Source organism: Phaenicophaeus curvirostris, chromosome 5 (genome assembly GCF_032191515.1).
Source record: "Phaenicophaeus curvirostris isolate KB17595 chromosome 5, BPBGC_Pcur_1.0, whole genome shotgun sequence".
Classification (NCBI taxonomy): domain Eukaryota; kingdom Metazoa; phylum Chordata; class Aves; order Cuculiformes; family Cuculidae; genus Phaenicophaeus; species Phaenicophaeus curvirostris.
This window is the reverse complement of record NC_091396.1, coordinates 14,021,217-14,143,112: the sequence shown is the minus strand read 5'-3', so window position 1 is coordinate 14,143,112 and position 121,896 is coordinate 14,021,217. Positions and strand designations below refer to the sequence as shown.

The window sequence follows — 121,896 nt, the reverse complement described above, 5'->3', positions numbered from 1 at the left end:
CTCTTATAACCTCATTAAAACAAGGGAAAAAAGGACAGAAAGGGACAACTGGGGAGGATTAGGGGCTTGCACATAGAGTTGTACATGGAGAATTGTCCTAGTTGTCCTAGTTATGTCCCCCATAAAGGAAGGTTCATATGTTGTTTAGGTCCTTCATTAAATACAGGTAATCCAGGCAGGGCTTTATACCAATAAGAAATGATAGTCCGGTAATAGAATCATTATGGATGAAACATGTTAACAAAATTGTTATTCTCAGTTAATTAAGTCTTCTTTCTCTACATGCATCCCTGTTTAAGGAGTCCAGATGCCCTTTTGGTTCTCTTCAACTTGTGCAATAAGCTCAGTTAAAATTATAATGCTAGTGAACATACACCAGAGCAGAATTTTGTAAGCCTAATTTTCCCAGGAAAAACATGGGTACTTATGACCCTCTTCTTGTGCCTGTACAGGTTAGGAAGTTGATTTAATTGCTTTTTTGGAAGCTGCTTGTTAAAACCCCTTCAAGGCATCTTCAGATCTTGTTCCACTGTATTTTACGTTGTGTAAAAACGTACTATATGTCTCTCAAAGAATATACAGTCTAAACTCTCATAGCGTAGAGGCAAAAGCAATATACCTTAATATTGCATTTACTTCGTTAGATATTGTAGATATAGTCTATAGAATATTCAAGTTCTTCATGTCATAATAGATATCATGATTATATATTTGAAAAGAGACTGTAAGAATAATTCATGGTTGAGTGCAATAAAACTCAGTGCTAAGGGCTAAAATTTATCTGAAAGTCCCCACTAGTTTAATCTGAATCTTCTTTGCAAGTATACAAATTACATCATCTTCAAAAGCACCCAAGATCTCCCAGTGTCCTAAATATGCACTTTCCCAAGATCTAGAGAGGACTGTATAGCTTAAGAAATGTTTTAAATCTAAGCTTTAGCAAACTACCTTTAGACAATCATATTTTTTTTTAAATATTTTGGCTACTGCATTTCCATAAGCTGACAACCAGAAAGAATCTTAACTCTGCTTGAGCTTCAAACCTTGTTTGTTTTTTAAAAAGGGTTCTAGAACTCTCCTTCAACACATAAACACATTTCTAGTGGGAGATGCATTACCACTTAAATAAGCAGTAAATTAAAGGTTTTAGTATTCGCTGACAGTTGACAAATCCAGTTCCTGTTGTTTGAATGTTATTGACTATTTTCTATCATTGTGTGCATTTTCTTATTTATATTTAAAGTGATCCATACCAGATCTCATCTCTAGTCCTAATTTGTAAAAGATAGGTCCAGAAGGGATCTCAGCAACTTATGAAGATCACTCGTCTGACCCAGAAATATGTTTTTCTTAAAGCTGCTTTTCAGAATTTTTTTATTATTATTTTTAAAGACTTCCATAATACACCAAGGGAATCCACTTCAGTGAACCACTGAATCCACTGAAGCCCTCGCAATCCTTAGGCAATTAGCTATGTTGAGCCCTAGTCTTCCTTCTTCCAACCTAAAGCTGCTACCTCCTGTCCTAAACACTATGAACACTGAAAACATTCTGATTACTTTGCTCTTTGAATAATTTGCTCTCCTTAATAATTATTTAAAACCTTATATCTCACCTAAGTCTCATTTTCTCTAGACTCAAAAAAACTCTCTTGGAGTGATTTAATCTTTCTCCTTCTCTTTAGGCCCTGTCTTCCATATTTCTGGTCAGTCTCACTGGTCCGTACTGGAATTCTGCAATCTGTCTAATGCACAGATATTTTTCTTGGGGCGTGACATCTGAAATTAGAAACAGTACTTTGGTAATACCTTATTTATGATGAATAGAACAAAATTATTACAAACGCATTCTCAAAGATAAATAGGAGGGCTTCTTCATTCACTTCTCTGATTGAAAGAAAGCTTAGTTAATATATGAGTCACATAAATTGGCAATACCGCAGAGATTAATAAATTCTAGCAGGATGAACGCCATGATAAAAGAAAGAGGGGTATACTAGGTCCATTTGAATGACCACAAATAGTAGTAAGTGCTTACATCTAACTGGCACAGGTGACAAAGCCTGCAGTTTACTCCCCGTGCCCTATAAGTAATGTCAAGCTTATGTTTCAATTGTTGGTATAATACTTACATTTTAAGCTAAGCATTCATCTTTGTTTAAACATGCAAGTAAAATGAAAAGACTTTGATCTCATTCAAGGTGCAAAGAGTTCTGCTGATTTGGAGAAATGAGTCATAAGTGACTCATCACCTATTTTTTGGCAAGATATTTAGAACATGGACAAATTACAAGGTGAATAGTAGGAGTCATTTGAAACACTATGCTCTCTCACCATTATTTAGACTCTATTGGTTTAACGTCACACATTTCTGTTTTTCTGAAACCTCACAGATAAACCAAAAGGCAGAAGGTTTCTCCGCTGTTTAAGATTTCTACTCTCTACTTAGATTTCACAGATTTAAACTTCTGCCAGGTAATACAGCTTGCTAACTAGAACCTATCATACTCAGACACCAGTTGCTGTCACCTGTGATCTCTTGAAGCACAGAACTCAAAAGATGACTCACAGTGTACACATCCCCAAAGAAATCTTCCAGTCAAATATTTCTGATTGGTTTGTGCCCTTTTTAAAGGGTGTCACATCGAACCAAAAGATTGTCAATAGCTTAAATAAATTAAGCATCCGCTATTCAGCATCCTGACTCCATCACAACAATAGCATTTCAAGTCAGCCAGTTTCTGGACCGATGTTTCAATCTCAGTACCAAGGGAAAACAGTTGCTTCTTTACTGCAACCACTTGCTCTAGCTTAATACTGTTTGCTATTAAGAAAACAAGCAATTGCTAGTTACTCTGATTTTTTTTAAGTATTACAGGTAACAGAAATCAGACTAACCAGAAGTACTGTTTCAAGTTGTGGTTTGAGCTAACGTCAAATCAGTTTTCTAACTTCAGCCAAGTCTCATCTAAGTGACTTCATTTTCTGAAAGTTAACTGCATGTCTTTCTGAAAGTGTTTCTCTCCAGAAGTGATAACAGGAGGCACGGGTATACGGAAAGGCCATTACTTATGCTTACTCCTATGGAAACCAAATCCATCTTCGATCTGATGGAATGCCATAAGCCAAAGAGGCAAAAAAAGAGTCACACCGGCATGGAGGGGCGGACAGATGACCCCAAACTGACCAACAAGAGTATTCTACCCCATATATGTCGTAATCGGTATAAAACTGAGGTATCTTGAGGGTCACTCCTTCTTCTTTGATTGCTGACATCCAGTGAGGACCTCGTCTGCCTTTCTGCCCCAGATCCCATGGGTTCCTGAATTCCCATTCCTGATGCCAGCTCCCTCCTGCCACTGACGTTTTTCCTGTGTCTGCTCTGCAGCATTTGTGGTGTCATAGTCATCAAGGGGTGAGGGTGCAGTTTCATATATTTGTATATATTTTAATATTTTCTTATTAATAGTATTTTCTACATTAATATTATTATTGTTTAGAAAGGCCTGTAGCAATAGAACTAGGGGTAATGGGTATAAATTGGAGAGGGGCAGATGCAGACTAGACATAAGGAAGAATTTCTTCACCATGAGGGTGGTGGTACTGGCACGGGTTGCCCAGGGAAGCTGTGGCTGCCCCATCCCTGGAGGTGTTCAAGGCCTGGTTGATGGGGCCTTGGGCAGCCTGGTCTGGTGGGACGTGTTACTGCCTGTGGCAGGGGTGTTGGAACTAGGTGGTCTTTAAGGTTCCTTCCAACCCAGACTATTCTAGGATTCTATGGTTATTTCATGAAAGCAGTTTTAGTTTCCAACCTACAAGTCTTTTTCCTCTCATTTCCCTTCCCCCTTTCTGTGGGGGTGGGAAGGGAATTGGGAGCCAAACTGCTCCTTTTTTAGCTGCCAATCAAGCTGGGCCAAGGCTAAATTGTGACACAAGTCTAAGCCAGAAATGTCTTAGAAAAATGAGAGTAAGAAATAGACAAGAAAACCATCGAGGCAGATAGATACATAACGCTTAACTGAGCAATTAGCTGGATTCATGAGGATATGGGAGATGTGCACAATGCCAGGAGGGTCACTGCCAACTAGCTACTCAAGAGTGCTGGAATGTTTAGCCTATAGCAGCTCAAGTCCATAAGCTTTCTTTCCTGTTTTCTCTGAAATATAAGATATTATTCTTTCTCATGTAGCAGCAGACAAGACTGCTAATTGCTTAATGCCCTACTGAATTAATATCAGGCAGGGACCAGTTAGCAGTTGTGTTCTTCTGCCAGCTTCATCTCTGAGAATCTGCAGTGTGATTCTTACAGCAAGTTTAAGGCTTGTTTCAAAACATATTGAAAGGAAAATTCGTCATTGCAAAAAAGTAAAGCAATTAATTACCTCATTTTCCTTAACACAGACATGAAGAAGCAAGTTGTCCAGAAACACAGGTCTGAAGAAGGCTGGAGGAAGAAATGCAAAATAAAACACTGCCTTAATCATACTCATTGTACCTCATTTAATCAACTTGGTATATTTATTTTATCTCATCTAATCTTTATTGGCAACAGAATAAGCCAGTTTCTTTAACTTATGTTATAATAATTGCATCATTAGTAAAAGTACAAATTAATTTTCATTTCTATTTGAATTTCTACCAATCCAAATGGTCTAATCTACAAAATATCCAATCCAAAATATTCTTGCAATCCTGTTCCCATATTCTTTTGAAGACAATGAATGAGCGTGAAACAACAAAGTTCTCTTCTGAATAAGAATGTATCTTTTATGTGTGTATGCCATTCTTACTTACCCTTTCTAATTCTTACCACCTAAGCTAATTCCATTCTTTTACTCCAAAACATGTCTCACAGACAGGGATTCCTTACCTCGTGTACTCATCAGCATGAAACATTTCCAGTTCTACACCAATCACATCATCTCAAAGGTTATTTGAACAAAAGGGAAAATAACTGCCCTGCAAATGTTAGTGCCACACACTGGATTACCTCAAATTCTGCATATGCTTTTAGAGGAGCCAGAAGCCCAGCCTCAACTATGCCTGCGCAGGAGGAAGCACCAGAGCTAGAAGTGAGCTCTTGAATTGTGCTAACTCCTTTGTTGATTCACCTGCCACTGGTTGTGGTTAATATTGAATGCAAGTACAGAGAAGAAATGGTTCTGTGCAGAGAACAAATCAGGTCTTGTGCAAAATTTGTTAATTTGGACTTACCTGAAGTAATGTTAGGCCAGTCCTTTCATTTTGAATCTTAGACTCATTGTCTAACTTCTTCATGGAGGATGAACTCACAGGAAGAGGATCCAAGCGGGTTTTTTTTGACTAGTTAACACCACCATCGCACCCAGAGGTTTCCAGAGGCATGGAGGGAGTTTGGTCCTTGTAGGAACATTTGTAGTCTAGTTCTAGTGTGCACAGGAGCAAGTAATCCAACATGCATTGTAAAAAAGGCAATGAGGAGACAGGAGACTTGATAGGAAAGGGGCTGAAGACTTTACTGAAACGTGAAAATAATACCCACAAAAGGTATATCTACTGTAACCTAATTTGGCCTACTTCTTGAAAAAAAAATGAAAGGTGACAAGTATTACTTTAGAAAGTATTTTTAAGTGTTATTTTGTGTGCTTTTCTGTGCTCCTTAGCATCACTTGATAGCTGTAAATTGAAACGTGATCACAGATTTAAATTGATTGCAATTTCTCAGTGGCTTGATACTGAAATAATTGCTATTCTCCATATGGAGATGCATTATTCTTGACAACAGCTCAATCAACATCCACATGACTCTCCATTAACGTTCTTGAAAGACTGAGACACTTCCAGTTACAGCTACATCCACTTCTGCAAACATGCCCTCAACCAACCCTTGATGACATTTGTACATTCTTCTACCCTTGTTCATATAGTAATGTCACAAATAATGTATAGATAAATAATAGACATTTTAAGGTGAATTTTGAATACATTCATAATTAAACATATCTTTGAAACAAACTATTGTAACTTGGAAATATCTGCTAGGAAATTTATTAGCATTATAGTTTATTTAAAAACTGAGGTTTGTTACTTGTTTCTGAACATGAAATTGCTTCAGTAAGAATTTAATGGAAACCTGAGATAAGAAAGTTGCTGGCAATGTCATCATCAGCTATAAATGCTGCCAATGCTTTGGTAAAAGACTTTTTTGTTACTTTCTTATTCTTTCTTTATATTAGTTTTTTATAATTATTTTTTAAAGAGAAGAAACTAAATGGAAAACTGTTCTATAATATAACTGTAACTTTAGTCAACTTCATTTGTATCTTTTTATCAGTCAAAGCAAAAATGTAACTAAACAGTATTAAAGTATTTTATGTACAAACACATAGGCTAAACACGAAATCCTGAGAACGGTGTACTGAAAGATCATAATTTCTGTTGTCTTCAAATTATCTGTTAGGAAAACCTATGAACAACAAATATAAAACACAAGTGAATGATCAATAAGTGCCAGCTTCGACAGTGCAATATTTTATTAATGACAGAAGTATCTGGTTTTAACACTGCTTGTGTTACAAAAAATGCAGTGATAATAGTAATGGCAGCAAAGAGGGGTTGGCACTGAATATATAAAATAGCAAAAGCACTTCTCAGTGGTCTTCTAAATTAATCAACAAAAAGCTTATTAGTGGAAAATAAAAAAGAATTCCTTTCAGTTATTTAAACTGGCCAATCAAAGAGCAGAATAAAAATGTGTTTGTGTAAAATACTGCAATATAAATTACACAAGATGATCTTAAGAATGTTATCTTTTTTTCAAGTCAACTGATGTAAACACAATATGCTAAGATACATTTAGCAACTTGCATGTGTGCAGTTGTTTTTACTCAACAGCACAGCATATATGTGTTTAGTACTAACAGGTGCACTTTTAAAACTAGCTTTATTTGTGGCTTGCTTGCATACCTGTAGCCTAATTTATGCTCCTTTTTTTCCAATTAGTTTTACAATTGCAATGTTCCTAAAAATGTATTTGTGTGGAATGTCCAGGTTTCTTATTTAAAAACTCAGCAATCTAAAATGTAATGTAGTACCACGGTGTTTATCTCATTATTAGGGTTTACATGGAGTTTTCACATTCTGCTTTCTATATGTATATTTCAGGATATGCATCAAACTTGAAGGTAATATAAGCTATATCTGTGATCGGAGAAAAGATGTGGAGCACATTACAATATGCTAGCCATTTTGAAACAGTAGCTTATGTCTTTTTTTGTTGTTGTTTTGTAAATCTTTAATTGTTCTAAAGTTTTACATACAAAGAATAAATGAAATATGATTTTATTTCCTTAAAATTTAATGCTGGAAATCGGTGCAAGATAAAAATCTATCATGTGGTTGACTTGTTTTTAAACAGGAACCTGAGTAAGGGCAGGAAAGGTAGCATTATGACTAGAAGAATAAAATTCCTTAATAATTTAAGTAGTTGAACAGGTTTTTAATGTTTTACCACAAACCAGCAAGGGAACAGATGATAATGGCCTTGTATTCAATGAATTATCATAAACACCCACTGCAAACCTGAATATTTTCTGCAAAAATAAAACATTATTAGATTGTGCACAATAATAAAAAGCATCAGAAACAGATGCACCTGGATTTTTTTTCTTTTTTAAACCACAAATATCAGAATTCAGCATTTATGTCACAGTCCTAGAACAGCTGCTCCGAGATGACTACGTTAAGCACACTACTGCACTAAGTAGACACCCCACAACAGGCTTGCACTGCAACAGTAACATAGTTTTCGTATAGGCGCAGACTTTTTCTTATTCATGTTCAAAACCAACATGAAATAAGCAACTCAAGACAACACTAGGATTCATCCCACATTTCTTTCTCAGCAAAAGTTCTTGCCGCTTTGGTAATTGTAGTCACTGAATGTTTTTAAAAATTGCAGGTACCTCAAGGAAAGTTCCATATTCAGCAAGGCAGCATTATATCAGGATATTTTATACCAATTAAGGCATAAAGAACTTTGCATCAGGGTATACAATACTCAATCTTGGAATAAAGTTTCATATTCTGCATGGCAAAAGTGCATAGGAGTGGGATTCCACTGGAGTAGAAGGAATCCTCTCACAGTATTAAGGCCTTTCAGTTTTATGTGAACTGTGTCAGGCTAAAGTCAGCACAGTGAAATAGGCTGTCATCACACTGGACACCACTGAGGTTTCCTTAGCATGTCTTGTCTTCTCCTAATTGTCGCTCATCTTCTTCATCAGCTTCCTCAATAACCTGAATTTCATCTGCTTGAGGTAAAGATGAGATCTCAGTCAGCAGTTTAGCTCCTTCAGCTTTATTTTTTTCCTCTTCTTCAATCACTTTCTTCCAGATTTTGTGATTTTCACTAAGATGGTGTATTAGCTGGCAAAATATTCGTCTTCCTTTTTTTCTTTGAGATTCTGTAGAATTATAAGCATATTTGATTGTTAGAGATTCACAGCAATTATATTTTACACATACAAAGCCAACATCATGTTCTTAGAGAGACGTAAATTTCAGCAAAAAACATGGATGCACGTTCAGAATATTTAAATAGTTATGTGGCAAGGGGTAACAAGTCTCTGTTTCAAACTGCAAGTCTCCTGGTATTAACAAAAGTTTTATTAAAAGAGTAAAATTTATGAAGCAGCGTAATTGCAAAATCTGCAATATTCATATTACACAATTTCAACCATCATGGCTGTGTCTGAATCTATTAAGTAACAACTATATGCACCAACTGAAAACCAGAAACTTACTTAAAATGACACCATCTTCCATTTCATCATCACTCTCTAGCTGTGCTCCATCTTCTTCTTCAGTGCTTTCTGCATCCTCTTCCTCTTCATCAACCCACTGCCCTGGAAGCAACCCAGCTGCATTATAGGAATTACAAAGGGGGCCAACTATATGAGTAATGAAAGATTCTTGCAATTTTGCAAGCTGTGGAGAAGAACGATCCATGAAGGGACTTATAGGTAATCCAAGACTTGCTTCTTCATCACCCTGAAAAAGAAATGAAAAAAATTATCAGAATTTCTCGCAAAATTACCTTCATTTTTTATTCTAAGCATTACTTTTAAAGGAGCCAAGTAAACATCACATGGATTGTATCTTTTTGCTAGAGGCAATAACGGTAAAGACTAAACACCTGAAAATGTAATTAGGCCAATTTAAAGTAAAGACACATTATGGCTCAGACTTGCATAGTCCATAATTCTTCCTTCAGCTTTGCTGTGAGATAGCCTTGTGCATGGATGGAGACCTAGTTCTCTTGGAGTTTCTATTCCTCTACCTTTACAGGAAGGTTTCAGAGTAGGCAGAGATCTGACTGCTGAGCTAACGAACAGAGAAAATGCGAAAGTAATCAGCTAGAGTAAGACATTCTGATAAATGGCTTCCCCCAAAAGTCATAGAATGAAATGAACTATAACATCCAGAATAAAGCGGTTTGGTTCTGGGTTTTTTTTCCCATTTTATAAATTGGAGACCTAAAAAATGAATAGTTGCTTATATAGAACTCTGAGTTATAATCATTTATCTCAGCACTTCTGCCAAACTGATTTTTTTACAAAACTTTTTTCCTAAAGGAGCAACTCTAAATACTAAGGCTTTACGGTAAGTGTAAGTACTTTGGATTATTATTGCTATTGCTTAAATCTCCCATGTGATTTTGTTGTTTAATTTTATCTTCCTAGTTTGAAAAAAATATTTTTCAGTCTTTGGTTGTTGTCTTATAGACAGTTAAAACCTCAGCAAGTTGACTACAGAAAAATAACAGAGTACAAACATAGGATGTATTCTGGGGGGCTTCCAGAAGTTGTAAATGTAAGACTAGGCAACAAATTATCAGACTCTTTTTACCATTAATCTTGATAGGATTATTTATCAAAGTCCCACTTTAAAAACTGAATCTACATTTTAATACTGTTAGTTACAGTATTCTTAATATTTAATTTTGAAAGTTTTGACATATATTCTCTCTTTGCATGAAGAGTTAGCTGGATATACATTTCCAGTTTTGTGGATTATATAAATTTTCTTTGACCTGGAAACATTCCAGTGAACTTAGCTTTCCAAAGTGGAAGAAGTTACTTTGGTTTATCACCATTATACTAGGAAAAAACAAACAAACAAAACAAAACAAAACAAAAAAACCCAAAAGAAATAAACTAGAATCTGAAAAAGGGACAACAGTGGCAGGGAGCTTGCTTTCAAGCTTTAAATTGACAGGAAGTAAAAGATGATGTTATCACGCTATCTAGAAAAATAATTTTTCACTATTCAGAAAGAGAAGATGGAAATACTTTAACTGAAGATTTAACACAAGGAATAATGTTTAATTCAGTTATGCATTTGGTAATATAAAGAATTTAGCATCTGCCTGTCACTAAAAATGAGTAAATCACACTTTCCACACCCACCTGTTCATAAAACTCATTAACAATGCCTTCTGTCCATTTCAGATGCAGCTCTCTTACTTTTGCCGGGCCGTTAATATCTGCCAGTTTGATACATATTTGACAGGCCAGAAGGCGATCGTTTTCATTGCTCCATTCTATACCATGACTGTTGATATCATTGACCTGGGTTGAGCACATCCATTTTTAAAAATGAAGTTAAAATTATTCAGCAATGTTATTTTTCTTTCAGAGTTTGCACAACAGACATTTGCATTAATTTTTCTATATAATTTTTTGACTTACAGAGTAAAAAAAAATTATATACTATCTTTCAGAAGATGGAAATGTGAGACATGATCGAGGTCTCCTGTGGGTCACTGTCACCTCCGCTAGGCTTATCTGGTCATCTACAAAACAATCTACAATTGCTTTGTACAAAGGAAATACTCTATTTGCATTTTTTTAATTAACATAACTTTAAATGCAATATATTAATACTAACAACTACTGAGTAGCAGCACTAACATCAATATGTCATGACCAGCTCAGTGCAGAAACTATAACTTAACAAACCTTGGCATTAAATTCTGCAAGGAAATCAAAATGCTTCTTGAGATCTGTGGCAAGGATTGCTTCAATCACTAAGAAACGAAAACGCTTGAATTCTACATGATCAAGATTTGATAAAAAGTTGTATTCTGGTCGTGATAAGAAAAGGTTCCAGGCAGAAGCAGCATGGTGATTTTCTAAGACTGATCTGTCATTGTAGAGAACAGCCTACAAAAACCAGGAAAAACAACAAAAAAAAGAGAATCATAAATGACAGAGTAAGGATTTCAATGTATAACTAAATATTCTCAAACTTAAGGGCTAGTCAGAAATAAACCTTAACTTTTTAAAAAAGAAACCCCAAACATCTCTTGGAAATGATGCTTTGCCTTCTAGTTTTGAGCATTAAACAAAAATGGCAGATGAGGAAAAGAAAACCCCAAACAATTAGCAAAGATTTTTCTTTCCTTAAAAGTCCTTAATGACATTTTAGTAATATCTACATACACACTGTAGGCACACATACACAAACCACTTCCAATGCAGACTTGGCACTCTGGGCAGTATGCGTGAAGCACGCATACTGACATATAAACAAACAAACTTAAGAAAAAAAACCCAAACAAAAAAAAAAACAAAACCCCAAGCAAAACCCACCAAAATAAAAACCAGATCTAAGCGTACACTTTCAATTCCTCTTAGTTCCAGCAGTGTCTAAAATAAAAACTCCAAGGCATTTATGAACTATGGATGAAAAATGTTTTTTAATGTGCTATGTCTAATGCTGATGAATACAGTTTAACTGCAAATGAGTTAATTAAAATGTTAAAACAGTAGTAGATTTTACTCACAACTCCCATGTTTATACAACACATCCTAGAAAATAATTAAGTGAACACAGATTAAATAGGAACTGAAAAATTGGAGATGAATTTCTGCATTTTTTGTGTTTATTCTTCCTTGTATACTGTCTTCAGCAAGAATCCATAGCTGCCTACATGCTAAACTATTTTTTTCCAGTAAGGAATTGTTGAAAATTGACTGGAAACTTCATTTTTTAAGTCTCTCCCTACTGATAAGTTGTATCAGTTTCGCATTTACAATTATTATTGTTATTGATTTATTATTATTTTTTCCTCTAATTTATTAAGGGAAATCAAAATATCCATCATAGACTTTCTTACTCATATAACATTCTACCCCTTAAATAAAAATATTTTGTCATGCAGTTCAGGTATCTTTTCTTCAGTGCTTTTCCTTCCAATTCTTCCCTGTCCCACGTTTATTTTTTCGCTCCTATCAGCTACTTTGTTTAACTCTACTCTTTTTTTACCTCTTTCCTCTTAGCCTTTTAGACCCTGAAGAGCACAGTATCTCCTTTCGTTCTGCTTTCTGTTCTCACAATAAAATTGAATATGGGAGACAAAGGCAAGGATGTCTTGCCGATTTCTTCTTATTTTACTCACCCTCCCTTAAAGGTAATGGCTATTTACCATAAAGGGCTAATATGGAATAGAGATTAGGTGATGCGGTTAATTGGACTACTAGAAGAATCTATGTTTGTCTGGTCACTGCAGACACCACTACGGTTTCAGAGGAATAAAAAATAGATGCTTATACAAGTCCTAGGGCCACCTCTCTAAAAAATAATCTTACTCTAACCTGCATTGACTTATGTTGTTATTGTCAGTTTTGTAAACTGAAAATTATTTTCTACACCTACGCAACCAATAAATTCAAAACACATTGGAATTTATCAAGAAAAAATATACTGCAGAATTTAAATTCAAATTATTTTCCTCATTTCTTAAATTGCAAAAATTATCATAAATATGCTACAGTAAGGATACAGCGGAGAAGAACTTTCATTATTCTGATTTCAGATATGGACAAATAATTTTCTGGTTAAAGAATTTCTTACCTGAGGTGCATTTGTAGCCACTAGAAAAGCATTTGTACGACCAGGATGATCATAATCGTGCATGGCAGCTGCTACATATAAAGCCATCAATTCCAAAGCAGGAATGTTTGATGCTAGACAACCATAACTGTCATCAGCAATAGAACAACTTTTTGAAGAAATATAGCTGGCTTGAACAGAGGCAATATCACTGGCTTCATCTAAGAAAATTAAAAACGCAAAAGTAAAATATTTTAGAACATTATTTCATTCATGTTTTTAATACATTTAAATGACTCAGCCAGATACTATTGCAAAAATAATATTAATATCATTATACTTGTAATTGTGGAGCTGAATAATTGGCAAAGAAAGGGATATACTTGGAAAAAAAATAGTCACACTGTTTTTTATAGATAAGATAACAATTTTGAAGAAAAGTTGAAATGCTGGTAAGTCAGAAATTTGTCATGGCCACACAGGTTGTGAAAAAGGGTAGATACAGCCTTATAAATACATAAAAAGCTTCATCTATTTCATGACGCTACACAAGGAGGGCAAAATCCTACAGAACATTGTGGAGCCTTGTAAGAAGTGTCCCAAAACCGAAAAGCATCATGTTCCTGTTCTAAGACCAATTTTACATATGACTACATATCAATATAAGTCAGGATTATTTTTTTTTCAGACAAGATTTCCCATTACAGTGCTGAGCGATAACTACCATTTGCACAAATAAAGGAGACTTTCAGATGAGGTGTCAACAGTCATAGTCAGCAAAAAAGAAATACTTCTAATTCACCACAGTCAGAGCTCATTCTTGCCACACAATTTTAGAAGAAGAAATGTAGACTTTACACTTTTGGCAACACTTGTGGGGCACATATCCACACTTACTGCCATCATCAGGAGAGGAAAGGCAGGGAGAAAATATTGGACTTGGTCCTTGAGACTGTTTGATGCCTTAGAAGATGTAAAACAGAGAACGTCACCCTCTTTGCAACCACAGTTCGCTCGTGTTGCAGAAGGCTGGTTCAGAGGATCATTTCAGCAAGCACAGAAAGCAGTGTAGTGGAACAACAGACACTGGCCATCTAGTCCATCTCTTGATTGCAACAGCGTTGTCGTTTAGATTAGAAAGCAACCACAACAATATCAGGTTTTAACACTTAAAATGCACTTTGTAGGTATTTGTTCCATGGGAGACAGTGAAGAGAAGGCAAAAAACTAGTAAAAATATGCATCTCTAAGTCCAAACCACAGATTTTGGAAAATCCAAATGGATATCAATGGTTACACGTTGCTGTTAAATACTTTGAGACTTCTTTGCCTTCCCCTTACTGTCATGCTGCTAAAGACCTCCTGCTGTTATGCAGACCTGGAATTTCAGTCCCTTCTTAAAATGACAGCACTAAAAGAGCATTCTACATTTTCTTTCCAACCTCAATAAGGCCAAGAAATAATCAATCAGCACCTCCCTTAGCATTTCTATAATTCGTCTGTTTCTTCAATTTGCAGACCTATAGGGAAAGCTTGGGGACAATGGAAACTACTGCAAAAGAAACTAAATCCATTAAATTAGAAATATTTGCGTGATAAGGAGGTTCACAGTTTTATTCTCCTCTTTCCCCTGGACAAAGTCAGTACTTGAAACCGATAAAATAAAATGCAGTAGTACTTATTTCATCCTCACATAATAAAAAGAGGTTCCTTTACCTTAATAGAATAAGTGAGGATTAAAAATCCTGGTGACATTCATCCTGGAAGACCTCTAAAGCCATAAGGCTTTATTTTTTTTTTTTTTAAAGTATTTTCCTAATTTTCATAATTTTTCTTTCCTTCAGTCAAGTATCCAGTCCTGACTATTTTAACAGAGAAAGAAAATGCAGTAGAGGTCAATCAGTGCATATGGACAAACTTGGTAAAAAATAGTGAGCAGAGGGGCTAATTAGTAAGGAAGAAATAACGTATCCTGTGTGATGTTCTGTACAGATCACAAATTACTTTGTACAATTACAGCCTTCTGAAAGTCATATGACTTGCATCTTGTTCGTTTTTTTTTACTGTAGATATAAACTGTATTTCCTTATTTTATTTTTGTTAAATACATACATTTTAGTATAAAATCACGTATTCAGAATAATGCTATCTTTCTTAAAATATATGTTCTAGTAAAAACTACAAATCTAAATTTATAAGTTAATTCGACGAAGTCACAAACAACACAAAAGCAAGCTTCATAAGAACCAGTGTCATAAAAATGTGAAATCTTTATTTCTTTTTCAGGGATGCTTTTGTGTAGTTATTGTTAGGGTAGTCAATTCAGTGCCCAAATGTTTGCATGTGATATCTAATGCAGAATTCTGAAATACTAATTTCTATACTAAAACTATTAAAGAGAATTTCAATTAAGTTAAACACTTTGACTTTGTTTTTTTTTCCTTTGGTCTACTTAATTTGCCAATAAAGTTAGGAAATATTAAGTCTAATGTATTTCAAATGCTAAAAATATGCTGACTGTAGCACTATACAGATGTTTCATTCAGCAAAGAGAATTTATTAAGTGAACCTGTATTCTTGGCTAATAAACTAACCTAATAACTCATCTAAACTCATCTAATAATTTTTCTAAAAGCCTACTGCATGGTCTTTCTGAATGGTGTGTAGTAACAGGATATTTCTACTACCTTACATTAAAATACAAAAAAAACCCTAGTTATGAGAATAATTAAATATTTCCTTCCAGAATAAATTGTTTTACCTATTTTAGTTTCACTAAAGCACTCTTACAGCAAAAGAATAAAATAATCTAGATGAATACATACCCATATCACTTTCCATTATGTACTCATTATGAATTTGCTGAAATCCAGGAATGGGCCGTGTTGTCAGGTACCATACTGCATGAAGAACATCTGTGGCATGTATACGATTGTGATCTAAAAATTATCAAAATATAATCATAAATACCATCTGAAATGTAGTCAAAAGGAACAAAAACAAAACAGAAAAGTAACGTGCCAAATTTACTATAAGGAAGATTTTGGTATAGAATCATAGAATGGTTTGGGTTGGAAAGGACCTTAAACATCATCCAGTTCCAAACCTCCTGCCATGGGCAGAGACACCTCCCAGGCTGCTCAAGGCTCCATCCAACATGACCTTGAACACTTCCAGGGAGGAGGCATCCACAACTTCTCTGGACAACCTTGGCCAGTGTCTCACTACACTCATAATGAAGAAATTCTTCCTAATATCTAACTTAAATCTTCTCCCTACCTATTTAAAGCCATTCCCCCTTGTCACATCACTACATGCCTTTTTACAAAGTCCCTCCCAAGCTTTCTTGCAGGCTCCCTTCAGATGCTAGAAGGCTGCTATTGGGTCTCCCTGAAGCCTTCTCTCCTCCAGGCTGAACAACCCCAACTCTCTCAGCCCTTCCCCGTAGCAGAGGTGCTTAATTCATCTGATCATCTTTGTAACTCTCCTCTGGACCTGTTCCAACAGTTCCATATCCTTCTTATGTTGGGGATTCCAGAACCAGACACAATACTTCAGGCAGGGTCTCATGAGGAAAACTTGAATTTAAATAGTTATTAGAGGCTATATCACTGAATGTTTTAAAGAAGAAAGTTAGATAAACACCAAATACCCTGTAAGCATACTTCATCCTACCTGAAAGTCAAGAAGGGATTAAGCAGCCTTTTAAGTCAGTGATGGTGAGCCACTAGTATTGCTTCCAATCTGATACCTACAAGCATCTGGGTTGGTAGAAACATCTGTGACTAGGGATACGTAAGGAAGGGGAGGGGGTGGTTTGGTTTGGTTTCCAATAAATCTGTCTGCTCTAGACAGCAAGATTAATAATTATTGTCAAAATTCTCTGTTTTCTTATTACCCTATTACAGGCCTAAATGAAATTTCTTTTAAATCAACCAGTATTCTTCCATTGACTTCACTATGTTTGATTCAACTATTTCAGCTCTGAAGTCCACAATTTTTCTGCTGCATTCATTAAATTAGCTCTAATTTCTGGCAAATATATTAATAAAAAATATACTTTTTTTCAGACATTGTCTACGTCTGTAATAAACATTAAACTAATACACACACTAAAGGAGATACATGCATTAACATAAAAGAAAGGCATATGTAATTGGATAGTACTCACAGGGAATATCTCGGTAGCCGCTTTCTAGTGCACGGAAGTAATTCATGAACTCTTGAGTTGGGATTTTGAAAATTTCAAACAAACCAGTGTCTTGAAACAAGGTATAAGTTACCTAAATACATAATAAAATTAATTTTAGTCTGAAAAGTGTACCTAAGCATATAGTGCTTTTTCAGCTTTAAAAACATTTGTGTTCTTAAAATTTTGCTTACTGATAGAGATGGAAATTACCAAAATAACAAAGATTATCTGAAAGCTATTGTCATAGAGATATGTATAATGATTTCTTAGCACAAAAATGTGTATTTTTATTATTCTGTATTTGAAAGGATGATAAAAGGTTTATTTCTTAACTGATAAACTCTATTCCCAACTATCATTTTTAACAATATTCTCCAAAATTTTCATAGCATTGAAGAACTCATGCTTTATTTCATTAGTCACTTAAAAAGAAGAGATCTATATTCTTACCTACTATTAAAGAATTCCAATTACTTAACTATCATAGCAGAGCCATTAATATAAAACAAGCAACCCAATATTGTATTTATTTTTGAGATTTTGGCAAAGAAATTCTACTTCGTTTATTCATTATGACTTATCTTGGATATTTTTAAAAAAGCTAGCTAGTAAATGAAAAAAATATTTCAAAAAATGTATTCAGAACACCCACACATGTATATGCTGTGAATATTTTAATGGTTTACAAGTAGAACTTGGTGACTATGAAGACTTAACCTCCCCAAAACTGTAAATATTAAGAAAGCTTTTCAAAACAAGTCATCACTCGTCACTTTTGTCAATTCTTTCCCTGACACTTGGGAGAAAGAATAAGTTCTGAAGTGTGGAGGTGCTCAAAGGAACAAGAGCAAAAAGAGGAGACATCCCTCCTTCCACCTGTCCCAGCTATTTCTCTTACACATAACCACCCTGAGATCCTTATAACTAATGATGGCAAAATACAGTTTTTATTTGGCTCTTAAGTAAGATATACATCCAATGCTTACAGCACAATAGACAAAAGAACTGGGTTGAGAGGAGGAGGAGGAGGAGAAGTAGTATACATACATACAATATCAGGAAGAACTGATACAAAAATTTCTGTTAAAGTTTAGTAGAAACCTGCACACTTAAGTTCTTACACGTTTCAACTATCCCCTCAACTGCACACAAATTAAATGAAAGGCAATGTGGATCACAAAGTACTACAGCAAAGACGCCACTCAAAATTAGATTGTGGTATTCTAGTCTGTATATCAACTAAGATGATAAAAGACCTGAAAACATTTGATCAAACAAGACTAACTGAAGATTTAAAACAATATCCACAATACTGTGTATGATTAAAGAAAAGACAGTGCCTAATAAAAAAAAAAAAAAAGAAGTTATCTGCATAGTTTTTTTCTGTCTTCAGTACAGGTCCAAGCCTGTGGTTCCAACTGCACCTGAGTGCTTATAAACTGTTTCCTTCACTCCCGGTGCTTTTTCCTAACTCTACCCTTGAACAAGAGTAACAGACATTCTACTCCAGGATAGGAAACGATAAAATAAGATACTGGCAATAAAAATATTTTGTGGTCAGATCAGAAGCAAATCCAGCTCATGCTATAGCTCCATGATTTCTAAATCCAGTGTAAAGAAAGAGACAGAAGCTTTCAGATGTCATCGATGAATGGGAGAAGCTGGGGAAGGGTGAACAGGATCATACTTTTGCCCTTGCCATTAGATTGGCTTCAGCACAACATGAAACTGCACGGAAGAACTTAGTAATAAGTCAGAAAGAGATAAAAGGGATACTATATGCAGAAAGCAGCATGGAAAAAAAATCCCATTGTTTGTAGGATCAAGAGGCAAAAGACTGCCTAAAAGAGCACTTCTCTTCCCCCACAGGTGTAGCTCTGGCAGAAATATTTTACTGAAATAAAGAAAAAAGAAACGGTTGACAAACAAGGTAGCAATTCTGAAAGCAGGAGACAATTTTTCATACAAAATGGCATATTACTACGAAACCTAGTAAGTGTGAATCTAACCTATTTTTACACTGAGAACAAAATTCAGAAAATTTGGAGTAAGTTGTCTACAGATAGATCACTTTTTTTCATTTACAATCAAATGGAAAATATGAGAAATTATATTTCTGGTTTTCAAATTAGCATTCATATATTTTATGACTGCAAAATTTCTTCATGGTTTAAATAAAATACATAAGCATGACAGCTCTATATACCTTCCCTCATATAATAAAAGATAACAAACCTGGCTAAGGATCCTTCCAGACTGGTCTCCCATTTCTTGTACAAGGTCAAAAATTTGGAAATTCCAATTGTTCATCTTCTCCATTAGTGAATCATGGTCTAACAACATTGTTTCTAATGTAGGACTCTCCTCCACCTATATGAGAGTAAGGTACTTTATCATCTCTAAAATAACAATGAAAACTAATATGTCAGTTGTATTGGCAAAAAAAAGACACACAAATGATGAATCATTATTGAAATTATTGAGTGGTGCTGTAACTACAGCTATGATAAAATCATAAATCAATACTACAAATAGCACAGTTAGTGGCTTGACTTTTCATATTTTGGGGCAGCAGATTCTAGGACTTTCTGAGATGGTGCTGTATCTTCATTCTTGTTTCTTTTTAAACAAGAGGAGTTAATAAAACAAAGCAAAAAAATGCATAGGCTAACATAACATTTACTGAGCTTTGACAGATCATTAATTGAACAAGCTTTAAAAAAAAATTATATAAAAACCCAAAATGTTAGTAAAGCCAAAACTATTTGTCTTCCTGTACTTCCAACACACTGTACTATATGAATATTTGTCTCACAGAAACTGCCATGTACTCCTTAAACCTTCAAGAGAATGTAATAGTCAACCAGTGTTTGAGCATACTATTAACATTAATTCTACAGAAGTTAATTTTGATCAACAAAAAATTAATACAAATCACCATCTTGTCATTTGCTAGTGAAATTTACACAAGCTGAAATACACATTTGTTATATGAAAATTCTAAATCCAATAATGCACTGTTTCCCTTCTGAAATTACAAGTCTCAGCAATGCAAACCCCTCTTTACAGCATGTTAGAAATGATATCAAAATACTGTATTGATGAAAGTTATTGCAAGGTTTTTTACAATTACATGCTTACAAGTAGATTATTTTGTGTTTGATTGACTATTTCCTTCCTTTCATCTTTCTTCTTCTCTGTATGGTGGAAAGATTCTTCTGAAACACTAGTAATTGCAGTTTCACCTTAAAGAAAATGCATACATAAATATATCAGTAATTGACCTGTATTTTACTACTGTCTGGTAATTCTCAAACTGATCATACAGATTCTTCACAGAAATGTAAGTAATAGATTGCTTCTGAAACATATTGATTTAGGAATTTAACCACAAAAAATGTTAAGGATAAAACTTATTAGAAAAAACTCTTCGAAGACTGAGAAAAGCTAGAAACATAACTTCCTACTTGCAAATATTGGTTCAGTGACTAGTTTAGCTGAGAGAGCAGAGAACTTGTTTGTTATATGGAGTACAGCTATGAGCACAAGCCTACTACAAACTCCTCACCCTGAAGCAGGCAATATATTTAGATTACCTTGATTATCCTAAGTCACAAAATAAAATAAGTATATGCATAAAAGTTACTGAAAGTACAGGAAAAAAATAACGTAGAAATATACAGATCTTATTTTAATTGGCTACAAAAAAAACCCTAACCTGATATAAAATATTTGACTATTTTGAAATCCCACCTGATTTTCTGTCTTTATATTCTGCAGATTCTGGTTCTGGTGTTGGAATGGGCTTGAGTATCTGACGTCCACAGCTTACAGAATACATGAAAAATATTTACAACATTCAGTAATTTTCTTCTTTTGCTACTGCTGTGAAGTACTGAAAACTATCTGTAAATTACTTTTCTTAAAAAGACATGCTTTCGAAGGTTCTTCCACCAAGCGACCTTACTATTTTCACCTAAACTTGGCAGATACAGATTTAGTCTATACTTAGAAAATGATCAAACATCACCTCCCCATGGCTCACCTCCACAAATTAATAAAATAGAGCTAATTATTTAGAAGGTATTCAGAAATACAGAATTAAATTGCTGGGTAGGAAGTTATCAGTAGGTTGGTCAACCCTGGATATTATAGTTCCAGATCATTATGAGATGATATGCCTTTTGTTCAGTAGTAGTAGATGATCTTGTTATATTTTTTCATTTTAATTGAATTCTTTTCAATGCATATGAAGTTACTAAAAGTATTACGGAGTTTACAGTACCTGCTACACACATAACCTACAGGTGTTTTAACTTGCTGCTGAAAATCTGGAGAACTAGATGTGTATCCTGGAGGCTTATGTATATTAATGCTTGGTTTTGTAAGAAAATCAGCAGTATCAGGAAATTCTACAGGTGACCAGGTGCTGAAAGCCCCACTGGAGACAGATCCATGACCAGGGGAACTCAGAGGACTCACGCCAGGAGAAGTACCTTCCAAAACAAACATTAAATGGGGTTCAGATTACAATAAAAACATTACTGTTTACAAAGACCAAAATTAATTTGACAAGAACCTTTATAACTTGTAAAGAATGGACAAGTTTTCAAAATACGGTGTATAGCTCACATTGTTAAACACGCATAAAGTAACTAGATATAGTCCAGGTTCTGAGATCTACAACTGTGCAGCACAATCCAGGCTACGCATCTGAAAGAATGTGTTGTAACAAGGGTTTTCAAGGGTTTGGTTCAGCCAAAATGTCATTGCATTCCCGTGTGATAATGTACAAAATACAAGTTATCTACAAATGCCCAAGATAAGTTATAAGCATTGTAAACATACTCTTATAAAAAAGAATAAAGTGCCCATGAGCAAAATAATAAGCTATTCTGTGGACTTTCCAAGGCTGGGAAGCAAAAACTCCATTATACGTTTTATGACTGTACTACTAAGACAATATACAGTATTCCCCTTAAATAATGAATGCACAGATTACACACTTCTAGCAATGTCATATGTTACTCTGACTTGACTCACATATCCTAAGAGAAGTATGTTATTATAATTTGTTACAGCAAAAGACAAGATTTTTCAAAGGCCACATTGCTAGGTGCAGATGCAGAAGTTTTAGAAAGCAAACGTCATTTCTCTGCTGCAAAGAAAGATCTGGAAAGTTGAGAAGCAATTTATAGACTCCCTTCCAGAACTAGAATAAGTGAATACTCTAATTGTGGTTGCTTTATTTCACCCTTTTTACATGTGCACATTCAGCAGGTTTTAATGAATACCATTGTGGTCTGTATTTTCCACAACATTCAAAGCAGAGAAATGCAGAAGGGACTCTGCTGTTTCTGAACACAGAACCATTGAGAATGTGCAACAATGTGTTTACGTGTGGCTCTGGCTTGAGTTTTCCTGTTTCTTGGTGTTTAGAAGAGTGAAAGAAAAAAACCAAAAATCAGACAACCAAACCATCAGTAAGTAATTCAGGGAAAACTGGTGAGTTTGGGGGTTTATAAAAAAAAAAAAAAAAAAATTAAAAGTGCATTCATCTCTTTCACTCCAACCTGCACAATTAAACTTTCAGAAAACAAAATTATTAGACAGGCTGTTATTTTTAAATCATGCTAAAATGGATTGGCAAAAATGTCAAAAGTAGTTTTCAAGTTTTTACTTAATATGGGCAAACAGACCAGTTACCACCTCTGGAATACTGATATACACATTATTTCATCACTGGTGTTTACAGAATCCACTAGCTTATTAAACTGACAGTGTTTAGAATAAAACCTACTCCAGCTCCTTCCAAAATTTGTGTAAATATGTATCTCAGATGGCTATCAGGTACCTAGGAGTGTCTAAGTGACACTGTTCCATTACAAAAAAAGCATAAATATTAAAAAGATGTCCCTTATTATTGTACATGAACTTTGTAATTTACAGCAGGTACACACTATAGTGAACATTATACTATCTTGCAGTAACACAGCCTTAGGTGAATAATTGAAACCTCTACAAAGCAGACGTTACTTGTAATTTTGAGTATTCTTAGAAGTAGATTAAAAATAAAATATTCTTTTAAATAGATGCAACAGGCCAATGTTATAGTAGTGCTGCATCTGCATAAAACCCCCAACTGAAATACGTTACGTACTACTTCTTTGACATTCTCCCACCAAGTTATACAAATTGCATGATCTTACCTCCTCGTCTGGGACCCATATGATGAGTCAATGTCATAGAAGATGATCTTTGTTTAGGTATTGCCAGCAAGTTTGCACCAAAAGACCCATTTGAATGAGATCCTTGGCTGAAAAAAAACAGTAAGATTTTTTTTTTCCTTTCCTATCTTGCCTTCCGCTTTTATTAAGTAAAATGCTTATAAAATAGCCAGACTGCTCTGTTAGAAGACTGCCATTCAAGAAAACATAAGTATTAGAAAGAAGTTGAACTCAAAATCATCTAGACAATAGATGTCAATTATGTAGAATAAAAAATGCTGGGTACTGGATGAAAGCAACAGAAATCTTTATGCAGTCCTAAAATGACATAGTAAGTGTATTCAGACCACATGCCATAGGTTTTACTTTCTAACATGGTGTTTGCTTTTCTTGAACGTTTTAACAGAGGAGGCTGTTTTCTACCAGATTTGTGAACATTTAAAAGACTGATTACTTTGGAAATACCATGGCAATCTTACACAGCCATGGCTTGCTTTTGAATCAATTTTGCATATTTAGTTAATTTTATTTAGCATCATCCTAAAATTAAAGTGGTTTTTGACAAAAGTCACGCTACTTCAGTATATTGATAGTGTCAATTGTTGAATTATGCCATCTGCTGTTCTAGGCATGAAACTGCACTCCAAAATTCCAATTTTATATTACGTTATATTAAAAATGTGATATGCAATTAAAGATAACTGTATAGGTGTACTTTAAAGTGAAAACAGCTTATGTAAAACTAATTATTTAAGTACAGGAAAACAGTATTTACCAAAACAGAGTTAATTGTGTTTAATCAGATTTCAAAAAAAAAATCAAACAGAAATAATACTTTATCTCCAATTGTTTCTTTAAATGCATAAATATAAAAAATAGTTACAAAATAAACACAGATTTAATCTTCTAAAGTCTGATGCTGACATGTTACAAAACTTTAGAAAATATTTGGGTTAACTGTGATAGATTGAACTTTTCACTATTTGTACATTGTTTAGCTATTATAATTTACATGCATTATTTTAAAGCACATAAAAATGCTGCATAGGTATTTAGTGTAGGAAGTCTATATATTAAGCAAGGTCAGTTCATCTTGAACTAGTGTTTGAATGGGAAACCAAATCAAGAATTTGCATCCAAATAAAACAGCAGCTCTTAAGAGTTGCTTTTGAATGCTGTCTGGATGGATTAAAAAATTCTACAACATTAAATCAAATTTTCCAGCACTAATAATTTATTGTATCACTATGCAATATCTTACCTTTCTCAGCTCAGCCAGCATTCAGTTGAAAGCAGTCATTGTATGTAAGAAAATTTTTGATGTTTTTTAAGCTTTCCTCCTAGTAAGCAGTTCACTGTTTCACTCTCCATTTATGCTATTAGACCGTTCCACCTTGCTTCTCTTCTAACGTTCATTGGGTCTTTCATTGGGCTGAATCAGTTCTCCAAGGCAGGAAAATCTGTCTTTTTATTGCTGTTATTTTCCTGACAATTTATGGGCCTGACTCAAGAGACAGAGCCAGTGGCACAAAGTGCTCTAGGAATGCAATACTGCCTCTTACGGCAGCAGGAACAGCTATTTCATCTAGCCTTCTCTGTAAGGTAGGCTCCCATAGGGGATTTTGAGATGACTGTGTGTTAGACATTAAAGGGAAGCTGATAGCAATCACTGGAAGATGCAAGGAGACAGGGAGAGTGCACGTTGGCAAGAACTCTCAAGGGCAGGACACAAACCAGAAAAAAGTGAACACATATTTTATGGCTGTACTAGGGTGGATAGGAACAGGACAGGGGAACATGACAAACTAGAAGAGCCTTGTCATCATGGACAAGGCATATTTTACAAGTGAGGGAGTATAAGTAAGGGTGTTTTTCATATTACTACTCTTAATCAAATGAGTTTTAGTAGGTTCTTTGGATGGTGCTAGCTGTAAGGAAACCCTCTGTATATGTACACTGCATTTGAAGTCCCACGGTTTGTAAGTTTAAAGCTATTTCTCTGGTGTCTAGTTATTTCCATTTTCAAATATCTGTTGTACTTCTCTTACAAGATATTGAGCAAATTTACATATTGACACATTTAAAAAAAACCCTAAATATGTGAAGTTTCACTCATTCAACATTAAAAAAAAAGAGGAAAAGTACATTTATTTTAATCCTAATTAAAATTATAATCTTAATTCTGGAAATAAAAGCTTTATTTGCACCATCTTGACTAAAAAGTAGAGAAGAGATGACTTCCTTCATCTACCTTACTGCTTGCTTGATGACCACAGGAATAATAAATGTTGCAATACACACAACAGTGGCTACCAAACTCAAAATAGTTATATCATCTTTTTCATTAGATAATGAATTTTAGGGTATGTGGAAGTCAGAAAGTGCTACATACATTCAATAAAAAGGAGAAGGGGGAAGTCAGTAAAAGTGCGGAGCTTTGTAACTAGTTTGTTCTGCTACTGCATATTTTGGACTATTTTTTTAATTTCCTATTAAAACTGATAAGCAGACCTACTTATGACAGAGCATGCCATTCAACCTCAGAATGACCTGATTTCTACTTGAGATCAAACAGAGCTACAGAAGTATGTTGTATAATTAATTTGAAACATTTTCCAGTTTATGCTTGCAGAATTCAGAGACTTCATTCAAAAGATTTTACATTAAAATACTTCTGCTGCTAAGTTACCACATTACAGATATGAACAGTTTAAGAAGAATGTTTATTTTTGCCCTTAATATGTGGTTAAGTGCTAACCTTGATGTGTTATATTCCTGATGAGATCTCTTGCTGTTACTCCGTTCCCATCTAGAAGATACTGATTCTATAGGAGAAACTCCTGAAGTTCGTCTCAGCTGTGGTGTTGGCAAGCTACTCCTGCTATTTAATCCCTGTTGAGCAATTTAACCATGGTTAAAATCTATATAATTAAAAACAGACATTACAATTTTATTTATTGCTTGTGAAGTCTATTTATTGTTAATTTTTTTATAGTGAAATAGTAAGCATAACGGCTTACATTCACTCTTATTGCTGAGAAAAATAAAAAAGATGCAATCAAATTATTTTTATTACTAGCAATAATTATTTTTCATATCTTTTTTCTTTCCCCAAATTAAAATATATAGACATTTGTACTCTGAAATCCATGTGGTCCAACAATTACTCTTCAGTGGTTTTAAAAACCGAGCTCTTACAGAGACAGTTGCTGTAGGATTATGGATCCTTATTCTACACATACCAATCACATGACTACAGAGTCAGCTCTCCAGCTCTCAGGATAGCCTGAGGTTTCAATAACTCAGACACTAAATACTGGCTGTGCAAGTGGTGTGGAACTTGTGGAAAGTGTGTTGCACAATGTACAGCGTCAGTTCTGGCCCATCAAGGCTCCCTCTCCCACCCCCAGCCAGTTAGACACACTGCAGCCGGAACATTGGGAATCATGGTGGTACCTGAACTAATTCCTCTGCACAGCAGAACAATGGCATTCCAATAGCCCTGAATGGAAAGAACTCAGGACCTATTAGCTCTGCCTCACTGAAATACCCCCCGAAAAGTATATACGTGTTTAAAGAGCAACAGGTAGAACCTAACTAATAGAAAGGATAGGATCACTGAACTGAAACTGCAAAGGCAGCTCTGGCATATCTGCATCCATTACACAGATAATCTATACGTTGTATTTTGAACAGTTTTTTAAAAATATCTCTCTCTTTCTCTGACTGCATTCAATCCACAATCCGCTTCTTAACTCATACCTAGATGTGGCTATTCAGTGGAGGGAGGGAAGTAAGGGGGAGGAAGATTCTTCTGCATAATACAGATGCATGTAATCAGATCTTGCAAAGCAAAAAGGATGCCAGGAATCCCAAACGTTTAAAACAAAACAAAGACATTTACAGTACTAAGTAAGGTCTGCAGGGTCATGTGTGAGGACAGGTGACCCTTTGATACTACCACTTCAAAGCTCTGGCAGAAATGGTGACTTTGCAATTTTAAGCTTCGTTAGGTGGTCAAAGATCATACTTAATTCACATATTTCAAAAAATGAAACAGTGTTGACACAGAAGAGGATGATCTCTTACCCTGAAAAATCAGATTGTTTTGAATTCTTGATATGGGATGTACTTTGACTCAGTTTGCTTTGCTGCAAAGCTGCAGTCACAGCCGCAAAGGTGGAATTGCACAGGCAAAATAAGAACACTATGCCTCACAGAAACATGCAGTAGTCCTTAACCAGTTCTACCAGAAAGAAAAGCAGAGTGTGTTCTGTGTGCTATCATACGGGGTAGTGCTCTGAGGCTGGAATGGACTTCTCAGCCGGTGGACCACTTTGATCTGACCTGCATGCTCTCTACAACATAGGAAGCACAGCTGAAAAACTTCAACAGTGGAGGAGAAACATTCACTCCTCAAAACAATCACACTTTAGCACCTGCACTTATTTTTTATTTTACCTGGCTACTCTAAGAAGGAGGGAACAGCGGGGATATGAAATATCTGCAGAGCTCTCCCCTATTAGCTAAAGCAGCAAAGAATAAACAAAACATGGGTAGCAAAGCACTCAGAAACTCCATTATCAACTCCATACTAGCAAAGTCTCTGGTAATCGCTATATAAAGGGGATAAGTTGCTCTGGAAATAAAATATAGACCATGCCAGAAACCAAAGTTTTTATCAAAAGAATTTCAGTTACCAGCAATAACAAGGCCAGGAGACAAGGGACGTGGATACTCAAGCGCTTGCCTAGATAATTCTTACTTGCATACAATGTGAAAACTTAAAATCATGGCTGTTGATAACACTGGAAATCCACCAACAAGGGAAACGTTCTACTGTGATACGCTAGGAAAACCGCAGACAGTCAGACGGTTCTGTCATGACAGAATTCAAAAGTCTTTCTATTGCAGAGCAGCCCCGAGATGTTTCTTGTCTAACATTTCCTTTTTCTTTTTTAGGAATTTTTATAAGGAGTCTTATCAGTGGATAGCACTAACTGGGCCATGTATGTCTTCTAAGATGTTGACTAGCAGGACACTCAGAGGGAAGAGTTAGTATTAGATAACCAGTTATTGCTAGCCCAAGGCCTGAAGCCCAGTCTCTTTCTTTTCCTTGTTTTTTCTTGTTTTTCTATCAAAAAGAACAGGCAGTTCCCCATCAGACATGAAAAAAAAAATAACTGAATGCACTTTGGAAGCCAGTCAGGGAATAGAAATAAGGAGAGATATATACATATATTCCTCATCAAAGAAATAACTTGTTTGAAATAAGGAGGACATCTTTCACGTTCCAAGTAAGGGAAAGAGAGAACAGGAATTTTTTAGTATAGTCTGAAAGCTCTCATTTTGAAGAAATGTTTCTTGTTATTTTCTTTGGTGTGTCATAATCTGCAGTTTCTGTTGACTTACCCCATTTTTGAGGGAAACGGAAATCTTTCTCGTTCTTATAGTAACATGCATAGGGGTAGATCTTTTGGCTTACCCCTAAACATATACCAAAGTCAAACATTCATTGAATTACAGCGACAAGCACTATTTTATCCAGCAGGTAAATTAATATACAGAAAAAAAAATTAAAAGTATAGTAGCAAAGTTAACTTTAAAGGAGGAGAAAAAGAGAATAGCTGTGAAAAAGCATAATATTTCACTCTCACATATACTTTATAACCAGTCTTCAGCAACAAATTTTTTTCATTTCAAACAATTTTGACTAGCTATATAGAAATTTCAAAAATCATATATTACATTGGCATATTCATATCAATTATATTTTTCACATTGGTAAACCAATCCTTAGCAGTTTTCAAAAAAGTTCACAAAGGAAAACATATGGTGAATGACTATGATTCCTACCCAAATGAGTTCCGCAGTTATCTGTGTGACATTCCAAGGAATTTCATACTGCAATGATTCTGTAGTATCTTCCACAGAGTAATGTGTAGACACTGAGCATTTCCCCAAAAGTGTTTGCCTTGACAATGGTTCCCCCAACAGGTATTTCACAGGCTGAATCTGGCTTGAGGCAGTTTATCCGCCTTCAAAACAGCAAGCCAACAAATTGACCAGTTTGGGCCAAACTGCCCACTGCCTGGAAATGGAAGCAACTACAGGGCAAGGAAATCCCAGACCAATTCCATAATAAACAGTCTCAAGCTGTCAAGACTGGCTAGCCTAGAATTATTAGCTCGAATTCACTGCAGCTGAGTTTGTATTTGAATGTTTTCCCACAACATTCCTTAGCACGTCACACAGTAACTACATTCTTGCTTTTACTTATTTACACTACATAAAGGAGAAATGACAACAGATTTACACTCCGGTCCCATAAATTGATGGGCTGCAAAGGAAAGAGATATATTTTTCCTTTTACATAACTGATTTTTATCTGTCTTATGGCTAGTTTGATGTGCAAAGGAGTAAATTTCTTTGGAAAGAAAAGTCACTGAAAAAGCCATACAGACAGTAACCATTAGATCAAGAATGTGGGAAAATAAAGAACATCTCTGTTTCTGCCATATCATGGGAATATAACATCTTCATTTTATACTTGCTTTTGGAGGTTTAATCCTGTGTTTATTTCAAGGAACCATGGAGTGCAAACCAATGCTTTTACCTGTCCATGCATCAATGACTTGAATTTGTATTTTGGTACCTGTCTACATTTCATTCAATGTATTTTCACAGCTGCTCTCTTTTGACCTTAAACATAGTTCACAGGTATTTAGTAAAGCAGCTGCTATTCGTACAGGAACACTCTTTCCAGATGAATTTTCCTTGATTTTGTTTTTTTTTCTTTTTTTAATTCCAACAAACATATTAATGAAAATTAAAGTCATTTGACCTTGAGAAGCTTTCGATCTCCTTTTTCAGCAGGATCCTCTATTTCAGGGCAGGAGAAGAAACCAGGAAATGGTGTGAATGAACTAGTCTTTGGTCTGCATGTGCCTGAGAAAGCACCAATCAAACTATTAATGCTTCGAAGGGAAGAAATCACTTGTGGTGGAAGGGATGGGTCAGTCAGGAGGTCTGTTAGCATGCTTCGAGCCTCATTTAGTACTGAAAGATCAACTCCATTTCCACTGCCAGCATTCTAAAATAGATGGAAATGTTACAAACTATTAACATGTCAAAACATTTCACAGTATTATAAGTTTTAAATAAGCATGTGATTCACTGCAAATTTGAAAAATAAAAATTAAAAAAAATCAAAGTAATTTATTTTTCTTTTAAGGAAAATATACACATATAGACATATTCAGATACCAGTTTTTGTAGGGCTTTTTCACATTATAAAAAATATTTCAGAATTCAGCATTAGCTTTCAGTTTATTTTTCTCTATTTGAAATAAAGATCTGGTGTCAATATTTTATTTTAAAATTCTCATTACTTAGTCTCAGAATTAAACTTACTATACAACCTCCTCCAATAACATCAACAGAAATTTTGACAGCCAAACTGTTACAAGCCCCTTATAGAGGTGCAGTTTCCACCACCTCATTGCCTTTATTAAGCCAGATTCTACTGAAACAAATCCTAACAATTCTGTCAAAAAAGTGATTAGTTTTCATTTAGCACAATTTTCTGAACAGGAATAGCAATAGTTGATTGGAAACCACCACTGGTATAAGAGAGAGGGGGAAAAAATAAGCAATCAGGAAAAAAGGTGAAAACTTGGTTGACCTGAGTTTGGTGACTGCTGAGGAATCTCGCCCTAACCTTATGTTAATGGATATTTTAAAAAAACCAACTCCCATCTTAGGTTTGAGACTGTTCTCATACACAGCGCAAAAAGAGATCCCTATCAACTTGGTCAGAACTGTTAAATATCAAGTCTCTGCTACACCGAGCTAGAATGAACTGGGACAACTTAGATAAATTAAACACGGATAGAATAATTGAAATCTGACAGGTTAAAGTGAACTCTACTCAATCACATTTAACAAAAGAATAAGTAGATTCATAACGCTCTGACCTGGTAATAGGGCTTGTAGCATTGCTTCAAATCCCAATCCCAAAGTATCATCTGTAAAGGAAAAAAAAAAAAAAAAGAAAAGAAAAAGAAAGAAAAGAAAGAATAAGTGACATGTTAATTCTAAAGCCCAACAATGGAATAAATCTTGATTATATAGTGGGATATAAAATGCTTCTCCCTTCATGCTTTTAGATGTAACTTAGGCAACTTTCTCAGTTGTTGCTACTACAGTAAAAGTCACAAAGAAGTGCTTGAGGAAACTGCATGCAGAATAACTAATGACAGAATAATTATATGATCTGATTTCAATATTTCTGGATGGTTTATAAACCATTTAACACGTGTAATAAACCAGGTGTTAACAGAGCTTTCCTGTTTCTATTCACCTCAACTTACGAAAGCGAATCTATCCTAAAACATCCATAATTTTTTTCTTTACAGGACCACTAAAACAGTAGCAATTTTACAAATACAGCGCAGAAAGTACTACACTAACAACATTTTAAAAGACAAAAAGCTCCCCAGTAGGTAAGGTTAAAAATCAGTAATCTTAAAAGCATTTTCTTGCAGAAGGTTTTGCTAGGCTTCGCTTGAATATGGTTACAAATCTACGTGTTCTGAATAACTTTACAAAACCCACCAAACCCACAAAAGAACGTCAGCAACATGGTCTGAAGATACTATCAGCTTCAAGTACGTCAACAGCACTTGCTTAATTTTTCTTCTGTACTGACAAAAAATAAAAACAACATACGAAAGGTGAAATTCAGTTGTCTGTTACATTTCACAAGTGTTCAGTCTTCATGACTTCTTGACAGGTTCTAATTATTTTCTGATAAATGAATTAATTTACACAACATGCATTCAAAAATTAAAGAATATTAAGAAAAACTTTTTTTCCTCTTTTCCATAGTTACAGAGCACAAATAAAGTGCCTAGATCCCACTTGGTAGTTCATATTCTGAAGTTTTTCTGCTTGTTTTTATGGGCAAGAACTATTTTTAGTTTTGTTCCCCTAAGACTAACAGCTCCTTCATAAAGAAAACACAATGTTCCAGGATGGCACTTGTCCAGCAGTAGGTGCATAATATGTTGATAAAGAAACACAGGCTGACGTGTTCACAGTACCCAAGCAAGGGACGCATTTAAAGGCTCTTCTTCTCTTCTGTTGCCTTCACAGAGATACCATTAAACTATATTTAAAGTTAATAGCTATGATATCCACTTGCTATGAAAAGTAAAGAGATCTATCATAAAGCATGTGCTCAAACTGGGAATAAGTTATGCTATATCAGAAAGTCATATTGTATAGATCAAGTAGATCTAAAGAATTAAAAATGTAATAATTCCAGGAGTTTGGTTAAGTGATTAATCTAGCCACTATTTCCTCATTCATCAATTTTTATATACATTCTTTTTGAAAAAAAACTAAGCATATGAGATGACTGTTTGGCTGTCACTGACAAGAGTTAAGATAATGACCAGCATTATCTATCCATACCCATTCTGTGTGATGCATTTGGTTTTAGCATGATCATTGTAAAGATGAAGGGTTTTTTCTTCCATAACAAAATAGAAAGAGTTGTCTTTTGGGGCAGGTTGGGGTTTTTTTGTTTTTCTTCATTCTTCGGTTTCTCTTTCCAGACTGACATTTATTCACCGTACGAAAAATAGGTAAATCCTTTGGTTTCATTCTGTCCTCAGCTTGGGCACAGAGACTGTGTTAATCTGCTTCACTGAATTTTGACTCAACCAGCAACAAAGATCAGATGTCCACGTGAGTTTTGTTGGTTGTATTAGCAACCTTTGATACTAATGGTCCACGAAGTTGCGTCAGCTTGCTTGCAATCTTGCAACCTCAGTTAGTGGACAAAAAGAGGTTTCCCTTCCCCCTGCTCTTCTAATATCCTGCTTTTCTTTCAACAATGTGGTATGTTTGCTAATTTTATTTATTTATTATAAATGAGATCTTAATAAAATATCTATGCTCTTCCTAACACAAGAACATTTCTGTACCAAACCTTTAACAGTTATCTACCTTTACTGATGCAACCTCCTTTACGCCATCAGGAGTTTTTGCATACATGTACATACACATGCTCACATAAGCTATACTGGTATCATCTTGGGTGTCAGTCTTTAAATCTGCTATGGTAAAGAAACAGGCATAAAGTTGCAAAGGAGGAAAATACTCAATGTAAACTGTTACTGCTATATCTTCTATCCCGTAACTCACACAAAATATAACACAAAGTAACGTGCACAGCTCATGCAAAATCTACTTCCAATGCAAATAATGGCTTGATATTTTAAATGGCAGGGTGCTGCTTCATAGACAGTTTTATTTTAAGGAAAAATTTCACAGCATGGACTCATTGAAAATTTTCTGGTTTTGTTTAAACAAGGAGATTTTGGCTTCTCCATTGATTCTAATTTCACAGCAAAGCTAAAATAGTTGAAATAAACAGAATTCAGTTTTATCTGCATGTTACCAGCAGAACTTTTCTTTAAATCACTATATATCACCATTAATTAGAAGTCATATTTGCTGAGAGAAGACCAGTGTGGTACAGTAACACAGCCAGCTAGAAGGCTACCACAATCTATAGCAGCCATAAACTTTTTGGGGTTCATTCCACGTGTCTCACATTGAAGGAAGTAATAAGCTGATGAAAATTTTAGGCACAAAATGGCAAGCTCTTCCACTATGCACAATGGAAAAAAATGTAGGTGACTACACAATAGCATATTTTTCTCTGGTAAGTATAATTTAGTACGTCTACACTAACCAAATCCCTATGGGTTAATGATGAAAGGAGGGAACTATCTTTTCTTAGGTGATTACAATAAACCACAAGATGGCAGTCAAATCCAGAAAGCCTCCCCTACAAAAAACATTTCGTGAGTAAGGAACAGAAACCAGCAGCATATTCTTTAACAGACCTTCTGAAGAACTGAAATTATTTGAGGGACAAGGAGAGGTGGCAGTTTTAAAGTTTAACAGCTGATAAATTTTGCTTCCTTACAGAAATTTCTCTGTTTAAATAAAAATTTACTCCTTCCTATTCTACTTTTTTATTACTACCTACCAGGCTTGGTTTAACTAGCCTAACTTCATGCCTTGTAAGTTAAATCTGAAATACTAGAAAAGCAGCACTTTTGGCATTATTTTTGTTGAGAGCATGGCAGTCAAGGATTCAATTAATTATGGCAGATAATCAACAAAAGTTACAAAGTATTTCCAGAGTTGCATTAAACTTCTAACAGCAGTAAAAAGGATACTCTCTATTTTGACTTAGTGTGAACAGACCAACAGACCTTAAAATAGGTAAAGGATACTCTCTATTTTGACTTAGTGTGAACAGACCAACAGACCTTAAAATAGGTCTTAGGCACAGCCTCAACAATTTTTGATTTTGCAAGCATAAGGCTTGTTGCAGAAAGATCTGTCCTCTGTAACACCAAGATTTTGTAATCCATTGCACATAACACTCTTCCTCACCTCCTCCAGCAAGAAACACCTGATCTAAGTGGGACTGAAGTCATAAAAGTTCCAAGCTACGATTTAAACATCTGCTTAGCAACTCCCTACATTTTGTCTTTTTGAGCATCCATTGTCAATGCCAGAATCACAGCAATCACAGCAATCACATATCTGGGAGCTCAACTGAAAATAAAAACTGCAGCGGGCTCTGATACTGCAGATGAACTTCAGAAAAGTAAGAAACGTGTAGCCCATAACTGTATATTCCAAATTACCAGTCAGCTTGGAGAAGATGTTCTCCTATCAGCCTGACTCTAACTCCAGAATCTCCCAGTCCATCCAAAGAGCAACTTCCCTGGATTTATGCACTTGTCTGTCAAGTCGATCAGGATTTTGAAGGACAGTTAATAAAAAATGGAAAAAAAACCCATGCAAAACACAGTACTACGCTTTGTTATGTAACACTCAGGAACTGTATGATGCTTAACTATAATAATTAAATTTATTTGGTCTATGAAATAAATTTCCACACAGTTAAAAGAAGACGAGCCAGTGTACAAAACCCTTCTAAGTACAAGTGACCTTTACAGATTTGTCTGCCATCAGCCAGTGATGGGTTTAGGTCAAATAGAAACATGTCACTCAAACAAAGCCAAGAGTATCGACAGCAGGAATTTATACCACTGGAAATACACTTTTTTAAAGGCTAATGAAGTTGTTAAAGCTCAACAAATTCTCCACAGAGTTGCTATTCTGAAGAATGAATGCTATATTCAGTTCTATGGATGTTTCTTTCAGATCTTAGGAGATTTTAAATAATCCTGTACTAGAAATACACAGGAAAATTGACAATAGACATCAGGTACTACCCTTTGTTTATATTTTCTCAAACAACGAAAACAGTATTTCCATACTGCAGAGGAACTGTCATGCAATTTGAACACAGGAATTTGAGAATCAACTTATCTGACACTATTTGTAATCTATCTATTCCTTGGACAAAAAAAAAGTGGAGAAGGGGAAAAGGTCCTGATTGTTGAATATTATCTCAAGAATTATCAGAATTTTAGGATGAATTTTAGGATGGCCCTTTTGCAAAGCATATGCCATTAGCAAGATCAGAAACAGCTGTTAAAAAATGTACACAAGGTAACAGCAATAGAGGCCTTCCCTAACATAGTTTATAGCTAAAACAGCAACAGAAACAAGCAGTGTTAATTTTTACAAAGAGAAAAAACTTCTCCTCTGAGATGCTTACAGTCTAAATAAACTGAAAACAGATGAGAAATGGGAGAAGACAGTCAATGAAAACCATCAGAACTTCAGGGTTTTTTGTTTTGTTTTAACGAGTTTTCTATATAGTCATCTTTCCTATCACCGCACAGCCAGTGCTTCCTGGGCCTCTATCAGATGGGTTGTTCAGAAACAAGTTGATGCCATGGAAGGCAGAGTTCTTTTGGATCTTCTTTGCCTTATTTTTCTCAAGTAATAAACCACTACAAATTATTATAAAAGCACATTAAGCATTCTGAAACACGTTTTAAAAAAACTTTAATGCACAACTCAAATTATATTTGGCTGGATAACTGTGTAATGATGCTTTCTGAATAATTTCACTTGTGAAATATAAAACCATATCGTCTTAGCTATTGAAGAACAATTTATTCTTGTGCAAATCTATACTAAAGACAACATTCAAACTTACGCAGCGATCTAAAATACGTGGCTATAAAAAAAATTGGTTTAGAGGCTAGAAATCTAAAAATCAATTTTAAAACTAGAATATAGTAATACGTACACTCCATACCCTAAGCTGAAATGTACACACCATCTAAAGCCATACACAATGTTAAGATTTGTAGTATTGCCATTTGATTGTCTAACCTAGGTAACTGGGAAGTTGTAGTTTCAACGATGACACTATTTAGGAGATTCAGCATGTGCTTTAATGCTTGTTGAGAGAAAAAAACTTGTCCTGTATGACACCACTCATTCACATTCCATGCTCGAAAATGTTAATGGAGAAAAAATGAGTACAAAAATTAGTTTCTACTTCTGACCAAGTCTTTCATTGATCGAATATAAAAGATCCCTAGTTGCTAGTAGCAGCTGTTTGACACCATTAGGCATTAGCTCCGTAAATAACTATTTCTATAGCAACCAAGCATAGAATTAACTAAACAATGAAACCAACACCATAGCAACTTTATTCAGAAATGAACTGTAAAAAATCACCCCATTTAAAAGCAAAATTCTACAAACAGATGAGAAACTAATTTAATGTATAATATGAAAAAGGTTACATGTCCATTTCCTTTCATGACTGCCTTTCAACCAAGACTGATGCTAGAATTATTGCTTTTATTTCTAGATTAGTGTTTTGAAACAGCTTACAATCAATTAGTTTTTTAAATCCATGTAATTTAATGATACAAAACCCAAACACAGCAGTATACAACCTTAAAGTCTTGTTTTACTTATGTATTTATTATGAATTTTTTCCCTCTTTGTGTATATTTTGAAAAATTATGTTATCAAGTAGTTAAGTTGCATTCAGTATAAGACTGAATGTGATGCAACAAAGGAATGACTCTGTCAAAGCAGGCGTGCAGACAACACTCTGTTGTGAAACCTTGCAGGCCAGAACAACAGCCACTTGAGTAGATTATTGTAATCAAGACAAAATACAGCACTTGGAAAAGCATTCAATATGGTACTTACAGCATTTAGATTCATGATGATATTTGTCCACCCACTAAACCTTCCCATGAAAATAAATGGGACAGGAGAAAAACAGGGTATTTTTTGAATCCTAACACTTATCACTTCCTCACTCCATACAACTTATTTATCCAAGGTTGTAAAATGCCCAATAGGTTGTGAAGTCTGCAGCTAGCTAGTCTTTGAACAGAAACTGAGTGTGCTTTCACGGTTCTGAGATTTGGGTGAATGTAACAAAGCAAACATCCATATCCCCTAGACTCTGGTGTTCGTTCACTCTACTGGACTCTTTCATAAAAGGCATTATCGTCACTTTAATAAGTCTAAAATCTTCCTTCAGTGGAAAAAGACTTGCATCTACTTAATTGCTTTAGTACATATTATTCTAGACGTTAAATATTATTTGCAACATATTTGGCTGGACACATAAGAACAACACTGGAACACACAGGTGTCTGGCCACTGTAATGTTTTCACCAGAGTCCACAGTATTCTGATCTTCTCTGCAAATACAAATTTTGGACAAGAGCTGCACCTAAGTAAATTTTAATGTTACTTTAGAGTCTTCATGTGTTCAGTTACTGTTTTCAGTATAGATACAAAAACAGATCAAAAATTCTCCACGGTTATGCTACAGTTTCAAATAAGCCTTCAGTAGACTTATTCAAAAAGTTAATACTACACCCTGCAACTGGAAATTTCTTTGTTGTTGGTTGATTGGGGTTTCATTTCTTTTTTGTGTGTTTGCTTTGTTTGTTTTAAAAGACGTGCAACTTCTGCTTTTGTAACTAGGAGTATCAGCAGGTCAGCTTCTACTTTGACGTAGGAAGTTTTCAGTTTTCTTATTGCTTGTTATGTTTGCTTCAATTTTCTTTTTAATGTTTTTTAAGATCTTCAAGTGTTTCAAAAAGTTCAGCAAGGTGGTTTGTCTATCAAGGGAAAGTAGTCTTTTTGGTTTTTTTCTTCTTATGTAGGTAATGAAAAAAACAGCTAAAACCACACTTAGGTCATTTCCTGTTCCTTCTAGGTTTTGTCAGACTTGCACGTCAGAGTAAAGGCCAACCAGTAATTTATGGCAACTGGGGGAGGGCAGAGAAAAAAAAGCGTGCTATGTGCAGATCCTTTAATTGCCTATTATAAGCATTTTCCTTTAGAGCATGTGGTTCTAATCACCATCAAAGAAAAGAAATGGTGCTAGGTGGATTACTGCTCTGATCCAGTGCAGTTGCTTCGGTGTTCTGGCATTCTGTACTTCTTTTACTGTCATTCAAAACTTAAAACCATTTTTAAAGTTGTGCTCATTTTACAAAGAGCAAAATCCAGAAATTGCTCCCAAAACCTCATTTTCACATTTAACTATTAGCATTATTTTACACTATACACAGTAATAGCTAAAGCCTTTACTGCTGTGTTGACCCACTGTTAATGTATTGTGTTGGAACAGATGGAGAGAGAAAACTTAAATTTTATATTTTTACAATTTATGTGCTATTTGCACATAAATCTTACGCTAAAGCATTTTATTATACACTGATATATTCTTAAAGCAGTAACTAAAATACTTACTAGAGATGAACCAATTTTCCCCTCTATTGACTTAAATATTTTCATAAAGTGGGGGTTTTTTTCTCACCTATTGCATTAGAGAGATAGGAATAAATCTCAATATTTTTTCTTTGCAACAAACTAAGAAACTATTTAATATGACCACAAGTTGTTGGAGTCTTTTCAGCACTGAGATGAAGAAAAGGAGATACTGAATTTTTCACAAAGTTTCATAACAACTTTCTCTGTAGAATCTCATAAAAATACTTACATTTCTGCTCTCTCTCCAAGTCCTCTCTAAAACAAGCAGCATAAAATAAAACTGTACAACTCTCTCAGCAAAAAATTAATATAAATGTGAAAATGGTTCACATCAAATGAATTAGGCCAAATTATCATCTAGTCCAGTATCTTACTACTGACAAGAGCAGCCACCTCAAGATAAGAACATTCTTAAGTAAGCAGTGCTCATTCTCAGGATATTCTTTCAGCCTCAGGAACACAGCTCAAGGAGCCACTTGTTGTATGCCTTTGCACATTATAAAGATCAATAGATTTTTCACCTTCACTTTTCCTTGATCAACTTATCAGAATCCACATAAACTTCTGACAGAACCAATTTCATACACAAAGGCATTTCATAAGTTAGGTACAGATTATGCAAAGTTCGGTTTCATGTTTTATCTATCAGTGCCAAATTCGTACAAGGAGAAAGCAATCAGCAGCACTTTCATGTGGTCCACTCACTGATAGATTAGTTTTTGCAAAAGCTTATAGTTGTTCTCCAGCTAACTTCAGGCACAAGATATTAGACAGACTTTTTTCAGACTATGCGCCTGTATTTTCGAATACCCTAGGCTAGTTCACTCACAGCACCTTTAGAGTTGCAAAGCCTCCAATTAACTAAACACTGCCACTGTTTTACTTGATTGCATTAATTGTTGTATTAAGGATTTTTATTTACAAAATTGGCACAAGGTATAAGCTTCAAACAAATCAGCATTGTTTTCTTTCAGTAACTTATCCAATCAAGGAAGATGATGACCCAAAAAGAAACATTACAGAGATGGAAGTCAGGGAAGTAAGCTGAAAGAAAATAGTCAAGAAGCCAAAGAGGATATTATGTCATAAATGAAAGCAAATATTACTGTAGTGCTGTGGCTGGAAGTTATACATGGGGACTGAACTAGCTAAATCCTCAGTTGCTTAAGCTAAAGAATTCAAAGCAATAATTTAAAAGCAAATGAGAGAGTGTAATTATGAGCCTGATTACAAGAGCAGTTGTCTTAGTGAAAGTTAAATGAGTATTAAAAAAAAAATCTTAATGGAGAAGTTTCTGGCTGAAGTGCCTGTAAATTCAAGATGAGATCTCTCGGGGGGAAATATTGAAACTCTGAAAAACAGAATTCTGAAGAATGCAATACAGATTGCTGTCAGAAACAGAGAAGAATGGAACGCAAATTGCTGCTTTCTACAGAAAAAGTCTATTTACTTTTCACTAATGTATTCATGTTAAGCAGTACTTTAGTTGGCAGCTTTGTAAGTAGTTGAGAAAAAACTCCAATGGCAGCAGATTTGAAAGAAAGTAGAATTTCTTTTTCCACATAGTAACGTTGCAAATGTGCTAAATGCATTTATTTTAAGAAATTGGTTTATTTTATGTAGGCATAAGCTGAATTTCACACACAGCTAATATGGTAACTAAATGTACACTTCCAGGAAGGAAAAATCATCTTTGTCCCACAATCAACAAACCCAAAACTACACTTTTTTTTCCTAACTGGCCTTTTCATAAATTATGTTCTACTCAGCTATTAAAACTATCACAGGATTCTCCCACACTTGAAGACATAACCATATAACTTAAACTCAAAAGTAATGGAAAATTGTATCTAAACACCTGTGTTCACTCCAGTGTTTGAAGTTACTCTCTAAGCCATTTTGCTACTCTGTTGATAGAGCACAGGTTAGTTATGTACAATATTCTTATTGCAAAGGTGTCTGAATACAGGCATACGACATTCTAGTACAAAAGAGAATTGTGAAAAACAGTGAAGCTGACTTCCTCCCTTACTCTAAGTGACCTATTTAGTTTCTATAATAGGTTTTTCTGTGATTTTGATGAGTGAAATTGATAACCTCCCCAAAAAATCCAACCTATATCAGGTTGAGTTGACCTTAAAAATACCCAGACTTAACACAATTATTTTCTTTCACTCTGGTATCATGACTCAGATAAAGAAACTAATATGAAAAAAGGAAGACAAGATAGGTCAAGTGTCTTCCAGTCATTGTAAGACAATCAGAGTAGCTTGCCAGTCTTTTTGGTACAAGCAGAAAAGTATTGGGATGTTCTTTTAAATCACAAGACACTTTTAGGAAAATCTTAACAGTAAAAATCACATAAATGCCTACAGAGTACAATACTGGCAGTGAGAATAACCTTTGCCATTTGGGACAAGTGTTATTTACAATAAAGTTGCAGTGTAGGATGCTCAATAAATTCATCAAATACTACAAATGTACACAAAATAACTTTTCCTTGGGGAACATCACTATTTTTTTTCTTTCTTCAGCCTTTTTCTAATAGTGTTTAATGTGTTATGAAGTCTTTCATATTATGTTTTCGAAATAGCTATTAATGAGACGAAACTAACAAAAAGGAGTCTACACTCATCTGTGATTAATTCTATGTTCTTATCAACAAATTCGACACTGGACTAACATCTCCTAGAATCTGCATGTTTTGATTTTTATTTTTTTCAAAGCAGGAAAGGGGAAAATGCCTAGAATTTAAAGCAAACACCAACTATAGAAAAACTATGGGATGCCAAGACTCCCAATCTGATTAGGAAAAAACTGTTCGTGAAGAAAACCTTTTAGAAGACCTATCAGACCACTGTAATTAGCTGCTCTGTTTAAAAACAAAAACCATAATCTTAGTGAAAAAGGCAAATAGTTGTTTAGTTGCGGGGGGGTGTGTCTGATTTGTTTTGGGTTTTTTTAACTGAAAGCTATAAATATTATGCTTTAAAAAAAAAAAGTTTTTCCATGACAAAAATAATAGATTTCATCTAAAATGAATATGGATAACAAATATCTTCTACAGCATTTCATTACAGTCTTTACACTCAAATGTAGCAATTAGATTTTTTTCTAACTGAATGTTTTTAATGTATCAGGTAGCTTACAACATTCAAAATGTGTATATTAAGCAAATAACCCTTGTAAAGCACATTCAAATTAAACTAGGAGATAGAGCAGCCAAAATAAATAATCAAATATTTAATCACGCCTGATCCAATACATGAAAGATAAGATTTTATTATAACAACCTTCAAAGGAGTTAAATTTGCATGATGTGGTACAACCAATCACAAATTGTGTCTTGTACCACAGGACTAGAAACTAGCAGCTGTAACATCAGCTTTTAAAGGGATCCCAAAGAATGTGGGGAAATTGTCAGAGGAAATGGAGATAAGGGGGGCGGGGGGAGGAGTAGGGGAAAGCCCCACAGAATTAAGTTATAGGTGCACCATTTAAATGAAACATTGACAAAAGTCAGTAGGATTTTCATATATGGTACCATGCCTAACAAACCTATTGGACTATCTGAAACAGACTGCACACACCGATGAAAGTGAAAAATTCAGCCACTGTATTTTCATTAAAACAACTAACAAACAAAGAAAACCAAAAGCTAACATCAAAAAATTTGGACATGGTCTGCCCTTGATGCTCCTTAAGAAATCACATTTATATGGAAAGGAAGGGATAGCTGTCCTCTGGATTAGTAATTTGTTAAAACATAGAAAGTAAAGAGTAAACGTAGAAAGTTCACAAAAAGAAAGAAATTGCCAGTAGAGACCTCCTCAAAAATTAAAGCTGGGATCTATCTTAATCAACCCTCTGAAAATGGATTGAAAAAGTACTAGAAGTCTGAAGTGTCAACATGCATTGACAACAAAATTCCTGAGGACAATCAGAAACAGAAATGATAGTGAAAAAAAGCATCAAAAGATCTTAAGATCACTAGTAAATAGGCAATAAGACACTGCTGAAATTCAGTACTAACCAATGAGTAGATGCTGAGAACAAAAAAACCAGTTTTAAACTATCTATATAGAAAATGGGGCTCATACTGCATCAATAGCAACCAGGAACAAGATCTTGAAGTCATTTGCATCAGCCCAGTTGTCAAAGACGTTAAATGAAATATTAGAAATGGAACATCAAACAATACAGAATAAAAGTGTCACTGCATAGATATGTGCTATGCCCATGGTCTAAGTGTAGATACAGAAATAAAAAAGGACAGGCTAATAAAAGAAATCATAGATATGGAGCAGCTCCTACTGTGAGGAGCTACACAGACTAGAATCTCCCAAGTGTGAGGAAGAAAGACAGTCTATAGTTAGCAATGTTATGGAGAAGACAAATACAGAATCACCAGCCAGTACTGTTCACAAGCAGATGAATGAGGGCCATGTAATCAAGTCATCCGGCAACAGGCTTAAAACAAGCCAAAGAAGATATTTCTCGCACACTACATTATTGCAGTCATTACTGTAGGTTTTTACAGAAAATTAATGTAACCAAAGATGTTAAAAAAGGTTCACAGAGCTCAGCAATCCATGGCTACTCACCACAGCCCAGACATATTCTCCAGCTAAGGATGGCCCAAACTGTAATTTGCCAGAACCTGTCAGAGAATCCCAGAGGGCAAAAAACTCATTTCCGAAACAAGTGCTACTACTGAGCATTTTTAAAGATAAGAAGTCTGGACTGGGCAGACCAATTTGATCTAATCTCCAATTAACATAAAATGAGTAATTATAAAAATGGACAAATCTTAGCAATTTTCATAGTTGCAGCATATTGTATCCTTTTGTAAACTTGGGAAGTTCCTTTCCGAGGCCCGGTGACAGATTGCTTCTCTCATCTCATCTCTGCCTTTGAACTACAGATCCCAAGCTACTTTCTGTAAATTTTATTCTTCCTTCACTCTTTTAGTCTGAAAGGTTTTTCTTCCTCCAACACCCAACATGCACCCAAGGGCAGCAGCAGCCTCTTACTCCCACCAGGAAGTTCCAGTCATTTTCTTTAAAAGAAACATAACTTAATAAAAAATATACTATCCTCCAGATTTGCTTATATTATGGCTCGTATATAAGAGTTAAACCATTTGTTACTTTTGCAGAATAATTGACACTAACGATTTAGCCCTCCTCGACCAATAACTAAATGTAAATACAAGACAGATCAAGGAGCTTGGAAAACATCTATTACATTTCATTTTCTGGCATTTTATATTTTTATATACATATATATATGTATGTATGTGTATACACGTTCATACTTACATATGTACACAAAAATCCTACAGAAATGGGAACATAAAGTATCAAATCACATTATGAATCACAGAATCACAGAATCACCAGGATGGAAGAGACCCACCGGATCATCGAGTCCAACCGTTCCTATCAAACACTAAACCATATCCCTCAGCACCTCATCCACCCGTGCCTTAAACACCTCCAGGGAAGGTGAATTCAACCACCTCCCTGGGCAGCCTGTTCCAGTGCCCAATGACACTTTCTGTAAAGAATTTTTTCCTAACGTCTAGCCTAAACCTTCCCTGGCGGAGCTTGAGGCCATTCCCTCTTGGCCTGTCCCCTGTCACTTGGAAGAAGAGGCCAGCACCCTCCTCTCTACAACCTCCTTTCAGGTAGTTATAGAGAGCAATGAGGTCTCCCCTCAGCCTCCTCTTCTCCAGGCTAAGCAACCCCAGCTCTCTTAACCGCTCCTCATAAGGCCTGTTCTCCAGCCCCTTCACCAGCTTTGTTGCTCTTCTCTGGACCCGTTCCAGAATGTTTCTTAAAAGATACCATTGCACTAACAGCATTATCACCTCTGTCATAGTAGTACCTCAGCAAACTAAGTAACAACAAAATAAATGAAGAAACACAGTAATCTTGCATAATGTTCAGAAAATTCATTGAAAAAGTAAGCTACAGAACTTTTGCTTTTTTATTTAATGAGTTTCATTACACTTTCAAAATGTGAATATCAGACTGGTAACTACAAATAATCTGGTAGGTTCAATACTGACAGATAAGGAGAAACGCAGCCCAGATCTCCAAGTAACAGAATGCAATATCAAATATTAATACAAAACTGAATCAAGCTGCAGATAGCAAGCCAATAAAGCTGAGAACTAGCTTACAATCAAACTTCACTAAATAAACACACTGATGAATCCCTTATCAACACATCCAACTAGAATCTACTTTTGGAAGATCAGGCTGAACTGCAAATCCAATCTGAAGATAATTGGCACTGTCGCAACTATACTTATACTGGCTTTAAAAGGCAAAAGATTTATGCCTCTAAACTGAATGTCATTTTGCTAAATAGCTTAAAAGAACCCAAAATCAGAAAAGATGCATAAGAAGTCTTGAGGAGATTAGCACTTTCCTAAAACTAGCTAGTAGCCTTCAGAAGCTATATTTGAAATTTCAAATTAAAAGGTGTTTATTACTAGTTACAGTCCTAAGTGAAAACAAGTTCAATCATTTCACCATTATTTATCCTCCAATAATTTTACTCTTACTACTTGGAGAAAAGCTAGATGAGCACCAGTTTGGGGAAGGGAAAAATAAATAAGGAAGGACTAATATTCTGGTAAGAGTCTAAATTAACATTCACTACGTTTTCCAGACTCCTCAGATTGTCAAACAAAGGCCTATGATCTGCTCTATCTACATAATAGCTTATTTATTTTAATTGGATGATGATTGCTGATGATCATATGAGTGCATTCCACTGTATTGGATCAAATAACCTGAAAGAACAGTTTTTAAAACGTAAATTTACATATCCTATTAAATAAACATAGTCATATGATAGGAAAAGTGGAGAACAACAAATCCTCAAGTGAAGGGTAATTACTCTTCTGAACTACGCTAGATTTTTTCTTGTCTATCACTACAGCATTTTCTTTTCCCAGCTGCAAATAGAATAATGTAAGATTAAACTAACTCTCATATTCAAGCACGAATAATTCAAAGTAAGGATAACCAAAATAACCAATATCTTATTCCAGTGAAAAGCAGTGGTAAGTAGATACAGAATATTTATCTCTTTTTTCCAATTATATTATAGCAGATATGCATTTAAGACAGGAATAAACAAATTTTATATAGAAAAAGTTCTACTTATGCTATTTAAGTTCTCCTGTGGAAATGGAAAGAAATCACTGACGTAAGTTTATATGTTGTGGATGCTACTGAAAGTAAAGATACTTTTCAGACCAAATGTTTCAAATGTAAAAATAAGATTAAATCTCTGTGGCCATAAACTCAGAAATGCAAAAATACATTGACAGAACCTTGTCTGAAAACATATGGAAAGAGGAATGACTTCTTCTGTATTACCTTTTTTGCATTTTTTTTTAAACCCTCTCCTTTCAGTCTCTGTTCATGCTGTCTAATGTTTTTTTATTTGTTCCTGCCAAGAACAGTCCGCTGGCCTACAAGGGTAATTAGATCAGTAAGAAAGACATATTGCCATACATATTACCAGAAATTCTGACCCAGAGATCAGTCAGAAGTTGTAGATGGCAGGAAAAACAAAACAAAATCAGACCAAAAATCTCTTTCAAATTTTGATGAAGACAGATATTACAAGAAACCCAGTAACCAATCAACTCACTTGAAAATTGTCAACAACCTTTGCTTTTTATCCTGCTTGCACATTTTTACAAGGGAAAAAAAAACCAATGCACATAACATTTTGCCTTTATTTCTCCCCCTCTGTCCTTCAAAATATTATGATTTTAATCTTTACAGGTGTACCTATGCAGTATTGCTTTCTTGGTCAGTGAAGACATTTATGCAGGGATCAGTCAGGTAACACTCATTAAAGATGCTGTTACTAAGTCCTGGTTAATACAAGCACAGATTATACCCTAACTTGCTCTGGAGCTCTGTGATAGCATTTGCCTGTTTCCTGTGCTTCAATTATGCTCCTGTTTGCTGAGAGCATCTTATAACATTGAAAAAGTAAGAGCAGCCAATTTAAGCTTTAACAGCAGAAGATAAAATAGGGTTTGCACAAAGTTAGGAAATATTAGGTCCAAAGGGACTATTTTTATTCTTTATTTACATATGACAGAAGAGACTAGTAATTTCTACACCCATCCATAGCTACTAACTGTTTTACTCTAGAATCTATTTTTTCTGAGAATGTCTGGATCTTTTCACAGAAGTTAAATTTAGTTGAAAGAGAGTATGTGTGAATCAATGTTTTGAATATTTGCACTAGATTCTGTCATATGCAGCCTAACTAAGAGTGCTTTAAATCACCTCACCTCTATGGACAATGGGAGCACAGAAAACCCATCTTATGCCATTACAAAGAGGAATTATATAACAATTTTACTACAGCAAGAAGATCAACATCACATTTCACATTTCCTCTCAGCAATAATGATGAATAAGTCTGGAATTTCAACGAAGTTAAAAATATTGGAAGGGAGAGGGGGAATTGACTGACACCTGTCATAACCACAAAAGCTTAACTATTTAAATATTTTAACAAGTAAAAAGAAATGTATACATAACAGCATGATAAAGACAGATAGACTTTGGTTCTGTGGCCTGTTTGTGAGCAGAGCTGCTCCCAAGTACCTCTTCACAGTAAGGCAAGGCAATGAAACAGATTTAACAGTAGCCCAGGTACAATCCAGCTTGGATCAATGTTGTAGATCAAAAGCTCTGACACAGCTCAACTCAAGAAGTTTATTTCCCAAGAAAAGAAAGGAAAACTATTTTCTCCAAACTAAATTTGGTTAGAGACCTATTCATTTTCAGAGTCTATTTCTCCTTCTTTATAGCAAGCCATATCTGGGTCTGAGTTAGGTTTAGAAACCTTCTCAACTTGCCACCAGAGCATGAAACCTTAGGACTTCACTGGAGAAACTGACTGATGTTTCCTCTAACAACCCTTTATTTCCTGGAGTATGAATTGAAATCAAGTACAGCATTTCTCAAACATATTTATTGCAAAGATTTACACAGAGACATGGATATCAGTAGCAGTCCATGGAGTAAAAGTGCTTCTTAAAACCCACTGGATAATAGTAGATACGGTCAACAGTGGAGAATCTTTGAGGCACAGACTAATAAAGACCAAAAGTAATTTGCTTTAACAAAATCCAGTAGTATAGGAACAAAAGAATAAACCGACAGCAAAAGTAGTAAGTTGCTCTGCGTTAGAATTGCTATGTAGTTTAAGAAACAATGGCTCTAGAATAAGATTTTTTTTTATGTTGGTGTGAAGTCAGATAGAAAGGCAAGGTTCGTGTGTGTGTGTGTGTCCTTGGACTCTGCTCACGCAAGAAATATTCCCATTTCCAAAGCAGTAGTTTGTGTACACCTACAGAATGAAAATATGGATGGAGAAGCACAATAACAGAATTCTTAACTACAAGGAAATTGCATGAGTCTTATACTTCTTTTTAGAAGTAGTTTTCTAGAAGTCTAGCTATTGAACTTCTACATGGAAAATGTGAGCATGAAGTCCAGAACAAAAACGTTACACGCAAATATGTTTAAAATGCTTGACTAGATTATTGAATGTTTCCTATCATACACTATTCCACCTCCTCTCTAGCTACTGCCCTTATAAATGTTCTTACTCGCATTATATAAGGGGTATTTAAGGCCCTTTCCCCTTTCGAATAGGAATTCTTTTTTTCAGAACTTTTCTTTCATATAGAAAATATCACCAATGGTTCTTAATATATTTTAATGTTTCAATGCTGACTACATTGTACTGTCTCTACTGCACTAAAATTCTTCTAAAAATAGAGATGGCTGTAAAATATGCTATTTAGACACTCACAAACTTCCAAAGAAGTTTAGCAGAGTGTATAAACCCCACTTTGAAACACCATATCATCAGGCTGTCTCTCATAGAATGGTTTGAAAAAAGTAGCAATGCCCTAATTTATGGGTGCTTCTCTTACCAGCCATCTGCCTCAAGCAGAACAGCTGCCAGTGATGCAGGCTGGGAAAGTAGCCAATCTGGCTCACATGCAACTATATGCCCAAGAGAGCAATTCATAAGTCACAAAACAGTACCCAATTATGCAAGAATTTTTGAATCTTGGGGCTCAGAACAGGGCTGAAAGAGTATGAGACAGCTTGAGGGAACTCTCTGCATTGAACTACAGTGTATGGATGCTATACCACCACCTGATCTTTCCATCTTATCAGCTTTTACACAAGATAAAGTGGGAAATTAGACTTCACCTAAAAGCTAGCAAACTGTTTTAAAAATCATTAAGCCAAATGGCAATATTTAAATAGCAGGAATATATTTTAAATAATTGCTTAAGGCCCAAGACACATGCAATGCTGCCTTTCATTCAAAAAGCACACGGTACTTATTCAAGGAAAGATTGTGAGTAATTATTTACACAAGTAATGTTGTTCTATGCTACTTATGTGAAGGAATTAAAACAAACATTATTTCTATTGTCCTCTTCCAAATATTGCAATCTGAGATTCATGTATTTTGTTCTTTAAAAAAAATTAATAATTTAAGAATGTAACAAAGAAATCCTCTCCAGACGTTAACTGAAAAGTAGCCAGGGTTATTTTTTTGACAGGTAGCAATCTAGGTTCCAGCTGAGCACATCTGAGTAAGTTTTGACAGTTTTATCATATAAAATTATTATTTGCAGTGCTCTTTTGTTCACTGCAAATTTTCAGTAATTGTCAAAAAGATATTAAAATTACAGTTTGCAAGTATTTCAGTCTCGGGGGGGGGCGGGGGGTCTTCTGTTCACCAGGAAACAGCTAGTTTATGTAATAGCTAAAAGCATTAGTCCACGCTGTATTTTGACAGACTAACTGGAAGAACTGTGCATAGGGAGGCTATCTTCAGGTTTACAAAGAGAACACATACTAATTCACATGCATAATAGAAAAATCAAAACAGAAACATTATTAAACACGTAAATAGGACTTAATTTGATGATGGCTTTCTGTTCTGCTTCCTAACATGCCGGAACAGCTGTTTGCCAAAATATTATTACAGTATCCCTGCTAGGCAACCATCACTACAGCAGAAGATACTCGGGAGTTAAGAATACAACTGTACTTCTGTTACAAGTCCCATCACAATGTAACTTCTCCAAGTAAGTGTATAAAAGTTATATTTTTGCTTTAAAATTAGAAAAAATTGATGAGGTGCCTGAAGCAGTCATGTCTCTGCCTTTTTACTTTCTCCGTCCCCTCACCAGATACATCTTTTCATAAAACCTGTAATGTGCTGGCAGTTGTAGCAAAAAAATTTTTTAAATCATCGTAACTACATCTAATAAAAAAGTATATTAGAATAAGTATTTATAATAGTAAATAGGATATCATACACATACTCAAACAAGGCTACTTGGTTCAACAAGGCATGCTCAAAATAGCCAAGGAGTAGCTGAAATAAGACAGAAACATAAAGAACTCCACATCTTTAGGAACCTCAGAACAGCAAGGCAGAAGAGAAATTCTTTCTTGATTGCTTGGTATTTGCAATGCAGTTAAAGATTTGCAGAAAAGAACTCTGCTCCTCATAATTTTAGCAAATCTTTTAGAAAGGGCTCAATATTTAAGTGAGAAAGTTTAAAAAAACCCAGAAATTTAATATGAATGCCCCAAAATTCATGTAATGAAATACTATATGGTGAAAAAAAGCAAAAGGGAACACTAAAAAAAAAAACCAAAAATTTAAATGGAAAACTCAAAATGTTTCTGAGGTCTTTCTCCCACGGGTGATCTCTGTCAAGTAGCAGAGCTCACACAGAAGCTTACAATGAAATTCTTAATACCTACAATCCCAAAACTTATGGGAACTCGCTCATCAGTAAAATAACTACTCCTCTAGCAATTTTTTTAAAATGATGCAACAGGTTGAAAACTACCAGGCAAGAGGGGACAGATGTACAGGCAAATGCAGATAGCACAAACAGTATACTGCACCTTTCTGCCTGCAAGGCAGAATCATGTAAGCTTCAATTCCTTTGGTAACAAGTCTAAATGACATATTATACCTCCAGTACTACTTACTGAACGAACATAGTACTTCCTCTACAGGAACTGTACTTTCTACTCTACTAACTTCTAAAATACGAAATACAAGAGTTTAAATCTATTGCATGAACCTAGAATGTCAAAATTGTGAATGACATGAAAAAGCTGCCAGGGAACCTCCCCAGGAATATTTAAGGGATATAAAGGAGCTGCAGTCTGTCTCCTGTCACTGCACCATCTCTCTATTCCTGTATCACACATAAATTCTGAGACCACGCAGTTACCCCTCAGATCCAGACAGGGACAACAGCTATCTCTGAACTCAGCTATAGTACAGTTGTATTACTTGTGCCATCCTAAATTTAGCTTTGTAATCCTCAAAACATGTTGATCCAAAGTGCACTGTCAATACTTACAAATGCATTTTCCACTTTTATGTAATGAGACAAGAGCAATGAAAACATTTAAAAAAATGTTTAGATAGATAATAACTCCACAAACTTTTATGATGCAGGATTTATCAAGACTTCATAAAAACCTCCTATAGGCATGCTATTATTTCATTATTTATAAAGATAGTATAAACATTTGCCAGGAATGGCATGTGAACCTGACAGGACAGGAAGGTTTGTCATTAACTTAACATTGAGGCTTGTCATTAACTTAACAAAGTAACAGTGGTAATACAAACATGACATATAAGCTGAGGAGTGACAATTTTAGACCATCCAACAAACAAGAAGACATTTGTCAGACAGTAACGTACTAAAAATGCTTGAAGGGCCATATTAATATTTTTAGTCAGCCATACTAGGGCACATCTATGAAATTTTCCATTCCACTTCACAGTACTACTGATTTTATGGGCAGTTTAAACCCATAAATAATCATTTTGTATAACAGCTAAAGAAAAGTAAATGTCTTTTCATGCGATATAAACATGGTTTGTACAATCTGTAGAAAGAGTAAGAGTTCAGTTTTTCTTATGAAGTTCATTTGAGCAAGATCAAGTTTAACTTGTAAAGTGAAAAGCAAGCTACGTGAATCACATTTAATAATACAACTTAAGTGTATAAAATTACTGCAGAATTATTTTCCAATCTTTTAATCTATCCAATTGGAATTATTTTCCAATCTTTTAATACAACCTCCTTTTTTAATTTTTTTTAATCCCCCTCCGCCCTCCCGGATTACTCATGTCTTTAAAGAACTTAAAACAATGAAAAAGACATTTGCAGTAATATCAAAGTGCTACAAACTCAGAAGGTCAAAAGTATTACGTCAGACATGAACTTTATTATACAATGACACATTTTAAGCTTCACTATCACATTTCAATAGAAATCAGTTGAATAAATGTTATCAGTTGGTCTTTCAATATAACAGCCAATATATTTACAAAACCTCAAGTTTAGCTACATCCTTTGTATGTTTTGAGTTACACAATCTTCCTAAAGTAAAGCAACAACAAAAATTTAGTAATTCTGAAAATAGAAATTGAATGTGTTTCATAATTCTGCTAGTTTTTCTAGCTATGTTATATTTGATTTTCTTAAAAAATAATGAACAGAATAAAATCTTCAGTCTATTATAGAAAAATTCACAACAAGAATAGCTTTCCTATTATTATTTTTCCCAGAAAAAAAGATACATTCCATTCAAGCTGACATCTGCTCCCTGGATATATTGAGCAGGGGAGTTGGAGGAGATGACCTCCTGAGGTCCCATCCAATCTAAACCATTGTGTGATTCTATGAACTCCACAACTGAGGGTGGTGCACAAGTCTGCAGTCTCAGATGAGAACAAACAGATTTTTTAAATTTTAGCAAGTTCCAGTATTTTTTCACTTCAATTTTGTGGGAAATTTAGATAATTTGCTTGTGTATCCACATCTGAACATACTGAATAACCTTGAAGTTAGGATAGAAATTGATTGCTTAGTTATGAACTTCTGGGAGGATAGTGACACATCACTTAAGAGGACACACCACTGAAGTACATACATGGCTTGAATAGGAGCTTTTGCCTTGTTTGCTTTGAAATAAAAAAGGGAGTACATAAGTACTCATTATTAAAACACAAATTAGATGCAACCAAGAGATATTTCCAGTGCTATGAAAATATACATAAAAAGCCTACAGGTCAATTTCTCCATCACCAATTTCTTAATTTTAACAGCAATCCCAATACTTCCTTTCAAAATTGGTTGCATTGATCCAAGAGAGTTTTTTCTAAAAAATTAATTGATGTCTCATAGTCATTAGATCCACGTTTCACACAACGGCTTTCACATCATTGAATGAAACTTTTCAGAAGTAAGCTAATAATGCCCTTACCAAAGAAGTTCCTGAAAAGCTTTCCTCTTTCAAAATGGTCAGAGCTTCTGATATTACTAAGGCTAGTGCCATGCTGTAATATCCATGCAGGTCATAATATTGTCCTCAAAGTAAAGAATCACTAGGGCCTAGATAATAAAGGAATGAACTAAGGCCTTCAAGGATGGACCACCTCCTGACCAGAGGGATGGGAAAAGGGAAGTGGGGTTGCCCGAAGATAACCTAAAGCTAATTAACATCATAAAAATCACACACCTGGGTGGAGACCTTACATGCTAATGTCAGACCACCTGTGTATAATGAATGAGAGTTGTGTGACTCCTTCTTAACCACTGACTAGAGCATGTGCACAAAGATATCTGTTATATCATCAAAAAGGTAACCAAAGAATGAGTGTTATGCAACTTTTTCTTTGTTGTAACCCACATAAATGTCTATAACCCCTCTGGAGGAGGTCCCAGCTTTGGGAACTATCACCTGGCACCACATTTCTATACAGAACGTGATTAAAAGGTTAACAGGTGGATTTTGATTCTGTGTGCTCACTGGCCCCCACGTACCAAGCACAAACCTAAACCCCACCTCAGGGACAACAATAACCTTATATACAACTACTGAACACTATATTCAACAGTTATCATTTGAAACTTCTAAAGGTCTAGGGAGGTATCCTGTTTTCAAGCTACCATTCTGACAAAGTACCTGAGATACCAGAAATCAAATAATTCAGGCAGCTTAATGCACTCTCTGTGCTAAGTGATGCACTAAGGCTACTGCAATGGGCCAATGATGCCCACAGGAAGTTAATGCTGTTCCTACATTTGCTCCAGCTCAGATAACAAGCAAATTATGAACCGTTCCTCATCTGCTGCATCAGAGAAAACTAAACACATTCAAAACCTTTTACCACAACTCTGGCATTTCAGGCTTAAATTACCTAATGGCCATGGTGATATACAAGTACTTCAAGTTTCCCAAATCAATATGGCAGCACAGTTTTACACCGAATCATAACATAAAAGGCCTAGAATTTGCAAAGTGCTAAGTCCCATATCCAAATAGTATTTCAAACCTGTGGGAATGTTTCAGAGGGCATGAGGATACAGTGCTTGGATTATTCATCTGCTGATAGCTAAAGGACAATGATCTCATTCCTCAAGCATATATTCAGAAATTCCTCTTTATGGCATTATTCTAGACAGATTATGTATAATGACTGTCAAATATAAAATATTTGTTCAATGAAACTACAGGATTCGTCAGTAATTATAGAAAAAGTTTACGTCCTCCATCATGTTTGACATGTTGGATATGGAACAAAAATAACTACTGTATACATTAAAAAAGGAGATTATTTTTGCTGGAGAACACTTTCCAGAAAGCGTCTACCACATGTCTCTTGGCTGTGGTGTTCTTTTGGGAATAATATACATCTTTGATCTCTTCGGTTGCTAATTTGTTTTTAAAGACAGCCTGCACCCTCTTTCCCTGAAGAGCAAACATTTCCAAAACAGTTTCCTTAAAATCCAGTACGAAACTGAGAAACTGTAAAAAGAATCACATAAGCCCCACCCATTTTGGAACCTGAAGGCATGGGGGAGGTGTTTCCACTCAGAAGCAATTCTTGAGTCACATTTTATAATATTATGATAACAGAGACTACTTAAGCAGACAGACTGACAGATAAGAGAAAACAAAAATATTTTTTCTTTGAGAAGACACCAGTCTGCACTTGGACAATACTGAAAGCCACTGCCAAGCAGTAACAAGTTTAGAGGTCAAACTCAAGTGCCAGGAGTGCTATCTTGAACAATAATCACTGTATCCAAAGAACGCTTCTGCTGATTAATTAATATTTATTCTGTGATGAGGGTAAAAATGCAGGCTGAACCTTATAGGATTTCCAGATGTCCTGTTCTATTGGTCAAATCCAATGCCTTATGAAAACCATATAGCGTATGGCTACATACAGTTGTTTTTACAAATATGCAGAAATCAAGACTACAGGGCTTCCATCCAGAAAAAGTGGTTATTATGCAGATAAACTGTATTTTTCATGCACATTTAATCTGTGTATGCATAGTTTAGTTCTCTACCATTGTCACAGACTTTAACATATAAACTCTGGCAACTCTAAAACACTGCCAAATTTCTACAAAGAATTATTTTGTTCCAGCTCCAGATGTGATTGTGACTAAGGAGCTACTTCTGACCTCCCTCTTCTCTCCCTCTGACCTTAGTAAAATACTTGTAAAATGGGACTATTTATATTCTTGGGTTGCCCTCTCATAACTGGTTCATTACTGTATCATCAGTCTGCATAGAAAAGGATCGCTAGTGGTAAAAGACAAAAATTTGACTTTTTTCATACTATTAACATGCAAATGCTTAAACTAAATTGCTACAGGCTGCTGGGAAAGAAAAAGTTAAACTGCTGAGAAATCAGCAGACTACATAGTAAGGAGATAAAATCTGTCATTCTGAACAGCACGTTACACCAATAGAGGCAGTGAAAGGCTGGGAGACTGTTTTTCAAACACAGTTTAGAAAAACTTGTACACCACTGGAGAATGATACAGCTACCTGCCTGCGGCAGCTCTCGAACTGAATATGCATTGGACTTCAGCCATTTTAATATATATCTCCACAAAATACGTTACATGGAGAAATATTCTGAAGAAAAAAATAGCTCAAGAGACTTTTATCATCAGGTTAAAACTGTCAGCATGTCGAACCATTGGGACAAATTAATGGGATAGAAATTATGCTAACTGAACCAAAGGTAAATGCTGAGATTCATAATATTAAGGTTTTAATAAATTAAATCAACCATTTAACATTCTTAAATGCTCTGTGCAAGTCATAGCCCATGTTCCTTTGTAGTACTGTAAAGAAAGTGCCAAGTAAACTCTTGGCAGTTATGAATAAATAATAAAAGCCCTAATATTATTGCAATCTTTTGAAACAATCTGATAAATTCCAAGCTTTAAATACATATGCCTCAACTCCAGGAAATATAAATTACCTGATTTCTCAACTGGTAGAAATAGGTTGATAAACATGACTCAAGATATGAGAATTGCTGCAGTTTCATGTAGAGTTGAATCTACCCCAGTGATGCGGGACGTTTTTCTAACCATTAGTCCCTCTCAGACCCATCCATTAGGCAATTAGTGCATTTCAAGCTGCTTTTTTCAGCTGCTCCATCTGAAGCCTCTCACTGTTTTTAAAATACAAAATACTTCAAGTTATCACTCCTCAGAGAAAATACACTGGGAATAAAAGCAAATCCATCAGCAATTACTGCAGAACAGTGATGTATCATAAACTAGCCAAGCCATTGTAAAATACCCACCCACATGTCTAAATGAGTACGGGATAAAAGGTTAACTTAGACCATTTCAAGGAACCAATTCAGTATTCCTTTCTATTCCACATATTTTAGTGTGACCTCATATGTTCTTTACTATAAACCCTGCAAATAGTGAATACAAAACAATTTTCTAATGAATTTTCGGTAACGTCATTACAATACCTCCCTTTTCCAATCTTCCGGCTCGTGCCTCTGGTCCTGGCCCCACTTGTGAAAGCTGCGCTCGAGTGGGGGAACTCCTTCACATGGTGAAGGAGCTAAGAGAGGAGGTGAAGAGACTGAGGACCATCAGGGAGTGTGAGAGGGAGATTGACCAGTGGAGCAGGGCCCTCTCACTAACTCAGCAGCCTGCTGGGGCTGGAGTGTCCGAACATCATCCACCTGCAAGCTGTAAGGTTGGGGTTACAAGAGATGGGGAATGGCAGCAAGTTCCTGCCAGAGGAAGGAAACCTACTCCCCTCACCCATACAGCAAAGCCCCAGATCCCCCTGGTGAACAAGTACCAGGTGCTGCAGGTGGAATCCAGCCCTGAGGATGAGGATGGTGGCTCCCACAGCCTAGAATCCTTCCCTAGGCTGCACCATTCTCAGAAAAAGATAAAAACATCCTCCATCAAGAAGAAGAGGAGGGTGATTGTTGTAGGGGACTCCCTCCTAAAAGGAACGGAGGGACCCATCTGCAGACCGGACCCGCTCCACAGAGAGGTCTGCTGCTTGCCAGGTGCATCAGGGAAGGAGGTAGCTAGAAAACTTCCTTCCCTGGTTCACGAGACGGACTACTATCCTTTGATAGTAGTCCAAACTGGTAATGATGACCTAACAAACAAAAAGGCCAAAGCCATCAAGAATGGCTTCAGGGCAATTGGGAAAGTGATGGAGGGCTCTGGGGCACAAGTAGTATTCTGCTCCATCCCAATGCTAAATAGAGAGGAGGGGGAAGCCAGGAGGAAGAATTCGATTAATACCTGGCTCCGAGCCTGGTGCGAGGAGAGGGGCTTTGGTTTTTTTGATCATGGGGGGGCTCATGCACCCCCAGGCTTTCTCGCTAAGGGCGGGACACATGGGTCTCCTAGGGGGGCTAAAGCCCTTGCCAGAAACCTAGCCAAGCTCATAAATCGAGCTTTAAACTAGATGTGAAGGGGGAGGGGGTTGAGCCCAGGCTAGACAGGAATGAGCCTGGATGTGGGGAATTGGTGATTGGGAGAGGGTGCGCGGGCGAGGACCACCAGCACCTCACCGCACAAAAAGTGGGGGAGAACACACCTCGGGGTGTTAAGGGAGATGCAGGCACTCTGGTGTCAACTGATCCAGTTACCAGGCAGTTGGGAACGAACCCTGTTCCCTCTAGGAGGGCTGAAGGCTCGGCAGCTCAGCTGAAGTGCATTTACACCAATGCACGCAGCATGGGAAATAAGAAGGAAGAGCTGGAAGCTGTCGTAGGGCAAGGGGCCTATGATGTTGTTGCCATCACGGAAACGTGGTGGGACGACTCATATAACTGGAGTACGACTATGGTGGGGTATAAGCTTTTCAGGCGGGACAGGAAGGGTAGGAGAGGAGGTGGGGTAGCCCTGTTTGTAAGGGAGGACTTGGACATCACTGAGATGGATTGTGGAGATGAGGAGGTTGAGTGCCTGTGGGTCAAAATCAGAGGAGCCCACCAGAAGGTAGATTTTGTGATGGGAGTCTGTTACAGACCACCCAACCAAGGAGAAGCAGCTGATGAGCTCTTCTATAAACAGCTGGGGTTAATCTCTAGATCGATGCCTCTCGTTCTGGTGGGAGACTTCAATCTGCCTGATATCTGCTGGGTGTACAACACAGCAGAAAGGAAGCAGTCTAGGAGGTTCCTGGAGTGCGTGGGAGATAACTTCCTTGCACAGTTGGTGAATGAACCAACCAGGGAAGGTGCCCTCCTGGACCTCCTGTTGGTGAACAGAGAAGGCCTTGTAGGGGATGTGGCGGTAGGTGGACGCCTAGGACTAAGCGACCATGAGATTATAAAATTTTCTGTTCTAGGTGAAGTGAAGAGAGTGGTTAGCAAGACGGTAACATTAAATTTCCAGAGGGCAGACTTTGAACTCTTCAGAAGGCTGCTTGGTGAAGTCTCATGGGAGACAGTACTCAAGGGCAAGGGAGCCCAGGAGGGCTGGGAGCTCTTCAAAGGGGTGGTCCTAGCAGCTCAGGAGAAAGCCATCCCCGTGGTCCGGAAAAAAAGCCGGCAGGGGAGAAAGCCAGCTTGGTTGAATAGAGAGATCTTGAGGGATATCAAGAAGAAAAGAAATGTTTATGGCCTCTGGAAGAAGGGACAGGCCTCTTGGGTGGACTACAGGAGGGAAGTGAGATTGTGTAGGGAAAAAATCAGAAGGGCTAAGGCTCAGCTAGAAATTGGATTGGCCAAGTCAGTGAAAGATAACAAAAAATCTTTCTACAAATATATAAATAATAAAAGGCGGACTAGGGAGACCATACAGTCCCTATTGGACACAGAAGGGACAACAGTAACAGGGGATGAGGAAAAGGCTGAGGTACTTAATGCCTTCTTTGCCTCAGTCTTTAGTCGTAAGGAGGGTCGTTCCGCCTGTGTACAAACCCAGGAGCTAGAGGAGCAAAATGAGGCTCCCATGATCCAAGAGGAGGTGGTCAGAGCCTTGCTAGCCCGACTGGACAGTCACAAGTCTATGGGGCCGGACGGGATTCACCCAAGGGTACTGAAGGAGCTGGCGGATGTGCTGGCCAAACCCCTTTCCATCATCTTCCAACAGTCCTGGAAGACTGGGGAAGTCCCACTGGACTGGAGGCTGGCTGATGTTGTGCCCATCTACAAAAAGGGCCGCAGGGAGGACCCAGGAAACTACAGGCCTGTCAGTCTGACCTCAGTGCCAGGGAAAGTCATGGAACAGGTGATCTTGAGTGCTATCATGAAGCACATGCAAGAGAACCGGGTGATCAGGCCCAGCCAACATGGGTTCACAAAAGGCAGGTCTTGCCAGACTAACCTGATCGCCTTCTATGACAAAGTGACCCGGCTACTGGATGAGGGAAAGGCTGTGGATGTGGTCTTCCTGGACTTCAGCAAAGCCTTTGACACAGTTTCTCACAGCGTTCTGCTTGAGAAACTGTCAGCCTCTGGGCTGGACAGGCGCACACTCTCCTGGGTGGAAAACTGGTTGGATGGCCGGGCCCAGAGAGTGGTGGGAAATGGTGTGAAATCCAGCTGGAGGCCAGTGACAAGTGGAGTTCCCCAGGGCTCAGTGCTGGGTCCAGCCCTGTTCAATGTCTTCATCAATGACCTGGATGAAGGCATCGAATGCACCCTTAGCAAGTTTGCGGATGACACTAAGCTGGGTGGAAGTGTCGATCTGCTGGAGGGTCGGGAGGCTCTGCAAAGGGATCTGAACAGGCTGGACCGCTGGGCTGAGACCAATGGCATGAGGTTTAACAAGGCCAAATGCCGGGTCCTGCACTTGGGGCACAACAACCCTATGCAGTGCTACAGACTGGGAGAAGTCTGTCTAGAAAGCTGCCTGGAGGAGAGGGACCTGGGGGTGTTGGTTGACAACCGACTGAATATGAGCCAGCAGTGTGCCCAGGTGGCCAAGAAGGCCAATGGCATCTTGGCTTGTATCAGAAACGGCGTGACCAGCAGGTCCAGGGAGGTTATCCTCCCTCTGTACTCGGCACTGGTGAGACCGCTCCTCGAATACTGTGTTCAGTTCTGGGCCCCTCACCACAAGAAGGATGTTGAGGCTCTGGAGAGAGTACAGAGAAGAGCAACAAAGCTGGTGAAAGGGCTGGAGAACAGGCCTTATGAGGAGCAGCTGAGAGAGCTGGGGTTGTTTAGCCTGGAGAAGAGGAGGCTGAGGGGTGACCTCATTGCTCTCTACAACTACCTGAAAGGACGTTGTAGAGAGGAGGGTGCTGGCCTCTTCTCCCAAGTGACAGGGGACAGGACAAGAGGGAATGGCCTCAAGCTCCGACAGGGGAGGTTTAGGCTAGACGTTAGGAAAAAATTCTTTACAGAAAGGGTCATTGGGCACTGGAACAGGCTGCCCAGGGAGGTGGTTGAGTCACCTTCCCTGGAGGTGTTTAAGGCACGGGTGGACGAGGTGCTGAGGGATATGGTTTAGTGTTTGGTAGGAACGGTTGGACTCGGTGATCCGGTGGGTCTCTTCCAACCTGGTTATTCTGTGATTCTGTGATTCTGTGATTCTTCAAGGCAGATGAAAGCATTATAATAAATATTTTAAAGACAGACCAAGATGGAAAAACAATTGAAATAAACTGGTTATCAGCATAATAACACTGCATCAGAGGAATTCAGCAGTTACAACCACAAAATGATCCTTTCTCGTCATACTTTCAACCCTGAAAGAAAACAAGGCATAGCTCTTAAAAAGTCTTATCAGCTATAGCATTTATTGCATATCTCTAATTATCTACACCCATTACTTTCTCTGAATACATCCAGCCTGTACTTGGAGAAAAGATAACTGATTGCTGGAAACAGAAAGACTTTATCATAATCAAGTACATTGGAAGTGAATTGAGGGTTATTAGGATAGTAACATTTCAAGCAAAACTGCAAAGCATAAATGCGGGTTTCTTAAAACATCACAGTGCTTTGCTGTGCAGAGAACTCCAATATTTGAATTGAAATATATAAAACTCAAAGCCTCATCCAACCTGGCCTTGAACACCTCATTACTTCTCTGGGCAACCTGTTCCAGTGCCTCACCACCCTCACCATAAAAGTCTCTTCCTAATGCCTAATCAAAATCTCCTCTCTTTCAGCTCAGAACTCTTACCCCTCATTCTTTCACTGCACTCCCTGAATTTGAAAAATCATAGGCACTTTTATTTCAAGAATTATTTAAATTTTTAGTTCCTTCAGAAACACAACCCATTTTAGCTTTCTTATTGCTACTGCCTAATTGTTCTCAAGAAGGCAAACCAAAATTATCAAATTCTATCATACGTTATCACACTAAAGGAATGACAAGCCATCAGAAGATCTGTCCTATTGGGGCAAGCAGTCATAGAAGTCAGGTTAGTATCTTTCATTCAGATGAATATTAGAAAGCACTAAGCGCCTTTCTCAGGTGCGTGCTTACAGGAGAGGGAGATGGTGTCATTCAGGCTTCTGATTGCAATGTTCCTCAGTGGGCACAAACCTCTGCTTGTTCTTTCAATTACAAAATTTACAGCATTGTCCCTTTAAGCATTCATCCAGACCCATCCCTTACCTCCTTATTCCAGTTACATTCTTCAAGTATCTCCAGTTATGTTTATTTCATAGAATCATACAATGGTTTGTGTGGAAGGGACCTTAAAGATTATCTAATTCCAACCCCACTGCCATGGGCAGGGACACTTTTCACCAGGCTAGGCTGCTCAAGGTCCCATCCAATCTGGCCTTGAACACTTCCAGGGATGGGGCAGCCGCATGTTCCCCGGGCAACCTGTGCCAGTGCCTCAGCACCTGCTTCGTGAAGAATTTCTTCCTAATGTCTAATCTAAATCCTCCCCCCTCCACACTTCTCATCATAACCTCCTTATCTAGCATGTCAATCTCAGTAGACAAAAAATAAACCTACTTTCATTCAAGTTCAAACCACCATTTGAACATCTCCTTCAGCCCCAGCTTCTTCCCTTCCACTTACAAAAACATTTTAACTTATTTTATTCCAAACATCCACAAGCAGTTTTATCAGGCAAGACAAGGGAAGTGAGAGACAAAGCACAGAAGAAACCATCTTCCTGTTCAATTTTGAGACACAGTCCAAGCTCAGAGCTGGAACTATAGCCTAAGCCCACTTCAGACAGAATCTTACACATTACAGTGCAATCTTCAGGTACTGCACTATAAAGATAAAAGATGTTTTATTGAGCATATACAAAATACGATTTTAAAAAGTATAGCTGATCTGAGAGCAGATTTTTACAAAGATAACAAAACATACATCCTTGCCCATAAGGGCCATTTCTCTTCAATTTCCAGTCTTGTCCTACAACAGAGGAGCTGGGTTTCAAACAATGGAAGAAAAAGAAAAGAAAGAATAAGGTAAGTGTAGTCTTTGTGCCAAATCAGTAGTTTCCATTTTGGAAAAGGAAGGCAAAGACAAGTTAGATTAATTTAGAAATCAATTCACTAATCAGTTTTGACTAGATATGCTTAACAAAGTTTGGCTTCACTTCAGAACCCTATATCTAACCTAACAAATGTCATCCTCCTACGTAAAGAGCTAAAAAATAAACCATTCCAATTTCTACTCAAATATGTCTCTCTTCAGTACAGGTTTTACATTTTCATGATAATGAAATACATATAACGAGCTTTATTTGCTTGCAATTTGAGTTCCTCAAGAGGGACTACATGCATTCATGCTAACAAAATATATCAAAAGAAACAACTATCAATACTTGCTGTCACATACAGCAGCTGCCCCTGCCTTTGGCACTCAAATCAAAACAGACTCTTCCAGTTCCTCAAACTCCTAAAAGCTGGTCATTCAGGTGACAAAGTGGAAGGTGCACAAATACTACAAATATTCAGAATAGCTTTCTGAGAACTCTATATGGGAGAAGATAACTTTTGTTTTTCCCTAAATGTGCTTCATGGGTCAGGTTATGCAGAGATTGTAAACCAATGAGGATGAGGATAAAAGACAAAACATTATTAAATATTGAAAACGGGAATGTTTGGCAAAATTAAAAGTTAAATCTAGAATTTGGATCTTCAGAATAGTATTTTGTAAAAATATTAACAGAATTCTGTAGCAAATTTACAGTAACAGGTAACTGTGTAGCTTGCTTTTGAATTTCATTTTCTCTGAGAGAAAAGTTAGTTATTAATCATTAGGGATACAAGCCAGAAGATTCTTTATAATCATGGTAAAATAAGGTAAGTTTATATTGGGAATTTGGCTATTGTTATTTCCATTCATGTAAGTTCTAAAAAAACCCAATAATTAAGTTTATTCTAGGACAAAGTGATCATGAGATGATAGGGTTTTCTGTTCTAGGTGAAGTGAAGAGGGTGGTTAGTCGGACAGTAGCATTAAATTTCCAGAGGGCAGACTTTGAACTCTTCAGAAGGCTGGTTGGCAAAGTCCCATGGGAGACAGTACTTAAGGGCAAGGGAGCCCATGAGGGCTGGGAGCTCTTCAAAAAGGAAATCCTAGCAGCTCAGGAGAAGCCATCCCCATGTTCCGGAAAAAAAGCCGGCAGGGGAGAAAACCAGCTTGTTTGAACAGAGAGATCTTGAGTGATATCAAGAAGAAGAGAAATGTTTATGGGCTCTGGAAGAGGGGACAGGCCTCTTGGGTGGACTACAGGAGGGAAGTGAGATTGTGTAGAGAAAAAATCAGACGGGCTAAGGCTCAACTAGAAATCAGATTTGCAAAGTCTGTGAAAGATAACAAAAAATCCTTCTTTAAATATATAAATAATAAAAGGAGGACTAGGGAGACCATACAGTCCCTATTGGACGCAGAAGGAACAACAGTGACAGGGGATGAGGAAAAGGCTGAGGTACTTAATGCCTTCTTTGCCTCAGTCTTTAATTGTAAAGAAAGTTGTTCCCTCTGTGTACAAACCCAGGAGCTAGAGGAGCAAAATGAGGCTCCCATGATCCAAGAGGAGGTGGTCAGAGCCTTGCTAGCCCGACTAGACACCCACAAGCCTATGGGGCCGGATGGGATTCATCCAAGGGTATTGAAGGAGCTGGCGGATGTGCTGGCCAAACCCCTTTCCATCATCTTCCAACAGTCCTGGAAGACTGGGGAAGTCCCACTGGACTGGAGGCTGGATGATGTTGTGCCCATCTACAAGAAGAGTCGCAGGGAGGACCCAGGAAACTACAGGCCTGTCAGTCTGACCTCAGTGCCAGGGAAAGTCATGGAGCAGGTGATCTTGAGTGCTATCATGAAGCACATGCAAGAGAACGAGGTGATCAGGCCCAGTCAACATGAGTTCACAAAAGGCAGGTCTTGCCAGACTAATCTGATCACCTTCTATGACAAAGTGACTTGGCTGCTGGATGAGGGAAAGGCTGTGGATGTGGTCTTCCTGGACTTCAGTAAAGCCTTTGACACAGTTTCTCACAGCATTCTGCTTCAGAAACTGTCAGCCTCTGGCCTGGACAGGCGCACGCTCTCCTGGGTGGAAAACTGGTTGGATGGCCGGGCCCAGAGAGTGGTGGGAAATGGTGTGAAATCCAGCTGGAGGCCAGTGACAAGTGGAGTTGCCCAGGGCTCAGTGCTGGGTCCAGCCCTGTTCAATGTCTTTATCAATGACCTGGATGAAGGCATTGAGTGCACCCTTAGCAACTCTGCAGACGACACTAAGCTGGGTGGAAGTGTCGATCTGCTGGAGGGTCGGGAGGCTCTGCAAAGGGATCTGAACAGGCTGGGCCACTGGGCTGAGACCAATGGCATGAGGTTTAACAAGGCCAAGTGCCGGGTCCTGCACTTGGGGCACAACAACCCTATGCAGTGCTACAGACTAGGAGAAGTCTGTCTAGAAAGCTGCCTGGAGGAGAGGGACCTGGGGGTGTTGGTTGACAGCGACTGAACAGGAGCCAGCAGTGTGCCCAGGTGGCCAAGAAGGCCAATGGCATCTTGGCTCGTATCAGAAACGGTGTGACCAGCAGGTCCAGGGAGGTTATTCTCCCTCTGGACTCGGCACTGGTGAGACCGCTCCTTGAATCCTGTGTTCAGTTCTGGGCCCCTCACCACAAGAAGGATGTTGAGGCTCTGGAGAGAGTCCAGAGAAGAGCAACAAAGCTGGTGAAGGGGCTGGAGAACAGGTCTTACGAGGAGCGGCTGAGAGAGCTGGGGTTGTTTAGCCTGGAGAAGAGGAGGCTGAGGGGAGACCTCATCGCTTTCTATAACCATCTGAAAGGAGGTTGTAGAGAGGAGGGTGCTGGCCTCTTCTTCCAAGTGACGGGGTCAGGACAAGAGGGAATGGCCTCAAGCTCCGCCAGGGGAGATTTAGGCTAGACATTAGGAAAAAATTCTTCACAGAAAGGGTCATTGGGCACTGGCTGCCCAGGGAGGTGGTTGATTCACCTTCCCTGAAGGTGTTCAAGGCACGGGCAGACGAGGTGCTGAGGGGCATGGTTTAGTGTTTGATAGGAATGGTTGGACTCGATGATCCGGTGGGTCTTTTCCAACCTGGTGATTCTATGATTCTATGATTAACAGCAAAATCTCTGATTAAATAAAACCCCCAGATTACTATTTTAAAAATGTTAACTGTTTTCTTCCCTATTCTATATGCAAATGCAATCAAGAATAGGCACTTAAATTACAAAAGAAGTAACAAACATTGTCCTACTGGTTCAAACACAAACACAAAATGACTACACTGGAACAGACCACTAACCTCTCTATCCTGGAATCTTGTCTATGACAAGTCAATAGAAGATTTCTACAAAGAATTAAAAAAAAATCTCTTCTCCTGAAACTTCCCAGTATCCAGCAATCTGCAGCTCAAGTGCTTCCTCAAAGTGACACTGTATTTAGTTGTTTGCAATTAATTTTCTTCCTTAAGCTTCTGACATCTGCAATGTCTTTGTGGAAGAAAGCTAGGAAGAAGTATGATAGAAACTCCTAGACAACTAGAAGCTAAAAAACTTAGGCAGTACTAGCTCAGTGGCCACCGTGGCCGGAGTTCAACATTGACTCAGTACTTAAATATTTGCTCAGCTCCTTTCCCAGGATTCAAAGCCCAAGAAGAATTACATGCTACTGCAAACATGCCCTCAGCAGTACCTGAACTAGTCAGCTATTTCTACACTAAATTTCACACCAATAGGTACATAGTCTTCTAGGATAATTCCATTTGAAAGGAACCTCAAGAGGTCAAAGTCATAATATGTCAATAGGAGATGTCTTCTGTGATGCAATAAATATTTTCCTGTATCCTCATCTTACCTTTATACCAAAAGGAGTAGTTGCCAATCTTACTTCCCATGTTGTGATAATTACCATTTCAAGCCTCATTTCTGCTAGGGCTGGAACTCCAAATATGAACAAGCAGTCAGGGATGGAATTCCCCTTACAAATGTAACACGCAGTGAGATGGTAACCATTAGCCAAAAAGAATGGTCATTTTCTGAAGTAAGGCAATGAGGCAAGGCTACCCAGAGCAGAAAGATAACAACTAATACTTCACAAAACATGCTATTATTCTACTCTAGGAAAAAACATATTAAAGGGGTTGCCTCCAATAAAAGAATTACCCAAAAGGAAATCATGAAATAAACCTATATGTCCGAAATGCCTCCCAAGGCTACACTAGGCATTACTATATTTGAGTTGAAACTACTCTTTTCAGACATTATGCCTAGTTTATCTACAAAACTTTCCCTTTTTTTAGACAGCTGTATATGAACTATCCCTCAGAGAAGTGTTTATTCTGGGCAACAGAGGCAAAAAGTATCTTCACTACTTATGTACAAATATGTTTGATTTGTAACTTTATAAATGCACCTTATCAGCCAACTTTCCTATGAATTGCTGTATAACACATGCTAACAAAACTCAAGCTATACCCATTGAAGTCTCCTAGACTTTCAGGCCTATTTCTGATAGGTGCTAGCTTTATTCACATTTAACTGCCTATCTGAAAATAAAGCAACAGTCAAATGAATAGTAGGACGAGGAAATTTACAGGAAGAAGTTTCTTAATCAGAGCCCAGTTACAGTTTCACAAACTGATAGAAAATACAGGATGCTAACTCAGAAGCCTGAGACAAGAATGGTTGCTATAGGTTGTACTGCAATTAGGAAATGTAATAAAAGCTTGTTGCTTTGTCTTAATTTAAGATAATTATGGTTAACCCAGAGGCATACTTTAAAATTTTATTTTAAAATTTTATACCCTTAGTTCAAGGCGAGATAGTAACTGTTTAAACTGTTTAACAAATTAAACAAGTTCATTTTTCAAAAAATCATTATAGAAATGGAATGTATTTTAATATCATCCCAGAGCAACGGGTTTTAAATTTGAAATAGCATGTTAGAAGACTATAATTCATAATCAATGAGTTACTTAAAATAAATAAAAAATTACTTATTATTTTTACTTTAAACACGTGACCTAATGAGGGAAGAGTGACCTTTTCTCTCTCTGTAAAACTGTACATTGGGATCCCTGGTGTGTCTGCCTTTTGAACTCAGTGACACTGAAAGGATAAGTTTTGGAATAATCAATTTATTTACAAAACTACAAAGTTTGCTTTCTGTGAACAAAAGCAGAACCTGTAAAACAAATACTTGCCAGAAACACAAAACATATGTCTAATATGCAGCCATTCCTCTGCAAGTATGCAAAGACAGTTACAGTAATTCCAACTGATCTTACACAATACATCATCAACAACTATCCCCTGCAAAAGGAAATTAATGTAACAGCATGGTATCATTTCTCAGTGAGTGCATTTTTCTGTTGTTCATTTGTTTCCAGGCATTTTACACAAGAACGTCTGCTATCGCTGCGCAGAACTTTGTGTGGCATCATCCTGCAACAAAAAATCCTAACGGCAGACAGCTATAAAACTCCAGGAAACAGGAAAACTATATATTACTGCAATACAATCAGTCCAAGAATATACAAAGCCATTAACTTTGACACGTCAAGCTGGTTTCTAAAATCACCTTACAATAATTTTAAACAAGTTTGTTACTGTCACTGCTAGGTGTAGTGTATTTTGCTACACTGAACTCATGATTGTTGCAAATTTTGCCCAGTAGAAAGTTAAACTCAACAGGCTTCCCTTTTACAGCACAAGAACCAGAAACCATTAGAAGGAGTGAGGACAAGCCATGTCCAAAACAGAAAGAGGCAGTTCTTTGCTAACAGGCAGTAAGTAACCTGCCTTATCAAAGAAAGATGTGGATGCAAGAAGTTTAAGTTCAAGGGGAAACGGGGCAAAAGGACAAAGTGCTCATAAGTTGAAGGGGAGATTGAAAAGGTACTAAATTGCTAAACCACATTAGGAAGTCCCCTGAGCTGAAAACAAGTGGAAATTGGGAGAGTGTAGGAAGCAGGATTGGGGGAAAGAGTGTCATGTATTTTTATCCTTCCATCAGCCTCTGATTATGGCTACTTTCTTACCCCCGCCCGTTCTTTAAGGCATTTAATTGCACATTACCACTTGTAATGGATGGGAAGATGGCAACTTACCATCACTGGTTTTATTTTTTTTCCCTCGGTGTGCTGCTTCTGGAGACACTGCAATAACAGGCAGATGCACAGGATAGACTGAGAAAGTTCTAATCCATCCTTTCATCCCCAAAATCTATTTAATATGATATCTTCAAGTCAAGGATATAAAAGATATTTAGCTAAGAGGAACAGATGTTAAACTTGACCTCAGACAAAGATCTGATATTAAAGACGGGATATTATGCTAATTGAACTCTTAATCTGAGCCAGTTTTATGTTTTTATAATAAGGACACTCACAAGTAGTTTCACCATTTGTTTAAGAACAGTTTGCTGAATTAAATGTCATTTCCTAACTTTAACTTTGCTATTAAAAACTGGAGAAAAAATTCTTATAATAGGAAAATATGGTCAAAGGGAATGAAAATTCAATGAAGACCTAGAAGAAGCAGCAGTAAGGACAAATGAGTAATAGCACCTGCACCTACTTAACTTTTATTAATCTGAATTAAAACACACCACGCTATTCTGAACAATAAAAATGTACAAGATACGTTTAGAGATTTTACCAAATTGGGGGGATCAGACAGTACGTGCTGGGGCAGGGCTGCCAGTCAGAGGGACCTAGATAGGTCGAACATGAGCCTGCAGTGTGCCCCAGCAGCAAAGGCAACCACCAGCAAGCTTGTCTATATTCACAGCTGCACAGCCATTAGATCGGAGAAATGATTGCTCCCTCTTCTCAGTTCTTGTGAGACCATATCTAGAACAGCAAATTTAGTTTTGGGCTCCTCAGTACAAGACAGACATTAATAAAATGGAGCAAGTTCAGCAGAGGGCTACCAAGACAACTACAGGACTAGAGAATCTACCCCGTGAGAAGAGGCTGGAGGAGCTAGGCTTGTCCAGTCTGGAGAAGCGATGGTTTTTGGGGGCGATCTAACAGCAGCCTGCCAGTGTTTGAAAGGAGGCCATCAAGACAACAAAGCCACTGGTGCATAGTGGGAAGGTGAAAGGCAAGGCTGAAACAAGAGAATTCAGAACTCTTGTTGAAACAAGAGAATTCAGACTGGACATAAGGAAAAAAAAATTCACAACAAGGACAGACAAGCAGTGGAAGAAGATGAAGTACAGTGGCCAGAAAGGCTGTGTAGTCTCCATCCTTGAAGGTTTTCAAGGCCACACTGGATTGTACAATGTAGCAGTACAGGAAAAGTAAAAAGATTGATGTGGACTTCAAGACTTGCACAAGGGCACATTCAAAGTGGACCTTACTTAGCTTGACCTTCTCACTCGTACAGTTACTAATGCCCTCCCATGACCCACAGGATTTTCTTTCATTTTAATCTAATTTAAGTTAATTTTGAACAATTTTTCCCAGGTTTTATTTAGTTCTGAATGTTGCTGCTTCTACTCTTCAATCTGAAGAAGAGATTCTATGCTTGTCATTTTTATTCCTGCCTTATTAAGCCATCTGGCAACACCACTTCCTATAAACCCTTCAGCTTCACTGTTTAGCGCACCACAACTGCAGTCCCACTACTATTTCCTTTACTTTCATAAAAAGTAAATCTCTTGCTACAGGTAATTTTATTCAGTGTGGGTGTACTGCAAATATAATCAAGGACAAAACAAAATTCACAGAAGTTATTAAGCCAACTCCACTCCAACTCCATTTGACACAAAGACATGCAGTAAAATATTCCAAGAGTATCATTCCGGTTTTTCCAAATGTATAGACTCATGACAAAAATCTGTAAGCAAACATGTTTCACTTGAACTGGAAACTATATGCTTGCTTTCATTTCTAATAGTTCTATTTCTAACCTTAAGATGAGGTATGTGAAAGCTGTACGGTACAACATATACTCCTTTTAAATTCTCATTCTAACTGTGCTATAGGGAAGAAGAAAAAAGTCTACCCCTTTAAAGCAATAGCAAAGAGAATATTTATTTAGCCCTCCTTATCGTCTCCAGCAAACTAGATGCTGTGACATATGCAACAGAAGATACAACTGCTAATCAAAATAGAATATATAAAAAATAAAGTATGACTTTGCGAACAGTAAGTATGCTTATTTAAAGCAGCAATCACTTTGGCCTAATCTAGTTACATACTTTCGTCTTCTCTAAGAGCCTGCCCACAGCAGATAAACACACAAACCTTCTTGTGCAGCACCAACTGACGTCAGCAGTCGCTTAGGAACAGCGTTTGGTGCAAAAGTGGTAGTACCGAAACTATGTTTACAATTGAAAAATAATGACAGTGTGCAGGGCTCACCATAGCTTCAGGAAAAGAGATACAAAGTCATAAATAAAAACTACAAAACATCTTTTCTAAAACTTCATGGGATTTTCAAAGGTTGTTTACATGTTTAAAGATCTTGGAGTGAACACTAATAGATTTAATTTTCTATATTTTAAATAGAAAAATATATATACTTAAAATTTAAATGGCACGAATTCCACTCCCATCACCCCACTACCACTCCGACCACCCCCCAAAAAATCCATCAGTTTTGGAATGCATGCTTTGAGCTTCTTTCCCTTCTGTTTAATCTGTAAACAAAAAATTCAAATGCAGTAACAACTTCATTGGGTAACTGTTTACAGGGACTAAGTCCTGTTGTTCCCATAGCAGGAAAACAGAAGATGTCACATAACCACCTGCACCAAAAGAAATAATCATCCCATCACTATTTTCAAAATATTCAAATCTTTAGAAAATCTATGATTTAAGGAACTTAGAAGCGCTCTACTTCAAAAACAAAAATTATCCTGAAGACCTTCAAGATTAAAGAATAAAAAATTATGCAGCTGCAAAGTTGCTTGTGACAGCTTCCCAAATAAATTTAATTTTACAGTTACAGAATTTAAATGTAGAAAGAATGTGTGTGAAAATTGTATGTACAGGTTTATTTATTGGTCCACAGTAATTTAAAAATAAAGCCCAACTTGAAGTACCCTTATATTTTCTATTCTACAACAACGTATTATAAAGTTTCTAATCATTTATTACAGTTTTTGAAACTTATTGAATAAGAAAAAAATTTGCCTGGTTTGCATAAGTTCAAAAAATGTTATTTAAACTAAGTGCTAGATTCACGTATTACACAACCAGTAGGCATGCTCCAGATTCCGGCTATGGAAATTAAGCAGTTTTCTCATCAGAGCTGGGCCTAATAGGAATGCACTGTAACGTCAGATACCATAACAGAGCGAGTCTGTATCTTGTGTGCTCGCATTTCTCCTGTTAGCTCTGAGAAAACATGAAGGAAGAAGCTAAAACTAGAATGGTCAAAAAAAGGGCATTGCCGTGAGGAAAACTGAATAACATGAGTAAACATTATAAAAACCAGAATGCTTATTTTCATATTCTTTTACATATTTCCAATATGAAACCTCACATTCAACAGCCGCTCTCAACCCTTGAACTATAATTAGTTTCTCAAACACAAGAAGCTGTGCATGCATTTATCACAGTTTTTTTTCTGTATACATCATCAACCAAGAAGCTCCATGGCAAGAGAACACCATCTGCTTCTTCCTTTAAGCTGACATAAGAATTGGTATAAATTTGGGAAGGCTAACTAGAACATACACTTTATCAAATGGAAGTGATCAAAGTAATTTCATATACAAAATGAAAAAACTATATAAAAGACAATAACAGGGATAACTCTTGTTCTTTAAATATTAACTTCCTGACATGTAACCTGCTTCACAGTTTTACAAACAAACAGTTTTACATAGATTTAATCCAATTCAGCCCTAAATATCCAAAGCCAAGACAAGGAAAACAAGCAAGTATCTACTTAAGATCAAATTGATGTTAATGTGTGGTTTCATTCATCATAGCATTTTTCTGGTCTGCTACCAGAAGTGGGAGAAAGCTGCTTCTGTGATTTCAATACACCCCTAAAGAATATTGTCTCTGGACAATGTCCAGAAGTAATTTGGGCCAAGAATAGCTATTTGATCCCAAACTGAAACATTCCAACACCAGCCAAAGTTCTAAGTAGTTTATCTGGATGTCAGGCAGAGAGACCTGAAGAAAAAAATTTGCTCTACTAAACTCAGCAAAGCCTTCCTCAATTATTCTGTTAGAGTTCAGAAATTGCTTCAGCTTGCTTTCTGATTTACACTCCTATACAAGGACTCCAAGTCAACTTTTCCAGGATTCTGAATTTACTTCTCATCACAGCTCCCACCATGACAGCTAAGAACCGAGTCGCCAGTTTTCTAATACCCTCGGGAAACAATGCATCATTTTTTTCCTGCTGTATCTGGAAACAATCAAAGTGCCAAAGGGAGCAACTAGCTGTTCAAATTGCTATACTTGGACAAGTCTTCAGGGACTAGAACACAGTTCAACTGTGCTTCAAGAGACAGTACCAGTGGAAAACTGGCACCCAAGGCTCACTGCTGGTTGAACTCCCATACAGAGACATTCAGAAGACACAATTATAATCTCTTAAATAGAACTTGCAGTAGGAAGCAAAGACCCAGAAGCAAATGTCTAGTTGATACAAAAAATGCAGAAACTGCACTAAGCTTACACTTGCAGAATTCTAGTTAGAATTATGCTCCTACAATACCAGTTTTGTATCCCCATAAAGAAGTAAGACTTACCGGGAGACTAACTTTGTTGTAGTAGTGGTTGTTCTAAGAAACAGTCGAGTTTAAACTGTCTTTTTTTTCCTTTTTCACCCTCTCCTTCATAAATGTTAGCTAGTTAATTTGTTTTAAAAAATTACCTCAGTGCTTGAAATAGACAATACATACTTATAAGCAATATAATTAACAATAAACATACAAACCATCTTATCTGCAAATGAAACTAACTTTGAGATACAATGAGAAACATACTTCATTCACACATAAGTTACTTTTCTTAGAGAGGAAAAAATAACTTGGAGCATCAGAAAAGACTAAGAGGAAAGTGAGTGGGAATCAATGTTAATAAAACTTCAGGCTCTCTCATCATTCTGAGAAAAGAAATGCTATGAAAATTCATCTCTTCCCTGAAAAGCAAACTTCTTTGTTACATCGTTTTAGCTGCTGTTCATTTTACTATTCAGGGCTCCACAAGAATAGATTGTGGCCTATTCTTCTACTTCTGAATAGGTACAACATGAAAAAAAATAGCAGTGGGACAACTTGCTTTCACATCCCAGCAACAGCAGTGAAGCATGCCTCACACTAACTCAAAACCTGACTGAGCACCTCCTTCAAAGAATGGGCATTGCCATTCCCATCTAGTAGTCTGTTACAAACAAAAAAGTATAGTCGCCTGCAAGAAAGGCTCAGAGCATAAATAAATCAGCCAATAAATGAGACAGTATGCCATTTATCTTGGAGCTGTCATCACCAGACATCTTGTTTCTGTAACTGAAGAACAGTGAATGAAGTCCCATAACATGACAGAAGACATTCTGCCATGTTTCACTACACAGAAACCATCTTCCCAAAACTTGAATAAAACATCTCATTATGAAATTTCAGAAAAGTATACACACTTTTTTAGAAAAAGGAGTAAGTAGTTCTGTGAAAAGAACAAATGATGAGATACTTGGAACTTTTGTCTTATGATAAGATTACCCAGCAACTTGGAGATGCAAGCTTTAAATGCCCCGTTTTCCAGTATTCAGAGTAGCCATTCCATCTACATTTTTTGGCTTCCCCTCTCTTTTTTCATAATGAGGGTGCTAGTAGGCTCTCTTTTTTTGCTAGCTACTGATTTTCATTAAATTCACAGGAAATTTATTATTCAAGATGGTCATCCTCTGTCAAATTTAACTGAACTACGCCAATTCATTTAAAGATACTAGGGATGGATGATCACATAAGATAACTGAATTGAACTGTGATGTGTGCATACATACACGTGTACATGCACATACATAATTTTAATAGAAATTGGGTTTGTTTACACAATGTTAAGGTCATAATTTAATACAGGATTATATTGCTAATATATTAACCTATAGAAGTACACCCAAAAAGAAGGCCACTCTGAAGATTACCAGAGAAATACTGGATGTCTGTGATAAAGTAGCAAAAATTCCTCATTTAAGTACAGATATTTGACAGCATGAGTCAGAGACTTTTATTAGTATTTAACAGGAAGACAAAATAGGAGACAGGAAATTATTTCTTGAACACCTTTTGTCTTGTAATGTAAACTTTCAGAATATATTTACATAGCTAAGAGATACTTTATCTTCTTGTAAGGACTATGCTTTCAAGAAGCAGTGCAAGTTCAGGACTAAAGCTTTAACAAAAAAAGATTTGTGAGGGAAACTCAACTTGGAGTTCCCAAAATGAATTGGTTAAGATCAGAAAAAGATGCATCTAAAAGAAATGTCAAGTCATTTGTAGAATTGAACAGTTCAATTTATTTACTCCAATGAAAAAAAAAATGTTTAAAAAAAAAGTGATGTGGAAGCTTGTTATTATAAACACCATAAGAATGACTGGAACTATTATGTTAAAACAATGTTAACTCTCACTACAACACTTAAACCGTTTTAATTACTTGCCTCAAAACACAGAAAATGAGCTACTACTTCGCAAACTAGAAAATGCAGTTTCTCACTGTGTATAAACACTTCCTAAAAATGACTTCAACTGCTCAAAAAAAAAAAAAGACACTATGCAGTCCATATAGGCCTTGAAACTAGCCAGAATGCTAAGCAAGATGCTTTAAATGTCAAAATGCAAAAAATGTAATTTAATTTCAAAATTTTTAGATTATATTTTTTAAATTTTTCTAATGTAAAAAAGTTGTGTAGCTGCTTTGAAGTTCTGAGATTTCAGTGTGAACACACAGGGCACTTGATAATATTCAGACACATCATAACAAGTCAGTCATTAGACACACAGGTCACACAATGGGATGGGAAAAAATAATGTTCTGTGACTCTTAGGTGTTCCACATTTTTCTTGTTACAAAAATTTAGAATTTTAGGGTACAATGATTTCCTTTTATAATTTTTATTTCTTAATTTTGAAGTAAATGTTCTAACAGTCATTAATAAGTAACTACCACAGCAGAATGCAGTGATCCTCAAATCAAATAAAAGCATTAAATCTACAAAAGCGGTTAAAACAAAAATAAAATCCACATCAATTCATTAAAGAGTATTCACAGTAATCTCAATATTCCTCATTTTCCTATTGAAAATCTGAAATATTTGGAACACTTCATTGAAACTTCATGAAAAAATACTACCTGCCAAAAGTCCTCTTTTTAAGTATTTTGGCAAAATAAGAATCCTTTGCTTAATAAGCATTCCAAGAATGGAAAGAATAAAGCTCTATTTAATATAATGAAATCTAATAAGTAGAAATTTATTACAGCTTTTTTTAGCATTTTAACATAGCAACAAAACCTGTAACCTTCTTGAGGATCAAGTTATACTGAATACCAACACAATCAAACACTTCAGAGATTCTGAAATCAGTTCTGTTTGATGTATGTTTCTGATCAACAGATAAAAGGGTAATCTTAATTTTCTGCACCAATACAGAACTGTAGCCAAGGTAATTAACTAATTAAATCAGTACACAGTATATCTGAATTCAGAACTACGCCTTTAACATGTAAGAAAGACCAGGTTTCGACTGGAGGCTCCCAGATAATGCGGCATAGAAAATAAGGCAGAGATATCAGATTAGAATGACCTAGTCTGGACTTGGGTTATATCCCTGTCAGCATTGACCACTTAAAAAAACCCACTGGCTAAATTTCACATAACTTTTGACAGTTTATCAGCCACAACAAAGAGGTTTGGCAAAATATTTAAGCTTTCTGGGCTACTTTTCCAAATGTTCAATTAATCAAAAATTATTAACGGTAGAATGGAATTCAACATGAAATATCCACACATGGTCAACCCAATTTCCTGAGGAGGTTTCACAATATACTACAAATTGTGTCAGCTGTACCACAAGCAGTATTAGATAAAGCTGTTTTAAAGCCACCACAAACAGTAGACACTTTTCTTCAGATGCTGTAGTGTCATTATACCTTTTTCAGTCATTCTATTGGATGGCTGCTGAGGGGCCACTCTTCCACTCTTCAAAAGTACTGGCCAAAACAGTCTCAGTCAATGCAGAATTCACCTCAAATACTTCTTGCAATATATTTCTAATAATGTTTTCAGTTGAAAAGCCTTTTTACTGTTTTATGTCTTGAGCATATATCTGCCAAACAGTTATTCTTATTAAAGATCTTACAGAACATATTCTGGTAATTCCAGTGACAGAGGACCCTGAACATCCTTCACACCTCACACAGCATTGTCTACAACAGATTACCTTGTACAATCACTAGCAAACAGATAAAGCCCTAAGAATTGCTAAATCCTTATTTTGACACAGTAAGGAAAAAAAAAAAGTATTTTAACCCCATCTTCTGGCTAGGAATAATTGGCATGGAAGATAAAAAAAACTATCAAGTGAATTCAGCTTGATGTCAGGCTTTACTTAGAAACTTTATTTTTATAGTCTTGCTTCTTCTTCTTCTTTACATTATTAAAGTTTTCTCTCCAGCTCATCGTTCCTTTCTCTTCCCTCTCACTTCCCCTGGGTTTGAGTTTAACCTTTGTCAAGCATCTACGTACTCAACATTTTTGTTTATGTTTTCATGTAGAAAAATGTGAACTTAATCAAAGACAAATTTCTGCTTTATCTTACAGAACTTTACTTCAAAAAAAAGAACTGATTAGGTGATGAGAAACTCTCCTTGTATTGGGAAAGCATTATTAGTTGCATAACACAAAATCTAATATTCCAGATTTCAAAGGGGTAGAGCTAACAACTCCAAAACAGCAGGACTGCAGGTGTTTTCACAGGATTTTCTCTTTGATTACAAACCTCCAGCATACAGTAGAAGATAACTCAAAAAGTTAACAACAGAAACAGATATCTGAAGTCATTTGCGTGTACTCTCCAACAGATTAGTTTATTCAAAAGCTGAAAAGAGATGTGGTACACCTGCTTCCATTTCTACACTTCCTACCCCTTCTTCAAAAATATTTTCACTGTGGCTAGCGCCTTTTCCAGAATCACAGAATCACTAGGTTGGAAAAGACCCACTGGATCACCAAGTCCAACCATTCCTATCAAACACTAAACCATGCCCCTTAGCACCTCATCCACCCGTCTCTTAAACACCTCCAAGGATGGTGACTCAACCACCTCCCTGGGCAGCCTGTTCCAGTGCCCAATGACCCTTTCCATGAAAAATTTGTTCCTGATGTCCAGCCGGAACATCCTCTGGCGGAGCTTGAGGCCATTCCCTCTTGTCCTGTCCCCTGTCACTTGGAAGAAGAGGCCAGCACCCTCCTCTCCACATCCTCCTTTCAGGTAGTTGTAGAGAGCAATGAGGTCTCCCCTCAGCCTCCTCTTCTCCAGGTTAAACAACCCCAGCTCTCTCAGCTGCTCCTCATAAGGCCTGTTCTCCAGCCCCCTCACCAGCTTTGTTGCTCTTCTCTGGACTCGCTTCAGAGCCTCAACATCCTTCTTGTGGTGAGGGGCCCAGAACTGAACACAGGATTCAAGGAACGGTCTCACCAGTGCCGAGTACAGAGGGAGAATAACCTCCCTGGACCTGCTGGTCACACCGTTTCTGATACGAGCCAAGATGCCATTGGCCTTCTTGGCCACCTGGGCACACTGCTGGCTCCTGTTCAGTCGCTGTCAACCAACACCCCCAGGTCCCTCTCCTCCAGGCAGCTTTCTAGACAGACTTCTCCTAGTCTGTAGCACTGCACAGGGTTGTTGTGCCCCAAGTGCAGGACCCGGCATTTCGCCTTGTTAAACCTCATGCCATTGGTCTCAGCCCAGTGGCCCAGCCTGTTCTAATCCCTTTGCAGAGCCTCCCGACCCTCCAGCAGATCGACAGTTCCACCCAGCTTAGTGTCGTCTGCAAAGTTGCTAAGGGTGCACTCAATGCCTTCATCCAGGTCATTGATAAAGACATTGAACAAGGCTGGACCCAGCACTGAGCCCTGGGGAACCTCACTTGTCACTGGCCTCCAGCTGGATTTAACACCATTTCCCACCACTCTCTGGGCCCGGCCATCCAACCACTTTTCCATCCAGGAGAGTGTGCGCCTGACCAGGCCAGAGGCTGACAGTTTCCGAAGCAGAATGCTGTGAGAAACTGTGTCAAAGGCTTTACTGAAGTCCAGGAAGACCACATCCACAGCCTTTCCCTCATCCAGCAGCCGAGTCACTTTGTCATAGAAGGCAAAAATAATAAAGAATTTTCACATAAACACATGTGACCTTTACTAGTTCATCCTATTCTCACATATGGATGCAGTATGTTTCTGTTACCACAGGTATTAAATTGTTTTTCAAATAAAACCCCTCTATTCCATTTACTGCACAAGTCTAAATTGCACCTTTCCAGCCAAGGTCCTTGTGAAAACTGTGTGTATTATTTTATATGTCACCACACTTGACTGGAACTGCTTAATATCTTATATTTTAAGTACCCGTTAGCCATATTTCAGCTATCCGATGTTGAAGCATTCTGTTCCTTTAACTTCAAACAAACAATTCGGTATATGCAGTTCACTCAAGACACAGGAAAATATAGAGGCTTTTGGGTGTGAGGGCATGCTCTTTTAACTGATTTATTGGGAAGTTCCAACACATCCATTCTTCACACTGCAGGGCCATTAGTTCTCTTAAATCAGCAAAACTTGGCTTTACCACTATAAAGGAGGAGTTCTGCTCCCCCTCTGCTGCTCATTCCCATCCCTCTATCACTCCCTCTCTTATGCAGCAAAAGCATTCAGGCAGACATGCAGTGAGAAACTACAAATAGAAATGATTAGTTTTAACATGGATTAGTTCCTCAATGTAGTTCACTGTGTAGTCTCACGAATGCTTGTGTCAGCACAAAGGGGAATGGTGCCAGGACAGGAACAAGCAGACAGTGCTGTTAAGGACCACTCCTTTCAATGGTAGCACCACAAAGTATTCATGGATTCATGAATTGGAACATTTGAACAGAGGTGCTGATTAGAAAGAATAGGTCCAAATTTTTTTTAAAAAAAAATCCTTTTTTTGATTATATAAAAATTAATCTAAATTGGACATAGTTCTTAGCATCAGAAAATTATCATGCTTTGACCTCAGAATTCAAAATTTTAATCAAGAGTTGCACTGCCGTTTTACCTCCCAGCTAACAAAAGCTGCTGTTGCACCACACATTTTAGCTCTGCTGCTGGTATTATCAGCAAAAAAAGAGGCAAAATCCTCCCAAACCAAAGAACACCAACATGTGACATGTGAAGAAACAATGAGGAAGGCTGGGGAAAAAAACAGAAGATATCAAAGACAAATACAAGAGTTCAATATGCCAAAATTTAATAAGAGTGAAAAGAAAAAGAGGAAGGTATTAAAAAGTTACTCTTATCACTATATCACTTGTGCTTAAAAGCCACTGAAGTCTCTGCTTCCAATGTGCACGTTAGCAAAAACATTTCCTCTAACTAGCTACCATACACAGAAGACAATGTTTTAAGTCAGAGATGTATATAAAATTACTATCCCAGGTGAAAACCATAGAGGGATATGAAGACTAAGAAAAATCACCTGCAACTGTCATCAAAGGCAATGAAAAGGAGAAATGAGCTCTCTATTCCACAAGATTTTAGGGAACTGCTACATTCTATTGATTAATTAAGGACTCAAACTCTACATGGATATTGAACACACTGAGAGAAAGCCTGACACTGAAGAAACTGGAAATAAGTTACTCACTTGGACGCACACAATAAATAAATGGTGAAAATGACCAAATAGTAGAGGAAAACTTGTGACGTGCCAGGAAAATTGAGAGATGGCTAAGACATGCCTTTTCGTAATTCCCCCAGCTTTTGTCCTCTGAAAATCCAAAATAAACAAAGAAGCCAAATAACAAGTTTACTGTGTGCTGAAGTTTGATGTCCTAGGGTGGAACTGTAGAGGAACTTCCTATTCAAAGGGAAGAGGAAGGTTTTAATATCAGAAGAAAAGGGCTTGTGAGCAGAAGTATGTCTACATAATTTCAGCTATTGATCCTAATGATTACATGGAAACAAAAAACATTACTGGCAAACATAGTTTGAAAATAAAAAGACCTGGAAGAAAGTTATTCAAATTAGACAATGGGAATAATATTTTTAAAATCTTGCCCATCTTAGGTGATTCTACTGATGATATGGAAATATAACCAGGTGATGAGAAAACAAAACAAAGAAAAAAACCCAAACATTTTATCACTCAAAGCATGGAAATGTTCGTCAGAAAACTAGCTCTGCAAAGTAATACAACTGCTGGCCATTTTAGCTACATAAGCTACATACATAAAGAAATGATGGACTGTCAGTCATCTTCTTGATGTTTTCAGGGGAATTGTCTACAACTTGCTTCATAGCATAAGAGCTGCAAAGAACATTTTACTGATTTACTTTCCTCAACAAAAATCACAATCAGAAAAAGATGGAAGAGACCTTAGTTCCTTTTCTCTTTCATAGCACACACACTTATCTGACTAGTTCTAAAAGTTATAGAGCATACAGTATTAGATGGGTTGTCTTATGAAGTCCAGGCACGACAACAGATACAAATCAAATGTTTCCCCAGGAATCATACAAAACCTTGCAGATTTTGCTGAAAAATAACACAGTGCCTTACTTTAATGCCTGAAAAATTAATCAGCCAAGTAGTGTCCTACTACACTGCAGTTCCATCTTTTATCACAGACTTATCTTTTCGAACATGCATGTATACCAAACAGCCTGGTTGAGAATATGGCATTCAGGAAAAAACAACTAAATACTGTCAGCTCATAAAAGTGTTTTGATAATAGCTAACAAGTGCAAGAATGAAGAGAAGAAATGAGGATAAAACAAAATATTCAACATTTGATGTATTATGTAACTTTCAGGCATTGCCCTAAAAAAATCACAGTTACGGGACATGGAGTCCAATGGGGATCTTATGACATCATACCCTCCATTTTACTGTCCAGAACTGAAGGGAAAAAGTTGATTAAATATAAAATTCACAGTTCAAAATTGAGATTCCATATCTAGCTTTGTTAACATCTACATTAGCTATTTATTAATCATACCAACTTATATCCCAAGTCTCATTGACTTCAATGGTAAAACTTCATAACTTGGCATTGAACTAGATAGCAAATAAAGCACATAGAAAGCAGCGGCCACAGGCAGTAACGTATTATTGAAGTTGTACAAGTCAGTCAAATAATTTTGAACTAGCAGCAAAACCAGTTGCTTTTCCTTTAGAATGGCATCACATGCGGCTTTAGCCAACTCTACCCACTCACAAAATCTTTTTTTTTCCTTTTTTTTTTAATAGAATAAAATGGAAGAGAACCCCATACGAGGACCTCAGGCCAGGTAGGGAGTGATCACTATTTGTAACGCAACCCCAATGACCACCTAACCATAGGTGGAACTGGCCTACGGAGTGAAAAATGACCTAAAAATATAAGCTGTTAGACTCTCACCCAAGGTAATCTATCCTAAATATCTATAAACAGAGATATTCAATCTTTCTAAGCCTTGTATTTAGGGGTTCGGGGATGGGGGGGGCAGTGGGAGAGTAGGATTTGGATGGGGTGTGTAGTTTGGGATTTTTGTTTGGGGCAGTTTGTGGAGAAGGGGGAATTGCAGTGGTTAGGTTTGTTGGGTTTTTTCCACAAGACCTTTGCATATAGACTTCAGATACTATCACAGCTCTAACTTATGATCTGTCAAAGTTATTCTTTTAACAAGGAAGTAAGTGAGGGGATTTTATACGGAAGAATTCTTCCAAAATAATTTGAAAATCCTAGTATTCAAACATTTAAAATGTATTAACTTCTTAAGCTTCACACAAGCACATAAACACAAGTCTATTCTGTATTAACCTTTGCATTTTAACAAGTTTAGCCTTTAACTTAGTGTTATAGTACCAGTTCATTAAAATCTAAGTTTATTCATATGTTTACCTATAACATACACCCCCCCCAAAAAAGTAAAAACACACACACAATTTAACCTCTTCACTGCACGATTTTTCCCTAAAAGAATAACTAACCCTAGGCAATACCCATGCTAAAAACATGCCTCAATATTAAATTAGTTACCTTAGATTTGTTAACAGTTTAAGTGAAATGCAGAAGACATGATGATTTTCTGAGACAAAACACATACTGCTTTCAACACTAACTGGTTTATACTAGTGGCTAGGTAACCACTGGAAGTTACTGAATTTTAATCAATGCAGGAAAAAAGTGTTTAGAAAAAGAATCCCTTGCTTCAGAGGCTAAACCTCAGATAACATTAATTTTGAAAACTATGCTTTAATGAGTAATACAAGAATACTTCAGTATAACTGCTGGAAATGGCCTTAACACCAGAAGCACTACGGAAACTTGAACAGTACGTAATTTTCGTAACTAGGGGAAATTCTTTTCATACAGAACACAAGAAATTGATTGTACATCTTTCAGAATCAAGCACAACTACAATGTTCTTTGGAGAAGTAGGCTGGAGAGTTTAAAGAATTTTTCAGTTTATCCAAAGTAGTACTTTGCAAATTCTCATGAGCACCATAGTCACCGTCACAACCAAACAATTTGAGATTAAGCCAGTCCTGTTCCTTTGTAACAGTTGAGTTCAGCTTGCAACACTATCAAAAATAAAAGAACTGTAAGCTAATTGCTGGCAAGTATGACGCAAGCGGTTTCCTAGGTAACAGCCCAAGTTGCTGAAGTGCCTGATCCAGCATTTCCTCATCTGTTTGCACTCACACCAGCAGTCTGACAATGTAGTCACTGCATCCTGTTTCACTCAGCAGCCAGCAAAACATACTGAGCTTAACCCTTGACTAACATCTTTACAGCTAACCTATCCCAACCATAAATTAAGTTTTACAATGATGTTTTGTGCACGCTTTTCTTAATTTTTCAACATTCTTTTAGTAGCTGTCTACACTGCATTTTCTTTGCAACTGAGAAAGAAAACATGAGAAAGAAACAATCTAAAATAAAAAATACATCTTTTAACTTCTATTTATACTACTGAAAGTTTCTGTCACAAATTAAGTTTAAAAGAATTAGTCAACTACAGATTTTACATAAAACATTGATTTATCTGTAACTTTGATTTTAACTTTAGAGTTCCAGAATTTTCCTCATTTTATACGACAGCCAAAATAAATTAGATACAAACATAAGATCGAACTACTTCTCGTTAACTTCAAATAGATGTGTATTCATATGTAAGTGGGAAGCATGTTTTAAAAATGTATTGCAGTTATTGTATATACCAAGGAAAACAAAAATCACATTTTGATCTAAAAAAATTTAGAGAGCACGGGTTTCATCAGTCAGCTATCTTTCACAGGAACTGCAGTGTCTAGAGCAAAATGGAAAAAACCCCAAATCAAATCTATTAATAAAAAAATGCAATCATTGGCCTTTCTGACTGTATATTGTAAAAAAAAGATCAGATTATTTTAGGGTTTATTTTTAAATGTCAATTTGGTTATTTCAGGACATGAATAAACATGAAACAAACTATTTCCAGCACAGATCTTTTATGTTCTGGCATCAGCCAGGCCTTATCGGTGTAAAACGTAACTGTTTTTTCTGTACTGTGGAACAGTTGTGCAGCACAAAGAAAGTAAAAAGGCCAGATAAAAGTAATATTTTCTGGTTAAAAATTCTGGGCAATGTTTCACCAAGGCAAAATGCACAGGAAATTACTGCTAAAAAAAACAAGTCTTCCACCTTCACTGACTGATTTACACAGTGCAGTTTTAAGTGGGAAATCCCCTAAAGTGCTCTAAAATAGGCAGATGACAGCCTGCTAGAACCACCTGTCACAGCAGCTTTCTGACTGCCACGGACAACTACGTATCAAAGACGTGAAGGTGCAGGGAGAGGCAACATTATAGGGATTTTTCACTATTTCTTTCACAAAATCTTACTCGCTTAGGCCAAGTTCATATCAAGGTAGAACTGCTCTAAAAGGAGATCTAAAACAGTCCTCATTTTCCAATATCTAAACCAGTCCTGATTTTCTAGTATTTGGAAAGTCTCATTCTTTCAAACACATCATGGATTCTCCAGTTGCTTAGGAGGCCTTCTTACTCAAATCTCATATCATAACTTATCCATATTCCAAAAAGCAAAATATGAGATGATAGTCCAAAAAGCCAAACAGTACAGACAAATGAGTGACCTGAAACAAAACTCTGAAGAACAGTATGCAGGCATGCACTGGTAACCATACCTATCTAGAAAATAAGAAGCAAAAAGGGCTACCACATTCACACAATATAGTCAACATTCTGGCTTAGCCTGCAATTAACCACTTGTTAGCATCTCAGGGATTTTTCTGTCTAAATGTAGATGTTTTCATCAGCAGGCTTTTCTTCTCTATTAGTATAGTTTTCTTTTGCATCACTTCTTAGCTTCTTCCAATACTCCTGCATTCCTCTTAATTCTGATGTTGCAATACACGCATAACAGGTTGGTAGGCAGGCAGAAGGAAAAAGAAAGAAACTTTTTCTTCACCAATACACAATTTTCCTCAGCTGAATGAAAAAACAGCTTGGAAATTATTAAAGGATAGTAGTATGGTATGTGATGGTTGTAGTAGCATGGTTGGACTCGATGATCCAGTGGGTCTTTTCCAACCTAGTGATTCTGTGATTCTGGAATTACCAGGAAGAGATTGAGAAGTTTCAGGATGAAGAGGCAATAACAGGCAGAAAATTCATGATGACACAAGGCATGCTGAAGAATCCAAGTATCTCTGTAGGGGAAGGAAGTGAACCCGCACTGACTAGCAAGACTACTTTTGCAGGGTTATGCTGGGATACAAAACATTCCTATCCCAATTCTATTCAATAAGGGATCAGGGAATCCTGAGAAAAGTCATAAGACACATGATGGCTTTAGGTTATGGGACTGAAGTTGCACGTATGTTTTCCAAAACTAAAACATCAACTGGTTGCTGAGGACATCTTTGATAAAGTGAGTTTTCAGATGCCTGGACTAGAACCAAGACCAAGAACATGCAAAGACAAGTTCCAGAGAGCACTAAAAATTACTTACATCTAAAAAAGAACATAGGAGCCAAATGACCAAACCATTTTGATTACACAACTGATATATAAGAAGACAATTCTGCATATAAGGTTAGCTTCTATAAGGCTTTAGTACATTTGCAATACTTGGAGTTGTTACCTCCCTTATAACAATCCACCAGCTACAGACTCCATCAGCATGGGGCACTTTCTCCAGCTCTTTCTCCTGCTATACTCTGACCAGGACACAAGAAGAAAAATAAAGCTCTGTCCACCAAGCTGTATAACCTCCCAAATGACACTTATGACAATACAGATGCAGGGAACTCGCTGTTCTTCTTGACTCTGGCGTTTCTTGGCTGACACCTCTTCCTGAAATCTGTAGGGTACCACTGCCAAACATCTCCAAGTGAAGCAGAGCTGATGAGAAGAAAAAGACAGACCTGGGACACAGCTGGGAATCTAACAGTCATGCTGAGCCTGAAGTATTACTCAGAAATTGGAAATAAAGTTCAAACTGTCCTTCAAAAAAAAAAAAAGTTCTGGAGAAATCCAGTTAAATTTGCTTGCCCTGAGAAGGCAAATAAAGCTCAAGACATTAGGATAGAAAATATCCCTCTGCTCCTACTGATTCTGTTACAACCCAAGCTGTAATCAGAACGAAATACTTCAGTTAAATTAATATATGAATGTCAGTATTACAAAGATCAGGCAAAGCTTTCTTATGGCTCTCAAACCTTGCAGGCAGGTGCACAGACAAATACAAATCCTCTAATTCTTCCCCTCCATTATGAATGGAGAAGAAGTGAAGGCAGTAAGATGTCCAGTACTAATTTTTTGAGGCATAGTTCTTTCACTGCTATCATTAGTCAGCCAGGTAGTCTTGCTACAACTACAGCACCTGAGTCGATACTACTCCTCAACACAAAAGCCTACATATTAAGAGCTCAGATCTCACAAATAAATTTGCAGGTATGCTTACAGAGGTTGAAGCAGGTGAGTAAGCACCTCACATCTAACTTGCAGAACTAAAAGAAGAAAATGAAAAAAACAAAGAACTTTAGAGTATTGTACAGTATCAAGGGAAAGGATTAAGTCTGTACGATTATGTAAAAAATAAAGGTATGCACCTTTTCAAATGCGGTCTAATTAAGTATCATTTTTCAATAATGGAAATTTACACAGACCTGAAGTAAGGGATTCTAGAAACATTTTTAGGTTGTAAATGCAATGAAATAATTTCATTGCCAAGTTTCTGAAAAAGTGAAGTGTTTTCAGACAGAACATTTTTTACATCTTTACTGAAAGATACTTGTAATTTTGGAATCACATAAAGTTACTGATCTTGTAACATGTAGAAGTATAAAGAACACACTGGTAGGAAGAAGTGTTAAAATTATTGTAAGATCAAGAAGAGATAAGGACAGGGAAAGAGAACGAAAACTGACATTTCCAAAAAGACAAAACAAGCAGGTAAGCAATTTACTACTGAACATTAAACTCCTGGGAAATTATTTTTCTTGTACTTCAAGGCCCAAATAATTAGAAACAAAGACATGCCTTCTAAAGGCACATCAGTCCTGTCTGTCACCAGACAGGTGAAAGGAGCATAGCTTCAAGAATGCATTCATTTGAGACTGTTAACACTTGCTACTAGAGAGCTAAAGTTATAAATTACATTAAAGCCTGTGAATTTTTAAACAAGGACTATAATCTCAGCCCTTAAATACTGCAAAACACATGTTCTTTTCCACTTGAAAGCTTAAGTACTCCTGACTCTAGGGAGCTTTGTACTAGAATACGTGTAAGGCTAGTAAGGCTTACAAATCTTTAGCAATGACATTTCAACACTAACTAGTCTAATACGAGAAAAATGACATAATACTAACTGTATACCTTTATAGGTCCATTATTAGAGTTATATTGACATTTGCCATTAATCCTGAAATGGCATCTCTTTATTATATGAAACACAGTTTGAAGCTTTTCTAAAGTTTTAAGATACTTTCCTAAACAAGGTATCAATTTCATGTTTACAGATACACCATTAGTTTCTAAATGAATTTACCCTGAAATTTTATCCTTAATGATCTTAATAAAGGGTTAAGTAAATTTCATACTTAAACACAGAGTTACTCAGTTCTAACATGATTGTTTGAAGTTTACAGTCTTTTAACTAGTTTCGACTTTTAGTCTTCATAAAATTTGTTACCCCTCATACACAGACTCAAGTACTATTTTCTTCTTCAGAACTTTCTGCAGATGTCTACAATGACAGTAATTTTCTCAGAGTGTTTGAAAACAGGCCACCCTTAAAAGTAATAGCCAGCACCTCCCTCTGCTCATCTACTTACATTTTCTTATTTTCATCTTGACATCATAGAAAAATCATTTGCACACCTATTATTTTCAAACATCTTAAAAAATTCTTTAGCATCCAACAAACATTCTGTTAGTTATGAGAAATAAATTAATTGAAGCAATGACCACAAAGATTTGTCACTAACACAAAAGCTGTTCCAAATTCTTCTTTTTAAGTCAAATTTCTTCAACCAAAAACTCCAAACAGAAAGAAAACTTAGCATTTCAACCGTGGCATGGAAACATTTTGCTGAAGTGAATAAAAAGTAGCAAGAAACTCTGATACAGATTCTAATTGATGCTTTTCTATAACTACACAAAAATAACTTAACAGATACTTGTATTCAAAATGTTTTCAACTGCACTTTGCTATAACAGCACAAAGCTGTTATTTACATCAGAGCAATCACTTACTTTAACCTCAGACATATTGCATTTCTTTAATCCCTGAAAAGATCCTAAGTAACACTCTTCATCTTTTTACAATTAAAAAAGACTAGAAGATGCCTAGTTAAACATCTGTGTGCATAATCAACTGAACTTCTCTCATTGCAAGTGTCACTTGAAATTTGCTTTGTAAGCTTGCTTCACTAATCTCTAAATAGATACTATACTGCCCCAAACAAGGACAAGAAACAAGGACAGAAAGAGGACACCATACAGGGTGGAGAACACAATCTTTTTAGTGTTTTCTGGTTAAGATATGAAATATAGTGCTCTGTCCTGTGTTGGCATGTCAGGAAGAACAAAAGCCCTGTCATCATTAATGTATGTGTTCATTTACCTCAGTTTATAAGCAACAATACACAGTATGTACATCGGTGTTTCAGTGCACTCTTGTATGGACAGTCTTAATGGAAGCAGTATAACCCAGATCGTTATTCATCTTTCTCTGAGCAAAGTAAAGCCTGCTTCTCATAGATCCAGCTAGCCAAGAGGAAAACCGTGCTAGCGTGCCTTTACTTCTTCCAGTCTGAGCCAATTCCTTCAGGGCAGTGCCTGAGCAGATGGCATTTCACTGGCACAGCAAGATCTAAACTTTTTCAGTCTGTGAATCACACATTAAGGTTTCAACACAAATCTCCCTCCTCTACTACCCACATATCTTTGTATCTACAAAATTAATTGAAATTTAATTTCAGACTATGTAGTGAGGATAATTCCAGGGTAGAATCTATAGCATACTGCAGAATTGCAAGAGTGAGTGTCAAAGAGCCTGTGAGTGCACTTACACATCACAGTGTCTAGGTGGCAAACCAAATGAAATGCAGGCTACTGCGGACATTAATAAAGACAATCACTTAAGACTTCTATCAAATACATTCCTTTTAAAAGAAAGCTGGCATCATTAAACTACACTTGACAATTAATTTTATTATCTACTAATAGTATCCTATGAATACAGAGATCAATTCCTGCCTCAGAGAAAGCTCATGCAAAGTCAGTTCATATCTATCCCTTCCATAGTTACAAGTCCAGCTAAGTGGCCATTTGCTTCTGTGAAGTACAGGCACCATAAGAATCCTTGGCCACCATACAACTTTCACAAAGAAAATAATGAGATATCTGATGATTAGTCCTTGTAGGTCATCAAATGCTGAAAAAACGGTAGGTGTATCAGAAATCTGCATGATAGGAACTGTTCTGGAGAGCCAAAAGTACTAGAAAAACTCACTGATACCTGTTCTAAAAAAAAAAAATGTACTTTCTTATCCTATGTTAGTAATTTAAGAGCACCTAGAAACATACTTCCTTTAAGGGAATCTACCAGGTAGAAGTAATAAAATTATATTCCTAAGGTGGCAAAGAGCGCATAACACTGCTAAGGAGAAGAAAAAATAATGTGGAAAATAGTTTATGATTGAATCTGTACTATTAAACACATCCTAAGAAAAATAAAAAGACCCTAACTGTAGATACAGGCCTTAAATTTTAGGAGACATTGAAACAAAAATAATGTTAAAGATGCAGACAGTGAGTCTACCATAAGAATGCCTTTTTTAACCTGTAGCTTAGCTTCCATCCTGTTAAAAGGTTTTAATTTAATCAAAAAGAAAATGTCCTGTTTCCAATAATGAAGGTTAAAAGAGACACCCTAATACCATATTGCTTATGCACGGAGTCATAGTTAAGCTGTTAATTCAATAATATTGATAAAACTTCCCTTTGCAAACCTTAAGTTTCACACACTTTCAGAAGAATTTATACTACATTATGAACTTTGTTGATAAAACTGTACTGCCAGTAAACAGTCAGCTGTGACACAGGCTTGCTGTATCACCACCTAACAGTGGTGCAGTTCCTCTGGGGTGAGGGAGCAGCACTGGCTGGTTTTGAAAGTATTTGCCCAAATTAAACCCCAAGTATAAGTCTCAGTTGCTACTACCAGCATGGATATAACTAAACCAGCATACTTATATTGTTAATCCACCCCAAGAAGCCTAGAATGTTCCTCATAAAAGAGGGAAGACCTCTGAAAATCAAATCCAAAGCACCCAACTAGAGTTTCACATAGCACATTTTCTCTCTTTTAAGCTATTCAAGACATTGTAGTATATCATGTAGGAAAAAGATCATCTTAGCATTCCATAAAACAAACTTCTATTTATCAAATGAACAACAAATGGAACATTTGCTGCAAATATGCCTTTAACTTAGTGAAGGTGTTTGGGTTTGCAAAAAGGAACACTAAGCTCGCAATTCAGTACTGAGTAACAGAAAGTGTCAGGATTACCATTCGATCAATCATTTAACTGGAAGTTTGTCAGTTTTTTCCACACCCTCTGTACAAAGTGAGGTTAGCACTTATAGTCATGAGTCTTTCGCATAGTGGCATCGGTTTTCAAAAATATCAAACTGTCAAACAAATAGAGGAATATAAAAAAATTACTTGGATATCCATGCCCTATTCTATCCCTCTCACAGTAGGTTTGCATTTGTTTTAAAGGAACATACTACATATAAAGCTATGAAAAAGCAGGGATGGCTCAACACATCAAAACTTGCTCCTGGTCACCAGCTGCCTGTATTTATATGAATTGTGTCTTTTCCCAAAGCTGTAACATGTTTTATCAAACTCAAAACTGCCTCAGAAACTACAATTTTATGCCAGCAGTCATTCATTGTTAGGCTACCTCGAGTTCCTAGAACACTTCACTTTGTCACCCTCACCAATAAGGCCAGTCACTTAACCCGTCTTCCTTAAGGATAGATCTCTTCAATCTGTTTCTGTCACACTCCTGCTTCCTGAATAACATCATCCATCAGCTTACTCATAACCTTGTAAACTCTGATTTACTAGCATCCATTATTCCTGTCTGTTTGGAAAGCTCTAGTACTCTTTTACTTCCACTGGATCCTTACAGTTATTGATCCTTTTTATGCTTCGCTAACATTTGCTCACATATTTTACCTTAAACTTCCATTACAGCTATTTTTTTCCATCAAAATTTATTCTGCTGTGTCATTCCATCTTGCTAAGCATTGTTTTCACCCAGTGAAAAAGTCATGTTGAAATTCAACATATCCTTTCACTCCCCATTACTCTCAAATTATTCTTTCAGCTCTCTCTCCACATTATTTTATGCTGGAAAAATGGGTGAGATTCCAACAAAATATTCTATGACTGTAGCCTCCTGTGGTCTGCCCTCCTTTCTCATTTGGCAGGCAGCAGTTTCTCATCTGTATTCCTCCCCAAGTCTTCGTATCAATAACAGAACAGACTACATCTCCCAATTTCCCTGCTTGTAATCCTTATCTTCACACAGAAACACAAAATTTACACTTTCCCATCTTCAGCAACTAGTTTGTGAAACCAGACATAACAGTTACAGGTGGATTTGTTTAGTAATTTGTTTGAATTTGTAAGGCTTCAGAAAGTTTTCATTGTTAGGTATCAGAAAACAAAAACAGGAAGAAAAAGGTTTTTTAAAAAAATATATATTTTTCCTATCAAATATCAAATAAGGCCCAGGCTTTAACAGAATCCCCATCCCTTCCCCAGTTCTGGTATTCACTTATGACATGAGAGACACTCTCACGTGGATTCTTAAGAGTTAAGTTCACACTGCAGATTTGCCCTGTGACAGGGTATATTCCATAGGGTCTCTTCACTTCCCACTCAGCATTTTTCATAAAACTTGCTGAAATTTGATATGTTTGAAACTTCTAAGGCCACAGTAATCAGTCAGTTTTGTTGGTCAAGTTCAGCTATGAGGGTGGTATTGTCAGGCATACAGATGCACACAGACTGTGTCAAAAGGTAAGTCTTCTTCTCAGGAGGATATACCAGTCTCTTTGTAATTCTCTCTCCTTTCATGTCTGACTTCACAAACCATACTGCTCAGGAACAGCAGTGTGGAGGCTGTCCTCTTTTGCCGTTCTATAGATTCTCCTAGAAACCTTTTGTTCCTCAACTCTACAAATTTCTTTCGTAAGTTGAAAATGTCTTCCCAGTCAAGGCTGAAAATTAGTATGTAATCCAATTTATCCTGTAAGTTTTAATCATGCAGTTCTTGGAACTTTCTCTCCCAGCTTCTTCCACTTCTTTCCTACTGGCACTCTGGTAACTCCCGTAATACACCAACCTCATCTTCCTCCAGATTTCTCTCTGGCATTTCCACAGCAGTTGTCCTTGACGTCCTTGCTTTCTCCCTTTACATCTTCTTTTCAGGAAACCACACCTGCAGAAACAGTCAACCTCCTTTGCTGTACTGACAACTTACAGACACCTTTCCTTGCTTTTACAATACTTTTTCTGTCTACAACATGAACTTCTACCAAGCCTTGGATATCTAAAAACTGGTTTATGGTAAACTTGTCTTAGAGTTCTTAACCGTGCTCAGTCTCTCTAGTAGCATTCTATGTCATTCTCTGTGAACCACTTCATAGTCTAGGTGGTCACTTTGCCAGAAGATACTGACTTAAGCTCTGACCTCTCTACAGGTCTGTATGGGCAGACCAAGCTCAAATCATCCTTTCTTTCTGGTATGATACTCCAAGAATATAACTTCAGGATGACAAAAAAGGAAAGGGGGAAAAAAATAAACAAAAAACCAAAAACAAACACAAAAAACCCCACAACCAAACAAAAAACCAAATGCACAAAAACACATGCAGCTTTTACCAAGAGTCTTCGCATTTCATGTTTCACCTAGTGCAAAACACTTTGACAAGGTCAGAGAGAACCAGGCAGAAGCAATATAATTGCAACCATGAGTAGGACAACAATTTTCCAAGACTATTCCTTTTCCTTTCACCACCTACTCCTTCTGTTTGTATATTGCCCACACTCTAATGCACCTCATTGAAACCGACTACATTCACAGCTCGACACATCTACATTTCTACCTTGATTTTCCAGGTAAGTCAAACAACAAAAACTGAAGAGATACAAGGATTCTGTTAAGAACAGAAACAAATCTTGACATGCACATACACTTCTGGTAATAGTTACTGTAACCATTACTGGAAAACTTAAAATTTCAAAGAGCTATGGTGTCAAACATAGCAGGAAGAGTAACATCTTCTGTCATTGGTTACAATCAAAGACGTTTTTCTAGGTTGGAAACAGAGTCTGAATTTAACAATTTTAAGATACTGTAAAACACATACTAACTGACAGCTTCTGCACTAGAAAGTTTATACCCGGAGTACTTACAGAAAAAGTGTTATTTGTTTTACAAATAGGAAACAGACACTGACATAAATTGTCTAAGCAAATAAGGAACTGCATCAGTTTCGAGTTACATAAATATTTTAGACTCCTGAAATTGAGTCCTGGCCTTCCTAAGGTAATGCATCAAATGTACGAGATAGCTTGGAATAGAAACTGAGGAGAGGTGGCAGTCAATCCAACAACCTAATCACAAGACATTTCTTCCTGTAATTAACAGGGTGCAACATAAAAGCAATCTATCCATGAAATAACCCAGCCTTCTTGATGTGTTTGAACCTAGTTAGGTAGCTAGGAAAGGTATCATTGGTGTTTGCAGATTGTTTGGGGGACACATCCCATATATTTAATTAGAAAGGCCTATTCTGTACTTAAAGAAAAATACAAATTTTAGAAATCACATCTTTCTGGATTCTGAGAAGTTCCCATGTATGAGCTCCTATACATTATTACTTGCTCTTATATACATTTTCATCATCATGTTAAAGAATGGTTTACTACAGTTATTTTTCAGGATATAGAATGTTTACAAGATGCACAACACTGATAAGTATCTTTTTCTAATTCAGCTTTCATGGGGGAAAAAAAGATATGCAACGGCCAATGAAGATAACCCCTTTGATACCATTAGTGGTAGGTACAGCTAACAGATTAGCATCCAATTAACACATGGAATTAACACATCATATACACAAAATCAGTAAGGCCAAACAATACTGCAGTCATACTGCTAATAAGCCATTCCTCTCTAGGTCCAAGATGAATATTGAAGTAAAAATACAAAAAGTCTGACAACTGCTAAAATCATACTAATTTCTGTGAGCAGGAGAAGTGTTAAATACAGTAATGTTCAGAATAGATGTTGCATTTCCATAAATTTTAGCCTTAATTTTAGTCATGTTGCTTCCTTCTATGTGTGTTTATCTATTTTGATAATGGCATTTAAGTACACTCACAAAAACTATTAAAGACTTAATCTATTTGAGATTCTTCGTCCCCACTACAAACTACATTGCTAGGCATACGTCCTGCAGAAAAACTACATGCAACATGTATTTGTAGACTCTAGTAGCTAAAATAAGCATGGATACTCATATAAAGGCAATGTATCAACTTTTGAGCATTACAGTTGTCATCCATTATCACAGAGACTCTTCCCACTTCTGTCCCAGGCAACAGGGATAGCTCCACCTGATTTGACAACACTAACTGCACATACCTGTTCCCCACCACACACTCTCCATGCACACAGACTTCTTAGTATTGTTGACATGAGCTTATTAAAAAAAAAAATCAGTCAACTCAATATAATTGTTGTCTGATGTATTTAACTAGACAGAGGGCCAGGCATACCTTCAAATCAACAAGTAACTGAATACTTAAGGTCAATACTAGCATTCCCTGTTTTCCTCAAAGTGTAACTAAAACCTACACCTGCTCTTTTGTTCTTGCACATCCCTGCTTGTAGAGGTTCATAACAATCACATAAAATACATCCAGTAAAATCACAATAGCAACTTACCTCTCATTCATCAAAACATGCCTGTCACAGTGGACCTACAACATATTCCTTGTACTCCACTGATCTTCCTAACAATGCTCATTAAACTCACTATCTAGAACTACTACTATTGGAAAAGAGTCATTGTAATATTTAATAAAGATCTGCAGAACATGCAATCAGTCCTTCAAGAACATTCACATCTTAAACGCTCTCTGAAAAAGCATTAAGTGTACACATTCCTTCTGTTTCAAGGAAGCAATATAAAAACCTCATAGTGTTTATCCAAATAAAGTCACACATTACAGGCTTACTTCTCCACACACACCCCCCCACCCAAACAATTGATGTTTGATCAGCTCTGCAATGTCTGATCTCTCTCCAAGTCAGACAGGAGATCACAAGATTTAACCTGTGTTTTCCTTATAAAATCACATATAAAATACTGCACAGAACATAGGTATATTAATCCCATTTAAATTGTACTTAATAAAACACAAATACTTATTGTAAAGCATGATAGACTATTAGGAAAACAAAGAACTTCAGATCTCTTTGTTGTTCCTGTTCACTTCTTGCAATAATAAAGATATCAAATTCTGGAAGTCAACCAAATAGTTACATTTTATTATGAACACCTATGATTTAAGTACTGCCAATAAATTCTACTTATTTTGTTATGGTTGACATTTATGATGTTACTTAAAGAATAATAAATGCCTTAACTTGAAATATGCGCATGCTTTTCGGAAGTGAGCCGAGTATCAAAGGAAGCATTCAGTAACTTGCATAAGAACAAATGCCTGCTATCATCTAGAAAGGTTAATGAAAGATGTTATCACATTTTATGAGTTTTCTGTACTGCAGACAAATATGACAGAAAAAAAACCATTTACTATCCCGAAGGGAACAGAGAAAGTAAATTACACAATATTCCCTACATATCTTAACTGTTAGTACAATATTTTAATGTTTCTTTTATAGTATGCATTAGATAATTTGAATTTATTAAATGAGTTCTTTCTGAAACCTGTTACAGCAATTTAACCTTCTAGCAAAACCAATTACCACTGTATTACTCCATCATGCAAACGCAGGGAAAAGAAAAGCTCAAAAACTATTCCACAGTTTCAGATGCACCTCCTGTTTCCTTAGACCTATTTCACAGTTGATCACAAGAAGTGCATTACGGAATGCATAAAGCAAAATTAGAAAATTTCATTTAGTAGCCATTCATTTCAGCCACAATAGTACTAGATGGGGGATTCTGCAGCAACAATCACTTCCCAGAAACTATCCACTCCACGTTTATTAAATACACTCCCTTTATTCTCTCTCCTACTACGAGCTGATAATCCACTTGCAGCAGCCTCGGGCCAGTTCCACCGGCAACACAACTCGATGTTCCTGCAGTTCACGTGCAAGTTCTCAAATATAAACAAACTCCCCACGCATGCAGGGGTTTGTGCTACAAAAAAACAAGCCTCATTGAAAAGTTTTCCGGGAGGCAGAAACCAACAGAGTTCCATTCAAGAAAACTGAGGGTTTCGGGCATCCCTCCAGACTCTACTGAAAAGCTCTCTCTTCAGTCAAAAGAAGTTTCTTAGATCCCATCAACCTAAGCCTAATAGTAATTCCTGTGTAGCAAGGAAGAGAGGGTGAGAGGGATGGAGACACGAGGGGCAGTAACCTGCAAGGCAGAAGGACTGCTACCACTGAAACGTGCCAACATGTGATAAATAATATCCCTCAAAACTCGATTTTTCTTTACCACTTGGCAATCACTTTGTTGATAGAAAGCGGGAAGAACCTGAAGAGCAGCTAGAAAGCTGCGGTTTCTTTCTCTCGTAGCCTGCCAGAAGCAGAGGAGGTGGTGGGCTTTGGACAAGAAACAACCAAAACGACGAGGCAGCCGATAGCTTAAGATGTTTGGTCTAGGGTTTTGTTTTAATCAATAAGAAATGCTTTTTGATATTTAAGATCTCGTGAAAAGCAAGCGAGCCTTCTCTGCTACAGGAAACACATTATTATGATTTAGCATCTAGGCAGACATAAAAGATTACATCGTTTCCCCAGAACCGCGTTGAGAAACCCGCTAAGGGACCAACAATTTCCTCCATTCCTCTAACAGGAGTTTGACAATTAGCAGACACCCAGCACAGACACACACAGCACTTAGGAAAAGCGAGCGGCGCTCATTCTTGGGAAAGTTTCTCCCTCCGGTTTCGAGAAACTTACCTGCTCTCTGGAGATGCAAGGCAACGAGGGTCTCCTAAACATCTTGCAGCTGCCATAGTAGCTGGCCGAAGTTTCTCCCAGGGATACGCAGCTCGATCTCCTCCTGGGTCTGATCACAGGCACTTTTTCTTCCACGCTGGGGAGCCGCGGGTGGCGGTGATGCTGGTGCTGCTCCTCCCGGCCCCGAGGCGAGAAGACGCCGCGCTCCGCGCCGCAGAGCGCCAGGAGGCAGCCCGCCACCGCCAGCGAGCCGGCCAGCAGCGGTCGGAGGGCGGCGGGGAGCGGCTGGAGGCCGGTGACAGACACCAGCCACACGACGCTCGAGAAGACCAAGACGAGGAGGCTCCGGCGCAACTTCAGGTCGCCCCGCAGGAGGGTCAGCGCCGCCACCGAGCCCAGCACCGTCAGCAGCCGCCCCGGGACCATCTGCGGCTCGGCGCGGGGCCGGGGCTCCTCTTCGCGCCCCTCCGCGGGCAGCAGCCACTGCAGCGCCACGAAGTCCCCCCAGTAGCAGCAGACGGGGAGCGCCAGCAGCCACCGGCGGGTCGCGCCGCCGGCGCCCAGGTAGCAGGTGAGGAAGAAGAAGGCGCAGGAGATGCCGAAGAGGGGGCCGAGGCAGCGGGACAGGCACAGCAGGGCGTGCAGCGGCCGGGGGCTCCGCCAGCCGCCGCCGTCCTGCCGGCCCTGCAAGGCCAGCAGCGAGAGGAGGACGGCGGCCAGGGCGCCCAGGCTGAGCAGAGCCCGCGGGGCGGCGGGCAGCAGCCGCAGGAGGTGCCCCGGCGGCTCCCGTCGCAGCGGGGTCGCGCAGCTCCGCACGTAGCCGTTCCGCAGGCTCTCCGGGGGCGCCGGGGGGGCTCTGCCGGGCCCGGGGCAGGCGGCGGCGGCGGCGCCTCGCTCTTCCCTCATGGTGCCGGGGGGCGCGGGGCGCGCTACCTCCGGCCCGGCCGCGCCGCCCGCATCCCCTCAGGACGGGGGCGCGGGTTCGAGCCGCCGCGTCCCCTCCGCGGGCGGCATGGTGGGCACGGAGCGAGAGGAAAGCTGAAAGTCTCCCTCGCTCCTTCGCTTTTCTCTCTTAACTCACCCCCCAGCCTCTGCCTCCCCCCACCTCCCCGAAACGGATCCGGCGGCGGGGGCCTCGCTGTCGCCTCCCAGCGCTCACCGGCGGCCGCGGCCGCTCGCGAAACCCCGGGTGAGGCGGGGTTGGGGGGGGGAAGGGGGCGCGGCGAGGAACAGCCCCGCGGGGAGGAACGGCCCCGGGAGCGGGGGAGGAACGGCCCCCGCCCGCCCTTTGCCCCCCTCCCCTCGCGGCACGCGCCCGCCCGGCCCCGGGGCGGCGGGGAGGCGCGAGGCGCCGGCTCCTTCCCGCGCCCGCCCGGGGTTGGAGGGGGGGCGGTCGGGCCGCGGCGGCCGCGGGAGGGGACGTCGGGTGCCGCGGTTTGGGGGCAGAAAGGCTGAGCCGCTTTAACTTTTCGAGGGTTTTCCGTGTCTTTTTGTTTTGAGATACTGCGGGAAAAGTTGTTAGTATGGGCTTTAAAGCGCGCACAGCCCTGTGAAGTGTTTTCCCTTTAAGGACCGTCCCTCTCTTTTTCTTTTCCCTTTTCTTTTTTCTTTTAGTTTTCGTTTTCCATTTCGTTTTCCTTTTCTTTTCCTTTTTTCCTTTTTCCTTTTCCCTTTTCTTCTTTTTCTTTTCCCCTTTCCCTTTCGCTTTTCTTTTCCCTTTTCTTTTCCCTTTTCCGTTTTCCGTTTTCCCTTTCCTCCTTTTCTCCTCTTCCCCCTCCCTCTCTCCCCCTTTTTCCTCCCCCTTTTTCCTCCCCCTTTTTCCTCCCCCTTTTTCCTCCCCCTTTTTCCTCCCCCTTTTTTCCTCCCCCTTTTTTCCTCCCCCTTTTTTCCTCCCCCTTTTTTCCTCCCCCTTTTTTCCTCCCCCTTTTTCCTCTCCCTTTTTTCCTCCCCCTTTTTTCCTCCTTTTTTTCATCTCCTTTTTCCTTCAACACCGGAAAAGTAAGCATGGATTACAGTAATATTCCTACACTTTTTTTTTTCCCAGTCTTTTTTAACTAAATTACGGATTAGACCTTGTTGCTTGCCTAGGTTTGATTATTTGCACAACTAATCCTTTTGGAGTGGATCAAAATAATCATTTTGGATCAGGCTATTAGAAGTATTTAGATGGCTGTAAGTGAAAATAGGCAGCTAATGAGATTTTGAGTATGCCTTTGCTCATTCCTGCTCTTCGTTTCTGGAAAAGTAACTGCTTAGCCCTTTTGAAATTATAACTCTGCATCTGTACCTTATTACTTAAAATAAATGTCCTTTGAGCCATGTTTCCACATCATATTGTAGTGCTTTACTTAAATTGCTTTAGAAATCGGATCAGGTAAGTGGATGATTGCACTTCTTACTTGCTTATTGAAACAAGGAATTCTTGAAATGACTTGGTGCCATTGCATGTGATTTGCTGTATTTGAATAACCCTCGAGTAGCGGTTGCTCTGGGGAAGCTGTGGTGCAGCAGGAGGTGCTGCTGCAGGAGCCGGGCCTAAAAGTTGACAATATGCGCAAACCATCCAGCATGATTACCGACTGACATATGCAGTGGCAAACAAAGTAACTTCTGTACATAAAAAGAAGGAAATAAGTAATGATTTGTTTTTCGAAAGGTAGATCAAATTGATGGAACTTTAACACTATCGTACACCTTCCTCCTCTAGAAACACTTCTACACTCTTTCCCAGAAAAAGAAGAAATTCTGTCCTGGCTTCATATACTTAGTACCAATATCATGGTACACAATCCTTGTTAAAAAGTTTTCAGAAGAGAATTTTTGAAGTTCCTTTGGGGATTATTCTTGCATTTACTTCTATGTTATTGATATCGACTAGACAACAATCAAGTGTATATCTAAATGTTTTCAAGGCTGAGATGTATCTTGTTATTATGAATATCCTTTACTTTTCAATTCCCTTGCATTCAGATGTAAATAAATGCATTCCAGAAATAACCAGTTAGTGTAGTCTCCATTAAAATATTGCATTTCTATATGTCTGGATCAGTAGAACTAGGAAACGCCCAAGGAGGAGTACAGAGATAGGACGTTGTAGGATCATTTAGTACCCTGAATGCAACTATCTGCGGATTTAGCACTTTCTGAATCAGAAGTGTTGTCTTATTTTTAACAGTTCTCAGTAGATTTTTATTCCACAAACTTGCCCAATAGTTTGTTGGGTTTTTTTTAAATCCATGTAGGATTTTGGCACCCACAGGATACTACAAGAAGAGTTTCTTGCTCAGTGCAGCTTGACTATGCATTGTATGAAATGTAGTTTTGGTTTTTTGAAACCTTCGTATCTCTCTTAGTTGATGATATTCTTCTCATTTTGATAGACACAATGAACAGTTGCTCTTTACTCAACTTCTGTCTTCAGCTCATGATTTTGTATCTTTCCTCAATGCTGTATTTTCCCAGCTGAAGAGTTTTCTTCTATTTGATTTTATCTCGTTACTATTAATCTCTCTGTCTCTCTCCTTTTTTTTTCTATTTTCTGAGCAGTACTGTACACTTCTGAAGATGAGGAGATCAGGACTTAACATTCAGTATTCAAAATATAAAAACAGTCAAAATAATGGTTTTCATGTCATTATCCATTCCCTTCTTACAATTTCTGTCCTTTGTCTTTGTTAGTGAAGAGAGAAAGCAGACAAACTGAGCATTGTTGAATGTTATTCTATTGAACATTGAACAAACATTGAGTATTGCTTTCATAGCATTAACTATATAGATCCCAGGATCTGTTTTCTGACTGTTAACATCTACGCCCACTAGACAGTTCTGCAGATAAGAATAGGATTTTTTTTTCTTTGTTAATTTTGTGGTTTTCTACATAAAATTTCACCTGCTTGTGCACTCAGGATTGTGAGGCTGTATGCAGATTTCCTCCGCCAGCTCTATTTTTACTGCCTCCAGTAACTTAGTGTCAACAACATACCTCACCACTTTACTATTTATTTGGTTTCAGATAATTTATAACTAATCAATTAGCTTTTATTTCAGTGGTATGTCTGCGTAAAAACACCTTGAAGAAATGTACATGTGATTAACTTAAAAATGTAATGGGACCAGAGTTGTTCTCCAGTAGCATCTCTGTTGCCTGACTATACCCCTCCTAGCATATTCTAGGCCCCTGTTCTGCGGAGTTTACAATCTAATTACGAACAATTTCAGGATAAAGAAAACTTGATTTGAGTAGTTTAGCATCTATCATAAATTACAGGAGCATTAACTAAATTTCTCCTTGTGACAGATTAATAATTAGGGTAAGGAAATATCTTTTCATTTACTATTCCTTAAATAAACACAGGAAAATATAGTGTTTCATTAAAATTGGAATGAAGAAATAATTTCATGATAATGTAATGTTTTTGTCATCTTCCAATTTCACTAACAGAAGAAACTGGGTAGTTTAGTGATTGTGGTTTATTCTTAAGGCACCATATGATAGAATACTTGCAACTGTGTAACTGTCGCTATTGATACCATGGCCTGGGACTACAAACAAACGTCAGTTGCTATTTGGTAAGTTTCTAAATGGAAATTGGGCTATAATATTTCCAAATACTGTGTTATTGTTTTCATTGTCTGTTCTCTGTTCCAAACCAGAATAACTAGAAAGAATGGAGTATAACCATGAGTCTATTCACTCAAGGCTATTAACTTGGAGCCTTCTTTGGCCCACTTCTCTCCTTTGACCCACACATCCAGAACATGTCTAAATCTTACCACATCCACTTGGATATTTCTATGTTTTAATCATTCCTTTCTGTTTGCACTGCCCAATTTTGTTTTATTTTTGTCAATGCCCTGGCTATAGGGTACCCTGTAATTTTGATATGCGCAGCAATCAGTGCTGTTCAAAATTGCTGTGGTTTTCACCTTCAAGGACCTTTGTTGTCTCTTTTTCTTCAGACACATCAACTACAAGCAACTGGTTATCACTTCCTAATCTAATCCTGGTGTTCTGATGAGTTCCTTACCATATGGACAACTTTTGCATTATTTAATAAGTTTGGACACAGTTGCCCATCTTTTCACTTCAGAAAATGATTTTGCTTTTTCTTTTGTATCAGCACTGAAAGGTTAGTCACATTCTAGGAAGTCCTCTTCAAAGTTTCTGTTCAAGCCTTCCATACTGTATTCATCAAAGTAATAATAATTAGCTCTAGTTATTATTGTATGTATTTGTGCCTAGACTGTAATCCTTGCTCTCTTTACATGGGGAGTGAGATTAGCAATACGCTCCTTAACCTGGCAACTTCCACAGGGTAGTACTTCAGGAAATTTTGAGACACATCAGTGCTTTCTAGATTGTCCTTCTTGTGTATTTCTGTGACAAAATTGTCTTGGATGTGGTTGATAGCTTTCTCAAGGACTAAACTTTATCTTGGCCAAAATGCATCTGTTGTATTTGCTATTCATTTTTAATAAAGGCCTTAGATGTAATCAAGTTCTTTAAACAAAGTATCCTTTGAAATTGGAAGCAAAAGAAATTTAAACCAACGGCACAGTTAAAACAGCTTGGCTTTCTAATCTGGGATAATTTGCTTAGAAATTCTTCAAATAATTGAAGAAGGGTAAATTGATGCCTTGTTCAGGGAATGATATTCTACTACCTGACTACTGGTGTAGTGTACAGTGTATTAAAAATAACCCAAACAACAAACAGCGGGAACAGAGGATGTATCTTTTGCTGGAGCTCACAGCTAATAAGTTACTGCTATTCTTTCATTCATATCCAAGAGAAAGTTGATGTCTGAATACCATGTTTCTCAGTTTTTTTTCTTTGAATATTACAATCTTAGAAATTAATTTGTAAATTAATATGAAGACAGTTAATGTGATACTGTGTGTACCTCAACTTTGTTATCAGTTTTACATCGGATGTTTGAATAAATATGGTATTATTATAGCTATAATCAGTTAGCAAAAAAACCCTCCAACAAATAAAACAAATGTTACACCTCCAGAAATCCCATACAAGCATGGATCATTTAGGGAAATCAGAAGTGTTAACCAAACTTGAATGAATGTTTGGAGAAACACCAGCGCTATGTATTATTATGTAAAGAACAAGTTACTACAAATTGCATCTTTAAGTTTAAGTGATCAAAACCAGACACACGACAAAAGAACCTGGAAAGAAGTATGATAAAATGATAAGATCATACAAGATTTCTTGTATGATAAGATGTCAGTTTAAAAACTGTGAGTGATAGCACTGGGAAGATGAAGCTGCTATGGTATGTCATTGTTGGATGAAGTTTCCCATTTCCAGTGAAGGAAAATATTGATGCAATGATCCAAACTGTAGCTCAGCAGCGAGACATTTTGAGGAACAATCAGTGAGCAGCAGAAATATTCTATCGACCCAATTAAACACTAACTCTTTAGAAACTAGAAAGACACAAATTTTCATCTAATCTCTCAAGTTTTTTCTGGTGCCCGTATTTTGTTTCTATGAAGAGAAGCAGCAGCATGCTGGCTTGTGGTACCATATCTAGATGCTTCTACTACCATATTTTTTGAATCTAAGCCATCGGCTTTCTCATCTGAACAAACTTGGGCTCTTCTGCAATGGACCAACATGTGCACGTCCAGTTTAGCATGTAATGGTGTTCACCTCTGCAGCTGAAATGTATTTTGATCATAGCCTAGCTCTCACTTTAACGGTGAAATCATCAATAGACAATGATTTTTAATATTTTACAAGCAGAATCTATTGATGTCGATGTGATTTCAATCGTCAGATCATGTATAATCTGCGTATTTCTTCAAAGAACATTAATAGTCTAACGCTTCATATTAGCTTTATAGAAAGTTTAATGGAATTGCATACTTTTTAAAACATAATTTTAATGCAATATATAATGTGTAAGTCTAAAAAAAAAATCTGAGCAGTCATTCAGAAATTAGCCATTTAAATAAATGAGGATGTCTTTCGCTGATTTTTTTCCCTGAGGTACCATGAATTTGGATGCTTATTTCTTAATAAAAAAAAAGGTAATGGGCTGTCAAGTTCTATAAAGTGGTATCAAAATTTTGGCTTTAAGTTGTTAAAGAACTGTGTAGTTACATAAGATACTGATTTATTTACATGAGCTTATTTGGAGAATAGTGGGACAGAATTTTTTGACAATAAAAGTGCACACAAATTTGTCAAATGTGAAATTTTTGCCAGATTTCACTTTTTCAAAGCTGATTATTTGAGTACAATTTGTCATCCTACGGTATAAGCAACACTGAAGATTAATAATAAAACAGAAAATAGCTGGCTGACTTCGTATGTAGCATCTCTCTGTGAAAAGTTTATACTGAATCGTGTTTTATTATAAAATCTACAGTGAAATAGCAATAAACTTAAGAACACATACTAATAGTTTTATGGCAATACAGTCAACTTGCTAATTGAAATTTCTGTCTTAAATTCAAATAGAAGAATTTTATGGGCTCTGCTCATTAACAGTACCAAAGATTAAATCTAACCAGGGAATTGGTTTGTTTTTTCAGAGAAGTCTGACTTAGCACTTGAGCATCAGATGCATGAATGTATTCTGAAAAAGATGAAAATCAGTCCAAATCAGGTCAATTATTGGGAGGGGGAGGGGAAAGTAAGCTGAATCATTCAGTCAGCTCTCATTTCCATGTCTTTCAGATATGCATTTTATTGACCCTAAATCATTAAGACAGGTCCTTGTTAATTAACATTCATCTAGATTTTGTTAAATTGCTAAAATTATATTATGTTGTCAGCAGGCATAAAACAACCCAGTAAAGAAATTGTGCTGAGTTATACCTCTTCAGGGCCTGGCTTGTGTTTCAGCACATGCTTGAATATAATATCAACTATTTTGTTTGGCTGTATTATTTCATTCAGTTATGTGCACAAAACCCTTATAGGCCTCAATGTATTCAGAAGTTCATCATACTTCATGCTTTCTTATGGTAAGAATTGTAGAAGCTTGCATCTAGAAGAAAATAGTATTAACATATTCACTGCTTGTTTTGTTCATAATTAAATAAAATGGAAACCTTTGACTTGAAGTATCAGGCTGTGGATGTCTGAATAATACTGCTTTGACAGAAAATACATGGAAATATGTACAATATCTTACCTCTTGAATTGGTTTTAGTATTCAAAATAATGATGGTCTAATAAGACAGTCTATGTAAGCAAATCTACAGAAAAAAACACTGAAATTTAATATCCCTACCCCCCACCAAATAAAGAGAAATCTAACAGAGGCCTGTAACTGTGACTTAGTAACTATTTCTTCTGGAAATTCAACATGAGATTTAAAAAAATAGCAAAATTATGCAATTTAGATAATTAGCTCATTAATGTGGAAGTATTTTGTCATTCTATCCACAGAAGGATTTAATCTGCGTAAAAAAAAAAGCAGACAGGAATAAATCGTAGTAGGAGACAGAAATAGTCTGGGTTTAAAACTATAAATTGATGTTTTATGTCTGTCCTCTAAAACCTGATCATGGCAGCAGCATTTCTTAGGTTAATTTTATTTTTATTATTGTTAAGATCAAGTTGTTCATCTGAGTAACCTGAGCCTTCTATGTTGCCCAGGAAGTCATGACACGCAGTGAAAGTTCCGATTTCAAACAGCTTTTCTCTACAATCTTTCCTATTTAAGTCTGCTCATTTAGCTAGAACTTACTTTTCTTCCTCATATAATGCAGTAGGATTTTTTAGCATTCATAACCAATACTGCATACAATTGCAGTAATTTATCAGCCTGCATAGCTGAAGCTCCCACTCACTCCCTTTTACCATTCACAGTTTATTGAAGGCCGTGCACATTGTGTGCTGTGGGCTTAAGACAATTTGAAGTCTGAATTTACCATACCAGAAACTGCACAACTAAAGACTTTAAATGCTTTTGTAACTCTGATAGTTTTTCTGGTTTTGTCACCTCTGTACAGTAGAATGATACATCATGATTATTTACAAACATTGCAGGATTGTATTTAGTTGTAAAGGCAAACAAATGCAGGTAAAGCAGACAGCAGTTTCCCAAGATCAAGTGACAAACAGTTTGATCATTTAACTCAACTATTTTTGTCCTTACAATTAGTGTTTATTACCTTTAGGCATGATCTTACAGTAAAACAAGGAAGAACAGTTGGGAATGAAAATGCATTTAAATATTCCGAGATGTTAATTTTTTGTCAGGTGATATTCTTTATGAGTAAGAATAAAAAGAAGCTTTTAGAAGTGCTGCTGATCTCTGTGGAGTCTATCCAGCAAGGATTAGTCCATCATAAAAAGCCTCTTTCCCCTTTTTTTGACAACATATCTGAATTGACTACACAAGCAAAAAATGAGGGTATGCCATGCAGATTTTAGATTCTGAATCTGCATAATGCACGTGTCTTAGCTTCAGTTGATTACATTTTATGTTCTTATTAATAGCTCAAATGTGTCCAACATACTGGGGTACAAAGTAATGATGTACAATCCAGCATATGCACCTGCTGGATCTTTCTTGCAATTTGTCGGGTTTTGTGTTTGAACTAACAACAACTTGAGAGGAAAGGACCTTGAAAAAGCGGGAACTGGACACAGCAACAGGTTTTGCTAGAGCTGATTAATGAAACTCAGAAGTTTACATTATGATATCTTTGCACTAAAGCTCAATTAGTAATAACTAGGTAGCAATGGCTGATGCTTAATGTAACAAGCCCTAACATTGTATCAGTGAAGGACTATGTTTAAGATTACATCATTAACTGGTTTCTTATTTATTATATACTTGCAATATCATTTATAACATTCCATAATTATTCCTGTTGTGATTGTTTAAACTATGTAAGAGTTTAGAGAAGCATGAAAAAAAATCTTGAGGGTTTTATGAGACCTGAAAGTCTGCTTAGTTTGACCGTGGTGGAATTTTAATTTAATTTGGAAAATTGCTAGTTACATGACACTCACGTGTCTTATTTTATTAGAACTATTAGCATAACATTGACCATGAACTGAGTTACAGGGACTTTTTGTTACTTAGAATTCTTTTTTTTTTTCAAAAGGAGTAGCTATCGCATAATACATTTCAGTGATACAGTATTTACTACTGCTGATCTCCAACAAGCTACATTGCTGTTAACTTGATTACTTGTATTACTATATCCAAAATTATTCTTTGCTAGAATTAGGATGTTGTTTAAATGCCAAGATATTGTTAGAGAAAAAGGCATAGTTAGCAAACAGTAGTACAACTAGTGAATGAAGTGAACGTGTGCTTGAATTACTTTTTATTTTTGTTCCCTTAATTGCTCAGTTGTAAAAATCTGTGATTTGTAACCTATTTTCTGCTGCTTATTACAAAGACTTTATACTTCATAATAATTGCTGCTTAGTACCAGTGTGTGCCTGATAATGGTTTTAAAGTTTGTGATTCTGCCGCTTTGGTTTTTAGTACTTACTTGCTGTAAGGCTTGTCGCAGTGTAGTAGTTTCCTAGATGCAGGTCTCCTAGAGGCATGCAGCCTTTGGCATTTAAAACACTACACACTGCTTTCATTATCTGATATGTAAAAATTAGAAAAAAAAGCTACATATCCAGGGGTTAGCCAAATATCAAAGAATCTGAATGATGTACTTAAAGTTGCTTACATCACGTATCCAAATTGCTGTTGTTAAGTCTGAGGCCTTTTCATATTAAAAAGTGCACATCAGATGTCAGGTAGTATTGTTGAAGCTTTGGTTTAAACAAGATTTTATGTTCTTCGATTTTGGCCTTGATTACTTACTGTAAAGTTACTTAAATAGCTCAATTCTTTAAAATACTATGTACTTGGCATGTTTTCTTTCTTTAATGCTGAAAGTGCGGAATCTGTCCTTTACACATGAATTTAATTTTGCTTTTTTTAATTAGCATGTCCTCTTACCATGATTGAAGCATTTTTCATGCAAGTTCTGAAAGGGGGGAGAAGAAGGAAAACGGTATTCCAGTTTTAAGGAAATGTTTACTTAAACTTTCAGTGCTTTCTGATATTTTAAGGAATACTAAAGTCAACCATTCTCTAGACTTCTAGTTTAGGAATTGTTAAAATGTGCATCGGGTAGGTACAATGTTAATTGAAATCCTGGGATGTATCCTATTTAGTTACCTCCCCAGCCAGGTCTCCTACACAAATAGGTTTGTACCAAACACAAATAGGTTTGTTTAATGGTGCAAGTAACATATTTCAAAATAGAAAAGCATTGAATTGCTGTAAATTATATTCATCTGGCATGTAATGTAAAACGATTAAGGAATTTTCAGGTTTTCAGTTGAGGCGCCCAATTCTATACACTGCCCCACAAAACAGAAGAGCCTTAGAGTAGATAAGCAGGAACACTGCTTTAGTATATTTTTTTTATACTGAAACTTCAGGCAATAATGATCTATAAACAGGATTGTGCTTCTGAGAGGGCTAGCTAAAAGCCTTTGTTTTTGTAGCAGATACAGGAATATATTGACTTTGGACATAAATAAAATGGGTATATAATTACTTTACTATTTGTAAGGTAACAAAATTCCAGTTGCCAGAGCAGTATTCACAAATATATTTGTTTTTTATTTATGTTAATCTGAAACATAAAAACTTTTTATAAATGGACATGATGTTTTAAATGTCTTTTTTGCCCAGCTTTGTCTTTTTGCCCACTCATATAATCAGAACTATATTCAGGAATATTTGTTCATTAGGTTTGTGGGTTCTTCAGGACCAAGTAACATCAGAATAGCTTATTATCCCATCAGCGCAAGTAGAGAATTGCTTTTGAACACCCTGTTTCAGTCAGGATAGGAAAGATGTTTGTGAAGTCAAGATGTGCTTTCCCAGTTACTTCAAAACCCAGTCTTAAATGACAAAATGACTTGCAGAAATTTAACTTACGTGAACCTTAACCAATAGAACCAGGTACTTTCCATGTATTGTTTAATTACTTAATCTCTGAACATATTTCACAAACGCAAATTAAATTATTTATACGTGGAATACTAACAATATGTTCCCAGAGTTGAAAAGTATTTGTTCTGATAAGAAATCTGTCACGTTCTTCCTCCTTCCCCACCATTTTCCCCCCTTTTTCCTCCTTCCTTTTCCTTTTTTCCATATAGATAGGCTACGGGACTCTAGCTTTCTTAATGGGGCTATGAGGCTAGCTTTCTTAAATAGCTTCCTCGATGATTAATAGTAAGCTAAACATACTTTGTTTGAATTAGGCAAGGATTCAATATTCTCTTCATCAGCTGATCTCTGTTTACATTCACACTGAAAACATATCTGTACCTAGCACTATAGGTCAGATAATTTTACTGATAGCATCAGGAGCTATCAACGCCCTGGATAATGTCACCATGACAATAAGCACAATCCTCTTTCACCTCTGTTGCTCTTAAATCTCTACTGAATCAAAATTCCATGGAATACCAGTGGTGTGTGGAAAGCTGACACCCAAATTTAAAACTTTTCTGTTTCTTTTACAGCTAAGAGAATTTTATATACTGATGGTATTTTTAGTCTATTTTGTTTAGGTTCTACTTCGGAGTTTTGTGAGGTGCGTTAATTCTGGCAATTGTTTCTTCATCTTGGACTATCATTCCCACTGCTTCAGTAGCCCATCTCCCTGGCCACCTTTTCCTTTTGCCCACGGAGATCATTAGCACTAGCTTCAGGAGTATTTGTTCATTACGTTTGTAGGTTCTTCAGTACCAAGTAACATCCAAATAACTTATTATCACATCACTACAACTAGAAAATTGTGTTTGAACACACTGTTGCAGTCAGGATAAAAGAGAATTGTGTGCCAGACACAGACAAAACTCTTTGATTCCTGGGGTGGGTCAGCTCTGTGACTATTAAGGCAACTGGAGAAGCTTCTCAGACCCTCAACATCAGACTACTTGTTTTCCAGACAGATTGCCATATTATCGTGTTCTTAAGGAAAAGATTTTGCTGCAGTCTAGATCTTCACCTTTTCTCAGGACTTCATGAGTACTTTCCAAGGCTACTTTTCTAAGTACCTCTGAGTTTCTTATGCTCCATAAAAGACTGGACTCTTCGGCTTCACTTCAGTTTCACATTTGTAACTGTCTTCTATGCTTCCCAAACTATATTCACAAGATCTTTGACCATCTGGTGACCTTTATCATATTACCACTCAAAGATTTTTGCCAGAAGTTTGACACTCCAATTATTGAGGGTCATATGTCATCTAGGACAATCCTGCAAGCCTCACTTGACGCAACAGGGACAGCAATCTGTGCTTCTACCTCCTCCTTATTTCTTGGACAATTTTCTTGGCTTCTATGCTTCCAGGGAGAATAAAACAATTATAAAGAAATAGATTTTTAGCATCCGTTTCAAAGGAGGATTCTGCACTACAAAGGGGTTTGAGCTGGAGCACCATACCAGAAGCAAGTGGAAATGGTAGGAAATAACTTATTATTCTACTGGTTGCATAGTTTTTCCCTTTTTTTGAGGTGTAGAGTTTTTGTGGCTGAGTGAAAGTAATGTTATTCTATTTACCCATTCATCCAGATGCTTGTTTTCTTGGCTAGAAGTTGTCCTTGGGTGACTTGAGATTGGAAAGAGGTACGCTGTCCTCCTGAGCAGTATAGTATATCAGGTATCAGATGTTTCTGCTAGCAATCTCCCTGGGTTCTTGAATGAGCTGGAAAACAGTTTCATTCATTTCAGCCATGCATATCACAAGCAGGAAGTCCACCACAATGTTCTGGGAACTTTTCTACAAGAATGTGGTTAACAAAGGCCTATTATTCCCATGGACATGAATAGGAAATGCCATCCTTTCTATCCCAGAGTGTCTTCCAAACCCTTTTGTAATCAAGTGTTAAAAGAGACAGATGCATTCATGTCAACCATGCCACCATTTTCTAATCTTCAGAGTTGTTTTGAAAGATGAAATAGGATGATGATGATTATTCTGATTGCTAAGGATGAACATATGGCAGATCTGATAACTTCAACTTTTCTGTTGAACTGCTTTGTTTAACTTCATTATTGAAGTCCTTTTTTTTTTGTTTAATGCCCAGAGAATTTTTATTCTCCTTTCAGAGAAATACCCTAATTAATAGAAGAACAAATAAGAGGCAATTTTATTTGGCCAAGTAGGCTTAGTTTGCTGTGTGATATACAGAAAAGCCAATTATCCTTTCCTTGGCCTCATTGTCTGGAATTCTGCTTTGTTTCGTGCATTATATTCCTCTATCAGCTCAATCTGTTTGACAGCTGTTTCAGCACTGCACTTCCAGGCTGGTGGCTTCTTTGCTTTTGCTAATATTATAGTAATTATATATTGAAAGGTTTGTTAATATTTTTTTATCTTTTATGTACTATAATAGTTTTCAAATAGGATCTGAATATCATAGTTCTTCAGTCTGTTTCTGAATACTTTTTGAGTAATCAGAAATGGTACTTGAGCTTTAAAGTGCTTGTGAATGTTCATCACAGGTCCTTCATAACTCACGCTAAACTTGGAAAGTGGTATGAATTAAGACAGAAAAAATATGAAAGAACACATGCAAACCTAGACATACATTTAAACTGCAGTCAGCTATTTAAAGAAAAGACCTTAGAACGGTGATATGCGTATGTGCAGAAGTGCAGCTCAAGAAATGACATTTCCTGAGCTGAGAAACATTCTATGAAATTCCCTTAAATTTGTAGAAGTGATCCTATAATGAGTTAATCCCTGCAAAGATAGTATTTTGATTTCATGCTCTCTCTAGTCTTCTTTTTTTTTTTTTTTCTCCTTTAATTTCCCTATTCCAAGTATGAAATCTTGCATTTAGGTATACCTTTTGTCTGAAGAATCATTATTCCTGCTCATTTAGTGATGTGATAAACAACTTAAAATATATTTTGTTGCCACAGAATCTGTGGTGAATGAGACAACTGTAGTCACAATTTTTTTATATATATACTTCTTAAAATTGAAAGCAGGTGTGTAGATATGTTGACTGTATAGTGATGTGCTAATTCTGCAGAGATTTTTAGATACTCACTAGCTACTTTCAAGGCAGGGTTGTTTTGAGGTAGTGTGGAATTAGTTTAGAGCCTTTCAGGCTCATCACTGAATCCTTCCATGGACCAGGCCTAGAAGGCAAGTGTTGTGCCAAATACTCTGGATTTACTATTACCCTTACATCAATGATTTGTTCATAGTTTAAGCATGTATGATGCACTGTCTGAGCTCAGTGATGTGTCAGAATGACTGCAGACAATGGACATTAACATTACACTGTCAGAAGCTCTCTCACATTTGTCAGGACTGGCTTAGTTTTCTGTTTGCACTGTTGTTCATTTATGAGTACATGCAATATAGATGGCAGTGCCAAATAAAAAAAATGAAACTATAAAAACAGGGATACGTATGACAGCAAAGCTGTTGAAATCCATGTAGCAAAACTAGGAGCTTGGCAAACAGTAAAAAAAACTGGCTGATGACAGCAAGACTTTCTAAGATTAAAGCTTACTTGGAACACCTATTTTTTCCTGCATGTTAACTCTGTATTGTAATCTTTCCTAAAAAAACCCTGAATCCATGCTAAGAATAGGCTCAGTCACTTTTCAAAAGTGTGGTCCACAAATACCAGAATTGTTGCCTGAATAGTAACTGACTAGTACAATAATTTTAACACTTCCATAGAACTTGAAAATGCCTTTAAAGAGAAGCGTCACAGAAATCTGTGATGTCTTGCCAGGAATAGTAAGCTATTCCTAGGCTCTTTTTTCTCTCCCTCTCCTTCTCCTTCTTTCTCTCCTTCCCACTTAGTTTAATAGCCTCTGGTAAATTTATTATATTTTTGTGTGTGAATGGATTTCCATTTTTCAAGCAGAAACTTTTGGCAATAATAGATGTGGCAAAAACATTGTGAACACTTTATTGTGTGATCTGCATATAAGTACTCATTGTAAAATATTTAAGAAATATAATTGCATAACTAAGAAGGTAGTACTTTGTCTAGCTGTTAATTTAAGATTACAATTATGTCTGTCATAAAGAAATGGAATCCATTAATGGTCTCACGGATTATAAAGGCTTTATTTCTATATGACTCTATCTGTTATTTCCAACCTGTGCTGACAATTATAGTTAATTCTTTCATAGGTAGAAATTTTGAAAAATTTCATCACTGGTATAACTGATACAGTATTCATTCATGAAGTTGCACATCACTCATAGATGTCTGCATCAAAACGTTATATATCCATTGCTGAATGTTTGATGACACTTTGGTTTTGATTCAGGCATACTTAGTCATAAATAATTCGACAATATGAACAAACAGTAGCAATTAATACAACTGAAAGAGCACACTGAAATCAAACTTTTGTCCTCAGAACCTCTAAATAATAACTGCCATTATTTTTCATTGAAATAAAAAGCTTAACAGATTTTCATAAAACTCCAATAATATATTCCATAATCTTCCTGTAGATTATGATAGTAGTTCTTCAGCTATCTTTTGAATCAAACAGTATTACTTTCAGTGTTTAAATCGTAACTCCTAGGCTAGCAAACAATTTACAGCTTAAAATATATTTCTTTTTTGTATAATTAATGTATGTTATACAGAAAGCCTTCCTCACTCAGAATGAAGACATAAATTTCAGGCCCAAGAAATAACTAGTAATAATATCAATGTGAATTTCTCTCTAAGTATATTTTTGTTTTATTCAAACAAGAACTTACAAATAAAAACTACTTCCATGACCAGGATATGCCACAGCAGATCTGCTGTGTTGCACCTTGTACTCTTTGTTTGTTTCAGGATTGCACAGAAAGAACCAGACTCTTTTCCATAGTCCTCTTTCCATAGGGATTATTTCAGTCTGCTCTCAGCACTGCCTGGTCTTTCCCAGCCAGCTTTGATGATCAAACAAGGTTAGTTGCCCTGAAGGCCTGTCCTGATGATGACAGAGTCATTATGGATCACTGACACTATGAATTTAAATAAATAAAGAATAAACCTTAAAAGAATTGTGCAGTTAACATTTTTAATGAAAAAAATATTCCAGCATTTTAAATTGGTCAGTAGCTTAAAATAATGTTTAAAAAATTGCCTTTGGCAACATGAATGCAAGCCTGTCATGGGGAAAGATACGTATACACCTCTGCTGAGAACCTGCAAAAGAAGGAATTTGGCATCATTTATAGAGAAAAGTTATTTTTTCCTATTTTCAGTACTAAATACGAAATGATAGATGTTTTTTCTCTGTTAGAACTACTGAGAACACCTTTAAATGATTCTAAAGACAAATGCATACATTATAGCAGCTGTGATAAATTTTTGCCCCCAGTCTTAACCTAGTTGATTAAAATGCCATCAAATATGACTGATGCCCCACTTGAATGTTTACAATTAAGTAGTCTTTTCATTTTATAAAATATGTGTTAATTAAGTACATTTATTACCTGCTTTAAATCCAAATATGGGCTGCTCACATTGTCAAGAGAGTAAGATAGTTCTCAATAAATATTAGTCAAAATGTTGTCCTAAATGTATCATGGCAATATCTAATCTAATCTAATTTTAACTATTCTTATTTTTATGAAACCGACCTGTGTACATGAAGCTGGAATGATTGTATGTATGTCAGTCTGGAATAAGGGTGTTTGCACCATTATTTAAACCCCGTTTTATTTTAGAGATTAAGATTCAGGCTTGTGGCATTGAAATCAAATACACAAATCACTGACTTGAGAAATCTAAGAGGCACTTAATGTGAAGTGATTCTCAACCATGGTGACTTGAGACTAAATACAGCATGTCAAACTGAAGGGTCTTCTGAAACAAATGCAATTGTTATTTCTGCCTTCCGGTATTTGTAGACTACATTTGTTTGGCGTTTGGATTTTTTATTTCTTTTAATAGGAGAAGGAAGAACATTACTGTTTTAAGGTCTATGTTCTGTAATTAATTTTTAAGAGATTCGTACTCTGTTCAATATCCATCTGTTCTCATTTTGGCCTAGATCATTGATCATCAAATGGACAACAGAAAAAAAGGGAGCTAACTCTTTGTACAAATTAAATTATTTCTGTCTCAGGATTTTGCTGTCTTTAGTTTCTTACTGTGTCCCACATTTCATTTAAACAAGGATAGCCTTGTTTTCAAAATTTTGAGTTACTTGCCTAATGCAGCTCATATTTTCATTGTGTTTCTGCGTGTGCCACCTGTTCAGTGAGCTGTCTGATTTCAGTTTGGCTTTATCCTTTCTCTTTAGCCAAAAAAGTGCCGTAAAATCTGAGGCAAATGCTGACCACTTCTTTCCCTAAATAGTAACAGATTAACTCTCAACAATTGCTAGATATTATGCAATGGATGTTTTTATTTGGGATTAATTGATAACACCCTTATTCGCAAACATAAACAGCTACTTAGTCATAGAATCATCAAATGGTGTGCGTTGGAAGGGACTTTTAAAGGCCATCTAGTCCAACCTCCCTGCAATAAGCCGGGACATCTTTAACCAGGTCAGGTTGTTCAGAGCCCCATCCAACATGACCTTGAATGTTTCCAGGGATGGGGCTTCTACCACCTTTCCGGGCAACCTGTTCCAGTGTTTAACTACCCTCATCGTAAAAGATTTCTTCTTTGGATCTAGTCTAAGGCTACCCTCTTTTGGTTTAAAACCATTACCCATTGCTCTATTGCCACAGGCCCTGCTAAAACGTTTGTCAAGGACTGCTACTTGCCAGTAACCACTTGTCCATCTGATGTGACTGGCTCTGTGATCTCCCTGGGTCCTGTCCTTCCAGTTTTCCAAAAGGATGGAGACACTGCCTTTAATCAGTCTGTCTCTTCCTCTGGAACATCTTTTGCAATCTGCTGTGCTTAGGTAGCACAAAAGATGCAGTCCCTGGGAGTGTTACCACTGATCTCAGAGGAGCCAGTCTTTCTCTACAGGAGTATAGCACAGTATAGGACAGGACAGTACAGCAACACAGCGGTTAATGTAGATTGACAGGGGTGGTATTCCAAAAGAGGACTTGTTGGAATGTTGTTTCCTCTAGTGAATCAGCAGAAGAGAAGGCATAATGGCCTTGCCTTTTAATTCCTGTGTACTTATCTCCACGGAGCAATGCCTGCTATTGCTCAGTTGTCAGTTGCTGTTTATAACTACGCTGGAAACATAACATAGAACAAATTACTATAATTAATTTCTCTTGAGACTGTATATATATGTTTTAGGTTAGCTGTGTTTTCACTGCTGCACTTAGTTCAAACATTGTTTCAGCAGTACTATAAAGTGGCTTGAAAAGTTGTTCCATCCGTGAAATTGTCCAGTTGCTCCCTCAATCTATGACTAAAAGGCCACGATGTATTCAGGTGCAAAGGTTTCCGCAGTGCAATTCTGCCATCTCTCAGAAACTACCTACCGCATTGTCTTTGCTTGAACCTGCTGCTTTTATTGACACTCAATACCAGTGCTGGAGGACAGAGAGAAGCGTTGCACCTATGCAGCATTTCCTTGTCAAGCTGTGACTTGACAAGTGTTTGTCACCTTTCCTTGTTTATCTGCTGTTTAGACTGAAGACTTCTCCTCTTTATTGTCATTCATTATATAAAGTTATTCCATAATTTAGATAATTTTTTCCACTTTTCCCAGTGCCTTAAGTACTGCCACATTGTTTTAAGGTGGGAAACAAGAATGACAGCCAGTATTCCAAGTCCGAAAGGTGTCATGTGCAGTACGGATTTATACAGTGGCATAGTAACGTTTTACATTACATTTACAATTGCTTTCCTAGCAACTCCTAACATTTAATTTGGCCATTAGTGAGGATTGAACATGTTTTTATAGAGCTATTGATTGTGTATTCATTTCTCAGAAGTGATCCTGATTGTCAGGCTGTCAATTGTGAAACTAAAAGTGAGAAAATACTACTTTCTCCTAACACAGATATTTTATAAATAGATTATTTAAATGTGAGGATAGTTTTAGTTTTACTTTTCAGTCCTGTAGTCCTTTATGTTGTGATTTCTTGATGTAATATGTTGATTGTTGTTTGTCATTCACTTTTTGCTCTACAGTTAAATTTGTATTTCTCTAATCTTCTTTTTCTATTAATTCAAACCTGATATAGAATTCTGCGGGCATATCTTATGGCTGATGTTATGATTGTACCAAAGAGACTCTTTGATGCTCTTTCAAATAGCTTTTAGTGTTACAAAATTAATACCTGCAATATGGAAAATTGGGATAGTTTTGTTGATATCTAATTATGGGTCAGAAACAGCAGTAACAAAACCAACATGGAGTTGCGTACCACGTTGCCTCCTTGAGGTGTCTCACAACATGGCTTGGAGAAAACAGCACTTTTAACACTCTTAAGTCACTGTTTTTTCTGCTGTGTTTGTGTTACTGTAGCATTTTGTCATGTAGATTTTTATCTCCTATGAAGCTGACTAAAACTGTCAGAAAGCTTTGTGCAGATCACAGTACCACCATTAAATATAGCAAGGGTGACATCTTTCCAGGTACAGAGGTCAACAGAATGCTTATGCGTCACTTAAGTTTTACTGAAACTCTCATTGAAGGCCTTTGTTCAGATTTTCTAACAACTCTGGGTAACTGACAAACCACTAACTTCAGTCCATAATTTCCATAACTGTTTGCCATGTTTGGGCAAAATATATGTAAAACGTTTCTGTTCTGATTTGATGCCTTTGTTATCTGAAAAAGAGCTATTTGATTTTGCATTGCTCATTCCTTTTGTAATAAACAGGCTATTCAGCATTTTGGCTTGAAAAAAGGAACTGGGGCAGGGGCAAAAGGGGTGGAGATCCAAATGTATTGGTCTTGATTGCTGTACCTGAGTTTAGGACAAATGCTTAAGTCATGGGGTGGAACGTCTTCTTTCTTTGGTGCACGAAGATGCGGATAAGAAAACACGGACTGGTGAGCGTTAGCCGGTTGGGCAGGCTTGGCGTGTCAAGTGTGGAGTGAATGAGACTTGGAAGCAGAACTGGACCCTGAGCCTTCCCAAAGAGATTGGGTGGGAAGTCTCTGAAAGGTTATATTGGATCTGTGGAAACATGGCCTGTAGTGAATTACCAAAGGATGGCATGGGACTTGTCTTTTTCGATGAGAATGGCCATTTGCTGAATCGTCTAGCCCAGGATTATATGTTGGCAACTGAAGGGGGAGTATGTGGGAAATTCAACCTGACTACTTGTTGTTTAAATTTAGTGGATTGTTCATGTTCTAGTTCAGACATGGGATGGGTTAAAAAAATGGTGGAAAGAAAAGTGGTGGAATTAAAAATTATTTTAAAAAATGAGATCAAATATTAGAAGGGGAAATTGTAATAAATAGGCTATAGAGCGTTTTGGCTTGAATAAAGGAACTGGGGTGGGGAGCCCGGGGGCTGGAGAACAAAATGTATTGGTCCTGATTGCTGTACCTGAGTTTAGGACAAATGCTTAAGTCATGGGGTGGAATGTCTTCTTTCTTTGGTGGTGTGAGCAACTGCTTTCATGCCCAAATGTAACCCATTTCATGTCAAAAAGAAATGTATAAAATGGGAGGGGAGCTTGGACCACGTGCATCTCCAGCTAGATGCAGCCCTGCCGCAGCCACACGCCCAGTGCTGTGTACCTTGCTTTGCTGACTTTATTCCATGATAAAAGAGATATTTTAAACTCTCAGAATTTTAGTTTCCAGCATGTGTTTATAACACTTTCTTTCATTTTGTGTTTAAAATATTATACTATTAGTTCAAATATATCAGTGGGGAATAGGTTGGGCGTTCCTTAACACAAACACACTGAGATGTAATCAGAAATACATGACAACCTCACTGGCTTTAACTCTGACTATAGAGGGCTCATACTGAGCCTGAAGGGCAAGCAGGAGCATTTAGAAGGAAGTGAATGACTTCTTTGCACCAGGAGCATTTCCCCTTTCTAGAGATTATTCCTGCCTCTGACATCCTCTTGTGCTGCTGCCTTGGGAATAGCGGAAGAGTTGTGCTGCCTGAAGCACTGGAGAGCATCTGGAACTCCATTCCATGCCACCCTTCCTGCTGTCACATTACCCAAATCAGTTTGCTTTAGTATGAATTTTTAATAGCTGGACATCTGTTTGGTTTGGTTTTAAATATATTTTTCTATCCATTTAGTAAAGGAAAATAAATTAATCAGGATAATACCTCAGTTTTTATTTAATAAATCTAAACAATAGATCATACAGCTTCCGAGAATGCTTCATTTATATGGCTTCTATCAATTTTCTATGTAAAGCTTTAAAAATCCTGCCTTTTTATCACTAAAGTTGTGGTTTCTAACATTACTGGCTGTATGTGTACAGAACAATAGAAAGTCTTGGCATAGTTTTCCACTCTTGCCAAAAGATAGGAAATGTCTGTCAATTGTTCTGTTACTGCAGGTGGAGTAAACAGATCTTTAGGGAGTCCCTTATTGCTGTAGGAAGTTATTACAAAATGCCGTAATAGCAGAAAATATTTACTGAAAAGTTTGGTGGAACTTGAAAGCTGTTCGCTCACTTAATAAAACTTTTATATATCCTGTTTCAGCGCACACTGATGTTGAACAAAGGAAGCATATCAGATCAAATGATTTTTTATTAATCACAAAGCCTAAAAATTACAAAACAAGTTATAGAATTCAAATAAGTCTGTTGAGTTGGTTTGTTTTTTTCCTTACACAACAGTGTAGCCCTCTCCAGTCAAAAAGAGGAAAATCTAAAGCGGCAGAGAAATGTGTCATTGGTCCAGCAGTGATACAAAGGTGATAGAACAGTAATTTGGCTCTGACAGTGACTTCGGCACCTGGATTCTTGTTTGAATAAAATAAAACACATGGATTAATTCTCTTTTGTATCCATGCTCGAGACATGCTACCCTACAGCGAAGTTCTCAAAGTAATCTTTAATTCAATTTTCTGTTGCAGCTATGTATTGTAAAAATATTTTACATTTTCCAAAGAAAGAGCCCCAGTATCAATTTTTGCTAAGCACCTGTATTTTTTATCTTTGAGAGCAAAAACACACATTTAGAAATTTAATCACATCTTAGCTGCAATTAAGAAAGACAGTAATATGTTTCTAGTATAATTCACAACAGTGTTTCTCATTTAGCTTTATATAATTTCAGAGAATTCCTGTACACTTTATTTTTCCCAAACAGAACTATTGGAGGGTTTCCAGCCTGCTTCCTCTGATTAATTTGAAAGCAGCCCTGCAGAGAACGACTTGGGGGTGCTGGCTGGTGAGAAGCTTGACATGAGACGGTGATGTGCGCTCACAGCCCAGGAGGTCAACAGTATCCTGGGCTGCATCAAAAGAAGTGTGGCCAGCAGGTCGAGGGAGGCGATTCTGCCCCACTACTCCTCTCTTGTGAGACCTCATCTCGAGTATTGTGTCCAGTTCTGGAATTCTCAACGTAAGAAGGATATGGAGCTGTTGGAATGGGTCCAGAGGAGTCTACAAAAATGATCCGAAGGCTGAAGCACCTTCCGTACAAGGACAGGCTGAGAGAGCTGGGCTTGTTCAGCCTGGAGGAGGCTCAGAGCAGATATTACAGCGACTTTCCAGTACCTGAAAGGGCTACAGGAAAGCTGGGGAGGGACTGTTCACAAAGGCTTGTAGTAATAGGACCGGGGCAATGGGTATAAACTGGAGAGGGGCAGATTTAGACTAGACATAAGGAAGAATTTCTTCACCATGAGGGCAGTGAGGCACTGGCCCACGTCGCCCAGGGAAGCTGTGGCTGCCCCATCCCTAGAGGTGTTCCCGGCCAGGCTGGATGGGGCGTCTTCTCGCGGCAGGGGGGCTGGAACTGGATATCGTTAAGGTCCCTCCCAACTCATTCCGTGACTTTACGATTAACCGCGGCTGCCGCGCTCGGTTTCTCATCCGGCTCTGCCGAAGCCGGAGACCCCGGGACGCGCAGGGAGGCTCCGCCGCCGCTC

At 37.2% G+C, this 121,896-nt stretch overlaps 1 protein-coding gene, 1 long non-coding RNA gene and 1 other non-coding gene across 4 annotated transcripts; 1 reads left to right on the top strand and 2 right to left on the bottom strand.

Moving 5' to 3' along the window:
• Window positions 1–7,356: 7,356 nt before the first annotated feature.
• PDE3B (phosphodiesterase 3B) lies at window positions 7,357–98,903 on the bottom strand. 2 transcript variants are annotated; one of them, XM_069857647.1, is made up of 16 exons: window positions 97,884–98,902; window positions 31,271–31,321; window positions 30,139–30,387; window positions 26,053–26,186; window positions 23,277–23,383; window positions 21,353–21,563; window positions 20,821–20,894; window positions 20,209–20,312; window positions 19,303–19,437; window positions 17,047–17,158; window positions 15,701–15,814; window positions 12,897–13,096; window positions 11,000–11,203; window positions 10,448–10,609; window positions 8,783–9,029; window positions 7,357–8,443 (listed from the first exon to the last, which is right to left on the bottom strand). In XM_069857647.1, the coding sequence occupies exons 1-16, from the start codon at window positions 98,787–98,789 to the stop codon at window positions 8,217–8,219; spliced, it is 3,237 nt and encodes a 1,078-aa protein (XP_069713748.1). In that variant the 5' UTR covers window positions 98,790–98,902; the 3' UTR covers window positions 7,357–8,216. The 2 variants fall into 2 exon arrangements, with proteins under 2 accessions (XP_069713748.1, XP_069713749.1); XM_069857648.1 differs by lacking the exon at window positions 30,139–30,387 and having other exon boundaries at window positions 97,884–98,903.
• LOC138721046 (uncharacterized) lies at window positions 10,730–13,781 on the top strand. Its single transcript, XR_011337501.1, has 2 exons — window positions 10,730–10,795; window positions 13,564–13,781. It is a non-coding gene; the product is annotated as an uncharacterized lncRNA (long non-coding RNA).
• Window positions 69,042–69,224, bottom strand: LOC138721666 (U2 spliceosomal RNA). Its single transcript, XR_011337596.1, has one exon. It is a non-coding gene; the product is annotated as a U2 spliceosomal RNA (small nuclear RNA).
• Window positions 98,904–121,896: the final 22,993 nt, after the last annotated feature.

What these genes read in the sequence shown, in the direction of transcription:
- PDE3B (XM_069857647.1), bottom strand. Translation starts at nt 98,789, where the DNA reads ATGAGGGAAGAGCGAGGCGCCGCCGCCGCCGCCTGCCCCGGGCCCGGC. An exon ending in CAGGAATATAACACATCAAG is followed by an intron (nt 23,384 to 26,052) that starts GTTAGCACTTAA and finishes GTTTTTTTTCAG; the next exon opens with CCAAGGATCTCATTCAAATG. An exon ending in TTGCAGAATTTAATGCCAAG is followed by an intron (nt 10,610 to 10,999) that starts GTTTGTTAAGTT and finishes TGCTCAACCCAG; the next exon opens with GTCAATGATATCAACAGTCA.